Source organism: Nelumbo lutea, chromosome 6, assembly GCF_056320005.1.
Source record: "Nelumbo lutea isolate HS-2025 chromosome 6, American lotus-T2T, whole genome shotgun sequence".
Taxonomy (NCBI): domain Eukaryota; kingdom Viridiplantae; phylum Streptophyta; class Magnoliopsida; order Proteales; family Nelumbonaceae; genus Nelumbo; species Nelumbo lutea.
In genome coordinates, this window is record NC_142689.1 from 6,975,073 (window position 1) to 7,084,589 (window position 109,517).

The 109,517-nt window shown below is 39.3% G+C and overlaps 4 protein-coding genes across 11 annotated transcripts; 2 read left to right on the forward strand and 2 right to left on the reverse strand.

The window, feature by feature from the left end:
• Positions 1–16,057: 16,057 nt before the first annotated feature.
• Positions 16,058–18,532, forward strand: LOC148847093 (uncharacterized). Of its 2 annotated transcripts, XM_088952290.1 has the most exons (3): positions 16,058–16,603; positions 16,755–17,004; positions 17,397–18,532. In XM_088952290.1, exon 3 carries the CDS (start codon positions 17,419–17,421, stop codon positions 18,310–18,312), a length of 894 nt encoding a protein of 297 aa, XP_088808416.1. In that variant the 5' UTR covers positions 16,058–16,603; positions 16,755–17,004; positions 17,397–17,418; the 3' UTR covers positions 18,313–18,532. The 2 variants fall into 2 exon arrangements, with proteins under 2 accessions (XP_088808416.1, XP_088808415.1); XM_088952289.1 differs by lacking the exon at positions 16,058–16,603 and having other exon boundaries at positions 16,640–17,004.
• Positions 18,533–23,384: 4,852 nt separating this feature from the next.
• LOC148847094 (uncharacterized) lies at positions 23,385–27,921 on the reverse strand. 2 transcript variants are annotated; one of them, XM_088952292.1, is made up of 7 exons: positions 27,256–27,921; positions 25,730–25,768; positions 25,481–25,551; positions 25,110–25,174; positions 24,629–24,718; positions 24,450–24,542; positions 23,385–24,017 (listed from the first exon to the last, which is right to left on the reverse strand). In XM_088952292.1, the coding sequence occupies exons 1-7, from the start codon at positions 27,669–27,671 to the stop codon at positions 23,577–23,579; spliced, it is 1,215 nt and encodes a 404-aa protein (XP_088808418.1). In that variant the 5' UTR covers positions 27,672–27,921; the 3' UTR covers positions 23,385–23,576. The 2 variants fall into 2 exon arrangements, with proteins under 2 accessions (XP_088808418.1, XP_088808419.1); XM_088952293.1 differs by lacking the exons at positions 24,450–24,542; positions 24,629–24,718.
• A 6,771-nt stretch (positions 27,922–34,692) lies between these two features.
• Positions 34,693–82,997, reverse strand: LOC148847095 (cell division cycle protein 27 homolog B-like). Of its 6 annotated transcripts, none has more exons than XR_016100390.1 (17): positions 82,830–82,997; positions 82,046–82,118; positions 81,786–81,892; positions 80,098–80,144; positions 65,763–65,860; positions 63,029–63,339; positions 59,926–60,072; positions 51,973–52,201; positions 43,156–43,385; positions 42,983–43,048; positions 41,746–41,865; positions 40,560–40,636; positions 39,150–39,269; positions 38,770–38,989; positions 38,440–38,620; positions 35,621–35,735; positions 34,693–35,451 (listed from the first exon to the last, which is right to left on the reverse strand). XR_016100390.1 is itself a non-coding variant. In XM_088948541.1 (16 exons), exons 1-16 carry the CDS (start codon positions 82,932–82,934, stop codon positions 35,685–35,687), a joined length of 2,283 nt encoding a protein of 760 aa, XP_088804667.1. In that variant the 5' UTR covers positions 82,935–82,997; the 3' UTR covers positions 35,460–35,684. The 6 variants fall into 6 exon arrangements, 4 of the variants coding, with proteins under 4 accessions (XP_088804667.1, XP_088804669.1, XP_088804670.1 ...); XR_016100389.1 differs by having other exon boundaries at positions 35,340–35,451; positions 38,339–38,620; XM_088948541.1 differs by lacking the exon at positions 34,693–35,451 and having other exon boundaries at positions 35,460–35,735; positions 38,339–38,620.
• Positions 82,998–90,901: 7,904 nt separating this feature from the next.
• LOC148847096 (uncharacterized) lies at positions 90,902–91,465 on the forward strand. The gene has a single exon (XM_088949505.1). The coding sequence runs from the start codon at positions 90,902–90,904 to the stop codon at positions 91,463–91,465; it is 564 nt and encodes a 187-aa protein (XP_088805631.1).
• The last annotated feature ends 18,052 nt before the right edge of the window (positions 91,466–109,517 follow it).

Below are 109,517 nucleotides of genomic sequence, written 5' to 3' on the forward strand. Positions count from 1 at the left end.
AATCGCGGTATTTGGGTGGGGGCCATGCTAATCAAGTGCGTTGCTTTGTATGATGGTCACAACTCACCAAGTCAGAGGTCCCACTCTTGGTGCCCCCGGGTTTTTGTGGTTCAGGAGAGGGATTGACCCGCAAGCCAGCCACAGCCAGGAAGAGGTTGTTGGCGGGGATCAATTGCATTCACCTACCTTGAATTGATACGTGGCTATTCCATCTACGACTTCTGGGGCCCACCAATGTATTGAATATTGATGATTCCCAGCTCCCCTACCTTTTCTTACCTATATCTCAAATCCAACGGCAGGGGAATGCATCTTACACCATACATCTGGATTTTACGATGTATGGTATATGATGTAATAATACGGGGGATGTATACATTGCACTATAATTTTCCGGTTCCCTTTTTTAATTTTTCGATTTGTTTATTTACTCGTAATAAATACGGATTCTAAACTAATGCTTGGAAGAAACCAATAAAAGATGGGAACAGTGCTGATCGTCTACAATTCTACTAATAACACGGAGCCAATGACAAGATACCATGTCCACTCCCTTCACGTGAATCACACATGTTAGGCTGATGTGGCATACCATGATTGGTCCAATTACATTCAGTTTCTTGACACCAAAATTGACGTTTCGGACATTTGTTAATTGTTCTTTAATGAAGATTTTGTAAATTGTGCAGTAGTTTGCATAACACATTAATATCTTATGCCTATGTTTCTCTTTCTCAACAGACAACCAGGTTAATGGTTACCATTAGCAAAGAAAAATGGTATTCTGGAGTTTTCAATATTAACCTTCTCACAAATTTAACAACAAGATGAGCATCTCTCTCTCTGATATTTAATTGGTTTGGATAAACACCAAATAGTTATATTTTTCTTTGACTTTTTACACTTCACAGTTTGAGTTGTTGCTGGCCAGAGCAACATGCATGCAGAACAGATTAAATGGTCAGATGTATGTTAAACATAAAATATTCAATGTAGTTGAAAATTTTGCTGATAATCACCCTTTGAAGCAGTTATTCTAACCATCTGTCCATCATAAATGAGCCTAAGCATAATCCCTAGATTAGGTTTCATGTTCTCGTTGAAGTTGAAAATTGCATGAAAAGGGGGAAGAAGAATAGGCATTTTTTTGTCTTTAATATAATGGTCAACTACGATGCGTTCATTAATATTTAATATTGGCTGTATGTTAAATTCAGATCTCATCCAATTCAATTACTTTAAAGTCTATTTACTTTCTTTTTATTGGATCAGATATTCATATTTCATAGAATTTATTTTTAAATTTAACATAAATATACTTGTAATCATGTTCAACAAATCATATATGTTTTTAAGATGGTCTGGTACTGAGGGCTTGAGGTTTAGATAGATATATCTCTATATATTTCGGTTTCATGAAAATTTCTCTTCGCTAAAAGAAATAAAGAGAAGTCTATTTCTCCAGCTAGTTATATGCAGGAGTAGGAGGCACACAAGGGCTTCAACCCCATTAGGTGGTGTTAAGTATAGAAATATCTGCTTCATCAATTGTTTGTATTGATAAATTTATCTTTTTACTAAATAGATTTTTAACTGTAATGAATGCAAACATGAATTCCAATAGGGTATATGTTTTTTTTTTTTTTTTTTTTTTTATCAAAAACCCACTTGAATGCAAATTTTTTTTATTGATATACTTTTACATCTTATTAATCAATGTAAATATGCATTAATCTGTCATTTGTCAATGCATAAATATAATGTTGTCAAATACAGACAAAAATCAACCCATAGAATACAAATTTACCCTGAACCAGGATTTACACTCAATTTATATCGTTTTCAAACGCAGTCTTAATTATATATTTGCATTGATACAATTAAACATCTTGGTTAATCAAAAGAAAGTTGATAATAGCTTGGGTGGTATTAGCAAGGAGAAAATGCACAGCTAAAAAACGATAAGAACTTGAACTGGGCCGCAAACTGTCATCGTAAGATGAAGAACAAGTCAGGTACAGAAACATGATCAGTTCCATTATGGATGATGAGCCTGCTTGGTCCAAGTCCCTTCTAGATCCTATTTGTTACTGTACGTATGGAGTCCTGAATTAAATCATCCAAAAATGGCACTGTGCATGTATGTAACACTCAACCAATTATGGGTCTCCACTTCCTGTAAAAATAAAACATAAACCCCCTCTTAATGTCCTACATGTTTCTTATTATTTAATTTCTATCAAATCAAACATAACTTAAATCCTTTGCGGAGAGTGGTGATAAATTAAGAAATTAAGCTACCATATGTTAACCCTACTGTCTTTTTCATTCATTTGCTTCAAAATAGAAAAAAAATTGTAATGTCTTTCAGACGACATAGGGTTTTCACGAGTTACTTAGGTGGCGTTTGAATATATGTTCATCTTATGGATGGACCGTTTTACTCCACTCCACGGGGTGAATTTGTTGTTTGATTGGCCGTGGACGGGATTGGTTCACAATATATCATGAATCATCCCCATCCACAACCCAAAATCCTGGCCACACATATATCTTGTAGATGTGGCTGGTTCACAATATTTTCACACTCTACTTTGATACAATACATACATTCTCTTTCTTTTTAAAATTTAAAATTTAAAATAATATATGTATTTTTAATTTTTAATATTTTATCAATAAAATAATATTTTTTAATGTTAATTTTAGCACAAGCCCGATTGTGCTCCTTCTTCATGCTTTTTTATTTATTTAAATATTAAATTTTTAATGTTTATCAATCAAATAATATTTGTTAAATATTTAATATATATATTTTTAAATTTTAATTATTTTACTATCTTTTTTATTAAAATTAGTATTTATTGATTAAAATTAATTTATTGACACCTTTTTTAATATATTTATTATATAAAATGCAAAAATTAAACATTTATGTTCAAAAGTGTGGCGTGGCTTGGTCCATACCACGCCTATAGAATGCCATTATGGGTTTATCCACAGATCATAACAACTGTGAAATATGATGTAGTGTGGATTGATCATTGCCGGAGGGTATGGAGCGAAGCAGATATAAAACACCCACAAATTTTTCATGTACGTTATAAAACACTCCCTTAATGGGAGTGATTCTAATCATCACTCTAAAAAGACGAGAGAAAAAGAGAGAGAGAAAAAGAAGACAATATATCAACATCACTTAAAAGAAAGGCCATGGCTTGCCCCTTACTGGGCGGGCTTCTAAACCACAAAATAACAAAAGCAAAGAACTTTCTTTCTTTTTCTGTTTATTTTTTTAATTTTATAAATTTGTTATTTATTCCTATAAACTCCATGTATCAATAACAACGTAACACTTAAGTTGCTAGCAATTTCATCGTTTCACATGCATGTTATGTTAAAATTTAAGCAGTGTATTTGGCCGGCATGTGGCCCACATTGTGTACAGCATGTGTGATCCACACACTTGAAGGTCTTTATCATTCACTTAATTAGCAACAGTAGTTGAGCGTATGTGACTGGCTCTAGACGGATCCGAAAAATTCTAGAAAGGTGTATATAGATCCAATAAATTAATTAGACATCAAAGGCGAAACCCTAGTCTCTTCATTTATGATTAGGATTTACATGTACACTTTTTACCGTAGATTTCCGTTCGGGTCATGGCTGAGCTGGCCCCGTAAGATACATGGCCGCTCAACTATCGCCCTCCCACGTCATCCTAATTCGGCCGGATCGGTATAGCTCGACCGCATCGGCCTAGCCTGGCTACATCGGGCTAACTTGACCAAGCTTCGTTATTACTGTGGAACCCCATCTTATCCGTCCAGTGACGTCAACTACACGTCATATGGATGAGCACAACTATGGGTAAAGAGGAATAAAGAAGATGACTCCACTGGGGAATGGGACTCTATCCCAAATACCTCGGCGGTTAACCTTATCTCGACAACCTAGGAAGCCCAGTCCGACCAGGACATGGACCTTCGGCTATAAAAAGGTACTCCATGCTCGAGGTAAGGCATCCAACTTCTGAGACCTACACCTCTACTTTGCTCAGACCGACATCCTTATAGCTCGACCTGACCATCCTGTCACCTCCTATTAACTTGAGCATTGGAGTTCTTACCCGAGGATAACTCCTCGGGCCTCTGACTTTTGTTTCCTTGATCACAGGTCTTGAAGCGCGGCCTCGTCCTTGTAGCTCGGTCCTACCCTGCCAACAAGGACTATTTGATTGCCCTCCTCGGTTCATGCACCACCTCAGATTGAGCAGCATCAGATTGGCGTAGTCTATGGGAACGATACAGAAAGCTTTTCCTCAAAATCTCATTTCTCGTCATGCAATCAAGGAAGCAATTAAGATGCCTAAAAAACAGTTTGAACGAGCAACTGGCCATTCCCCATCTTAGGAGAATCAAGAAGTCCCACAACCTTTGGCCACAGTAGATCCAACGCAGCTCTGAGCCATGCAGGAAAAAGGTTGACAAAATCTTCGAATTCATGCAAACACTAGGGTATGCCGCGCCACCCAACCAAGCAGTCCCCCCTCACGCCCCGACATGCACGAAGGATGATCCTCAGACCGAGGACCCCAAAGCGTGCCGGTCAAACATAAGGGGAGAGGGGTCCGAGCATGTGACGCAAGACACGACCCGAAGGCCCGCCGCAACTACCCGTTCTCGAGGATGGGACTACCATAACCAGACATACCAGTCAGCGCGCACCCCCGCCAAAGAAAGGCTCGACAAAAGGACGTCGCCCTTCGTAGTTTCAGTCGCTGAGTCAAGCTTGGTCAAGGATCACCCCACACGACCCAAAAGGGAGGCCATATACACTGCAGTCCCAAACAATAGAGATGCCGAAATTAAAGAGCTCCGACAACGTCTGGAAGAGTTAGAGCACACTTCCACCCATAAGAGTGCAACCTGTGCATACCACTACGTATATCACCAAGGAGCCGCCCTCTATAAGCCAACCGTCGGAAAAGGTTGAACCCAGCCGCAAAGGAGGCCTCGACATACTCATCCATGTGCAGCTGCATCTCCTACGATGCCTTGTACTTGTTGATGGCTTCCTTGGTCGCCTCCTACCTCAACCTATCCCGCTCAGCCTTGAGCTCGGCAATCTCCCGCTTCAGCTCTCGGACAAGACCAGCCTACTTAGACAGTTGTGCCTTTAGCTCGGCCACCTCCCTCTCCAGTGCAGCCGACCGCTCCCCAAGAGCCTGGAGCTCGACCAACTGGGTCTTCTACCATAGATACTCAGAGTGTTCCTGCTCGTACGATGACCAAACGTCCCGGAGATGATCAACCAGCGCGACCGCCGTGAAAGCATTCTGTAGACAAATCTGATAAGTACATCGAAAAGGAGATCAAAACACAAGGAATAAAGAGACGAGGATTTACTTGGGCAGTAGAATGAAGCAGAGCACACTCCAAGGCTCCGCTACCAACCTCGACTAATTCCCGAGCTATGGACATGGTCATGATTCCCCATAGTAACTGCTTGGGAACCCTGGGTGTCTCCAAATTATCATCCATGCGAACCGACCACCTCGACACGTGCAGACCCAAGCTGGTTCCTGCCTCAGTCACCGGCGTACCAGCGGGATGACGGACCCCTTCGGGGTCAACCATCACAACATCATCCTCCTTGACCTTGAGCCGCTCTGTCTTCGGATTGTGGCCACTCATCTGCCTCGGGATGAGGCTCCAGTTGCACACCGACTAGTTCCTGCCTTTGTTAGAGCGCCTTCATCTGGCGAACAATTTCTTCCTTGCAGGCCATGCTCACACCTGCAAAGCAGGCAAGATAAAGTCAGTTCGACAAACAAAAATAAAAGGAAACAAACTGACCACCCTTTCCATCAGCCTGACGAGCATCAGCATCCCCATGGATTCGCACAAAGAAGAACGATTCCTTCTAATGCTTCACAGAAGAAGGGGCTCCGACCAATGACCAAATGTTCCGTCGGGTGGAGAAGTAATAGTACCCCTGCTGGTGGTGTTTCAGTTGGAGCATAAATCTCACCATCCCCAGGGTCAGTTCAATATCGCGAACGACACAATAGGACATAAGGCCGAGCAAAAACCAAGGAGTTCGGCATCAGCTGCACTAGCAACACCTTTTACCAGTTTAGTACCTCGGTGAACCCCTCGCTCAATGGGAACCTCAACCCAGCCTCCAAGCTACGTTCATAAACACACAACTCACTAGGCTGAGCATCAGCATTCATCTCCCCGGGTAGCGGACACCTTATCTGGTATTTTGTGGGAATGGCATATGTAGCTTGGACCCGAGCCATATCCCCGGGCGTCAAGACGCCGGGCGTGGTACCGAACCAGTGACCTACCTGAAGAGGAAGCTTCGTCTCCATCCCGGAGGGACTAGTCTCGGCTTCCTCAATTTCGGCAGCCACGAAGTCTCTCAGCTCAAGCTTGTAGGTCGAGGCGCGAGAAGAGCTGGAACCAGAACTATTGGAGGACCTTGATGAGGAAGAGGACCGACGAGATGAAGAGGACATACTGGGCAATTTGTGAACCTGAAAAATGAAAGCTACCAAGCTACCCACCGAGCTATCTACCGAGCTATCTGCTGAGCTGTCTACTGAGCTATCTATCGGACTATGTGACTGACAAATCTGCCGAGCAGTGGATGCCAAACTCTTGCAAGCGATACTGAGGATAGGGAAGGGGGGACCCCTTCTCCCTTTTATAACTATCAGGGGCACAGACTGAGGAGAGATCAACGGTGCAGATGAAGCACCACTGACAATGCCTCGGAAGGCCAATTGATGCGACCAATAACGTAGGACAAGAAGCCTTGGAAATCAAAGTGGCACCCTTTGCAGGCAGCAGTTGCGCCCATTAATTGCGCTAGTTCAGCAACTGTACCGGTCCAACCTTTGACGCGGAGACCTACCGTACCGGTCCAGCCTTCGACGCAAATCCTCAGCTAGGCCACTCAAATCCTCGGACTAGGCGGCTTACGGCCACAAGGCCACGCAATAGTCTAGCTGAGCATTCTCCCTCCTCGATAGTAGAACTGGGGGAGTGGTTCGGGAATCAAAATTTTGATTCTTATTTAAGTTCTACAGTCGACGACCGGAGGACTCCTCGACAACGACCAACATGGCACGGATGATACGCATACTCGGAAGTTTCTCAGTCGGGCAACAAACCAAGAAAACTTCATTCATCGACTTCAAAACTAGGGGAGTGGTGTTCGAGTCATGGCTGAGCTGGCCCTGCAAGACACGTGGCCGCCTAACTATCGCCCTGCCACATCATCCTAACTCGGTCAGATCAGCATAGCCCAACGACATCGGGCTAGCTCGACCAAACTACAATATTACTGTGGAACCCCATCTTATCCTTCCAGCCATGTCAACTACATGTCATATGGATGAGCACAACTACGGGTAAAGAGGAGTAAGGAAGACGACTCCGCTGGGGAATGGAACTCTATCCTGAATACCTCGGTGGTTAACTTCATCCCGACAACCCGGGAAGCCCAGTCCGACCAAGACGTGGACCTTTGGCTATAAAAAGGTACTCCATCCTCGAGGTAAGGCATCCAACTTCTGAGACCTACATCGCTGTTTAGCTCGAACCGGCATCCTTATAGCTTGGCCCAACCATCCTATCACCTCCTACTGATTTGAGCATTGGAATTCTTATCCGGGGATAACTCCTCGGGCCTTAGACTTCTGTTTCTTTGATCATAGGTCTTGAAGTACAGCCTCATCCTTATAGCTCGGCCCTGCCTTGCCAGTAAGGACTATCTGATTGCGCTGCTCGATTTGTGCACCACATCGAATTGATCATCATCAATTTCCAATAATACAGCATTTATTTTTTGTGAAAATGCGAATCAATGTAAAATTTCCACCGTTTATTTTCAGTATAATTATAGAGGAGATGTTCAGTCATGAAGCTCCCAACAATGCTACCTGCCCGGTTAACCACCAAACCATGATCAATGGAACATTCCGGTGTTTTGTCTGATCCGAGTCTTAGGCTTTATGGAGCACTGAACTTCCAAGGAATCTTACGTAGGGTGCATTAACGCAAGATCCTGTTGTTGTAACTTGTAAAGAATAGTATACAAACAAAAGGACGAAATCTTTTTCTCTTTCATCTTTTAGTTTATGGTAAAGAAAGAAATTTCTTCTCTTGATTGTCAACCTCGCGTGCTACCGAAAAACTGAGGAACCTGGCGCTAGACCTAGCCGCTTGTTTTGTGAAGAAACAAGCGCCAAGCTAATTACTGTAGTGAAGAGGATGAAAAGTGTGGTAGTAAATCACTACTTTATTGCTTTGGATCTATGGGTCTTATTAGTCTTTCTTTGGTAGGAAAAGTTTGTATTTGGGAATAAAATTAAATTCAAACTTCAGGTGCCTTTTTTTAGTGGACGAGGCACTTCATTCGAGCAGCGGTTGTGGGTTGAATTTCTCTTTCTTCCCAACTATGGTTTGGACTTTGGTGTTAGGTCTGTGCCATCTGTGCATTGCAGCCTAGAACTGTAGATGTCTTATTATTGCTTAGTTTCTATTATTGGGTCCCATAAGAAATTTGAAATTTAGTTTTATGTACCCTGCACCACCGCCATCACTACCACTATCACTAAAAGAAAAGAAGAGAAAGAAAAAAATATAGTTGTAATTAGTTTTGCTCCTTTCCTTCTTTGTTTATCCACACACGACACTGGGGCAGAAGTATGGGAGTGCAAATGAGTTGAGAGCTAATCCCCTGGTTTACATTTTTTTTTCTATTATCAGGTTTACTTTGTTTTGTTTGTTTGCAATGTAGATGAAGTAAAGCTTGAAGCAAAGTAAAAATTGAAGCACAAGTACACCAGAATTCACACTCTTTTTATTTGCATTCCCATTATATTACACCTGTACTAGTACTGCAAATGAAACGAACAGAGCTTCAGTGTACGATCGAGAAGGGGGAAGGGCAGTGATCCACCTGCTGCTAGAACTTTCAGCCTTGTTCAATAAGTGAACGAGAAGAACCCAATAACCAATGAATTGAGAGAATAAGATAACTTGCTTTAGTCTCCACTGGAGTGGGGTTCGAATACTTTTTGTTATTATAAGTCCTTATGGATCAACATCAAGCGAGTACTTTGATGGTTACATGTTTTAAATAACGCATGTGGAAGGCTCACTTCTGGTCTTTGCTTTTACTATCAACAAACTCTCTCCTTGATTGAACTCTCTCTAATTGGGTTTGGTACGAAACTTATTCTAAATGCTAAAGTAAAGGAGGAATTCATCCCCACTTCTTGAATCCATTTCTTGCTTTCCTTACTGCTTTAAAACTTCTAGAAAGATGGTGTCATTTTGCCGTGAGGGTCACGAGAGAGAGAAAGAGGGAGGAATTTTTCTTTTTTTTTTTACTAGGAATTGGATTACCCATTCAAAGATTTCAACTTAACAGATTAAGTTAATTAGTTTCATAAGATGGTATCAAATGAACAAATGATTTAGTGTTCAGTCCTTGTATAAATTAACTGTCTGTTGGTTTAATTCACCAAAATTACAAAACAAACCAAATGCATAGGGCGTGATGGTAAATACATGGACCCCAAGCCCATAACAAGCACCTGATCAAGCAAGCCAATACCTTAATAAAGAAATTTTGTCTACGAACTGCATTGGAGAAAATTTGTACTCAAGTCCAAAGAAAAAAATAAGGCTCTGAAAATAACGTGGGCAGCATATGGTTAAAAACCATGTCTGTCATCTGATGATGCCGATTTCCTTGGTGAATAATCCGGTAATTCTCTTTCTCAGAGCTCAGTTGCTGCTGGGATATTTGGCCACGCGATGGCTAAGTCAGTGACCCACACCCAGTGACTGATCCCTTTCCTTTTTAATTAGCCACGTAGCTATCTTATTGAATGAAATGAAGGAAAGCAACGAGTCTCCATCCATCTGGTTAGAATTAACTCAATGTTTGTCTGTAGCCACACAGGTTATTGGATCCAGAATCACATGTCTCCCTCCGACATTTGAGCAGAAACCCATGTCAAAACATGCATTTAGGGAGATGTCTTGGAATTGATTGATTGATTACACAACAAGAGATTTATATGCATTGTTTTGTTTACCCCTTTAACATCATCAACACATTTGTAATTGCGAATGGGTTTTTTCTTCACATAACAAATGGAGAATGACGGGTTGTCGGTAACAGTACAGAGTGAAACCCATATAATGTAATTGTATATATTGTATGTCCTTCATTTACATTAAACAAGACAGTCTTAAAGTAAGTAATTAGAATTTAGTTTTTTTTTTTTTCTTTTTCATTTTTCAATTGAAACTTAATCAAGTTGAATTGGGTTATTGGGGCTTGGGGGTATAATAAGTTCTTATGGGAGATCGATATTGCTTAATTTTGTGATCCAAGAGGCAAGAGGATTCCTATGTTATCTTTATAATTTATAATTTATTATTTTTTATTTATAAAAGATATTAAAAATTGTGATTTGATTGAAGCCAAATAGTAGGACAAGGTTATAGTATCCCGAAGTTTTATATTTAATGTGCAATTCATGACCTAGTCACCGGGTATAATTGATCAATGATCCAACTGTTGGGATTGAACAATTTTAACCAAATCAATAATTTTTTATTATTCTTCAGATTTTACTCAGAATCTTTTGAATGACAGTTTGAATGATTCAGTCGGCCAGGTCAATGATGGATTGAAAACTATGCATTAATGTAAAAAAAAAAAAAGAAATCGGCATTATCATATCTGATATACAGTGTACAGCTTTAGAGGTGGAAATATAATAGATGAATTTTCCAACCTCCAAAAACAGTTATGTTAGAATAATACTTATCCACAATCACCCAATCAGGTAGAATTTTGGTCCGGATAATCTCTTTAAGTGGGACCTATTGAATTGTCCTCTATGGAAGTGTGAATCTACGGCCTAAGGCTCTAAGTCCCAGAGCTTTTGGAAACAGTACTACCCATTAATTATAATCCATTATACACATGTAATAAAAAAAGAGAATAAGAGATAAAGTAGGCGCATGGACAAAGAAATACTTCTCTCTTCCATAATTCATCACTTTTGCTTTAATTCATGCCATGCATGGGAGCTCACAACTTGTTAATGGGGTCAAGTTAGGTGATCAAGATCCAGTACTATTCAAATTCAAGAGAGTACGTACCTAGTAGCATTTCATGATGAATTAATTCCCCCCTGGCCCATTGATAATTAAGCTTTTGGCTTCTCGTATGAACGATCCAAGTTCATGATTGGAGCGCATAATTCAAATTAAATTTTAAACTGTTTTAGATAACGCATATATAGGAAAAAGGTTTGTTGATTCAAGGAGGGCCCATATCATATGAATTAAAGGGTATGAACATATTATTTATTGATTCAACAAAAAATCACTTAACAATCTGCAGTGGTGCAATAAAGAATTTATGGGTGTCATTATACCAACCTTAATGCACTGGATTCAATTAGGACTTTGAAGCATGGTTTTCAAAATCAGGCAGGACTAGACGGTGGGACTGGAAAACCTAGAAGCCAGTCAAATAACCGGTTCCATTTTACTTTTCAAATATTTTTTTTACTAAAAATTGTTGATTTGATCAGCGACCTGCTGATCCAGGTGGTCGAACCGTTGAACTGGATAACAGTTTTTGACCTTTTTTTAATTTTTTAAAATCTAAACGGGCCATCCATTCAACCTGGGAACTGGTCCCCGTAACAGTTCCCTTTCTAGTTCAGTTTTAAAAACCTTGCTCTAAAATTAAGCATACTTTGGGCAAGGAGTTAGATTACCAGCTAAAAAAAAATACATTTCAACACCCGGGTGTTGAGCGTGTTTTGTTGGCAGATCTTCTCTTAGATGAGAGTACTAGGATGAATGACTTAGTCGAAAGTCCTCGTGTAGCATCCAATTTTTGCACTTAAAAAAAGGTACAATGAATTCATTAAATTCAAACCCAAATCACATGTAAAATTGGACAACTCAGTAGATTGGTTTAACCAGTTATTTAATGGTTTAACCCTTATAAACAGTAAAAAAAATTGAACCTTAAAGGGCAACAGAATTCCAATAGATACAAGGGGGAGATTGGATTTGATCCTCACAGAGTGCACCTTCTCACACCAACTTCACAGTGCATTACAGCCATGTATTGGGAATATCTTCTTATGAATGATACCATCAAGTATAAGAGATATTCTAAATGCATGACTGCAATACACTGTGAGGCACGCTCTATGAGGAGCAAGTCCGAATTAATTATACATGGGGTTTTCTATATAATTTCTGAAATTCCATTTTTTTTCTTTTTTTTATTAGAATAGTTAGGATGTAGGAAGGAAAAAGAAGAAGGCTAAAAGATGTTGGAATTGGTTAGCTAGCTGCACAATTAGTTAGAGATTAATTTAGGCTGCGTTTGGAAATGATGCAAATGGAGTGTAAATCCTGGTTCAGGATAAATTTGTACTTTGGTTCACTTTTGATTGTGTTTGGCAATATTGCATTTTTGCATTGACAAATGACAAACGGATGCATATTTACATTGATAATAAGATGTAAAATTACATCAATAAAAAATAAGTAAATTTGCACAATTAGTTAGGATGTAGGAATTTGTTAGAAAAGTTAGGATGTAGGAAGGAAAAAGAAGAAAGCTAAAAGATGTTGGAATTGGTTAGCTAGCTGCACAATTAGTTAGAGATTAACTTAGGCTGCGTTTGGAAATGATGCAAATGGAGTGTAAATCCTGGTTCAGGATAAATTTGTACTTTGGTTCACTTTTGACTGTGTTTGGCAAAATTACATTTTTGCATTGACAAATGACAAACCAATGCATATTTACATTGATAATAAGATGTAAAATTACATCAATAAAAAAGAAGTAAATTTGCATTCAAGTGGGATTTTGATAAAAAAGCATATGCTTTATTGGAGCTCGTGTTTGCATTCATTAGGACTAAAAGTCTGTTTGGTAAGAAGGTAAATTTGTCAATGCAAAACTATCCCAACTTTACAATTTATATGAACCGTTTTACACTCTACACATTTGCACCGTTTCCAAATGCAGCCTTAAGTGTAAGCCTTCTAGAGTTCAAGACATATATCTATATATATATTACATATTTTATGAATGAAATGCAATCCATTCTTTTCCTGGTCCACTTTGTTATGGTATCAAAGCTTGTAATATATATAAATTAGTGGGGACCCGTGTGATGCACGGGATTTATTAAGCAAAAGCGAAATAATAGAAATAGTCATTTATTAAAATACCCCTTATGATTTCATGGATTTACTAAAATCTACCCTATAATTAATATTTTATTAAAACACCATTTATAATTTATAATAAATTTAATCAATATTCCATTATATATAGATACATGTGTTAAACTCTAAAACATGCACACTTAAATTAGTCTCTAACTACTTATGTCAGCTAACTAACTAAATGTAACAAAAAGATGTAGTTCGATCGGGAAAAAACGGGGGAGGTGATAATAAACACATTAACTGAACCCTAGTTGAAGGAAAGGGGCAACACAAGAAAAGGAGGTGACACAAGTATTAATTGATACAAGTTGGTGTGCAGCAGTTTATATCATCACAATAAAAATTTGCAATTAATACAAGCTTGTTGATTGACCCTCTAAGAGAATGAAAGTGCCATTTACTCCGTGTTTGCCTTCTTGACTCTACGAGCTCAATTATTTGCAGAGGATTTAGATATTTGAATCCCAACTCTTTGAAATTATTGGTGGTCGGCCATGCACATACGTAGACTTGTTCATAGGCTGGGTGGCCCGATGGGCCTGGCCCCCGGACGGGCTTGAACACGTAAAAGAGCTTGCGGGCTTAATTCCGAGCTAAAAAGCCTGACTTGTAATAAATTCGAGTCGGGCTCAGGATTTGCTAAAATAGCTCGGCCCGACCCGACCTATAGATTAAAGTTAAAAAACCCTAGTCGAATCCCTCTTCTCTTTCACCTCTGTCACTTCTTTCCAGCCGAACCTCTCTTCTCTTCAGTCTTCACATCCTCCTCAGTCCTCACTCTTAGGCAACCACACAATCGGCGAGGCGGCGAACATTCACCTCTCTCTCTCTCTCTCTCTTTCCCAGACGCAAACTATTCACTGTTGAAATCACAGCTTACAAATCTCAAACACCGCAAACTCAGCTTATAGTCACCAGCGAGGCGGTGACAATGAATTCTCTCTCTCTCTCTCTCTCTCTCTCTCTCAGACGCGAACTGATCACTGTTGAAATTGCAGTTTACAGCCACTGTGAATTCGGCTTCGAGCTCGAGCTTGGGCTTCAAACTTTTTATCAAGGCCGGACTCGGACCCAAGTTGTAGGTCCATCGGTCGGGCCAGGCTTGGGCTCGGGCCTAACAAATTTCCATCATGAAAAGTAAAAGCCCGGCCCGGCCTGGCCCATGAACAGGCCTACACATACGTACTCCAAGCAACCTGTATGTAGTGTTGTTTTCATGTCACTTTCTCTTTCCATGTGTCCAAACAAAACTTAGTTAACCACCTAAACCTTTAACCTAACTACACTACGTAAAATTTGGATTTATATCTCTAGGTTTCTTTCATCCACCTCAAACTATCCCTTACCTTAGCATGCAAACTTCTTAGCTGTCAGCCTGCCTGAGTGCCATCTGGCATCAATGTGTGTCCACGTGATTTGTCCTGTCAATTGAATTCACCTATATTATGAATTTACGATTAGGTGGCGTTTGATAACGTGTGACAATACTGAAATGGGGTCGTGGTGATGAGATCGGTTTCTTACAAAAATGCTTCTGACCTTAGTAAGTCACATCCCACCGTATATTGAAAATATCTCTTTATAAATAATAAATATAAATGTGGAAGATATTCTCAATATGCAGACAGGATATACTGTGAATTTGGTGTGTTTGAGCAGATTTGAATTCATCTAAAAGCTTGAATTGCTTTTCAAGAGGTTGGATGTATATGCATGGTTTGTGTCAATGACCTAAATCAAATCTTGCTTTATTCCTCATTCTTGACATACGTTTTCTTTGAGTGGTTATCTTTGAGGTTGGAAGAGGTCACAACTCACAAGTAATTTGATATAGAAAATAATAAGCCTGAATTTTCTGTCTCTCTTCTTTTCTATTAAATCAAACATAGGATCTGCGAATACTAACATCTTAGACCCATTCAGCAAAATCAAGGTTGTTTACCACCAGAAAATTGGTTCTCCATTAAACGAACATGTAGCATTTACTGTGAGTAAACGGTACTAGTTCCATGGAAGTTGTTGTTTTATTTTTGGGAAAATTACAAATATTTTGGGGCTGTTGACGAACCTTCAAAAATCAACACTGCACCATTAACCAATGTTACGGTAATATTATCACTGTTCATTTTATGCAGCAACATGAGCACACATGTTTCGGATAAATTGTTCAGAGTAATTTCATGTTATAGTCACAATTCTGGTGTTTGGAATGCTCATATTGATTTTCTGGATTTTCACAAAACACAGTTTTAGAGGTTTCCGCTCGGAATGTCAGATGCCGGGTTCCAGACTCCTCCCAAACGGGCAGTTGAAATTAGACGTCCTTCTCGTGCAAAATCTGGGTAACGACGAGGTGGGCCGGTTCTTTAATTTAGTATTTTATCCTATTAAAAATGGGTCAAACCTAAACCTACTGAGGCTCATCCAAGTTCACTACTACTAAGGGCCTAGCCCGTTTCCCGTCTTTCCGTTTGCTAAGACGTTTTAGCTTGTACCTCGACTGGGGATTGGACACTGGGCTGTTGTATAGATCATGGGCCTTAGTACACTGGGCTGTTGTGTTGAATTCTGGAGAGCAATCTGCAATGGGTTAATTATCTAGATGTGAATGCACGCCCCTTACCGCTTGGATAGGCATCAAACTTTGCTTAGCTCAAGTACCCACCTTAATTATAGCTAGATGGAGTGGTGAAAGGTCTTAGTTTCTGGGTATTTGAATCTTGTATCTCAGAACTCTTGTTTATGATTTGAATCATTTCCAGACACTATCAGTTGATAAGGGGAGTGGTGGTTTTTTTGCAAATTTGAGTCTGAATCATCGAGGAGAGGATCAAATTCCAGATATGTTAATCTACTTCACTCCTTGGCTTTCGTTGGTTCTCGATCCTCACAAGTTTTGACTTTGATGAGATCTTATTTTATTTCCAAGTTGCTCCCACTCCCAGAGCACATGAACATAAAATTTCAGCAAGCTTTACGATCATAAAATAGAGAAAATGTTTTTGTCCACGCCAATCGTAGACAGTTCAATGGTTCATTCGGCAATTAATTAATAGAGATTGAAATCTGAAAGAAATTGAAGAGAGCTCGTTCCATTCCACGAACACAGTGTCCGAGGCGTGTTTATCACTTGTTCATCGGTGTCGTACATCTCCCACTCAGCTCAAACTCAGTGACGACGCACAATCGCACATTCCTGGAAATTGTCGCTCGCGTTTTGAGGAGCTCAGACTCAACCAAGAAAAAAGTCAAAAACAGTTAGGCATATAGAGACGATCCATGGAGAAGACTGATAGGTATTATAAAATAGTTGTGATTCCCAAAATTTCCCTAACCAAAGTGGACGGTTGAAGTACGGAAAGCATTTTATCGAGCAATTAATGCAGGGGTATCTTTGGAATGAAACAGTAAGATTAACCGTTGCTTTGGTGGTTTTGTTTTTCTCAGCACACATCCACTTCAAAACCGTTCCCATGGCTCTTCGTCGAGACGACGACAAAAAAGAAAGGCGATGACTGGTTTCACAAGGTTCGTAGTTTGTAATTCATCGAACAATTAATGCAGGCGGCGACTGATATTCTTTTCTCTTCGTGAGATATCTCTGTACCCGCATCGAACTCGTTATTCCTTTCTCAGTTTCTCCTGTCCTGATAAACTTGGCTCACTGGTCTCTCTCCCTTTGCAGCCATTAGAAAAGGTAGTCGATTTCTTATTCTGTCTATTTCATATTTCTTAATTGTTTAATCTTGTTGATCGGCTTATAGACTATATATATCTCGCTGATCTTGACTCAGAGTGGTTGTACTTACATTTCCTAATTTAGGCAGTTTGTAAATTCTGTTGTGATATACATGTTTAAGCCTCTCAAAGGAAACCTCAAATCAAGAACTGATCAACTTATTTGATATTTCTCTGGCATTTCCTATATTTAATTGTTGTGCTAGATTATGGTTCTGTGTCAATAACACTGAATTTTCTCTAACCAGATTGACTTGGCCTTTTCTTTGGCTTCCGTTTGCTTTTCTTTTTTTCTGTTTTTTTTTTATATGTCGATTTTAATTATGCTGTCTCTAATGGTTGGATAAGCAGTGGAAAGTGGAAACAAATTGTCATGTTTTACCAATACAGTGGCCGGAACCAAAGACCCAGAGGGCTCAAGGTCAATCAGGCTTTTCAGGTTGCCCTGGTTTTGGCAGTTTGCATTTGGTTGCTCTATCAGATAATATACTCGCAAGACAAGAGGGAAGAGTATGATGGAAGTGTAAAAGAGAACCTCAGCAGTGATCATAAAAGGATAATTTTGGGGCGTAAAGGGAATTCTGGGCCTAGTAGTGATGGAGTTCAGATAGATTCTGGTGATGGAAATCCCACTGGAGAAGATGAAAAGAAAGATGGTGGGGGTGGAGATGATGAGTTGGATGAGAACGATGAAGAGTCGTCTCCCCACAAAAGAAATGAAGGTTCACAAGAAAGCATCACTAATCATGACAAGAAAGGCGATCAAGAGAACCCAGAAGTACAATATAAGGATCCACAGGACATTGAAGATAATGTAAGTGATACTCAAGTAAGAGATGGAGATGAAGGAGTGGGTTCGGGCAAGGAAAATGATGATGATGGGGACTCTAAAGAGAGTGCAGAGGAAGTTGCACCACATGGGATCAATGGATTTCATGATGAAAATGGGGTTCCAGAAAATGGCCATGAGCTCCGAAATGCCAATGAAAGCCCAAGTCCAATAGCTGAGGGGTTTGGCAATGAAGAAAATAACATAGAGATGCCAACAGAAAATATGGTTGTGGAAAGAGAGGCATTTAGATCTCAAACAACCAGCAAAAATGATGAGATGGAAACTCTAAGTAATAGCACTGCAGAAGGCAGAGAAAGTCACCCCACTGCTGAAGGAGAAAATCATAATGTACTATCTAAACATGAATTTAGCACATTGGATGTGAGAGGACCTTCAAACAATACACAAGATGCTGGTGTAGTTTCAGAGGATTGATGTCACCGCTCCCTCTAAAGATACTTGAGCAACCTGAAAATAAAGTCATGCAGTTGGAAATAATGGCGCATTTTGTCTTCTATCCTTTAATCAAGTGTAAAGTATGGTATATTTGCTTTTAATATTTTCTCTACAAAGAATCCATCTAGAGATTACCATTTGCATTTGTAGCATGATCTATTTTACTTGAAACAATCTATTTTTCATGTTAATTTTGATTTTCATAGCATTGAGATGAGATTTTAGTGATGTCCAATTAGTATCGTCCCGTGCAGAAGCATTTCTTGAGTTTATCATGTAGAACTTGGAGCTCTCTGTTTACGTTCTGATTATAGAAGGTGATGCACTATTGAATATTAGCAAATTACTGTTGGCAGAATTGAAGATTCATCTCAATTCTGTTTCAGTTCATATTATATTTACTAAAACAGCTAATATGGCTGCCCATAAGGTAGCTTGTCTTGTCATACCTTATCTTTTTTGTTAGGGTGTGTACTTGGTGTGTGAAGTAGTGTTAGGATGGTCCGTACATTTTTGTGAGGACGAAATCAAATCCCGGATTCAATCTGAAGACCTACACAAGCTGTTATAGCGGGTGGTAGTGATACCTTCAAACAATTCAATCGTTTGATTTACATGCGCATAATTTTGTCTGAAGCATTTGCCATGACCCAATGGTCTTGGCAGTCACTGGGTAGCTCCAAAATCCAAATTTGTTTGAACTATCTGGTCAAGACGTACCAGAACAATCTCTCTCTCTCTCTTGAGTTAAATTAGTGGTCAGTACTCAGTGCTCAGTGGGTATGAACCTCAGATGAGCTTTGAATAACTACTACTATGGTTGATATTTGTTGGGAATGCCATGACGTCCACCACTAAATTGACAAATCCCATAAAAGTGATGGTGGGCTGAAAGCAGTGTTTTAACTTTTAACAGCAAAACAATAAGATACAAATGCTTAGTCCAGCATATTTCCTAAGGCGGTTGTCACATGATGGCCGTGTACTAAACGGCGACATCTTTTTCAGAACAACCAGGTCTAAAAACCAAGGGAAAACCATTTTCGCCAAAGCATGTGCTTGATAGTAATTTTGCCTCACATGATTTTCTTTTTCACTAAACAGTAATTTTTCATGCAACGAGAAGGAAGAAAAATTGTAGATCTTTTCTCATCTTCTAGCTCTTTACTATAATGAGCACTCGACTAAAACTTCCTCATGGACAACAAAGAACAAAAACATAATAGTTGGAAAAAGTCTTTAAGGGTCCATTTAATTTACAATCCGAATCAGAATCGGAATGGTCTATTCCCCTCATCTGTTTGGTTGGAATGTGATGAGGGCAAATTTGGCCCTTTAGTGAAATTGTGACACGTGGCATCTCGTGACAACTAGGAAAACACCCAGCCAACAAACTTACGAAGTTGGTGACCCACCCGGGCACCGGTCTGGCCGGCCTGGCGCGACCTGCGCAGCACGCGTGCGCGGCACGCGTGACTTGCGCGACGCGCGTGCGGCCTAGCGCACGGCTTGCGCGAGCTGCGTGTGGCGTGCGGCCTGCGTGAGCTGGCCGACCTGGACCAGCCTAGCGCATGATCCAGCCAAGCCACCCATAAGGCACCCACCGACAAACCTGGCCTAGACATTGACCCGCCGACTGACACAGGTGCCAGCTTGACGACCTGGTCTAAACACTGACCCGCCGACTGACATAGGCACCGACCTGGCGACCTGGCCTAGACACTGAACTGCCAACTGACGCAGGCGCCCCCCTGACAACCCGGCCCAGGCGCCGACCTGGCCGCCTGACACAAGCGCCAGCCTGACGACCTCGAGGAGTTCACCACCGTACCCCGATTCTGACAGGATGCGACGAGTCTTACCGTTTGGAGGCTTTTCACCCACCTAACCCGCGAGGACTCCGATATATAAAGACCTCACCCCCCAAAGGGGAGGGGGATGAAAAAAGGGAAGTAAACCTGCTCTCTAGCTCTCTCATATTATCTTCAAAGCTCTCTACAATAAGAGTGCTAATTTAAGTGTCGGAGAGCCCCCACCGGGAAAATACCCCCGGGACCTCTGATTCAGTTCTCGCAGGTCCTTCAGCTCCCCCCGCCTACGAAGAGGAGGAAAAGATGAAGTTCTCGAAGGTCCCTCAACTCCCGCCACCTACAAAGAGGAGGAAAAGATGGAGTTCTCACAGGTCCCTCAGCTCCCGCCACCTACAAAGAGGAGGAAAAAATGAAGTTCTCGCAGGTCCCTCAGCTCCCGCTGCCTACAAAGGAAAGAAGACCACCTCATGCTGAGGGCAATCGGATTGCACCGCACCAGGGAGCTCCAGCATTCTCTAAGTCACCGGCCACCTAGTAGGCAGTTCGCCACCAGGCAATTCACCACCAAGCAGTTCGCCACCAGGCAGTTCACCACCAAGCAATTCGCCGCCAAGCAGTTCGCCACCGAGCAGCTCGCCACCGAGCAGTTCGCCACCAGATAGTTCACCACCGGGCAGTTTGCCCCCAGGCAGTTCTCCACCGAGCAGTTCGCCAGTAGGCAGTTCACCACCAAGTAGCTCATCACTAAGGCACGCCACCATCGGGTCAAATAACGAGGTACTTAGCCAAAAAATTTTACATCACAAAACATTGGTACGTGGCCGAAAACAGTTACATCAATTGGCGTTGTCTATGGGAACACGCTACAAAAAGCTAAGTTCTCATCTTGCCAAAACTAAGTCCTCACTTTTTAGAAATTGAAGCTATCGATTTATAGTTTACATTTTTTATGAACTCAGAGACTATGCAGGGAGCTAACGGACTAAGTAGCTCTACCAACCTTATTTTCAATTCAGATAATGCCACATCAGTCCTTTCCGCAAGGTCCCCCCTACAAAGATGAGCTCTTCGTGGCTTTCGCGGGAGTTGGCGGCCAACTGACTACATAGGCACCCTTACTGGTCGAGCCTTCCAAGGCTCCCGTGTGAGCTGGCAACCTAAAGTTAATAGTGCTGCCCCCGAAGGTCTACATAGGCACCTTTACTGGTCGAGCCTTCCAAGGCTCCCGTGTGAGCTGGCAACCTAAAGTTAATAGTGCTGCCCCCGAAGGTCGAGCCCCTAGTAGCTTCTTGTAGGAGTAGGTGACCGACATTACGGAGTTGATGCAGGCCAAGCCTACGGGCCACATTACTACTTAAGACCCGGTCACCTCTCTGGCACGGGCAAATTTAGAAAAGAGTAGACCACTGGTCACTCCCAAAGCCTACGGGCCACATTACTACTTAAGACCCGGTCGCCTCTCCGGCACGGGCAAAGTTAGAAAAGAGTAGACCACTGGTCACTCCCAAAGCCTACGGGCCACATTACTACTAAAGACCCGGTCGCCTCTCCGACACGGGCAAAAGTCAAAGAAGAGTAGACTACGAGTCGCTCCCAAAGCCTACGGGCCACACTAGTAATTGGATCAGCACTTACTAGCTCATCGACTTACGGGCCAAAAGAAATCTGCTCCCTTCGCTGAGTTACTAACAGCTCGGGAGTGGGGGGCTATTGATGAGGGTAGATTTGGTCCTCTAGTGAAATTGTGACACGTGGCACCTTGTGACAACTAGGAAAACACCCAGCCAATAAACTTACGAAGTTGGTGACCCACCCGGGCACCAGTCTGGCCGGCCTAACGCTACCTGAGCACGGCCTGACGCGCGCCTGCACGACCTGCACGCCGCACACGCGACCTGCGCATGTCCTGCGCGAACTATGGACGGCCTACGCGAGCTGCGTGCGGCCTGCGTGGCCTGACCGACCTGGACCAGCCTAGCACATGATCCGGCCAAGCCACCCATAAGGCGCCCGCCGATCTGACGACCTGGCCTAGACATTGACCCGCCGACTGACACAGGCGCCAGCTTGACGACCTAGTCTAGACACTGACCTGCCGACTGACACAGGCGCCAGCTTGACGACCTAGTCTAGACACTGACCCGCCGACTGACACAGGCGCCGACCTGACGACCTGGCCTAGACACTGACCCGCTGACTGATGCAGGCACCCCTAACAACCCGGCCAAGGCGCCGACCTGGCCGCCTGACACAAGCGCCAGCCTGACGACCTCGAGGAGTTCACCACCGTACCTCGATTCTGATAGGATGCGACGAGTCTTAACGTTTGAAGGCTTTTCACCCACCTAACCCGCAAGGACTCCGGTATATAAAGACCTCACCCCCCAAAGGGGAGGGGAATGAAAAAAGGGAAGTAACCCTGCTCTCTAGCTCTCTCATATTATCTTCAAAGCTCTCTATAATAAAATTGCTAAGTTAAGCGTCGGAGAGCCCCCACCGGGCAAATACCCCCGGGACCTCTGATTCAGTTCTCGCAGGTCCTTCAGCTCCCGCCGCCTATGAAGAGGAAGAAAAGATGAAGTTCTCGGAGGTCCCTCAACTTCCGCCACCTACAAAGAGGAGGAAAAGATGGAATTCTCACAGGTCCCTCATCTCCCGCCACCTACAAAGAGGAGGAAAAAATGAAGTTCTCGCAGGTCCCTCAGCTCCCGCTGCCTACAAAGGAAAGAAGACCACCTCATGCTGAGGGTAGTCGGATTGCGCCGCACCAAGGAGTTCCAGCATTCTCTAAGTCACCGGCCGCCTAGTAGGCAGTTCGCTACCAGGCAGTTCGCCACCAGGCAATTCACCATCAAGCAGTTCGCCACCGAGCAGCTTGTCACCGGGCAGTTTACCACCGGGCAGTTTGCCACCGGGCAATTTGCCACCAGGCAGTTCGCCCCCAGATAATTTTCCACCGAGCAGTTCGCCAGTAGGCAGTTCACCACCAAGTAGCTCATCACTAAGGCACGCCACCACCGGGTCAAATAACGAGGTACTTAGCCAAAAAATTTCACATTACAAAACATTGGTACGTGGCCGAATACAGTTACATCAGAATGGATTCTCATTCTCAGGAGAGGGGGAGGGAATGGCCATTATCTCAAATAGGAGAGTGCCATTCCACCAGGAATGGTAATGGAATTCTAATTCTGCCCAACCAAACAATTGAACCATTCTGATTCTGATTGCAAACCCCTATTCCCGCAAACCAAATGGAACCTTACTCTACTTCAATTTCTATTCCAAATATATTATTTAGTATACAAGACTCAATCCCTACATCCCCATCCAATATGTTGGCCGCTAAAGGTCAGACGAATTTGACTCGACTTTCAGTACAATGATCACTCCAAGCAATGAGAAAACAATGATGCCATCTTATGATGCTTTCTATTCACCAGAATCATCCTTTATCAGATTTGGTTGTGCCTGTAGCCTCTTTTCCATCCAGTTGATGATGTCTCCTGCAATCTCTTCACGCTCTGGCTCAAAGAGAAGGTCATGTAGGAAACCATCATAGAGCTTTATGTCCTTGAACTCTGATGCTGCATTGTTATACAGGTCCTGTGAGGCAAGAGGATCAGTTACCCTATCAGCAGTTCCATGGAGAACCAGGAATGGAACAGTGATGGACTTCATATTTCGCAACAGGTAAGAGGAGATGCGTAGGATTTCATGCCCTGTTCGTACTCTAATGGGTCCGGTATAGACTAGTGGATCTGTGTACTTTGCTACCATAGCAGCAGGGTCCCTTGAAACTGGAATGCCTCTCTTGTTGGCACCTTTGAATTGTAACTTGGGAGCCACAAGAGAAAGTAAAGGAGCAGCGACCTACATAAGGACATAACAAACCGGTCATGAACAGAAAATAAACTTAATGCCAGCGATGTAATGGAAGATGGAAAAAAATTTGGCTCTGTTGTCAACAGCATCTGCTGTACTGCCTGACAAGTTAGACTATATGAACTTCATGTAACAATAACAATGATGTAAGCATGATTGTATAGACTAACATTTCACGTAGAGAAAGCCTTGTAGACAGCAGAGCTTGTCAAATATGGACAGCCAACAGCGAAGGTTTTCTCATGGAAGATGCCTCCAATTAATCACCATACAACTGTTTGTTCCTTCCCGGCACCCACCAAAAGAATGTTGTGTTGAAGTTGGAAAAAGCAGTCCAACTTTGACATATATATATATAACCTTTCAACACAACCATAACTATCATTCGTTATGTAATCAATGTGATGAAAAGAGAATTACTCCAACAATTGGATGTGCTGGCTTAACGCGTAATGCTGGTGAAGTCAGTACAATTCCCTCTAGCATGCTCTCAATGCGAGGATATGAAGCCGCCTATAACATGTGATGTGCAACAATTAGAAAGTTTATTTCCTGAATCCCACTAAAATTGGACCACTATGTCAGGCTTCTGAATTTACCTTCAAAACAACAGCTCCACCAGTTGAATGACCAAAAAGAAAGCATGGTATTCCAGGATTGTCCAATCTAATTTTCTCCAAAAAAGCACCCTATCAAATGAAATGTACGTGTTTCTTCAGAAGCGAAGAAAGAAAAGGCCATTAAGGCATTACCAAATAACAGTCCCAACCATCCAGAGTCCTGGGAAGGATAGATTGGATATGCCCCTAACCTCTGGCATTCTTTTTGGTACAAGGTGTCTGTTCTCAGACTTAAATACATTTTCTCACACTTGTTATCCTGAGATTTTACCATTGCACCAGGCAATAACACCTTCTCACCGAGAAAGAGTCTGACAAGCAAAAATCTAGCCCTTCTCAAGTAAATATCAATGCGGTTGCAAGTTGCATATAGATATGAGATTCGCCTCAACAAAACTTAGTGGTCTCTTTGACACTATTTATGCTAACACCATAAAGGAAGAAACATTTTAGCACTTACAGTATCTGCAACAACATGATCAAGTGAAGGTACATATCCATGCAACCCATCGCTTCCACCATGGCCTAAAGAAAATTACAAAAAGGAAAACAAGTGATCATTTCATAATACAACCTTGCAAACTCAAATGGCCAGTAAGAAGTAAATCAATGAAAAAGAATCATCAATGTCAAGCATGCATAATTATGATAATATACGAATGTGCTTTTTCCATTCTGGTTACTCATATATGAATAAGATACTATGCTATAGCATTAAATAGTATTTACAAGAGTTACAAGATGGAATGAGGCAACCAAATAAATTGGTTTTCTATCTTGTGACTCCATACAAATAATAATAGAAGTGCTGAAACAAAATTCAGCACTCACCTATCCAATCCATTGCATAGACCCCAAAGTTGCATGAAGTAAGTTGCTTTGCAAAATGAGCATATCTTCCACTGTGTATAACCACTAAAAGTAAATCAAAATGCTGTTTGCAACATGTAAAATAAAAATCTGTTGACCTATCCATCCTAGAAAAGTCAAATTTGTATGTTCAAAAGCATAGACAGTAGAAAATGGATAAGAGAAATCAACAGTGGCAATGGCAATTAGAAATATAGTTATAGTACTAACCTGTGCTCATTGAGACCATGTATAATGATCATAATACCCCTGAAAATACAGAGGAACGTACTTAACAACATGCCATGTAGAATAAAAAAATGAATGCAAAAGTTAATGGAATATTGTAGAACCAAGCAGTGATCGAAGCCCTTTATTCCTGATGTAAATCCTGCTCCACTACAATAGCATTTGGAAAGTAGAGGGTGTACTAAGATGGAGCACAAGTTAATGAAAAAATTATCTACTATTTGGGGAAAAGAACTGAAATAATCAAGACAGGAACAATTTGATATATACAGAAAAAAGAGAGATTGAAGACAATGAATCACTTTGAATCCATTTACAGAAACAGCACCAAATGGTTATATAGAACTGAAAAATTACAACGAAGAGCTAGGAGAACCACCTTCCCATCTCCCACTTATTTATTGTTAGTATTTGAGATGGTTAACGCTAGATAATATCTGCAAGGAGTTCAAAGAAAATAAACTTGTATAGATGCTACTGCACTCAGATACTTTCTAGGTACTTGTATTGTGATTTGGGAAAGAAATAGATCCATCCGCATTGATATGTATGTTGTTGGAGAATCCTTGTCATGGATGGCATGGCAACGCTTTTCAAGGAAAATATAAACATGACAAAAACACACAGACACACACACACGCACAAAAGATTAGCATGCAGAAGAGAGATGCGAATGAGCATCTAATATTATTAGAAAATTGTAAAGCAAGGCTGGTGCAGACTAAAATATCGACTTGTCCTGAATTTTTATATCAGAACTTAATAAGCATTTCAGGTCATGACTGCCTCTTAAAGTAGCAACGTCCGAATTTCCCTAAATTTTTATCTCAAAACTTAATGAGCATTTAAGGTCATAACTGCGTCTTAAAGCAGCAAAATTGCAGGGTCTACTTTATTTATTTTTTGATAAATGGTATGAGAATTGTATTACTGAAAAGGGGCGAGGTACCCCAAAAGGCATATACAGGCTGCTAAAACAGCTGAGAACAAAAAACTATTCCAGCCCTATACAAAAATCCACAACAAACTTTTAAAAATCGATACTTCTCCACTTTGAAGCAATAAAGAATTGAGAAACAATTCCATCCATAAACAAGATAGTGAGATACTAATTCAACAAGATAGAGAACAACAGAGCCAAAGGACGCCAATGCCATGGCGTGCCAAAAGAAGAGTAAATCAGTTCAGCAACCAGAAAATGACAAACTGGACAAATCAACCAAAACTATAACTAACATCCTCCATCCCCCTCTAAAAGAAGGCCTTAGATCGTTCTAACGATGCAAAGAAACAAGCCCAACAGAAAACAAAGTAAACGTAGAATGCTTAAAAATGCAACAGCCATCAGTCTAAATTAAAGAATTCATTCAGCCCATGATCGAAATCGGAGCAAATTACTTAACAGTATTTAACAGAAAAACGCAATTAACCAACCTGTTGAATGGAAAGCAAAAAACGGAAAATGAAGAGAAATGGAAAATCAGTTGAATGGAACTTCGAAACCTTACTTCATTTCCCCGGAGACAGGAAACCACGACCTTGAGAACAAAGCGTTCCAGCTCGTTCCAAAGAACATAGAAGTACTCCAACGGCAAACATTTTCATCTTCGGCCTCAGAAAACATTTCCAGTCCTTCAGCCAACGCTCTCCGCCTCAAAGCGTCCTCTACATCTCTCCTGAAAACCAATACCCGCCTCGACGACTTGGAGGGAGAAGAAGAAGAAGAAGAAGAAGAAGGCGAGGACGACGAAGAAAAGCGATTCCGAGGCAAAAGCAGAAGAAACCAGAGAAAGAAAGACTGAATGAAGATGAAGAAACGCCTGAGGGAGCGCCACGAAAGCACAATTCTTCGAAGATCCCTGAAGACAGGTATTAAGCGCCCGCTGGCCCCAGAGGTCAGCTCCTCCATCTGAACCCCTTCCATGGCAATCGATACGAGAGAGACAGGAAGAGCGAGAGAGCGAGCGAGAGAGGAAGGTCCTCACTCACTCCTCAGCCCGCTAGCTTTCGTGTGGTGTTTTGCTTATACTTTTATGCTTTACATAGCAGACGGATATATAATAGAAAGAAGGCAAGGGACAACGGAGAAGGAAGACTGGAAGAGTGGGAAAAGTCGGAAATGATGGAATGCAAATGCGAACGTAACGTTTTAGTTAGCGACTACGAAATGGGTTAGAAATTAACCATGGTTAGTTTGGACTTTAATAGAAAGAGGGGCCCAGGCCCAGAGAGACCGAGAAGTGCAGCCATTTACTTAAACAGCTCGGCTTAGGTGGTGGACCTGGTGGTGGTACAAGTCCATCCATACTATAATAATACTAAAATGTAAAAAAAAAAAAAAAAAAAAACCCTTTTGGATTTTTTCTTATTTATGTTTTTGATGGAAATAAAACTCTTGGATTGGAATCGTTTAAAATTTAAATCGTGTGTGTACTTATTTTCTTGAAGACGTGTTTGGTTGATATCAATTGACCTGACTAAAACATCGGATTATTTATTTATATTTATTAATTTATTTATAATCGTCGCTGTGTAGAGGGAATTGAAGATTTGCATAATCATTCTTATTCATAGTAAGTCAATATAGTTATTGTTAATATTTATAAATTGATAAATTCTAGTAACTACAATGGAACTAAAGAGCCTTGTAATTGAAGTGTGGAGTGGTTGTGCATTGTTGTCTTTCTAACACAAATTGAAAATAGTAAATTATAGAAATTTATTAAACATAGATATTAACTAGTTGGGACCCGTGCATCGTGAAATAATAGAAAATTATAGGCAAAATCTCCATGTAAATTTCCCCTCTCCCCCCACCCCCACCTAATAATTAGCCCTCCAAACTCCAAAGTTCCATCCAGGTTTATTTTCCCTTCCCCCTCCATTTAATTTGGTTCTAGCCCCTCTAGAAAAAAAAAAAAAAAAAAAAAAATTTGCTCCTCCCCTACTAAAGATCATAAACTGGTCACATTTTTTGTTTAATTATTACTTGGTCCTATAGTTGATTTTGATTTATGGATCTTTGATCCAAACTGTATAATCATTGAACTATTTGAAGTGAACATCCTTCCTTCCGTTTCATCCCATTGAACCCATTAAAACTTTATTTAATCATTAAAAACTGATTAAACTCTAAAATAAGGGATTGAAGGATTAAAACGAAGCGTACCTAAAGCAACGATCAAAGCTAGTGCAGACAACTGATGGATGAGCACTCAACTCTCAAGTGGTAAGCCTGTGTGCGAGTGCCAACCCTCTGTAATCTGTTATTCCCATCCAAAGCCTCTTCCCAGTTGTTAAAATGCTCCGTTCTGATCTACGCAAAGCACAAAATCATGACACATAATAGCTGCTTCATTTGAATTTCGAGTCCCGAGTCCCGAGTCCCTTGGGGGAGCTCAAGTGGGTTACCCAGCATCTCTAGCTCATTTGATCGTTTTACCTACTTCCCTTCTCTGTTGATAGAAATAGGCTGCGGTACGTCTCGTAGGAACGGATTTTACAGGGCAACTGAACCTAGGAGCCCTGTATTTTCATGGAACCTAAACTTTTAAGTCCATCTCCATTCTTAAAAGTCAAAATTGAGGACGAAAGAGAGCATAAAGAAACAAGGACAAAAGTCAACCCTCTTTTAATTTGAAATAAAACTGTAAATTCCGGAAAGAACCTGATGCTACATTCCATGCTAAGTCTCACTAGTCGTTGGTAGACGATGAACAGAACATGGAAAAGGAGAGAGATGCTCGAGTTCGGTGTCCGGGAGGAGGAAGACCATTTCACTTGCCTATTTTATTTTAAGAAGGGGTAATTTTGTTAAAAACGATTTATTTTTTGTTTTCGTAATATGTTTCAAAATGTATCCCATTTTGCAAATTCAATCAACTTTATTATTTTTTTTCTGTAAAAAGTACATTCGAATATAAAAGTAAGGGAAAACTCCCCATTAATACTCTCTACCCTACTTTGTGCTCGGTGCCACTTTGCTCCTTAAATTTTAGAATGCAAAAATTCAGCACCTCAACTTTCAAAACATGATAATCCAGTATCTATCATTAAGTGACATTTGAAAAGTATGCAATTGCTCTTTAATTGTCATTTAAGAAATTTGAAGTTACGTTTAGGTGGGCATTCCGATGACCCCAACCTTCTTGAAAGGAAGAGGCAAGAATTTGGGACTATGAACATTTTTTTGTCAATGTTTAGATAGTTGATAAAAAAATTAGATGACACTCGAAGGACATTTGTGTCTTTTTTAAAGTGTCACTTAACGATTGATTAACAGCTAATTAACAGTATGTATTTTATTGTCACGTTTCGAAAATTCAGATACTAAATTGTTGCATTTTAAAGTTTAAGAACCAAAATGACAGTAGACTTAAAATACAGGGTACTAATCTGGAATTTTCCCTAAAAATAATTTTCATCTTATCAAGCTTTGAATTAAGGGCAAATTTGAGAGGAAACGGGAGGGATAGGAGACAAATCATACACACCCATCTAGGTAACCTATTAGAGTAAACACATAAGGCTTATGTATATGAAACACCATTGTCTTCACTGATATTAGGTTACCTAGATGGGTGTTCATGATTTTGCCCTCAACCAATTTGGACCGAATATATATGCATAAAAAAGAAAAACATTTTGGACCGATGAATTGTGATTCAAGTAAGCTGGTTCAGCTGCTTTGAAGCTAAGCTAATCAAAGTCTCAAAGAGACTAAAGTGGTAAAGGAGATATTCTCAATTAATGTGTTCCTATGAGTAAGGTGTGGGAGGAACTTGTGAGAATAAGATTCCAATCCAATTCAATGTGCGCAGCCTCTTCCCATGAGTAAGTAGATTTGAGCTCTCTAAACTTTTCAGCAAATATAGCTTCAGTGAGGAGCCCACTCGAAAAGCCAAAAGCTGACTCGCTGAGCTTCAGCCCTCCCAAACGGGCTGGCATGCTAAAAAGTAAAAATAATGAAAGTCTAATGTACGGTTCATTATTCCCGCCTTATCCCAATTATATGGGATAGAAGACTCCTATCTCATTACTCCATTCTATTTAAATTAAGCATCAAAATAAAAATAAAGTATTTAGATTCAAAAATGCCAAAAACATCTTTAGGGATTGGAAAAATCTATGATAATGAAAAGACATGGTATCATAATACCTGTTTTATGGTACCAGTTGATGGGCTGTAAGTTGTTCCGATATCCTGTCTTCTCGGTATTATAATCAAACCGGTAGGATTAAAATGTTTTAGTTATTATTTCCTTATTTTTTCATCAAAACAAAAAATGTTAATAATAACATTATTATTATTGACACCTGCAAGCAAAAATAAACAGTTTTTGGTATTAAGCAAAGATACTCATAACGCGTTCTGTTTGTTGAAGTTTCTACTGCACGCGTGTGAAAATGCTAATGGGGTAGGGTATGGTTTTAAAAAACGATTGGAAAACCGAATTAATATGGCCAATTATTTAGTTTGAATAGATGGTTCGTTTTAATAAAAAAATTTAAAAATAAAAATGACCAATAATCATAGAATGAGTGGACGGTTCAACTGCCTAGGTCAATGGATTCTTAACTGATTTAATGATTTTTGGCCAGAAACCGATTTTGAAATAAAACAGAATCGATTACCTTAATGGTTCCCAGGCTGAATGGTCCTATCATCCAGATCAACGGTGGTTCAAAAACCATGGGGTGGAGGAATTAGCTTTGTCTTTTTCTGTTTTTTTTTTGATTGAGGGGATACCCTCTCTCTCTCTCTCTCCACACACACACAACACAATGCCTTAGCGTGGTCTCTAACATTGACTAATCTCTAATCGTTGTCTCTAAAATTGACTACTCTCACTCTGATGGTTGTTTCTTCTGTAAATAAATTGGCTTACTAGTAATTAATTGCCTTTGCAGAACCACAATTTTCGATGGGTGACCACCGTTTCAACTCTTAAAGTCTTAATACCAACCAATCCAACAGTTGCTCTTTCTTTCACCGAACGATCACTATCGTCATCCTCGTCACCGATCGATGTTGAAAATGAACGTCCAAAAGAAATCCCCCAACTCTACAAGACTACAACCTTTCGCTCTTGGCCTTTTCCTATGGAGCGTGACTTCGGGGACGCCATAACTTTCCACCTATCAAGTATTTCAACTATTATAAACCACCATTGATTGGATCACAACTAAGCAACATCACTACCAAAAATCAGCCTATTCACATTGTTTTTACCATTTCTGTATTATTCAGAGAGCTCCTCCTTCCTGAGGCTTTTTCTGTTCCCAATCGTGTGTAATTTAATTTTATGTATCAAAATCTAATCCAAATGGCTATGGTCTTCTATTGGAGCTTAGTTTGGTCAAATGACCTACCAGCTGGGACCTATTTAGCGAAAATTATGGAAACCCAAACCAGATCCTTTGCCCCCAAGACTATCGATCTGTTTCTATTTAAGTAATTTCCGACCCCAGCTGCACGATTGTTTGTCCCATCAATGAAGCATTCAGAAGTACTAATATAAACATCTTAATATTTAAACAATTGATCTAATGATTTCCGTACTTGAGGTGATTGGCTGAAAATTAATATTTTAAAAGATATTCTCCTCTGTTTTGTTTTTGGGAGTTCTAAAAATAAATTAAAATAATCTGATTTGAATTTTTTTTTTCAAAATAAAAGTACAGTGAAAGAACACGTTTATGTTTTTTCACTGACGTGGCAATTTTAAAAAGCAATGAAAACAACAAACATTCATGTTGTGCAAATTAATCTTCTATCTAATTAGGACACAATTATAATTTCTCTCTATCGTCATTCACGTTTGCTTCTTCATTTAATTAAATTCAAACTTATTCATGTATAACACTATAATTTCCACATTGCAAGTTACTGGGCTGCTACTTCCTGACTCGGGCCCTGTCCAAACACCATAATTGAAACATGTAATCCTGGTTTACTAGACCAGAGGCGACTTAAATTAGAAGTAATTGTTTCAGTTCAATATATAATAAATGATAATATAAAAGCAGTAGTAGATTGCATGTAAGTGTGAGACCTCTTGAGCAAATTAAAATTCAATTTGATTAGATTTGTGCAACAATGAGGTCAATATTTAACTTCATTGTAAAGGGTATGTAATCCTATCTCTTCGGCGTTAAAAGCATGTCTTATCTATACTGAATGCCCATTTGGGAGGATTTTCACTCCTTCTGGTTTGTAAGGTGGGCTAAAGTCTGGAAGCTATGAAATCGGAACAGATATAGAACTGTTCTGGGGACCGGTTGACAGGTCGAATGGTCCAATTTCCCAGCTTGAATGGATGGCCCATTTTGATTTAAAAAATAAATAAAATAAAACAGTAAAAACTGTTGTTCAAGTTGATGATTCAACCATTCGACTAATGGGTCATTGACCAAATCAGCAGTTTTTGACTAAAAAGGGATTTTAGGGTGAAATGGAAATAATTACCACATCAACTAGTCCAGTTCGATTTTCATTTTTCAAAACATTGGCCCCAATATACTTTACAAAGAAAGTAGTTTTAATAACTTCATCAAATTAATCAATAGCTTTTGGAGTTCATGATTGATGTCAATCAGGAGGGCTCCTACTCAGAAAAAAAAAGGATGAATAAATTTTAACCTAGATTAAAGTATTACCTCACATCTTCTAATAGAAAACCAAAATCAACTTAGTTTACTAACTCCATATAAAACCCAACAAAATTGAAAAGCTAATTACAAATCCAACCTTTTAATGTCTTTTTCTAGTGGGCAATTTGATTACTTGTGTTAAATAAAAAAAAAAATGCAAACTAAATTCATCACATGCGTAGTGGGTCCCAAAAAAAAATGATGGTTGTCCCCTGCTTGGTACACAATGGTCATTTAACCAGTTCTTCATAAAAAGAAAGCATTAATTAAAGATAAACAACTAGAACACGTAGTTTATCAGATTATCATGAAATTTCTTCTTCCTCTAATGACTTATCTCTAACGTAACCCAGATTGAAAAATGACAGAAGTGGCTTTCAAATATGGTCAAAGAGAGGATCCTTGCCATATTGGTTAAGTTGCTACAATGAATGGATGGATAGGGGGTGTGTGATTGAGTGGTTATGGTTGTGGCTGGCATGGGATATAATGATTGATCTGCAACAATTAAAAATGCTATCAAGTTCAGTTAATGGATCATTGCAAGGGGTGAACTGATATAATGTATCATGCAAGAAGCGTGCTATTGACTGCCCAGGCTATCAAACATGAACAACTAAGGTTTTTCTTTTTCCTACCATTACAATATCATAATTCACAATCACCTTTTTTCTTGGACATTTAAGTGACGGGACGGTTACCTTAAATTTTATCAATTAACCATTATAAAGGGAGGAACAAAGCTAAAGAGAGCCTCAGTCACCTACCATACATCATACATGATTTATCTTATTTTTAATAATCTATGCTTTCTAATAAATTCTTGGCTAAAAGCCTGCTTTATCGGTATTGTTTGTAATTCTATACAAGTTTTGTTTTTTGTTTTGGTGTTGTTTTATTATTCTTTCTTTTCTTCGTTTCTTCCAAAAGCTATGATTTTCAATATCTTCTCTGTTAATTCATATTTTTCTTGTTTGATGTTATCATCATCGTCAACTATGTAAATTCTATAAAATTTATGTTCCTTGTCAGTTATTTTTTCGTTGTACTTGTATTTCTATATACTGAGGTTGGAAGAGAATCATAAATTGCCACCTGTTAAATGATTAAAGGATCAGGACCCACAATTGAAGGGATCCCACCTAACAAGTTCCCCTTCCAAAAGTTTAGAGCTTCCAAACAATTCTAATAGAATTTTTGTTACCGTTCAAATGTATCGAATAAAACTATAAATACTTCTGAGAAACAAAAATGGAAAAAGTATCTAATAATAATATTTACAACCCCCGTCACGAGAATTCCTTACTTAAGCTTTTTGATAAAGAAAGATGCTACCATAAAGAGGAATGGTGTTCATCAAGAGTATTTGATATTTCAGAGATTGAAAATATACGAAGGCATCAACTGCCAGCATTTGACATTTGGTATCTGGTAATGTTTAAAACTAAGGTTTCTGTTGTTTTTGGTTGTGTTTAGTACAATAGTACAAATGTATGTACGATTGCTGTTTCTCCCTAAAACATTTTTGGAACAATTTGGATTTTGGATTGAAAGAAGCATTCCTTAAAAAAGGCATGTATGGGAGGCTGAAGTGAATCTCATGTGATCGATCTGATAGCAATCTCTCACCAGTCCAGTTTTCTGAACAGCACTAACAAGATTTATTGAAATCCGATTTGGCCTTCACAAGACCGTGCTCTTGCAGCCTTGCAATGGAAATATCTCCCCATGAAAAAAGCATATAAGTACCGATATATTCTCAATGCACGGCTGCAAAAGGCTGTGAGAATGATGTGAACACGGTTTTGCAAGCACTGAATCCGATCACAGATGGCAGATCACTGATACTTTAAGGGTCTTTTGGGGTTTTGACCAGCTTCAGCTGGTAAGCAGGCCTAAGACCAACTCCCTGACCAATTTAAAAAAAAAAAAATGTTAGAGAAAACAGAAAATACCCGATACACCAATGGTGGCCGGAAATGATGATGTGCAAACAAGAGCACTGTAAACCCTGGCATACACCAATGGTGGCAGGAAATATGGCACAATTCCTATAAGGTAGGTTTAAGCGAAATGTTATGCTCTACGCCCACTATTTTGAAAAGCATATGTTGCGACTTTTGGAGAATATGGACCACCAAAATTGCAGTTGTTATAAATTTCAAACCAATGATACAAGCCTGTCTGGCAACATGTCAGAAATCGTTTCTTCATACCCACCTATAAAACTGTAGGGATATTGTTACAAGATCCCCTTGCTCTGTGCACTTCTCTATAAAGTATGCTACAAGTTGTCCACCACCTCATCTGGTACATGCAACTTCTCAATTGCTAACTGTCAAAAACACAAATACTGTATGAGCTTCTATACAGAAAAAGGCACTCTGAGCTTCATGTATTTTAGCCATGCCAACAAGTTCAACAAAACCAAACTGCACATTGCTTTTTCATTTTCCACGATTCTGATGTCATATTTTTCCATATTTGAGTACCATTTTTTTTTGTATTATAATTTATAGCAAACACTTGCATTGATTGTCATCAAGACTTTCAACACCCTCAATTGATGCCCAAGAATGAACTAAGTTCAGAAGTTTTGAGTCATTTGACAGTTCCAACAATCATACAGTCTGAATGAGAGAAAAGGGTAAAATAAAATCCATATACAAAAATGAGGTATGAATGAATTACACGAAAAGACAACATTATCAGTCGAAGAATTCACTCAGGCCATACTAATGATGCTACATGGTTGGGTGTGCACTGCAATACTCCAGGATATACTTATTAAAGGCCATTACCCAATGTTTGTCCCAGCTATCTGGGGTCTTGAAAGAGGTTGACTGGCCAGGATATACTCTTTCCACCAGCTAAATATATTGTTTTAATCCTCCACCATAGGAAGGGGAGACATTGAAACAAGGGAAGAGAAGGCAAAAGATCATCTACCAACAAATGTAGTAACTAATAAAATGATGGAAGAAGACTGGGTACAAATGGGTACCAATTTGAAACAAGATGAACTGTGGTCAATGACACGGACAGATGAGCCATAAATACCCTTGGGCTGAATTGTTTGCACCCAAACCCCTTTTCAGTATATAGTTGGGTAAAACTTCGTCTCCAACATACTGATCAAGAGAGGTTTTCTTTCTTCAAATCTGTGAGAAAGTGGGAAGATGAACCCTTCATTCAGAGGAAAGAAAGAGATCCTTCAAGGCTGATTACTTGGAATGGATGATGAAACATTTTCAGAATTTCAATATATAGATGTATATTATAGAAAAAGGTTATCTACTCACATCGAGTAGGAATTTTCCCTGCAAGACCATTCCAATTGCTGCCAAACTCGAGATCCTGTGGCCAATCCAGATTGTCTATCACATAGGGGACCTACTGGATTGAACATATGTTCAATCCCACAGCCAATCAACAGTATACCTACCCCTTTATTGGAGTTTTTCCAAATTGATAGTAGCTCTCCACATTTTTAATTTTTTACTATAAATCTGGCCGTGAAAGAGGGTCTATTTTGAACATGTGCCAAAATCCTTTGAGCCAATTTTTTTCTCCATGAATAGAAAGTTGAAGGAACATTGAAATTCCTTGGAAGCTCCAAATTAGGTAGATTCCTAGGTCATTTAGGCAAGCTCACAAATTTGCACCCACATGTATGTGTATATATACACATAAAAGGCTTCCTAATGGGTAACCCAGGTCCTTAAGGTGTAGGAGGATAGGAAGGGTATTTAAGTTAGGGATAAGGATCTGAACTCCATGCTGTGCTGACTGGAGTGCAGAAAGCAAAAGATATAAAAGTGGACATGATAATTATTGAAGGTGACTCTTAGGTGGTGGTTAGCTGGCTAAAGAACAAGAAGAAGGTAGTTTTGGCCTATAGGGAGGTGCTTGAAAGCTTAATTGGTTGGCAAGGAATATGCTGATAAGAATTCAATGGCTTACCAAGAACTGCAAATGCATTGGATGGAACACTTACTAAGCAAGGTTGAGTAACATTGACTCTTCAAGGTTCTAATGTTTAAATTTGAAAAATGGCATACCAATAGCCTTGTATAGACACATGCTAGAGCTTTTGAGCTGAAGTTTATCCCATAAATTTACGAATATCATGTTGGTTCCAACTATTGTCACGTGTAAAATTTCTGGATCATTTAGAGCTCTCTAGACAACTTGACTAGTAAGCAAGCATTGTATTAGTATGTGAAATAACAGCAAAAAAGTAAATACAGAATCAAATAATGCAATTTCAATATTGACAGTGTTGTATTTATTTGAACGCCAAATCTTATCCTGCTTGTAAAGAAATGTCATAAAAGTAGAAAGTCTGTTTATTTCATGAAGCCCTTCAGAACTCCAAGAATTAATAAAGAATATTCACATATATAATCAATGACAATATCTCAGAAGGGGAGTTATTCACTTGGCTTAAGTATTTTAATTAAAACCAAAACAAAAGGTAAAGAATTTGATATCCAGTAATTTTATTTCTACGTTTCAAGAAAACAAAGTCCTAAATCCTAAGCATATGAATGGAAAAAAAAGCTCCATAAATCTATTTTCCAATATTAATCATAGTTCTCAAGGCTTCGAAGCGACTCTATGCAACAGTGGAACACCTAGTTGCCTAGGTAATGGAATTTTACAATGAAAAAACTAAATTTCAGGTTAGATCCTTAATTTTACATACCAATCAGCATGTTTAAAAATTTAAAAAATAGTGATGCTCTTTACTAATAACATTAATTTCCTCTAAAAAATATAAGAAAATCACCCTATCTGAAAGACAATAGTAATTTAAATCAATCAACTTCCATATTTCAGACACAGTATATAATTTTGAGAACAAACAGGTGCTTCCTATAATCCTATAACTAATATCCATTGCACTAACAAAAAGGACAACCATGATTGGCATACCTTAATGGTAGCAACATCAGTTGCAGATGGTTTTAAATCCAGCGCAAGTCCAAAATGAAGCATTGCTTTCTCATAAATATTCCATTGCTTATAGATCTTACCCATCAGTGCATATACACTGCTTTCCTGAGGTGCATACTCTTTAAGCGCTTCTAGAACTTTCAGAGCTTCATCAAATTTCTCAAGACTGACTAGTATGTTAGCCTTCTGATACATGGGCAATGGGTTCTTCTTATCTGCCATGATGGCCTTGTTCATCATATTCAAAGCTTCCTCACTTTTCTGCCAGATAATAGAAGCACAGAAGTTCAGTTGAACATCAGAACACAATATTTAAGTAAAAATGAATTTTTAATTAGCAAATTAGAATTTCCCTTTATGCCATCCAATTGTGCAATCAAAAGCATGCAACTTAAAAGGATTTTGTCAACCTTTAAAGCATGTAAAGCTGTTCCAAGATAACACATGATAACAGATGAGCATGGATTGATCTGGAAAGCCCTTCGAAAATGATGCTCAGCAAACTCAAACTTCTCTTGGCGAAGATATATCATACCAAGACCATACCAAGAGTTATAGTGCCTTGGATTTATTCTAAGAGCAATCTGATAGCTCTTTATTCCATTCTCAAAGTCCTCTAAAGCTACATGCCTGTTCACAAAGGAAATATTTATGGTAAGGGTACAGTTATCAATTACAAATATATAAACGAAAATAGTTTGGAAGAAAGAGTTAATCAGGAAAAGCAATCATGATCTATGAAATTCAAACTCTAAATTATGAGTTTGAAATAAAAAGGAGGGCCTCTTACTCATGGCCACATAGGGTGTGGGCATATGCAAATTTTGAATTCAATTGAACAGCACGCTGGAAATTTTTCAGAGCAGTTTCATGATCTTTCTGCAAGCTATAGCAGTTTCCCACGGCACACCTGTATGCCATTCCATTAAGAACAAAATAACAACAAGATAAGGATAACAATCAAATAAGTAAATAAATAAAAAGATCATTATCATCATCTAAGCCTTATCCCCAATTATATGGGGTCTGATACATGAATCCTGTCTCACCATTCCACTTCTGTTTAATGCCATTTCCATTGTTAAATTATGAGCTCTTTGATCATTTCAAATAAATAAAAACATAAGGAAAACAATCTGGACATAGAAAGTGCAAACCTAAAAGCTTAAAATTCTTAAAGAAAATTTTTAGTTGCTGGAAATTTTCTATCAAAGTCTTCCCATTGGAAGCTACAAGAGGCAGATGCCATAGTCATCAGATTTCTTCAGTGACTCCTTTATCACAAAGAACATCTAAAAGAGCTAGTTTTCCCCTGTTGTCGTGCAGTAGGAGACAATGTGCAACATAATACTCATTAACAATTAGCTGATTAATGTTCACAGAAAGAAACAACCAAAAATCCCAAGTACTTTATAAAAGAAATCCACCTAGACACCTGTTAGATGCAACTACATCTGACAAATGTGCTGAGAAAATATCCCTACTGTATGCCCCCAGCATCAATAGGCAGGCAGTGGTACTGTTAGTAATATAGAGAATGAGCAGTCCTCACCAGGGTGGGATAAGGCAGATGAGACAAGGACAACAGAAAGAAATACAGTCCAAGAATCACATGGTTCCAAGGTTCCAACAGTTCGCTCAAAGTGAATATATTTCTGGGACTACATGCATCAAAGGTCTGAATATGAGGGCCTGGGTGGAATAGTAAGGCAATGTGGGTGAAAATAACAACTGAAGATAGCAGTAGGGCTGTCATCTTGTGTGAAGGTAGATACAGTTCTGAACCAGGCCCTATAGGCTCTAACTAATAGACCCAGAACCAGCCAACTATTATCAAGCTTATTGGGTCTGAACCGATTAAGACCTGACTACAACTGACTGGGCTTTAGCTGCTAATTCTCTTGCTCTCTCCTCAAAATATATCCCCTGTAAAATGACAATTTTAGACATCTTATGTGAAATTATTATAGGTAAACCATGAGAGGCGTACATATATTAAACATCAAGAAGTGTGCGTACATAGGTTAACTTGGACTATTAGTAGCCCCAGATGTCTACTTCAAGAAATAAGTAAGCACAATACCTATGGTTGGAAAAGGATACTATTAGGATTGAAAATATAAAACATGTTGCATGTAAAATGTCTATGGGGAAAATCTGTGAATGTGAGCTCACAGCAACAGATGTTTGAAGGAGATACCAAGATTGTGGAGCTAGGCGATCGGTTGAGATCAGTTCCTGAGCAAGGTAGCTCAATTTCATCTCTTCCTTCAAATGCTGCCCAAAAAGAAAGACACCATTCAGTGAAACAAAAAGGAGTACTTAGATCAAATAAAGGTTTCCAATCATCATCACATTCCAGAAATTCATTATTAACAGTTGACAGTTTGAACCCATTTTTATCCAATTATTTGGTCAAATTATTTGCCTCTCAGCAACCACTATCATACATAAAAAGGGGAAAACTAATTATTTGGTCAAATTATTTGCCTCAGTGCAACCAGGAACTACACATCCTTGTAGAAATCTTATCTATAATAGATAACACAAGTGGCAAGAGAAGAATTAAAAGGAATATCAATAAACACCATTCTCAAAGGTTGGGAGGCAAGCCACATGACAAGAAGACAACCCATCCTGATGCAATGAAAAAGACCAGAAATTGGTAAACTGAAACTCAATTCTGAAGGTTGCTGCATAGGCAATCCAGGCTGATCTGGACTGGAGGAACTGTCAAAAATCATGTAGGGGAACTCCTACTCAGTTATTGTGGACAAGCTGGAGAAGGGAATTCTTTGAAGGCTGAAATGTGAGCACCTCACCAAAGTCTTAAACTGAGCAGTTCAATGGGCTTGACCAAATTATCAATAGAAGGTGACTGCCAGGTTGTGAATGGATAGATTGCATTAGAAGATCAAGGTTCATGGAACCCAAGACATATGATAAGAGAAGCCAAGTTACTACTTACTAGTGTCCACGATAAACCACTTGCTCAAATGGATTCCCAGATCAGTAAACAGCCTATAAACTATGCTAGCCAGGGAGGAAGTAATTAAAAATTTGTTGGACTGGGTTTTGGCTGGTCCTGGGAGGGACTGGTATCAAAATCACACCTAAATGCTTATAACCTAATTTGTCAACATTGATCCTGTTGTATATGAAATTGTCCTACATTCCACCTCTGGAATGTATGGGCCCTTTGTAGTATTAATACACTTTTTGTTACTGATCAAAACAAGGAAACAAATTTGTTGAATAAATATTTATGCATTATCAAGTACCAAAATTGAGCGCAGTAGATTAATATGGGTGTTCTATGAGCATTTAGGTATAATACAAGAGCAAATGTAACTACATTGAAAAAATTACAACAGTAAAAAACTCACAAAAAGAACTGTAGAGTATATATCCATTCCTTCAAAACTATATGGTGATGCTTGGCGTGCAAGAGTGAAGGCTTGATCAGCTTCTAAATAATCTACCATCTCAAAATATGCTTTGCCAACCTGCATATAGTGCACAATTGTTGTTGTGCCAAATAGTCAGAAGTATATAGTACACTTGGCATGCTTATAAGACTGGATAAATATTCAAGAGCAAGAGTGTGACATAATAATCCTTTTCATTGCACTATAGAGAAAGGAAACAAATCAAAAGATCCAAGAAATTATTCAACGGACTATTAATTCCAAATGTTTGGAAACACAACTTTGAACTATTAATTCTACATGAAGGAAACTATGCTGCTTTTCAAAGTAAAGAATACAATTTTTAGGCCCTATTATAGGAATATCTGATCATGTCCAGTGAACTGTTTACGATTTTCCATATTTCCATGTAAATATTTTATTTATTTAAACAAAACAAAACCTTGACTATGCAACTTTTCATCAACTTTCTTCACTAAGAAACTCTAAACAATGTGTTTGAATTCGAAGGAAGAAATGTAACTACACTCCACCCTCCCCCAATTAGTGGGTTCAAAATGACAACCCCTCAGTCAACCCCATGAAGCTTTTAAAATCTACAAAAATGGTGGAAAATATGGTCCATGATCTACAAATTTCTGGATATAGCAACTTTTTTGAAGCCAAAGTGCAAGATCTGCAAAGCTTCTAGAGCTGCAGAGAAAAATATATCCCCTATGCTGCTCCACCAACCCAAACACAGCCTAATGCATTACACTAGATAATATTAATGAGGAAATGAGATCATAAATCATAATCATTTCTTGTAATCTGAATCATATCAAGAATTACTCAGTCATAACTTTTTTTTTGAAAGGTAAGGTAAAAATTTATTAATAAGGGGAGAAAAAGATACAACAGTTTCCTAGCCAGAGAAGGACTAGCTAGGAATCAACTGAGATTACAGACTACATAGGGACTGGGAGCTAAACAACTGAGGCACACTCAGGTGCTTAAACAAAAAATTTACAGACACCCAAGAAACCATCTTACTAACTGCACACTGCACTAATTCATCTCAACTTTTCATTTTGTTACAGAAATAATCTATTGTTTCTTTTAGACCAAATTGACAATAGAACAGCTGCAGGAATTGACACAACACAGCATGAATAGGTAAAGAAATACAGATATACAAATAGTGAAGAAAAATTACCTGGGAAAGAACCCATCCTGTATTATACTGCTTGTGTGAAAGTTTCATATAAATGTCCAATGCATCCTGCTCCACATCAAAGCATTACATAATTGTTCAAATCTGTATCATCAAGAAAGGGCAGTGATTATGTACTTACGGTTTACTTAATTTCTATCAATCACCATTAATACCTGGCACCTGAACATACAGGAAAGCCTGTAGCCTTCTCCAAGAGTTCTCAAAAGATCAAGCAGCTCCAAGATACCACTTGAAACTCTTGAACCATGTGCAAGAAACCCACCCATCTGTTGACCTGTTCTCTCTCGTTCAAGAGATCCATCATCAGCGAACAAAGATGCACTAGAAGAAGTTGTTGCTGTATTATCTAATCGACTGTCATTAAAGGACTCAGATCGTCTACCTACAATAAGGTTAAAGTGGAAGCTCCATAATTGTTCCACATGATCCATCAGCTGCATATAAGCAGAAAAGAGACCAAGAATATAATTTTGAGAACAGATAATACTACTACAAGTTTAAATAATCACACTACTTTGAAATGACAAAAGAAACAATCAAAACTGTTATCTGTGTTCAAACAGGATAAAGTGTGGCAAGAACAGCCATATAGTAGTTGGAATCATCAAAAGCCCCAAAACCACATAAAGTCATACTAAGACAAATTTTGTATAAACTCAAAAGGCAAAATCTGGGGTAATTGGATTCCCAAAACGTGCCATGCATACAATACTTCAAGAATCGCGACCTTCACTTGAAAGTTTAGCTACACCCAAAATCAGCCTGCATGTGTCATTCTCATGAATTGATTTGGGCACATCTTTTTGGAAGGTAGATGCACAAGTCAGGGTAATGCATAAAGCATTTCCATTTTTTAAAATGCCCTGAAACTAAAATTTGATGACATAAATCTTGGGATTTCAGATTAAATATATGATATGGATCCTAATTGAAAGGAAAGGTCAAACATAGAACCAAGACTGACAAATGACATAAAACCTAAGTGTGCTAACTGTGCTCTTCGTATATGATTTTAGACCCACTCAACAAAACTTGGATTTGTCTCTTGCAATCTCTAAGGGCCTGTTGGGTTCACAGTTGGAATTGGAACCAGAATCGAAATCGAAATCGAAATACTCCGCAATTGGAATCTCTAAGGGCCTGTTTAGTTCAAGGGGGAGGGAATGTCCATTCCCTCAAATGGGGGAATGCCATCAGATTCCAATTCCGCCCAACCAAAAGGTTGGAATCGGAATGTCCAATTCCAGACCTTATTCCCATGAACCAAATGGACCCTAAATTTCTTACAAAATCAACTGTTATTTTGTCCATTCAAGTCTATTATTACTAATGCCAAATCCATGAGAAGAAACCCAACTTCCATGTAAATTCTTGACCAATCTTGAAGCATTGAAGATTCTCCTCTTCTTCTCCTTCCATAGACCCAAAATGGAAAATTATAGTGTGGCCACGATATCGAAGATGTCACAACAATTAGGCCTCTAGGAGATCAAGAGCCTCCAAGAACTATTCTGTCTCCATCCTAATGAGGTATGAAAAGATGCAAGTAATTAGATCATGTTACAATGATTTGGTATCTCAATTCCTATTTCTTTCTACTTGTCCACTGGTAAAGTCTTCTCAAGCAAGACCAAGGCCTCCACAATGGGTAGAATGGAGCTAGCTTAAATCTTACTACTTAAGATGCTGAAACCATGTTCCCTTTTCAGCATCCTATTATAAGAGGAGCTATGAGAACTGGACCTTGTCTCGAAGGAGTTCAAAACTTTGAGATTTAAAGCTTGTTTATAATATACAAGCGTGTCACCCAATAATTTTACACACACCCCCCCCATTATTTGGTTTAATGGTAAAATCTTGGGCTGACAAGAGTGAGAACATGGGTTTCAAGTGGCCACTTTGTGCTAAAAAAATGCCACAGCCTAGATCTGTATCCAGTCTACCATGTATGTATGTGTGCACTTAGGAATACAGGTCCACAAATGCACTAAAAGAAACTAGTATATCAAAATATTATAAACCCACAAAATGAATTATTTAATGCAAGAATGACTATTATAATATTAAAAACTAACAAAGTAAAAATATAAAATATAATAAAGCACCTTCTACAAAAACAAAATGGTGCTTGGGCAAGGCAACCTCCCAAAAAAAGTGCTGTCAAAGGGTCAGGTCTAGTGTGCATCAGGGTAGATCTGGACCCAACCTGATAAGGAAATGTGCAGAACCAGTTCGGATCTGTAATCAGGACTGTTGGGTTTGACCCAACAAGATCCAATTATAATTGGAAGATATACATTTAACCTGTAATTTGACAATAAACCTACTTATATGTTAAATTGGCACATTTTGACATCATAATCTGATAATATTACAAGCATATCATGAGAAAAAAGGTATTAAAATGGGGGTATCTTTGTAATATGTTTATACATCAGTTCAGGTCTTTATACATCAGGACATATAATACAGACTCAGATCCAATAATTGAGTCAATTCAGTTCAGGTCTGCCTGATCCACTAACAGCCCTATCAACAGGTTCTGAGTTGCCTAGGCATCACCTTGACAACTATGGTTGACTGAGATGGTTTAGTTACATGTATAGACAACCAATGACTGCACTTGAGATGTGAATTGATGCAAGTAGAAGGCTTTAAAAGAGCCTGGGAAGACCAAAGAAAATGTGGATTAAAGTGGCAAAAAATGATTAAGGACTTACAATTTGACAGAAAACATGGTTCTTAATAGATCACAGTGGAGGGATGGGATTCATGTGGCTGACCCCAAGTAGTTGGGATTATGACGGACTTGAGTTGAGTTGAATGTGTGTGTGCACATAATATATGCAACGTGTTTGTCCATTCACACTTTCTTCTGAAGGTTGTAGAGATAGCTGATAAGCTGTTAGTGTTTGTGGGGTTCCAACCCCACATTTTATACCTGCTGTTTATTTTAGTTTTTATTTAGAATAATTAGGTCGGCTGGGCCTTGTTTGTCTTTCTTTCATTTGTTTTAAGTAAGGGTATTATGGTAATTAGTCATTGTAATAGATTACAATATAAATACATCTTAGTGGGCGGCTAGAAACATAACTCACCCGGACCCTTTCTTTCCTACTTCTTCTCTTCCTCTCTCCCTTCCTCTTCTATTCGTGACCCTTCTTTCTCTTTCTTTCCTACCTTTTTAAATCAGAAAACAACTATTTGCTGGTTTAATTTATTCAAGTTGGTATTAGAGCCAAAACTAGAGCAGTTTAGGGCTCTCATGTGAGCCTAATCCAGTCGGCAGCAAGAGAAGTTATTGAATCTGAAGTATTGCATCTTCGCCTGATTCTTGGAGGATCACTGGAGATACGAATTGTGCCCAAGGGGTTACACGACCTTTGGAGAGTGCCCGGTGACCAGGAAGAGTCAGAGAAGTCAGGTAAGTCAAAGATTAGGGTTTAATCTGAAGGTTAAAGGTGGCGATCAAATTCTTTCTGAGAAAGAACTCATCTTTATTGAGATCGACCTTAAAGGGAACAGTTTTTAACCTTCTGGAAGCAGTGGTTAATAGAATTCTGTCTCCTTTTCCATTTCTTTAGGGTTTCTTGAAAGAGGTCGACCTTGAAAGAAGTTTTTTTTTTTTTGACAGTTCTGATTTAAGTCAATTATTGCTGTTAGTTTTCTGAGAGAGATCAACCTTAATTCAGCAGTTTTCTGATATATCTGCTAGTTTCTCTGAGTTTTTTTTGTGAAATCCCACGGTCAACTATTGCTCCCATTTTTCTGTGACTGTGGCTGGTTCTTGAGTAGCTACAGTAATCTGGTTTTTTGGCTCCTGGGTGTTCTTGTTGACTGAGGAGTGTTTCTTGGGAGTTACCAATAATCTGAAATTGATTTCTGGTAGTGACTGTTAACATCCTCTTTAAAATGGAGAAACTTGGAAGTGAATTCAAGACTCCAGGGAAAAGTTTTTTAGGGGCTGGAAGTATGACTGAAAGTTCTTTTCAAATTACAACTGTTAGGTTCGATGGAACAAATTACTTAGAGTGGGCACAATCAGCCATGATGGCAATTGGGGGTAGAGGTAAATTAGGCTATGTAACGGGGGATATAAAGAAACCAGCAAACGATGACAGATCACTTGCCAAATGGGTTCAAGAGAACTATTTGGTGATGACATGGCTGTGTAATTCAATGCAGCCCCATATTAGCCGAAATTATTTATAGGCCAAAGCGGCTAAGGAAATCTGGGATAATATGAAAGAGACCTACTCCCAACCTCTTAATGTTGCTAGGGCTTATGAATTGAAGTGTGAAGTGAAAAATCTCAAGCAGAGGGAGAAGCCAGTCTCCGTTTACTTTGCTACTTTGAAATCTTTGTGGCATGAAATTGACCATTTGGAAACCAATGAATGGGAGAGAGAGAGAGAGATGCGACTACCTATAGCAAGCTGGTTGAAACAAACAGAGTTTTTGAATTCCAGCAGGTCTGAATTCAGAATTTGACATAGTAAGACAGCAACTTCTTACCAGGGATAGTGTGACCTTGTCTCAGGCTTATTCACTAGTGCACAGTGAAGAGAGTAGAAGAAAAGTGATGTTACAAGTTCAACCCATGGAATCAGCCCTAGCAGCAACAAAACAGAAATTTGGGAAAGATCAGGAAAAGGAAATAAAGAAGGAAGATAAAAGGGAGATGTTTTGTGATCATTGTAAGAAGCCCAAGCATACTAGGGATACTTGTTGAAAGTTGCATCCCCATCTTGTTCCAACTAGATTCAGAAATAAGAAATGAAGTGCTAATATGGCAGCCAACACTGACAGTGCATCATCTTCCAATACAAGAACCACATCACTAGATGCCTTAGCTGCTGTCCGGGCTGCCTTGACACAATTGGAGAATGAAGCTGGTATTTCCGGGTCATCATCTCAGTCTTCAACTGTTACTCCTGCCATTCCTACTTCAGCTTTTGCTTCCTCAGGTACAAGAGTTACAGCATATCACACTTCAGCCCCAGGTAATACTAGACCCTTCTAGGTAATAGATTCAGGTGCTTCTGACCATATGACTAGTTTATCCACCTTGTTTACCACCTACTGTTTATCCTCAGGAAAAGACAAAGTGTCTATTGTTGATGGCTCTCTTGTTCCTATTTCTGGCAAGGGAGACATCAGGTTGTCGGATGCCATCTCCTTGTCCTCAATTTTGCATGTCCCTAAGCTTAGTGCTAACTTGCTTTCAGTTAGTAGTATTACTAAGAATCAAAACTGTTCAATGACTTTTTTTCCCAATCGTTGTGTCTTTCAAAATCTGGAAACGAGGAAGGTGATTGGGATTGGCCATGAGACGAATGGAGTCTACCTGCTTGAGCATCCACAGGGGAAGAAAAGTGAAGTTGGGAGATTGTTTGTTTCTCGGTCTTTGGGTCAGATTATGCTTTGGCATAACAAATTAGGTCATTTGTCCTTTAGGTCTTTGAAGAGTCTGTTTCCAAGTTTGTTTGAGTCAGTCCAAGTGTCTAGTTTGAAGTGTGAAAGCTGCGAACTTGCAAAACATTGTAGGTCAACTTATTCTTTGAGCAATAAAAGAAGCAATATGCCATTTGAAATTGTGCATATTGATGTTTGGGGGCCATATCATACTCCTGCCATGGGGGGGTGTACAAATACTTGTTTGTTGATGATTATACCTGTTTCTTGTGGATATACCTCATGCACTCTCGAGATGAGTTTCCATCACTGACCCAAGCTTTCCATCAGATGGTATTGACCCAATTTGAGATCAAGATCAAAATTCTCAGATCTGATAATGCCAAGGAGTATTTTGCAAAACCCCTGGCATCAAATCTTCTAGACCATGGAGTTATTCATCAGAGCACTTGTCCCCGTACACCTCAGCATAATGGGGTTGCTGAGAGAAAAAAACATACTTATTTTGGAAGTAGCTAGAAGCATTATGCCCAACTCTAATGTTCCCATACACTTTTGGGGGGATGTAATCCGTACTGCTGTTTACCTTATTAACTGAATTCCCTCACGGGTTTTGGACATGAAAACACCATTCAACCTTCTGTATCCAAACAAGGACTTGTTCACTATTCCCCTTAAAACCTTTGGGTGTATTTGCTTTGTTCAAATCCTGAGACCTCATCACTCCAAATTTGATCCCAAAGCTGAAAAATGTATTTTCCTTGGGTATGCACAAAATCAAAAGGGGTATTGTTGTTATGATCTTGTTTCGAGAAGGCGCTATGTGTCCATGGATGTCACCTTTTTTGAGGATATGCCCTACTATCATAGGGTCTCTCCTCAGAGGGAGAGTCGTGAGGAAAGGATTTCAGCCCCAGAAGTTCCATTACCTATCCTAGTTGTTGAGGGGGAGTGCCGTGAAGAGGGTTGTCAAAAGTGCAGGGAGTTGAGAGTGTATCACAGACAATGGAGGCAGGTTGGTTCTCGCTCATAGCAGTCCAAGAAGATCCCAACACCTCCTACAACTTCAGATCCAAGCATTACACCCATTGTTGAGCCCACTATTGCAGATACTTCACCTAACACTGTTGAGCCTCAGTCCCTTCCTTCAGATGACCTTGATCTCCCAATTGTATATTGTAAAGGGAAACGTCATTGTACTTCATCCAGTGCTCATTGTATCTCCCAGTTTCTCTCTTATGGTCGTCTCTCAGAATCCTACAGATCATTCATGGCATCTATTGCTACCATTCCTATACCCAGAACAGTGCAAGAGGCTCTTCTGATAACTGAATGGAAGGAAGCAATGCAAATAGAGATGGATGCACTTATTAAGAACAATACTTGAGAACTAGTTGACCAGTCTGAGAGGAAGAAACCTGTTGGATGCAAATGGGTGTTTACAGTAAAATATAATGTTGATGGCTCTATAGAGAGATACAAGGCTAGATTGGTTGCAAAAGGCTTCACACAAATTTATGGCATAGACTATATGGAGACCTTTGCACCAGTTGCAAAGATGAACACAATTAGAGTCCTACTATCTATGGTTGCGAACTTCTCTTGGCCACTTTTTCAGATGGATGTCAATAATGTTTTTCTAAACGGAGATTTGCAGGAGGAGGTGTACATGGAGTTACCTCCTGGTTTTTACAATACAGAAGTAGGAAAGAAAGTTTGTCAACTAAAGAAAGCTTTGTATGGGCTGAAACAGTCTCCGAGAGCTTGGTTTGACAGGTTTAGATTGGCATTAGAAAAGTTCGGCTACATGTAGGCTCAATCAGATCATACTCTCTTCTTTAAGAAGACAAACATTTTTTTTTACCATACTTGCTGTCTATGTGGATGATATTGTGGTGACTAGAAGTGATATTAATGAGATAGATGCTCTTAAGCAGAATCTTCACAAAGAATTTGAAGTAAAAGATTTGGGAGAACTGCATTATTTCCTACGAATTGAGGTGGCTCGACCTAAGCATGGCATCTTCATCTCTCAAAGAAAGTATGTCCTTAATTTATTGGAAGAAACTAGAAAATTAGGAGTAAAGCCTGTTAACACACCCACTGAGTTGAACCATAAAATAAGTTCAGAAGGTGGAAAACCTTTGAGGATAGGGCTATGTATCAAAAGTTGGTTGGGAAACTTCTTTATCTCTACCTAACACAACCAGACATTTCATATGTTGTCAGTGATGTCAGTCAATACATGCATTCTCCTAGGACCGCTCACCCTCTTGTGGTGGAAATGATACTTGCTTACTTGAAGAGATGCCCAGGGAGAGCCATACTTTTCAAGAATAATGGACACATGAAGATAGAAGTGTATACAAATGCTGATTGGGCTGGATATATTGATGATAGAAGGTCTACCTCGGGGTATTGTGCATTTGTAGGGGGGAACCTTGTTTCTTGGAGAAGCAAGAAACAAAATGTTGTTGCTCGCTCCAATGCTGAAGCTGAATACAGGTCCATGGCCAATGGTGTTGCAGAAGTGTTATGGCTGAAATCTTTGCTGGATGAACTTGGAATTGACTATGAGAAACCTTTGATGTTGTATTGTGATAATCAAGCAGTAATTAACATTGCCCATAACCCAATACAGCATGATAGGACTAAACATATCGAGGTGGACAGACATTTTATCCGAGAGCGTGTTGCATCTCAAGAAGTGTGTCTTCCCTATGTTACCTCTGACATGCAACTAGTTTATCTCTTTACTAAAGCAGTCACAAAATTCAAGTTGGAGACAGATTTACGCAAGTTGGGTATGGCAAATATCTACTCCCAACTTGAGGGGGAGTTGATAAGCTGTTAGTGTTTGTGGGGTTCCAACCCCACATTTTATACCTGCTGTTTATTTTATTTTTTATTTAGAATAATTAGGTCGGCTGGGCCTCGTTTGTCTTTCTTTCATTTGTTCTAAGTAAGGGTATTATGGTAATTAGTCATTGTAATAGATTACAATATAAATACATCTTAGTGGGCGGCTAGAAACATAATTCAGCCAAACCCTTTCTTTCCTACTTCTTCTCTTCCTCTCTCCCTTCCCCTTCTATTCGTGACCTTTCTTTCTCCTTTTCTACCTTTTTAAATCAGAAAACAACTATTTGCTGGTTTAATTTATTCAAGTAAGGTAATTGAAATATGCATGAATGACTGGAAGAATAAATTTGCACATTTATTTCTTTTCATGCATCCTTTAGGGCTGCTTGATAATACTTATTAGCACCCATCGATGAAATAATAATCAACAAAAACAAATTCAGAAAAGCAATGCTAGTACCACCATGGACAATGTTCACAACCCTATAAGGTCCTCAAATGAGAAAATGCTAAATATGTACATAAAGTTAGGGGTGTTAGCACTGTGCACTGATAATTGATGCAAGTAGGCCAGCAAAGTGGCGCAAAGGTGTTGGTTGGATGTAAACATTCACATAATTGATAAATTAATATAATCTGGAATAAAAAATAGAGCTTTCTCGTGGTGAGAAAATCATAGCCAAGTTTAACACCTTCATCAAAACTTTCACTGGCACTGGGCTGTCCCTTACAAAATGTGCCTGAACGAATAGCAGCTGAAATCAACTTAGATGATGAAGAAAGCCCTCCAAAATATCTGGTAGAAGAATGACCAGACCCATTAGTTCCAACTTGTAAGGAATTTGAGTTTGTGTTTGCTGCTTCTCCAGCAAGTCTTGTACTTTGTCTAGGCTCAGAATCAGAAAATAACCTCCCTGAAACCTGCAAGAAAACATCAAGATAAATGGTTTCAGTTTCAACAAACTTATGTGCTAGTATGCCATGTGCTCCCAGTAATATATAAAAATATTAACAAATTTAATATGATTAAAGATCACAGGAATGGCCAATAAGCCTAGGAAGTGGAAACAGGTAAATAAATTCTCTGGAAATCACAAGAGACGAACATGCACCTGAGATAAACCAAAATAAGCGGAAGATAGACAGAATTTCTGCATCAGGGTCGAACCAACAGAAAATAAGACAAGGATGCAAACAAGCTACTAAACTGACTGCTAGGTAAAAGAACAAAGAGTAGTAACTTCAGGACATACAAAACTTTATGCTTATGGAAAAGCAAGGATAGAGAAGCCAGGCACTCTATGACTCTATGAGGAAAATGAAAACCACCAAAGAACTGGTGGGAACTTAAAAGAATGAGGAAGAAAGTCACTGATCCGTAGTATGTTTTCCAAGCTTTAATCTCAACTTGAACTTCAGTCCTTTCAAGAGTGGAACATGTCGTGAAATGTTATGAAATACTGGAAACTAAGGAATGATATGGAACCAGAAGAGACATTGTTTCATTTTTTTTTTTTACAAAACAATAATAGACAAAAATGCATATAACTCACCAAACAACCGTACAAAACATGTACAATTAAGTAGCAAAGAAGCCAAGAAAGTTACTGAAATACTGCTTAAACCATCTTAGACATCAAAACCTTCAGAAAAACAGATATGAATAACTAGTTCCCTTTCATGCAAAAATATGGAAATGGATTGGCTGTAGACCACATACTTATCAAATTATGTGGATTTATTTCATTTTCATACAATTTTAAGTAAAAATAATTCCAAGTTATTGTGTCTGATCAGTAAAATTTAATATGCCCTAAATCTATAAATAAAAACAAAAAACAAAGAAAAATATGAAAAAGAAAAGTGCATTTGTATGGACTAAACACTTATTTCTTCTAGATGATATTTAGCTCGTTAACCATGTAAAATCTTAGTGTCAAACTCCACTAATGATCAATATACTGCCAAAAACTACCTCTCACCCCAACCAATTGTAGAAACACTTGTGCCACATCTGGGGTTGAAACCAGGCTCACTACAACACTTCGAAAATGGTAACCAGTTATAGCATACCTTTCTGGGATACCATCAGAAAATATAAATTCGACAGTTACCAGTAAACATCTCTACTGCCGCTATCACAGTTTCATCCTGCATTCTAGCAGTACCTATGCTAGGCGATAAATGTATACGTAGAAAAAATGTGCAAACTTCAAAACTGCTCCTATTACAGTGAAACAACTTCCTATACCCCCCAAAATACACTATGAAAAATGTTATGATACTTGCCCTTCATGGTTCATCCCTTGAAACAATATAGCCTTGAAAACACATGGAATTTTTTACCAAAAAGCTCTTATAAAATGTAATCTGTTTCACAGAAAAGTAGTTAATGTTATATATATCAGTGAACTCCTGTAAAAAGCCTTCCACCACATGGTGGAGCCTCCCTCTTCTCATGGACTATTGATCTTACACTAAAATCACTGCTATAACACGGTGGCGTCAACACATAATCTTCCATCAGTCGGAAGAGAACAAGGCAGAAAGCTGAGGTCTTTTGACCAGATAAGGTTCTGATACCAAATTGTGATTAATCTATGGGAGAGGGAAGAGCTTTAGAGGAGAAAGATGAGCCCATGCCTCACTCAACTAGTGTTGTCAAGTGAATAAAAAGGAAAACATGGCTAACTACAATGCTGCTCATACATGATCAAGTACAGGCAGATATATAATGATAAGGTTGACTCTTCACATATCTCAGTGGAAATGAACACATAACAAAACTACCAATTACAGAACTAAAAATAAAAACATGGGAAGAAAGTTAGGTGTACGCACAATAGACTAAACTAGTTGAGGGTGGAACAGAATAGGTGGATCTCAAGACTCATTGTCTTCATCTAAGCCTTATCCTAATTATATGTGGTTAGCTACATGAATCCTGTTTTGCTATTCTGTTCTGTTTCGTGTCATATCCATTGTTAAATTATGAGCGCTTAAACCATTTCTTACTGTGGTGATTCGTGGGGATTGGGAGAGAGAAAGAAAGAGAGAGAGAGAGAGGTGCGATTGAAAGGAAAAAAGTCACTACTGGCAGCCGCCAGTTTTGTCTGAAATTACAAGTATTCCCCTGGCGGCATATCCTAGAAATAAAATAATAAGAAAAAAGGAAAGAAGAAGAAAAAAACAAGTAACTGTAACTGTAGCTATTAAATAAGCCTTACAACACTCCCCCTCAAGTTGGGCTGAAGATGTCTATCATGCCTAGCTTGTCACATAACTCATTGTGCCGCGAGCACGGAAGCCCCTTTGTAAGGACATCAGCAAGTTGTTCCTTGGAGTTGACATAAAGGATGCAAATTTCCCTTTTTTCCAATTTCTCCCTTATGAAGTGTTTGTCCACCTCAATATGCTTGGTCCTCTCATGTAGGACGGGATTACTGGCGATGTTTATTGCATTCTTGTTGTCATAGTAAAGGGACATAGGGCTGTGAACAACAACTCCAAGCTCCCCTAGAAGGTTCTTTAGCCAAAGGACTTCAGCCACCCCATGTGCCATACTATATTCAGCTTCAGCACTTGACTTTGCTACCACACTTTGCTTCTTGCTCTTCCAGGTCACCAGACTAGTGGACTTTCTATCATCCACAACTCCTGCCAAATCAACATCTGTAAAGACTTCCACCTTTAGGTGATTGTGTTTACTGAATAGTAGGCATGTTCCTGGATATTTCTTCAAGTATCTAAGAACTCTCTCTACTGCTTCCATGTGTGGCTTCTTAGGAGAGTGCATAAACTGGCTCAAGACCCCAACGGAGTAGGCAATGTCTGGACGGGTCATGGACATATAAATCAGCTTTCCCACTAACTTTTGGAACTGTTTCACATCTTTCAGAGGTTCACCAACACAGTCACCTAGCTTGTGGTCCACATCCATAGGAGTATCTGCCGACCTTACACCTAATTTACTTGTATCCCGTAATAGATCAAGGGCGTATTTCCTTTGGGAGACAAAGATACCCTTTTCTGAACGAGCAACTTCAATCCCAAGGAAATACTTCAGGAGTCCTAGATCTTTCACTTCAAATTTTGATGCAAGAAATTGTTTCAAGTTTTGTATCTCTGAGCTCCAACCTCCTGTAATGATGATATCCTCCACATACACTATCAATACAGCAACTTGCTCCTGACATCTCTTCACAAAGAGTGTATGATCTGACCGACATTGTTTGAATCCCATCTCTTGAACTGCCATGTGAAACTTACTGAACCAGGCTCTGACTGACATTGTTTGAATCCCATCTCTCTATAGCTTGCACACCTTATTTTCACTCCCCTTGGCACAGAATCCAGGAGGTTGAACCATGTGTACTTCTTCTTCTAAGTCACCATTCAGGAAAGCATTCTTTATGTCCAGTTGATGCAGTTCCCAATCAAAATTAGCAGCTAAGGACAGGAGAACCCTAATCGAGTTCATCTTAGCCATTGGGGCAAAAGTCTCTCATCATAGTCAACCCCATGTACTTGTGTGTACCCTTTGGCTACTAGTCTTGCTTTGTACCTTTCAACTGTTCCATCTGCCTTATGCTTAACTATGTACACCCATCTGCACCCCACGAGGTCTTTCCCCTCTGGAGGATCCACCAATTCCCAAGTCTAATTTTTGTGGAGGGCATTAATCTCCTCCTTCATGGCATTTACCCATTCAGGGCATTTTAAGGCTTCTGTAACATTTTCGGGAACAATGATGCAATCAACTGCCGATAAGAAGGCTCGGTACGAGGGAGAAATGTGGTCATAGGAGACAAAGTAGGTAATGGGGTGTTTGGTAGTGCAGGACCTGACTCCCTTTCGTTGGGCAATAGGGATGTCAAGGTCATCCACAGTAGGATTAGGGTGAGGGGATGGACTTACCTCTTGGGAGTCTGATGATGTCGGTTGCTCAGTGTTTGGCTGCTCCACATTTCTATCACCCCGCTGATCTCTCTAACGTGTACGTTGAAAGACACGGAAGGGAGTAAGGTCCGGAATAGAAGGAAGAGATACCTGAACCTGCTTCTCCTCTTCCACACTACGACTCTCCCCCTGAGGAGGAGGGAAGAATGGCTCGGACTCAAAGAAGGGCACATCCATAGACATTTCTATCACCCCCTGAGGAGGAGGGAAGAATGGCTCGGACTCTCATGGGGATGGAAAATAAAGAAAACTGAGGGTATAACAACTGATGAGGGGCCATGTAGTTCAGTACTCTAGAGGGCATGCAGTTGATGACATACGTAGCTACAAGTATAGCATCCACCCAAAACCTCTTTGGGACATTCATGTGTAACATCATCCCGCGAGCTACCTCAAGAAGATGTCTGTTTTTCCTTTCTGCAACACCATTTTGTTGTGGTGTTCTGGCGCATGAACTCCTATGAATAGATCCGTGGGAGGCGAAGAACTCATTGAGCTCCCCATGGAAGTACTCCTTCGCATTATCAGATTGGAAGATTTGTATTTCAACATGGAACTGCATAAACACCATCCTCTGGAAGTCTTTCACTATCTTCGGAACCTCGTCTCTGCTACGCATAGGAATCACCCATGTATAGCGAGAGTAATCATCGATCAATGTAATAAAGTACTTATATCCGCCCTAAGAGATTACATTGGTAGGCCCCCATACATCAGAATACACAACATGAAAATGAACGTTTGATCTTTTATTGCTTGAGTGAAAAGTTGTTCTACATTGTTTGCTCAACTAACACGTTTGACATATGAACTCTGACACTGAACATGACTTAAATAAAATTGGAAACAAACATTTTATTATGTTGAAAGAAACATGACCTAAACGACTATGCCACAAGAAGATTTGACACTTATTTGACTGACTATGCGACTGAGGATGAAACCAAGAGACTAGCTTTGTTGTCGAGAATGTAGAGACCATCCACTAGGCTTCCTCTACCAATCGTCCTCCCAAAAGTTAGATCCTGAAAAACACATGAGTCAGCAAAAAAGGTCACACTACAATTCAAGGAGCTTGCAATGCTACTAATTGAAAGCAAGTTTATGGGAAGCTGAGGGACATGCAATACATAATTCAGGTTAAGGCCATGGGGAAGGGATATGGATCCTTGGCCTGCAACGGAAGAAAAAGAACCATATGCAAGTCTCACTCTATCCCTTCCTAACAAAAGGCTATAAGACTGGAATAAGTTAGGCTTACCGGTCATGTGGTTGGAAGCCCCTGAGTCAATGATCCAAGGGGAATCCGTGGGAGTGACATGGAATGCAGAAGCCATATTACCTGAAGTAGATGCAAATGAAGTAGAGGGAGTACCAGTGACTGAGTTGTCCATTTGCCGCAAGGCCCTACCATAAGATTCTAGGTGCTCTCTGAATGAATTCATTATATCCTCCTTGGGTTGCCACATGTGTTGTGCTCATTTTCTTCAAATGACCTTTACCCTGTTCTTGATTCTTTGCTGCCCACTTGGGTTTCCTGTGGATGTCCCAACAAGTGTCACGAGTATGTCGAGAACACCTACAGTGGGTACAAAATAGCTTATCTTTATCATCTGCCTTCTTAGGGTCACTTTTCTTTCCTGTTGAGCTATTATTCATTGCAGCCAAGGCAACTTGTTGCTCCCCCCTCAACTGTAACCATCACATTCCGCCTGCTTTCTTCAGATTGGACAAGGGAGTATACCTCGTGAACTATTGGCAACTCTTTGCTTCCTAGGATCTGCACCCTCAACGGTTCATATGCAAGGTTCAATCCCAACAAAAAAGCAAACACCCATTGCTGAGAGACCAGCTTCCTGTAGGCCTTAGCATCATCATCGTGCTTCCACTCTATGGCCTGATAATGGTCCAACTCCTTCCATATGGAGGTAAGGGCTGAATAGTATGAAGACAAGCTACGGTTTCCCTATTTACAGGTTGAGAATTCAGCTTGCAACTGGTAAGCCTTGGCGTAATGCCTTTACTCAGAATAGGTAGTTTTGGCTTGTTCCCAGATCTCACTGGCGGTGTCTGCCCACATGAAATTCTTTTTCACATCAGGTTCCATGGCTGCGAGGAGCCAAGACATCACCATACTATTTTCTTGGTCCCACCTATCATGTTCAGCCGTCTCACCCTTGGGTTCCTTCACCCTTCCATTGATGTAACCAGCTTTACCCCTTGCCGTTACATAGAGTTTTACACTCCTAGCCCACTCCAGGTAGTTCAGCCCGTTTAAAGGGGTAATTGGCATGGGAAAAACCATGTTTTCACCTCCCAACCCCGCTGTGCTACGGGTTGGTGTAGCCCCTAATGAGGTTAATTCATGACTTGCCATTGTATATTACTGAAAACAGTCCAAATATCATCCAACAACACAACCGCCACAATCAGAATGTGAACAACTCAGGTTTTACTCCTAGAAAGTGAGCAAAAGAACACTAAATATTGCTGAGAACACAGAGAATATTGCTGAGAACAAGGGGTTCGGTCAACACAACGTCCAAACAGAACAATAAACCAGTCCGGTAATCGGTTCAGCACAACCAATACAGACATTACAATCAGTCTGACTGTAGTTCACACACTAACCATCCAACATCCAAACAAATAGCTCTATAATCAAGGCATGAACCCTACGCACCATTGGCCAAAGAAGGCTGAAACACAGTGAAACAAAAAAACACACCTGTTCAGCACTTGTACGAAGGTGCTAATCTGAACTTGACTTCACAGCATCGAACAGAGGAGTTTGCACCAGCATCACCTTCTCCGACTAGGGTTTTCTTGCTGTTACAGCCAGGAAGAAGGAATCACAAAGCTGCCGCCAGAAACTACTAGGGTTTCCAAAAAAAAACTGCCGCCAGACACTGCTAGGGTTTCTACAGAACCAGCCGCCAGAAACTGCTAGGGTTTCTGCAGAACCAGCCACCAGAAACCTGCTAGGGTTTCTGCAGAAACAGCCACGTCCAAACACTTTTAAGAACAGGGCAGGAGGGATTGTAGGCCTTTTTCAACCTAGAGAACCTGCTCTGATACCATGTGGTGATTCATGGGGATTGGGAGAGGGAGAGAGAGAGAGAAAGAAAGAGAGAGGGAGAGAGAGGTATGATTGAGAGGAAAAAAGTCACTACTGGCAGCCGCCAGTTTTCTATTTATACTAACTTCATAAAAGAGTCTGAAATTACAAGTATGCCCCTGGCGGCATATCCTAGAAATAAAATAATAAGAAAAAATTGAAAGAAGAAGAAAAAAACAAGTAACTGTAACTGTAACTGTAGCTATTAAATAAGCCTTACAACACTTACTACTTCAACCCATGTTCTTTTTGGTCTGCCCCTAGCCCTTCTAGACCCTTCAACTTGGAACAGATCACTTCCAATTTAACAGAATATATGGGCCTTGATAACAATAGTAGAACATGATAGTTGTATTTGATGACAAAGCCAGCTAATAAGGGTTCTTGATTAACTAAAAGTACTCAGGTGCAAATTTGCCCATTGACACAAGAAGTGAGGCTTGGGATTGATCCTATGACCTTATATTAGCAAAATATCATTCTCAGCCTTCAAACAATTATAACAGTTGCAATACAAATTAAATAAGATTGCAAAGATAAGAAAGAGAAACAAAAAGAAGTCTACAACCTTCCGTAGTTTCCCTTCATCAAGAAGCTTTCTTCGAGAGCCTTGCAAAGTGGTATTTATTTTTGACTTTGGAGAGCTTTCACCGCCCAATATATTCAGGTTTGGCTGAACATTTCTGCACAAAGGTGGTGGAGCCACACCATATAACTGCAAGGAAGCAAGGGAGCAAGGGAGTTAGAGATCATCTTCCATCAGAAAAAAAAAAATTGGATACTTGATCATTCCATGAGATGTAGTGCCTTCTAATAAATAGGTGCATAACTTAAAAAAGAAGCATGATATATTTGGAACAATAGTGCCATTAAAAGAAGATCTGAGCAACAATTTATGCATAAAATAAAAAAGTGCATTTATACAGATATGGTAGCATTTAAAAGTACCAGAATGTGATAGGAACAAATATAATACATAAGATACAAATGTTAGTAGGAGGAGATGGATCATAGTTGTTGCTCCAAGCCTTTGATATAGCTTATTTATAACCCTTATTGTACATTTTTTTGACATGTTGGAGGTGAGTTGGCAGCCCAAAATAAAGTCCACATACTCCTCAGGTTGCTACATTTCCATGTGGCAATTGAGTTAATGGTTGTGTTTCTCTTTTGTTCTGTTCTTCCTAACCAAAAAAGAGCCATAGTGATTTGACCCTTTTCTGAAGCCATCAGACAAGTCCTCAAAAAACTCTGCATATCAAGAATGAATGAACAGTGGTTACCAGTTCTCATTGGCCCCTCAAATTTATACTTGTATAAATCTAGTAGTTTCCACTTGTAAAGGGTTCATTTGCAGGATGAACAATATGTTTCCATGGATCCCTATATTAGCCAATTGGGAAGATTGTATATCAGAAATCATCTTTAATCACATTTTGTTTTACCTTGTATTTGAGCCCTCAAAGTTCTTTGTATTATTTTCTTATCAATACGTTCTCAGAATCTCAGTATCTATTTTCCTAACTTTATGCTTTAGCAAAATTTCTGATATAAATAAAGAAATGAGTTCATTACTCTCTTTTTTTATGGTACATGGCTACAACATGAAGGGCATACCCTGTATTTGAAATGTAAAATAAGCCCATCTCACTAAAGAGGACCTTTTTCATACTCCAGATCAAAAGCTCCCTCCATGAACCACTGGACAGACTTAACGCATGCAAACCAGAAAGTTCTACCAATTTTTTGCCTGGAAGATGTATACCACAAATGGATTTTAAAACAAATCTAAGAATATCCACTTGAAGTAGTTCCAGTTCATAAGGAAAGAAGGTGAAACTTCATATCTGAATCCTAAAGGATAGGAAGAAATTGCTCTTTGGTTATGAAAATATTGCTTTTGTTGAGGGTCCTACGCAAAACATGTTGCATTATATATGTTCACTGAATCATCCATGTTTCCAGTATTAAAGTTCACTGTGTGACATACATATTTGATGAAATACTTTAAAGACTACAGTTTTTTTTTTGTCAAAAGGAGTCTTTTTTCTTGTCTAAGGGCAATTTACATTTAGTTGTTTTTGTGCCATTCCCTGGTAGAGTGTTCTTCATATTTTCATTGCTGTAGTTTGACCTCTATTAAGTTGGTAGTATATTTTTGTAACTAGGAATATGCCAAGAGGTGGATTTGAGGATTAGTCATGTCTTAGGTAAGAACCATACCATGAATATAATCTAATCAATTAAAGATTTATTTTGCTGTGAATAAGAGCCAAATGTGTCTCCTTGAGTGCAATCAAGTTGATAAGATCCCTGTTGATGTAGTGTAATATTTAGTTGCTGATGTGATGCCATGCTGGAATCTTCGAGTTGCCTTGTTTGAGAGGGAACCTCTGAAAGATCAGTTGGTCATACTGATACTAAGGTTAGACCATTTGTTTCCAAGCAAACTAACTAGTGCTAACTTAAGGAAGGAGTGTTGGAGTATTGATATTGTAATGTTCATATTTACCAAAAAGTTTGTAATTTTCATGAGGAATGGGGTTATTTTAGGAAAAAATTATATTCAAGGATTCTAATGTAAAATCAGCCTCTTTTATTTGAGAAAACATAAAGTAATATCAGCCCCATTGGAGTCTTTTTTATAATTTTAGGTAGTTCTAATATTAACATAAAAGTCTCTCTCAGAAGATAGAGACATAGGCATGTGGATGTGGTATTGTAGCCCCAATATTTTCTTTTCTCTTCTATCTCCTTGTTATCTCTTCTCTTTCTCACCTTATTCATGACACAATAAAAAGATTATCCCTAAAGTTGCATCATGATCAAATCAGATCAAAGGAAGTCAGGTTTCACATGCCAGGGCAGCATAATTCTGGTCAAAAGTCAAAAGTTCAAATTTTTGCCAAGGGTTTTATTTTGAAATTCATGAATTTCAGAGAAGTTTTAGGGGGATTTGGTTCTACTTTGCTTTTCTTGGTATGGTAATATTTTTCTTCCTTTTAATTTTATAATAGGTCCAAAGAAGGTCACACTGGCTATTTTTAAATATAATACTTCAATTGTATTAGTCTTGCACCTAATAATAGCTTGGGTAGTAGCAAAAGAAAAGGGTTAAGTTTATTAATTACTTTTATGTGGCAATGTTAATGGTGACAAGAACACAATAAAATTAGTATAACCAGAGCATCGAGTTTCCTTTTGTTTCCCCTTCCTTTCCATCTCTATCTCTTCTACTATTACTTTACTATTGTTGCCACACCTTTTTTCTAAGGTTTTCCTGGAGTTCAGCTGCTTCAGAAAAGCAGTAGTACATTACTGTACAAGAAGCCAATTAACTATATCTTTTACTTGCCAAAATAAATTTGACATAAGCAGTCATAGACAGTCACTCTAAATGGACAGCTTTAAGATAGTGAAGAACCAAAGTTGAATAGAGTAGATCCCCAATACGTTCTAAAACAGTGCATAGATAAAGTTTACAAAATTGATGGTTGTAAACCATAACAACAACGGGATGGTGCTATGAACAATGTTTCATGTATAAATTGTCATATATAACTACTGGTTGGCAGGAAATAGATGGTTCAATTTGAAAAGAAAAACCATCTTCTATAAATATGTTATGAAATAACAGAGTAGAAAATGAGAGTGAAATATGGCTATTCAACCTGTGCTGGCATTGGTGAAGGAGTACCATAAAGAGATATGTTAGAAGAACCACCACTTGAAGGTTGACTAGAAGGTCCACCAGAAAAAACTGCTACATGATTTCCAGGTGTATCTCTAAAGATGTTCCCTTGCATGCTTTTCAATTGCCTAGGGCTCATTTCTTCTGATCCCAAGGTCTTATTCAAAACTACAACATGATCCTCATTGGTAATTTGCAAGTTTGGGGTATTTGATCCATGGTTCAAAAGTTGCTGCCAAATGAAAAGAGCTGCTGCTTCACTAAACACTCCATTTGCTTCTTCTGCAGCACCTGAAATGTAAATAGCAATGCCTTGACTACAGCATGAAAAGAATACATGAAAAATAAGCATAAAAGGACACCGAAAATGGAAAACAGATTCCTTAAGCTCTAGAAAGACAATTATCAGATCATATAAAGAGAGGATAACTAACACAACTATTACGCTGAATTCTATATACAAATACCTTTTTATCAGCAACTCTTGGAATTTATTCAAAAGGAAAAGAACAGAAGTGCAGATGCCTGAATGCAAATAACATATTTAGTTTTTTCATCAAGAATTGAGCTAACCCTTTCCTTCTCCCTCCCCCACCCCTGGATCAGTGGGCTACTCCTGCCCAATAGAGCAAACCACTCTAATGGTATGCTCTACAAAGTAGAATTTGTCCATTAACACCTTCCTTAGCAAGTGAATCTGCCAGAGATTTAGCAGACCATACGACCTAGGAAAAGGCTGCACTGATGGAATTGGGCAAGCACACTAATGAATATGCCAAGGACCAGAACTTCCATCGACCATCCTAATAATGGCTGTATTTTAATCTTCTTCAACAGCCAAATTTCTTTATTCTAGTGAGTTGCCAGTTCCAATCCTTCAAGTAGAGCCAAGATCTCAGTAACCGAGCTTCCAGTACCAAATGGGCCTGACAAAACTGCTAGTGTATCATCCCTATGACCTTTGAAGGAGCCACCAATACCTGAAGCACCCGTTATTCCAAAACTAGAGCCAAAAAAATTTGGTACTATTTGCCACCGCATTCCATTCACAAAGCATATCATCTATGGTGAACATTGAGATATCCTCCATTGATTTAACCCAATGAATAACCCTTGCAGAAATACTTCCAATCCCAGATTCTAATGATTACCATTTACCGTAAAAAATAAAGAAATTTAGCATTTTCTTCCTCACAAACTGTCCATAAAATAGCTGCTCTTGTAGACGTCCAAAGGAGAAGAGTAATGACCAAAATAGAGTGGCTATGTCTTGTGGGAGAGTCCACCTGGTGCCAAAATGATAAATGAGATGTCCCCAAAACTAGCAACAAATCAACAGAAGATTAGTAAATTATAAGTGCCAAAATGATAAATGAGATGTCCACCTGGCTATGTCTTGTGCTTCTCCTCTGAAGGACATAACAAGTATCAATAAAAATTGCTCGCTGGATGAAATCATTGGATGTCTTTAGGCATTTCTCTCTTGATGATATTCTTAGTGGCAACTGGTTAAAAACTATTCTTCATTGAAGGCTTTGTTTCCATGATATGGATTCTATCTATGACTGGTCAAATTAAACTAAATTTTGATGGTTGCAGACTCAGCAACTCTGGAAATTCTGGTATAGGGGATGTGTTCAGGGATGATAATGGAGATATCACTAGCTTCTTCTTGGGGCCTATTGGCATGGGGAACTCCACAAGAGAAGAATTGTTGGTGGAACTCCAATGACTAAAGATAGAAAAGAACCATAACTATAGCAACCTAGTCTTGGAAGATGATTCGAAGGTGGTTGTGGGTTGGATTAGAAACAAGTGAGAAGGTCCATGGGAGCTTAGAAATCATATGAGGAAGGAATAGAGCTTATGTGAGGAAATGGTAGCTAATATCCAATCGGTTGAGAGATCAGAAAATGGTCTGGCAGATACTTTAACTAGGCAAGGAATGCACAGAAATCAGTTGTTTAGGGGGTTTATTGGCTAAGGGAAGGAAAATGCAGTGAGATAGGTAGGCAGTAGTCTGGGGCCTAGCCTAAGTATTTCTGTATATTGTATGTCGTATCACTATCATACATTCTTTGACATATTAATAAAATATCTTATTTGGTTGCTCATAAAAAATAAAAAATAAAAAAATACCATACAACTATCAATTTTCTGATGATACACCTCCTAAGAGAAAGCCATTATTTTTCAGGATGTGCATCCTCATCAAGTTGCTTTTAATCGAAAACTCTGTGAGGGTTTATGGGATTTAACAAGAGCCTTCAACAAAGAGGCACAAGAGAACTGTCCAAGGTGATCAAAGACCCATATTCTGCAGACTATCTTATTAGGGTCAAGAAAGACACCCTACATTAGTATCAATGAGTTAAACAACCTCTAAGGACACAACCCCTAAGACCTCTCGAAAACCAAAACCCAAAGAAACAAATGACAAGATTGGCCTTGACCTTGATCTGTGACTTACCAAAGGAAGAAAAGGTAAAGTTTTAACCCATCATTCCAATTCTGAACAGAATGGCTCCAATTAACTTGAGGTTTTCTCATCATTGAAATTTAACAAATGAAACAAGAAGAAAGCTATCAGAATGTCAGACAGACAGCTTATCCTTAAAAATGAACAGTACAGCATTTGGATACATGGTCTACTAACAATCTCAGTAACTGACAGAGAAAAAAACTATAGAATTTTGAGCATGCTTTGCACTGACCTAATACACAAAGTTCCTCATATGCAGCCCATAGTAAGGGGTCCATTGACAATGCCCGCTTAAAGTGATCAACTGCACTTTTCCTTCTATCTGTGTACCTAAACAGACAAATAACAATGGACACAAAGCTGAAGCATTTATAATGTAATCAAAATAACATACAAGTGCATATTAAGTAATAACAACTGATATCTTGTTTCACAAAGTACTAAAATTCAGGAATCATCTATCCAAATCACATTTTTTATCAGCAAAAAGGTGTTTTATTAAACTGATTATAAAAGGATTTAGTACAATTTGATTGCAAAAATGTCATCCCCTAATACACAAAAGTAGATTACAAAGAAGCCGAGTAAAATGGACGCCTTGTGATCCCTTATTTTACTAGGGCGTCAGCAAGCCCATTTGCACTCCTGACCATAGACGGCAGCCTGGCCGTACAGGGGGACTTTGAGAAGATTTAAGCGGCTGACTTCAAATATTTCAGTCACAGTTATGGGAAAGAAGATCGACAAATGGGCTGGCAGACCTCCTAGCTTTATTGGGTATCATCGAAGAGATTGACACAGCTGAAGAAATGGGTCCAATTTCTGAAGAGTTGAGGCTGAAAAGATCTCAAGCAAAAAACAGCATCGACAAATTGGTTGTGAAAGAGGAAATAAAGTGGAGACAAAGAGCTAAGACCACTTGGTTAAAGGAGGGTGATAAAAATACACATTTCTTTCACAAAATGGCAAATGCCCAAGCTAGAGTTTCTTCTATTAATAAGTTGGTATGGGAAGATAGGAGCGGGGATTCAGATTCAGAGATCAAATCAGTTGCAACCTCCTTTTATAAAAAGCTCTACAAGGAAAACTGGATGTATAGACCCTTCCCTTCTAATCTTCCTTTCAGGCAGCTTAATGAAAATAAGAAATTATGGCTTGAAAGATCTTTTACAGAATAGGAAACCAGTGCAGCAATTAATAAATTAGGAAATAAACTGCCTGGGCCGGATGGTCTCACAAACCTTTTCTATCTGAAATGCTGGAATTTTGTGAAAGAGGATTTGATGAAGGTGTTCTAGGAGTTTCATGCTAATGCCTCTTTGCAAAGAAGTTGGAATGTCACATTTATAACCCTCATTCCAAAAATTGAGGGGGTTGTGAACATTAAGGACTTTAGGCCAATTACCTTACTGCACAGTTTTTACAAAAATTTGGCTAAAGTCTTGGCAGAAAGAATGAAAGGGGTGTTAGGCAGTATAATCTCAAATAACCAGAGGGCTTTTGTGCTTGGGAGGCAGATGGTAGACTCAATTTAATTGCCAACGAGTTTATTGATTCTAGAAGAAGAGAGGGCACCCCGGGTGTAATTTGTAAACTTGATATTGAGAAAGCATATGACTTCATCAACTAGAATTGTCTGGATCATGTGTTGGATAACATGAATTTTGGACAGAAATGGAGAAACTGGATCAGAATATTTATTAAGAACCCAAAATTTTCAATCCTAATTAATGGGCAAGAATATTTATTAACATGAATTTTTGGTAGCTCTAGGGGTCTGAGGCAGGGAGATCCTCTGTCCCCTTTGTTGTTCATTTGTGTTATGAAAATCCTCACACTTTTTAGCAAGAAGGCTGCAGATTCTGTCTTATGGAATGGGTTTGCAATCTCCCCTGGAAAGGAGAAAGTCAATATCCTTTAATTTGCATATGATACCCTATGTTTTGTGGATGCTTCTTTGACTCAATTGGATTCAGTGCTTGGGATTCTGAGCTGGTTTGAAGTGGTGTCTAGTCTCAAAGTCAACTTGAGTAAAACTAAGATCATCCCAGTGGGCCATGTTTCAAATTTAGAAGATTGTGCAAAAGTGATGGCTTGCCAAATTGATTTCCTCCCGGTAAAGTACTTGGGTCTACCTGTTGGGGCCGAATACTCTTCCTCCTCAATCTGGTGCTCAATCATTGAGAGAATGGAGAAGAAGCTAGCCTCTTGGAAGGCAAAATACCTATCTTTTGGTGGTAGGGTTACATTGATTAAGAGCACCCTCTCCAACCTCCCCACTTATTTCCTATCTCTTTTTCCCATCCCAAACAAAATTGTAAATAGGTTGGAAAAGCTCCAAAGGAATTTCTTATGGAGGGGTTGGGATGATGAAAAGAAGATTCACATTGTAAAGTGGGAGCAAGTGTGCCTTCCTAAGGAAGTTGGTGGGTTGGGAATTAGGAAATTGAAAGAACTTAATTATGCTCTTCTCAGTAAATGGTTATAGAGATTTGCTTCTGAGAGGAATGCATGATGGAGAAGTCTTATTGAGGCAAAGTATGGAGTGGTATGGGGTGATTGGAGAACTAAGGAACCTTATCCAATTGGGGAAAAATCTCTTTGGGCAGGCATCTCAAAGTGCATCCCTCTCTTCCTGAATGGGATCAGACTTATGGTTGGCAAGGGGGACAAAATCAAGTTTTGGAAGGATCCCTAGTGTTTAGAGGGTTCCTTGGCTGAAGCCTTTCCCCGTTTGTTCCAAATTGCAATGAATCAAGACTCTTCAGTTGCTAATAACATAAGCATCTCTGGTGATTCCACCATTTGGACTCCTCTGTGTAGGAGAAGTTTGTTGGATTGGGAAGTGGAAGAGTATGCGGTGCTGTTGGGGCTCCTTCAAAATCAGAGGATTGATTTGAGTTTAGAAGATGAATGGTCTTGGAAGTGGAATGCAGATGGTAGCTTCTCAGTTAAATCCCTATTTCTTAAGTTATGCAGTTCAAGTCAGGAGTAATTCCCTGCCAAGCAGATTTGGAATCCAACTTGTCCCTCCAAGATCAATTTCCTGGTCTGGACAATGGCTCTTGATAAATGTTTAACTAAGATTAACTTGGAAAGATGTGGTATTCAGATTCTGGATCCCTCCTGTGTTCTGTATGGAAACCTTGCAGAATCTACAGAAAACTTGTGTATCCATTGTCCAGTTTCCTCTTCAATTTGGGGACATTTTTTCAAGGTTTTGGAGATTAGCTAGTCTATGCCAAAATCTGTGAAGGAGCTGCTGATGTGTTGGAGAATTGAGGGTCTCAGTAAGAAAGGAAAGCTTGTTTGGAATACCATTCCGCAAGTTGTGCTTTGGTCCATTTGCACTGAAAGAAACAACAAAATCTTCTGTGGTCAGCTCAAAAGCCCAAAATAAGTAGTGCAAAGTGTGGTGGGCAAGATTTGTTCCTAGGTGTCGGGGAATGAGGAATTTAAAAACCAGAATGTATCTCTTTTGTTTTGCACTAAATCATGGATGAACTTGTAATCTGTTTTGGGCCTAGGCAGAATTAGTGGTCTGGGCCTTGTTGTAATTTTCTCTTTATTCTGAATAAATTACCTTACCTTTTTCCAAAAAAAAAAAAAATCCTCCTAATGATGGGAGTCCAAGTAAGAGAACCACCAGTCGAACAGCAGTAGTCAGCCACGGAGGCTTCTTGGTTAGAAGCACACTGAAAAAGTAGAGGGAAAGACTCAGCTAGAGTCCCATCCAAACACCAAGGATCCTTCCAAAATTTTGTTCTATCCCCTTTACCAATCTTGATTGAAATCCCTTCCAAGAAAATAGATAAATTTTCATGATAGCTTTCCAAGGGGAACTACCCCAACTTGAGGGAGGATCCCTAGATCTCTAGTTTCCCCACTCCACCCCATATTTATCAGCTATGAGGGATCTCCACCAGGCCTTTCTTTCAACCAAGAACCTCCAAATCCACTTGCTCCTAAGGAGGGCAGAATTAAAACTCAACTTCCTAATGCCTAAACCACCTATGGACCTAGGAAGACATACTCGGTCCCAACTTACAAGGTGAACCTTTTTATCCTCATCCCAACCCCTCCAAAGAAAACATCTCTGAATATGCTCCAATCTTTTAGCCACTTTGTTAGGGATGGGGAAGAGAGAAAGGAAGTAAGTAGGTAAATTGGAAAGTGTGCTCTTTATCAGAATAATCCTACCCCCAAAAGAGAGATATCTTGCCTTCTAGGAAGCCAAATTCCTTTCCATTCTTTCAATAACTAGATCCCAAATCGAGAAGGCAAGACAATTTGCCCCCAAGGGCAGTCCCAGGTATTTCACCTGGAGGAATTCAATCTGACAAGCCAGAACCTCAGCACAATCAACTATGTTGGATACATGGCCCACTGGAATGATTTGGCTTTTGTTCCAGTTGACTTTCAGCCCAGAGATCACTTCAAACCAGGATAATATCCCAAGGACAATATCTAACTGGGAGGGAGAAGCATCCACAAAGCATAAGGTATCATCTGCAAATTGGAGAATATTGATCTTTTCCCCCTCAGGAGAGAATGCAAAGCCTTTCCAATCACCAGATTCAGCAGCCTTTTCACAAAACAAAGTGAGAATTTCCATAACACAAATAAAGAGCAAGGGGGATAAGGGATCACCTTGTCTTAGACCTCTAGAGCTGTCAAAAAACCCTGCTGACAGACCATTAATCAAAACTGAGAATTTGGGAGTGGATATACAAACTTTTATCCAGTTTCTCCATTTCTGCCCAAACTTCATATGCTGCAACACCAAACCAATACACCTCCAATTAACATGGTCATAGGCTTTCTCAATGTCCAGTTTGCAATTCAAACCAAGGGTACCCTCTCTTGTTGAGTGAATCAGCTCATTAGCAATAAGAACAGAATCAAGCATTTGCCTCCCCGGGACAAAAGCACTTTTATTGTATGAAATTACATTCCCTAACACCCCTTTCATTCTCTCGGCTAATACTTTAGCTAAGATCTTATAAAAATTGTGCAAGAAACTGATTAGCCTGAAATTTTTAACATTAACCACCCCTTCAATTTTTGGAATGAGGGTGATAAAGGTAATATTTGAACTTCCTTGAAGGGTAGCATTATCATAAAATGCCTGAAATACATTCAAAATATCTTGGTTCACAAAATCCCAGCATTTGACATAAAAGAGGTTAGTAAGACCATCCGGCCCTGGCAACTTATCAGCCGCCAACATAGTAATGGCAGCTTTAATTTCCTCCTCCGTAAAGGGTCTCTCAATGAAAGAAATCTGATCATCACTCAACTACTTAAAAGGAAGGTCTCCAGGAAAGGGTCTGAAGGGCCATATCTCTTTATAAAGGTTTGTATAAAAATTAGTTGCCACTACCTTCATATCTGCATCAGATTCTTCCAATCTACATTCTCATTCCAGCTTACTGATTGAAGAAACTCTTGCTTTGGAATTTGCCATTTTATGAAAAAAAAATGAGTGTTTTTATCCCCCTCTTTTAGCCAGACCACTTTAGCTCTTTGCCTCCACTTGATTTCTTCTTTCACTGCCAATTTATCATACTTGATTTTTGCATGAGATCTCTTCAATCTGCTTTCCTCAGATAAAGGACCTACCTCTTCTGCTGAATCAATCTCCTTAGTGAGACTCAACAAAGCTCTCTTTTCAGTTTCAGAATTCAGATTGTTCTCCACTTTCCAAATTTTTAACCACTTTTTAATGGCACCAAGTTTTTTGCCAAAATGAAAGAACTAGTACCCACCACCTGCAAATCGTTCCAAACAGTCTTCAACAAGGGGATAAGCTTATCATCTTCAAACCAGGCATTCTCTAGTTTGAAGGGTGCACTGATCTTCCCTCTAAAGCCACAGACCAATTGAATTGGACAATGGTCTGAAATTGGTCTAGGGAGGGCAATCTGCCTAAAATCAGGAAAAAGCTCATCCCAGTTTGAGGATACCAAGAACCTGTCCAATCTCACAAGGATGGGATTATCTTGATTATTAGTCCAAGTAAATCTATTACCCTGAAGAGGGAAGTCCATCAGCTCAAATCTGTTGATGGAATCAGCAAATTGGAGCATTGCTCTTGACATCCTACCCCAGTTTTTTTTTTTTTTTGCAGCAGAAGCAGCCAGATTAACATTAAAATCACCACCAATAACCCATGGATAAGACAGATTACCCCTCACTTCAACCAATTCTTCCCCAAAATCCTCCCGGAGATTTCCATCTGTAGGGCCATAAACATTTGTGACTTGGCAGATATTTCCATCAACAAGTTTCAGAATTAAAGAAAATAACAAATTCCTAATATGAGAAGAGATTAAACTGCAGAAGAAAGGATCCCAAAGACTTAACAACCCTCCAACACTACCCACTGCCAACTTTGCTTTCCATCTGACCTCTCCCTCCCCCCAGATACTTCTTACAATTGCAGCATCTAAACAGTCCAATTTAGTTTCTTGAAGCAGGATAATCTTCGAACCTGACCTCTTCAAAGAAGCACACACCGCAATTCTTCTCCTTCCCGACCTCAAACCTCTTATATTCCACGATAATATTTTTAAGACCATGAGAAAAAATAGATCAGAACAAACTTAAGCTTTCTTCCCCCCCTCACCGTCCCCTCATTGCCACCAGCCTTATCATTTCATCCCCAAGTCAGCCTCATCATCTCTCTACTCCTCTTTGAATTCTTACTTCCTTACTTTGCCGCCATTTTCCCTCTCCAAAAGAATTCATTGTTCAATCCCCTCCAAGTATTTAATTGTTTCATCCTTCATCCCCTCCATTGAAACTCCCAAAAATTTATCCAATCCCAAGAGTTTCGACGAAACCCAAGAAGAGAAAATAGATTAGTTTGATGACTTACCTCCCTAAAACAGTGAATCAGGTATCTTCCCTTTGTTATTACTCAACTGCATTGGACTGTCACCGACTTCTCTCAATTCGAATTCACTCCCCCCCCCTCCTGTGAGTTAAGAAGATGAGGATCCTCCCCCCTTTCTTCAAATTGATCATTGGAATCCACCATCGCAATTGGAGCAGCTTCAACTAATGTTTCTTCAACCTCGCCAACGCAAGGTGATGCACTTCCAAACGACTTTTCCTTCGTGAGAGTTGAAGCAGGCACATGCTGAGGGCTAGGAGGTTGAAGATGGACGATTCATACACCGGCACCACCATTCGATGCCACCAATGAAGGATCCTACATACAAACATTTTTGTCCCAATTGTTTCTGATTCTCTTTGGAGGCTAACTGAACCAACCGGGTTTACTTTGTTTTGGAAGACTTAGATCGTCCCTTCGGAGGAGGGCCCTGGGTTCACTATTTTCTCTGGGCCCACACCCACTACCTAACACCTGTGAGTTACCCCTATCCGGGTTTGGATGGTCCAGACTGGCTTCTGAGCCCTTATTAAATCTTCTTGGCTCCTACACTGCTCAAGACCTGGGGATTGTCAGTTTTCCCTATGACTTTTCAACGAACTTTCCGCCATGGGTGCCACGTGCATCTCCACTAAGCACTGCTTGATTATTTCTTTTAATTCTTCAATTCCCAAGCTATGCTCATTCGACCCTAACTTGGAAAATGGATCACTTCTTGAGATGCAACATGCAACTCTGTCGGATAAAGTGGCGGTCCACTTCAATGTGTTTAGTTTTGTCATGTTATATCGAATTGTGAGCAATATTAATTGCCGTCTGATTATCGCAATCAACATCAAAGGCTTCTCATATTCAACACCTAGCTCATCAAGTAAAGATCGCAGCCATAACACTTCTAGGAAACAATATTTTGTTTCTTACTCCTCTAGGAAACAAGATTTCCCCCTACAAAAGCACAATACCTGGAGGTAGATGTAGATCTCCTGTCATCAATGCAACCAGCCCAATCAGCATCTATGTATGCTTTTATTTTCATGTGACCATTATTCTTGAAGAGTATACCTCTCCCTAGGCATCTCTTCAAATAAGCAAGTATCTTTTCCACTACAAGAAGGTGGGTGGTTTTGGAAGAATGCATGTCATTGCTAACAATACTGACAACATAAGAAATGTCTAGGCATGTTAGGCAAAGATAAAAAAGTTTCCCAACCAACCGCTGATACATAACTCTATCTTCAAGAGGCTCTCCACTTTCTCCACTTATCTTATGGTTTAGCTCAATGGGTGTGTCGGCTGATTTAACTCCTAACTTCCTAATTTCTTCCAACAAATCAAGAATATGTTTTCTTTGGGAGACAAAGATGCCATGCTTAGATATAGCTACCTCAATACCCAAGAAATGACGTAGTTCTCCCAAATCTTTTACTTCAAACTCTTGGTGAAGAAGTCGCTTAAGAGAGTCAATCTCACCGATTTTACTTCCTGTTACTACAATATCATCAACATAGACAACAAGTCAAAGAGGAGTCTATTTTCTTAAAAAAGAGAATGTGATCTATTCGAACTTGAACATAACCAAATTTTTCTAAAGCCAGTCTAAATCTATCAAAACAGGCTCTTAGGGACTGCTTAAATTCATATAAAGCCTTCCTCAGTCGGAAAACCTTCTTTCCTACCTCTGCACTATAAAAACCAAGGGGCAATTCCATGTACACCTCCTCTTGTAGATCTCCATTGAGGAATGCATTCTAAGCATCCATCTGAACCAATAGCCATGAGAATTTGCAGCAATAGATAATAAGATTCTAATAGTATTCATCTTGGCTATTGAAGAAAACTTCTCCAAATAATCTATGCCATAAGTTTGTGTGAATCCCTTTGCAACCAATCTGGCCTTATATATTTCTATGGAGCCATCAATATTATATTTCACTATAAACACCCATCTGCACTCAACAGGTTTCTTCCCCTTAGGCTGGTCAATCAACTCCCATATATTGTTTTTAACAAGAGCATCCATTTCTACTTTCATTGCATCTTTCCACTCAAGTACCAATAAAGCTTTCTACATTGTTCTAGGAATAGGAATAGCAGCAATAGAAGCCAGGAAGGATCTATAGGATTGTGAAAGTCCATCATAAGGGAGAAACTGGGAGATACAATGAGAAATGGATGAAGTACAATGGTGCTTCCCTTTGCGAACTACAATTGGGAGACTAAGGTCATCTGAAGGAAGAGGTTGAGGCTCAACAGGGTTAGGTATATCATTTGTAACAGTGGGCTCAGTGGGCTTAGTAGTGAAGGTAGTACTTGGATCTGGAGTTGTAGAAGAAACCAGGATCGGCATGGACTGTTGAGAACCAAAATCAACCTGCCTCCACCATTTGTGAAACATCCTCAATTCCCTGCACTTTTGACAACCCTCTTCACCACTCTCCCCTTCAGTGACTAGAATAGGTAACGAAACTTTTGGGGCTGAATTACCCACCTCACTACTCTCCTCTTGAGGAAAAACCCTATGATAATAGGATACATCCTCAAAGTATGTCACATCCATAGATACAAACCATCTACCAGAAGCAGGCTCATAATAACAATACCCCTTTTGATTTTGTAAGGAAGATACATTTGGCAGCTTTGGGATCAAATTTGGGGCAATGAGGTCCAAGAATTTGAACAAAACAAGTACATCCAAAGGTTTTATGAGGAATAGTAAACAAATCATTGTTTGGATACAAGAGGTTAAATGGTGTTCTCATGTCTAGAACCCGTAAAGGAATTCTATTAATGAAGTATACAATTGTACGGATAGCACCCCCCAAAACCGTATAGGAGCATTAGAGTTCATCATGATGCTTCTGGCTACCTCCAAAATATGTCAATTTTTTCTCTCAACAACCCCATTTTGCTGAGGTGTACGAGAACAAGTGCTCTGATGGATGACCCCATAATCAAGGAGATATGAAGCCAAGGGTTTTGCAAAATACTCCTTAGCATTATCAAATCTAAGGATTTTGATCCTGAATTCAAATTGGGTCAATACCATTTGATGGAAAGCCTAAGTTAGAGTAGGGACCTCATCTCGAGAGTGCATAAGGTAAATCCACGAGAAGCGAGTACAATCATCAACAAACAACAAAAAGTATTTGTACCCCCCCCCCATAGTAGTAGTATGGTCTGCAAACATCTATATACACAATTTCAAAAGGAGCATTGCTTCTTTTATTGCCCAAAGAATAAGTTGATCTACAATGTTTTGCAAGTTCACAACTTTCACACCTCAAACTAGAAACTTGGACTAACTCAAATAAATTTCAAAGACCCAAAAGACAAATGACCCAACCTATTATGCCAAAGCATAATCTGATTCACTGACTAAGAAACAAATAATTTCCTGATTTCAATAGTCTTCCCCTGTGGATGCTCAAGCAAATAAGCTCCATTCGTCTCACGGCTAATCCCAATCACCTTCCTTGTCTCCAGATCCTAAAAAGCACACCAATCAAGGAAAAAGGTCATTGAACAATTTTAATTCTTAGTAATACTATTAACTGAAAGCAGGTTAGAACTAAGCTTAGGAACATGTAGAACTGAAGACAAGGAAATGGCATCAAACAATCTAATGTCTCCCTTGCCTGAGATAGGCACAAGAGATCCATCAGCAATTGATACTTTGTCTCTACCAGAGGATAGACAGTAGGTAGTAAACAATGTAGATAAACTAGTCATATGATCAAAAGCACTGAAATCTATTACCCAAAAAGGTCTAGTGTAACCTAGAACTAGTGCATGATATGTTGTATCTCTTGTACTTGAGTGAGCAAAGGCTGAAGTGGGAGTAGCAGATATAGTAGCTAGTGACTGAGATGAAAGTCAAAAAGTACCATCTTCACTCTCCAACTGTGTCAAGACAACTTGAACAGCAGCTAGGGCATCTAAGGATGTGGTCCTTGTGCTGGAAGACAATGCATTATCAGTAGTAACTGCCACATTAGCATTTCCCTTCTTATTCCTGAGTCTAACTGAAATAAGATGAGGATACAACTTCCAACAAATGTCCCTAGTATGTTTCAGCTTCTTACAATGATCACAAAATATCTCCCTTTTATATTCATTCTTCATTCCCCTTTCCTTATCTCCCCCAAATTTTGGTTTTGTTGCTGCTAAGGCTGATTCCATAGGCTGAAACTGTAACATCACATTTCTCCTACTTTCTTCACTGTGCACTAGTGAATAGGCCTGAGACAATGTCACACTCTCCCTAATAAGTAGTTGTTGTCTTACAATGTCAAATTCTGAATTTAGACCGGCTAGGAATTCAAACACTCTGTTTGTTTCAATCAGCTTGCTATAAGTTGTTGCATCTCTCTAACTTTCACATTCAATTGTTTCCAAGTGGCCAATTTCATGCCATAGAGATTTCAAAGTAGCAAGGTAAACGGAGACTGGTTTCTCCCCTTACTTGAGATTATTCACTTCACACTTCAGCTCATAAGCCCTAGCAACATTAAGGGGTTGGGGTTGTATGTATCTTTCATATTATCCCAAATTTCCTTGGTTGTTTTTGCCCATAAATAATTTCAGCTAATGTGAGGCTACATTGAATTGCATAGCCATGTCATCACCAAATAGTTCCCTTGAATCCATTTGGCATGCGATGTGTCTTCCTTGGCTGGCTTCCTTATATTCCCAATCACAGCCTATTTTGCCTCTACCTCTAATGGCCATCATAGCTGATTGGGGCCATTCCAAGTAATTGATTCCATCAAACCTAACAGTAGTAATCTGAAAAGAACTTTCAGTCATGCTTCCAGACCCTAAAAACCTTCCCCTTGAGTCTTTAATTCACTTCCGGCCTTCTCCATTATATATGAGATATTAACAGGTCACTATTTCAAGAAGTAAACCCCTGAACTGCCCTTTCGTTAAGCAGAAAACCTTAGCTGATTGAAATCAGCCACCCATAAATCACTCACAATGAAGAATTATCATCCAGAAATCATTCACAGTCAAGAATCACCATCAAGAAATCACTTCACAGCCAATAATCATCACCTAGAAACCAATCACAGTTCACTATAATCACCTAGAAATCATCCACAGTCAAAAAACAAGTCTGGGAGCAAAGAACTGATCATAGGGTTTGGAAAACTCTAGAGAATAGAACAGGAAAAATAGACATCTGTCATAAACCCTAGAGAAATGAACAGGGAGGACAAAAATATGTCAACCACTGCTTCCATAGTGGTTTAAACCGCTCTTATTCAAGGTCAGTCTCAATAAAATGAAGTTCTTTCTCAAAAAGAAACTGATCACCACCACCTTCAATCTCCAGTTTAAACCCTAAACTTGGACTTACCTATTTTCTCTGATCCTTCCTGGTCACCAGGCACTCTCCAAGGGTCATGCAACCCCTTGGGCAGCAACTCAAGACTCCAGCAACCTCCAAGAATCAGGTGATGATGCACAGCTTCCGAAAGTTCTCATGTAGCCGACTGGATTAGGCTCACATGGTACCACCTTGGATAAAAGAAACCAGAAACTGTTTGTTTCTCTAATATAAGTTTAGTAGAAAAAGAAGAGAAAAGAAGATCACGAACAGAAGAAGAAGAAGAAAAGAATAAAAATGGTGCGGTTGACTAAACTTGCCGCCCATCAAGTATTTATATGCTTGTAACTTAACATTAGTGGAGTTACACAAATACCCCTGCTGAAAGAGAAATAAATATAACGCAAATATGTCTAGCCTAATTACCATAACTACCATGAAATATAAATAAAGATATTAGTGGGACCACACACACACTAACAACTAACAACCATCTCTACACACCAATCTTACTTTTTCTTTTGCCCTAGAGGATTGTGCTACCCCCTTCCATGTCCTTGTAATGTCAGTGACTGAGTAATTCTAGAAGCAATCCAAAGTCTTTACGCCTTTACCCAAAGAGGAACCTCACTTTTATACCCAAAGAGTAAATCTGTGCTACCTCCTTCCAAATCACATATAGTTGTGAGAAAGAGAAACTGAGAATAGAACAACCAAAATAAGTAAAGTATGAAAAGATGATGATTCCATCGTTGTGAAAGGATATTTTTTTAATATCATCATGAATCAAAAAGAAAAAAGAAAGAGAAAAGGACAACAGTACAAGTTTGATGAAGTTCACACAAAAAGGACAGCCAAATTTATCATTAGGTTAAAACCTCATAGGATACCCAGCCACAATAGTAACATCCGTGCAACAAGATAAAGGTTCAACTGACTGGTTTTTGTGAGGGGTTCCATTCCCAGTTGTGTATAGTCAATCTGCTCTATCAATCCCCATGATATAAAGGCCCCAATTCACTAGCTTTAACTAAGCACAAGCCTGGCTGTCATGCTCATAGGAACTCAATCATGATTCTAGTATTATAAAAAGGGGCTCACCCACCCACGCCCAAGAAAGCTTGTTAGTGAGGCTGGACACCCAGTCCACATAGTAGCATCCGTGCAACAAGATAAAGGTTCAACTGACTGGTTTTTGTGAGGGGTTCCATTCCCAGTTGTGTATAGTCAATCTGCTCTATCAATCCCCATGATATAAAGGCCCCAATTCACTAGCTTTAACTAAGCACAAGCCTGGCTGTCATGCTCAAAGGAACTCAATCATGATTCTAGTATTATAAAAAGGGGCTCACCCACCCACGCCCAAGAAAGCTTGTTAGTGAGGCTGGACACCCAGTCCACATAGTAGCATCCGTGCAACAAGATAAAGGTTCAACTGACTGGTTTTTGTGAGGGGTTCCATTCCCAGTTGTGTATAGTCAATCTGCTCTATCAATCCCCATGATATAAAGGCCCCAATTCACTAGCTTTAACTAAGCACAAGCCTGGCTGTCATGCTCAAAGGAACTCAATCATGATTCTAGTATTATAAAAAGGGGCTCACCCACCCACGCCCAAGAAAGCTTGTTAGTGAGGCTGGACACCCAGTCCACATGTCCATGTTGTTGAACCTAAGAGCCCAGCTTGTTACATGCTCCTGTTTGAAGGCATATGCACCTCATATTAAAATGTGCTAGGGCAGAAGTCTTTTGGACAGTTTGGGAGGAGACAAACTGTATAACTTTCAAAGAAGAACCTGATCCTAAGGAGACAGTGACAGAAAATGTTATGATAAGGAAGTTCATTGGGCAAAAGCATTACCTATCTTTGACCAATGTCTTGAAACCTGGCCCAAAGGCTGAACCAGATTTCCCTCCAGGTGGAAGGGTTACCAGTTCAACAACCACCCAGTCCACAGGTCAACCCATGACATCGTTGACAAGAAAAAACAAAATAATAAAATAGTACAAGAACCTGGTCACCCAGATGAACATGCCTAGTAGCTCACTGATTCAACCATTTGGGTAGATGGGTAATTAACCAAGTCAACAATTTGTGTAGTATGGCAGGTTAAAGGTTGAGAGGAACAGGAATTCTGAGTTTCTGACCAGGACATTGGTCATTAGTCCAACATTGTCTTTAACTCCAGAGATGATATTGTCCAGAATTGGAATAACCTAGCTAATTCTGCCTCTACATGGAGCATAAAGAAACCTTACTTTATAAACAGATAGATACAGGGTTCGGGAAAAAACAGGAAATAGGTAACTTAAGTTTTAGAACAAAGACAAAGTGAACTACCTATATATAAGCCCAAGAAGGTAATGACCAGCTGCACCATTTGGAACCTGCACAGGAAAAGGCAATAAATGTGCCACCATTATTTTCTTTTGCTTTCTCAATTTTTAGAAGAAGTAACCTTAATACCCTATTAGGAGAAGAAAGAGAAGATATGAAGAACATAAAGTGGGAAAGAGGGAATTAACCAAAACTACACAGCCATATAACATCAGAATGCAACTAAAATCCAGAACTATGCTCAACGGAAAAGGTAAATCACTAACCAACCTCAATGGAAGAGAGAAAGACAGTCATGATGAAACTGATGCCCCTAATTCCCTCAATAATGAGTGAATCTCCACTGGCTTTCTTTTCTCTGAAGACTCGAGTCAATTCAACTGCAAGAGTCTCCAACTTCTAGGTTCCTTGTGGACAACTTCATAAAGCCCATAAGCCCTTAAAGGAAGGCCAATATCTAATCCTTCTTGGAGCTGCACACACCTATAGAGTCTCCAGTGGCCTCCTTTTCTCTAAAGGCCCAATCAATTAAATTCCAAGAGTCTCCAACTTCTAGTTTCCTTGTGCCCAATATAATAGACCCTTTAAGCCTTTAAAGGAAAGCCAATATCTCAGACTTCTTAGATCTTCACACATGTAATACCCAAGAAGATTTTATTATCCTTCCCACAAAGTGCTTAAATAAGCCACCAATCCAGTACAATCACAGTTTGCCTACTAAAGTACCAATTAAGGAATACCTATCAAATTTCGCTTATTAATGCCCTCCCTCCCCCCCAACCCCCACCAAATAAAAAAAGAAGGAAAAAATAGTGGGCACTAAATATGATGAACCATGAAGACAGGAGGGGAACCAAGTACCAATATCTCATAATTCCGTTTCCCCCTCTTAATTTAGCATCAAATGAGACACACTATACTTCATTTTCTCATTTATATTAAAACATACCCAATTATTCATACTCGAAAATCATATAGTAAGCATCTGCATGAAGCCACCTCAAATAGACCATATGGCAAAAGGAAATCAACTTTATTAAGAGAAAAATAAAGAGAGAGATGGGCCCACCATTTCAAGAATTCTGAAATGGGGTGATACAACAGAAGAGCCTACAAGCAGTGCAAAAGCTGTCAAATAGAAAGGGAAAAAAAGAAAGAAAAAAAGACAAATTTTGATAATAAGTTAGTCTCAAATCAATTTCTCCCTAAACCAGATTTTCTCTGTTTCGCATCACCCATTTCAAACCATCAAGCCTATTATTTGATGATATAGGAATCCATTTGAACAGACAATTCAGAATAGTTGCTAGAGTTTGTGATTTCCTCAACAAATATAAGTGGCCAAGACCCAAACTCAGATGAAGTGAGACCAAAAGGAAATCTTCATCCAATACTAAAGGCATGAACCAAAACTGTTTAACACAGAAAAACTGAATGTCATTCAGCTGTCCATTCACTCCATTGTCATGTGCATTTCAAATGAGTGTTGAACAATAAATTCTATTATGTATAAGATGAACCATATTGTAAACCAGCAAAGACACCCCTACGAGATCCCTTTTAATATTATCTGAAACTGATAATTTACAGTACGTGGGAAACATCAGCAGTAAGCTCCTTAGTGTGGGATAATGCTGCTTCAGATCATTCTAGTAATATTTGAAACTGATAACTTACAAGAAGTTGCATACCTCTGCATTAGGCTCAGTAGGGCATAATGCTGCTTCAGCTTCAGTAAGAAGATCCATCTGAACGCATGAAATTGCAAACAAGTAGCGGGATTGAGCCATTTGTGTCCCTTCATATTTTGAGGCCAAACAAGATGAGAGTTATAAATGGCCATAAACTTTTGAATATAGAACAGTGCTGAAAAGGGAAAAAGTTGAAAAATATGATATAACAGACTAGATAGAAACATGCAAAATAAATATGTGGTATTTGTAGTAAATACCTTTCAAAATGTGGTACGCACAGTAAGCTTGATTGTTGTGCAAGTAACAAATAGCCAATAGTTGTGAATTCAACTGCATTCAATTTGCAGTCAAGTTAAAACAAAGTAAGAGATCTAGAGAAAGTAAAAATGAAGAGAATCAGGAAAGGAAGTAATTAGAAAGCATGGAAAAATAACATACTCAAATTACAGAGAGATGTGTAAATTTGCAATCGTTATCAAGCATAGAAAGTGAGTCGAGTCATTATCTTTTGAATCCAAGGCAGTGTTTTAAAAGCGCAAGGGGCTTTTTGTGCCCAGGAAGCAAGGAAGAAAATGTTTAAATTTTTCAAAATTTTCCAAAAGAATGCAAAAAAAATAAAAATAAATAATATATATAGTATTAATTAACAAATGCAAACTCAAATTTCGAACTACTTTTTAAAAAAGAAAGTAAAAAAAATAAAATTCTCTCTATACACGTAAAACAGGTCTTACTAAAACCACATTATCTGTCAAGTTTCCGATAGAACTGTTATCCCGAATATTATTATCTCTTTTTGCGATCAGGAAATCGAAAGAGTAAGAATAACATAGTATAATTTGCAGATAAACAAGCGATTGTTTGATGAAAACAAGTTATCAGCAAAACTAAGCTCACAAAAAAAAAATGATTGACAACCAAAAACCTTCGAAAGCTATTGAAAACCATAACAATATCATCCAAACAAAAGTTGGCAAGTAAAGTATCTAGCGATCTTGACGAAGAATAGCATAACTAGGGGGAAAATATTAATGTACTGACCTCCGATGGAAAATCTGCACAGAGGCGCTCACAGAGGAAAATAGCGTTCCGAAGCATGAAATGTCGAAGACTGCTCTGTACACAGTCGATAAGTAGGGTCTCCATGGCTTCAGAGAAGACGGAGGGAGGGAGGGAGGGAGGGAGGGAGAGCTTCAAAGTTCAAAACAGTCGACATGTGGGCTCTCGATTCGGGCATTTAATTCGAAAAGGGTATTAGGGTCATTTACTGACAGCCTATAGTGAATTCAGATATGCGCCTCACGGAGGGCGCACCACAAACGTGTATTGAGAACATCTCCAACTACAATTTCGGGGATACTCCTAATGCACGCTGAGATGTTCATATGAAGCGTTTGTGGGGCGCAGATGTATCCTCTACGGTTTCATTTTACTTAACTTATCCTGTGGTTCTTATTTTACTAAAAACATTCATATAATTTGCAACCTATTAATCGACTTTCACTCACAAGTGTTTGTTCTGCGGCTTCTTAAAAATATTAACATGACTGAATGGAGAATCCTAAAGAGCATTGGCCCATGATTATTTATTCCAAAATTATCTTTATCACTTCCAAAATCTTAAAGGTCGATTAATTGCAAACGCATGGAATGTTTTATTAAGGTTCGTTTGATAACTTATTTATCCGAATAAATGCAATTACCTGAATAAATTTTTCTTGTAAAATACTTATCCGGGTAAGTGCATTTACCCATATTATTTTATTTCTCAGGTTATTTATCCACGTAGGAGATGAGAACCAAAATCCCATTGACCAAGTCCCACCCCCACCCCCACTCTCAAAATCAAAACAAAGAATGCCCCCTAAAATGCAAATAAGATAGGTTCTAGTAAATTCATGAAATTGTATGGGGTGTTTTAGTAAATGATCCATTCGAAAACAAGGTAGCAGGTGCCATGTGATTGAAACTGGGGCGATTCTTTTATTTCTTTCAATTTTAGATAGGGTTGTAAATGGATCTTATCGAAATTGGATATGGGGGTATTTTTAAATTAATAGTATAAGAATCTGGGTGATCTGAATTTGAAGAGGTGAGATAATAAAATGACGAAAATGAGCATTTACTATGCATTCCTAGGCTCAAAAAACTTGAAGGCCTTGTTCATATCTCTATAAGTCATTTATTTGGATAAATGCATTTATCCGAAAGAGTGTTTTCCCATGTAAAGTTGGATAAATGCACTTTCCAATATCCTTTCATTCTCTATGTAAAGTTGTAAAATGATTGTTTTATCAAAAAATATATTGAAGGGACAATAAAAATCTATCACATATTATAAGATTTTGTGTGCATAGATAAGTGAATATATATATATATATATCCAAGTTTTATGAGGGTATTACTCACCCAGTAAATGAGTCACTTGCAAATCGTTCCTTTTCATGACACTCACTAATACTAAAATATAAATGTGGGTTCCCATCTTTTGCATAGGACCTACCAACTTATCCAACCCAATTTCCAAGAGTGGAGGTCTCAGAAAAAACATGGGTGGTTTCAACCGGTGGAAAAAAAAAAAACACTCAAAGATTGTCACTACTGAAAAAGCAATAGTATCCTCTTATCATTGAAGAAGATTTTTTTTCTATTTTTATATTGTTCAAAAAAGAGGTAGTTAGTTGCAAACACTTGTCGTTGGTGAAGAACATGCAGCATAATTGTTGTCAATGACGGAAAAGATGGTCTAAAAATAAATGTAAAGGGTATTTTTTAAATTATGAAATGTTTTAATGCACATGGCATCTACATCATCATGAACAAATCTTTTTGCTATGGACTTGAGTGTTGGAATTTGAGAATATAGGATAACTCGTTGTGGCAAGTGAAAGTTCAGTCACTACTCCCAAAACACATGGCAATTCCTTAAAATTTTCCAAAAAAAAAAGAAAAGCCAAACTCATACGGGTGCAACTTTGACAGACTGAATCAATTTAATCTCAATTCTAACAATGGACTTAAGGCCCGACCAAAATCAAGTCCAAATCAAGTGTAATCTGCTCAACCCGGGCCTGAACTAAATTAATATTTGAGAGTTCAGGCCCAAGCTGCAATTAAGCTCATAACGGGATTTCCTGACCACTACTCTCTACTCATATTTTACTCACCTTCAATTACAACCACATATCACTATCTGCATTATTACTAACAATTAACAATTAGGGGTGTTAATTGACTGGTTTTGGTTTGTATTCAATCCGATCCAAAAACTTATTAAATTGGATTTGGACAGTCTATTATAATTATTGGATTGGGCTGATTCAAAATAAACTAGTCCATATTCTTATTGATTTGAATTAGACCTAAACCAAAACTGAAAGCATTTTTACAAAAAACTTTTACGAAAGTACTTTTGCAAAAGCACTTTTATAAAAATATTTTTACGAAATCACTTTTATGGAAGTACTTTTAGAAAATCACTTTTATGAAAGCATTTTTACAAATATACTTTTATGAAAGCACTTATATAAAAACACTTCTATGAAAGTATTTTTATGAAAGCACTTTTATGAAAATACTTTTACAAAAGCACTTCCACAAAAACACTTTTATAAAAGTCTATGGAAACACCTTTCTAAAATACTTTCAATAAAGTGCTTTTATAAAAGCACTTTTATGAAAATATTTTTATCAAAGTACTTTTACAAAAGTGTTTTTTTAATGCTAAAAGTGCTTTTATATAATTTTTTATATTTCATTCAGTTTGGATTGGATCCAATCCAATCCATTTACATTTTAATGTATTGGATTGGATTCGGTCCAATCCATTCATAAATGGACTCACATTAGATTGGATTGAGTTGGACCAAATCCGTCCAATTGACACCTCTATTAACAATAATCAGGTCTGACCTGGGTTAGGATAGATTAATCAGATTAAGAATCGAATTAGGTATTAGACATTTAGGGTTCATTGACAGCCCTACAAGTGGAGAGCGCCAGTAATCTATCATCTGCATTAGGCTATGTTCCTACAACTTTCTCCGTTTCTCAATTATTTATTTATTTTTATCAAACTAAGCACCGCCTTGGTTAAGGCTGTGGATACCCTATTATCTATCAACTATCAACTATCAATGTCATGGGTAAATTATTTTGACATGATTTATGTGGTTTCATTTTTTTTGCACATAAAGGGGGCGTTCTATTTTTGGACTTTGAGAGGAACAAAGTTGGTCAATGGGATTTATTTTCTTAGGTATCACTTACCCGATTAAGTTTGGTAAATAATTTTTTCACTTAGAGGGAAAGTTGCTAACACTTGAATGGCACAAAAATGTCCCTTTTAATAATGAAATTTTATAGATAAAATGATCATTGCCTTATTTACATGAAAAATAAAAGAACATGGGTAAATGCACTTACCTGGGTAAGTGTTTCTAAGGAAAATTTTACCCAAATAACTGCATTTACCTGGATAAGTAACTTACCGAAAAACGAACAAACCAAAATGAAAAAATGTTTTCTTTTTCTATAAAGTAATTTTCTTTTATTTTAAGCCAAATAGACAACTTCCATATCATCACATATAAAATTCAGTTACAAACCTTATTCTAATTCTTTTTGTAACGAAGTCAAGAGGAACATACTTCATATACATATGATTGAGATTACTATACCATGTCCTGCTGCGACATGCTCCAATAAGCTCAAAAGATTGCATAAGCTGTTTATGCAAACAGCTTATGCAATTTTGACTCTCCTTCCAACTCAAAACGAGAGATTCGTAACTGATCATTTGCTAGTGATACAAAAATGGTATTTTTTTCATCAGTTTGATTTCATGCAAAAATGGTCTTTGAATTAGAAAATGATATAGTAATTTTTTTAATGTGTTGTTTTTTTTTTTTCTTTATGGTTAGGTAGAGAAGGTGAGTTTGTGTATTTGGGTTTTGGGGCAAGGTGGTTATGTATTCGCTTGTATTTTTCCTCCTTTTAATTATGGCCAATTAATAAATTTAAGATAATCACCCTTTCCCTTAGGCTGCGTTTGGTAGAGGTGTAAAATTTAACTCGGGTAAACTTTACACCTAATTTGATTTTGCAGGATTTGGTAGAGGTGCTAATATACCTCATCAATCAGTGTAAAAGTCTGTCAGTATATTCACTGAAAATGGAGTGGAAAGTTTACATCGATAAAATCAATGTAAAACTTTACATTCCTCTTCCTTTATCCAACATTTATCTCGCGCCTCCCGCTGCATGTCTTTGTTTGATCGAAGAAGAGAGTGAACCAGGGCAACAACGGCATCCCCCACCTCTGGCCGAATCCCTTTTCCGCTCCCTCTCCAGCCTCTTTCTCTCTCTCTCTCTTTCTCTCTCTATCTCCCTCTCTCTTTTCTTCCCCTTCTTCTTCTATTCCTTCTTCTCCTACCTATGACCTGCCTTGTTCATTGTGTTCTCCAAAGAACACAGAACTCCCAGCGGTGATAACGCAAATCCTGCAATCTTCTCCAGCTCCGGCATATCAGAGTTTTGTCAAGACCCGGTTCTAGCGTATCAGAGTTCCGTCAAGACCCAGTTCTAGTGTATCAGAGTTCCGGTAGTGGCGAATGGCGTATCAGCGCAAATCTTGCCAGTGTAAATCCTAAACCAGTGTAAATCCTTCAAGATCTAGGCTGGAGATGAAACTCCAGCCTATCAGTGCAAATCCTTCAAGCTATGATTACTCCTTCAAGATCTGGGCTCAGTAAGAGCAGTTTATCAGTGCAAAATCCTACTGGCGCAGCGGTAAGATTCACTGCATACTGTAGGAGAAAATTTGCGACGGTAAATAGAGAACCCATACTCGGATTGGAAGAGAGAGCGCAAAGGAATGGGAGAGGTGGGAGACGAGAACAAGAAGATTTGGGAGGAAGGAAATGAGTTGAATAAGATTTTGATTCTTCATTACTACAGCTGCATTTAAAGCAATGGAAGATTGGTGGCAGTTGTCGTCGGTCTTGAAGTTGAAGGTAAGAAAAGGGAAGATGATGTTGTGGGGGTGCGGAGATGTAGGAACATAGCTCATCGGTATCTATGGTCGTTGCTCGCTCATGCCTATCAGCGAAAGCATTGCTTGTTCACCTTTTTCTATCGAGACCTAATTTCTGTCAAGACCCAGTTTGAAAATTTACACTATAGAAAACCAAACATGATCAGTGTAAATTTTCAAAATCAACCGGTCCCAATTTCCATCCATCACTAAACCGGTTTCACATTTTTCATGGTGTAAATTTTGAATTTATACCTCTACCAAATGCAGGAGAAATAAAACAATTTACACCTCTATCAACCGGCCTTTTTGAATAAGAAAACCCTCTTGATTCATATTGTACACTTATGATTATTAATTATTCAACTTTTTTTTAAGTTAAATGAAATACAAGTACAGGATGGAGGTTCCCCATCCCCACCAGGTACTCAGCTTCCCCAACCCTATCAGGTCAGGGATGGGGGTTGATAGTGATACCTTATTAGGGATGGGGACAAGAATAGGGAGTGAATTCCTCACCTGTCTTGACTTTGATTATATATATATATATATATTAAAAAATCCCTTATTTTAAGCAATCTATTTTCTAAAAACTTTTAATTTAAAAATTTAGAGGATTTTGGTCCTGACAAGGAACCCATCTCCATTGGGGATTGGGGATTTGTTTCCAAATTGGTGTGAGGGATTTGTTTCGAAGCTAGGGTCGGGATGGGGAATATGGTCCCTGCCCCATTGTGATTCCTAGATACAAGAAAAGTTAGAGAGTACAATTTATTTAGTTCTTTTGTCCAATGCCATTTTTCAAACGATACCATTCCTTCTTATTGCATTTTATGTACAATCAAGGTAGCCGGTGTGTAGGGATTTCAACAGATTAGATTTTGTATGAATTTGGCTCAATCATGAACCTACCTAAAATCATTCTAATCCAATCGTGATCCAACCCAATCTGGTAGAGAATAAGTTTCGCCTGCACTAGGGCTGTTAATGGAGTCCAAAACTCTGAAATCTAATTCGACATATACCCAATCTTTTAATCTAGGTTTTGGATGTTAGAACTGGTATTTGTAATCAGATTGAATGCAGATTTAAAATCTGAGTCCAATCAAATATTATGTGTGCATATAATGCATGCATATATAACATTATATACAATTTAAGAGTAATAAAACTAATATTTTATATTTACATGAATTTATTATATGTGTGCAAGTTAAAAGTAAGTTTTTTTTTAAAATTTTTTTATTTATTCAATTTAAGAATAATAAGCCTAAACTAGTATTAAATCCAAACCCCATTCGAAAATAACATATTGGGCTTTGGATTAGATTTGGACCTAACATTTCGATAATCAGATTGAATTTGGATTAGCCAGATCCAAATCCGAATTCTAACTCGATTAGAACCCTAATTAACCTGCACGAAGCCATCAAATGCCATTGCCATTTGAAAGCAGATAGGGTTCGGTTGCTAGCTCACCAACTCCACATACGGAAAGAAATCTAAAGGGCACCATGAAAGCAAGTCACGCCTCCTTGTTGTCCTCTTTCTCCACCAGAAAAAAAAATGTAAATAATCACAAAACACCAAGATATCTGTGAATTAACAAAATGTATATTAAGTTTTTTTCCCCCATTTTCTCGTGATCCCTCTTTCTCCACTGGGACCAATCTTTTCATACCGTGTTATCCCTACAAAGAAGTAATAAAGAAAGCTACACATATATGGATATATATGGTTGGAGGAGGCCAAAACGTGAATGCAGAACTTGGGTTACTTCCATCCAAGGAAAAAGAAAATAGGTTCTATATTATTCTTGCATTTACAGGGTCCTAATTAAATTATTATTATTTTTTCATTTAGTTACATTTAGTCATAAAAGTCCATTATTAAAAGAGTATTTTTGTCACATCCAAGTGTTGACAGCTTTCCTACATGTGAAAAAGTTATTTACCCCACCTTTGAGATACCTAGGAAAATAAATTTTCCTTGATCTCTATACAAATCTGAAAAAAGAAGATGGATTTCTTGGTCACTGGGATTGTCCCCCCTCTCAAAATCCCAAAAAGGAACGCCCCATGAATGCTGTCCATGGTTGCATAATTTGGCTCTAACATATTGATGTTTTATGGAAATCTATATAGGGCAATATTTGAATTGGCATTGGATCTTATCCATTAGATTCAGATTAAACTCTAATTATTCAAATATTGAAAGTCATTAATAAATTAAACTAAAAATGAACTTGATATTATAATTCCTTGAAAATAATTTTCACGAGACATAAATGTATGGATATGTTTTTTGTTCTCCCCCAGGAAGTCCATCAGACTTGAAACATGGACAAGTAGAGGCTTAAAAACTAAAGCTGTTAGATGAGATCCTTGAATAGGCTTTTATTCTCTAACACAAACCTACTGTACTAATAGATATAAGCATAAATGTAAATGTTTAAATATTATCAGATATCAGATTGGATTGGATTGGGTATTCAATTACAAAGGATATCCCAATGATCTAGTATCATTTTTTTAAGCCATCTAGTAACATTTTAAGTCCCATGTGAACGTGCCCAGTTGATTTCTTTATATCCCTTTTATATATTCTCTTTCCTTTTTATTTATTTTTCCTGTTTTTTTTTTTTTCTTTTTGTGATGTTAAAGATAAGTTGTTACTAGTCCTGTAACTCCTGTTTTCTCAATTTTACATAATTTTTTGTGATATTTAAAAAGGATGAAAAAGAAGCAAATTAAAGCCACCTTCTTCTATTCATCTTCATGAAAAGTCGAGAGTATTCAGTTCTTTTTGCATTAATTACAGGCACGAGAGTTTCCATTGTCCATACGCATTAACTCTTTGGAACTCGAGAGAACTCAACAGCTATAAATTAGTGCGAAGGGTTTACCTTATTTTCGCATGAGATAACCTTCAAACTGTTCACTTGGCTTCTGGTTTTCAATCACTAAGAACTAAGAACTACTTCCAAGCGACCTTCAAGCTTCAGTTCGATCTGCTTCAGCGCTCAAACTCATTCCGAAGTGGGAATTGCTTCAGTTGTCATAATTAAGAATTGCTCGTCATGGCACCCCACGGAGAAACGTTCGTTGATTCCTACTCAAGGAGCAACAACTTCTGCAAGCCACCCAGCACCAGCAGGCTCTCAAACGAAAGCCTTCAAAGGACAGTTTCTGACCTCTCCTTCGAACTGAGCAAAGCGGCCATTGATGTAAAGCTCCCACCCATTTCTGAAATCGAAGACGCCAAGTGTGCGTGCTGCGGAATGTCGGAAGAGTGCACGCCTCAGTACATTCAGCGGGTACGTGATAAGTTCTGCGGGAAATGGATATGTGGGCTGTGCTCCGAGGCAGTGAAGGAAGAAGTCCAGAAGAATGGAGGAAAAGGAGAAGAGGCCTTGGATGCCCATATGAAGGCTTGTGTGAGGTTTAATAGAATTGGAAGGAGCTACCCAGTTCTATACCAAGCTGACGCCATGAGAGAGATCTTCAGAAAGAGCACGATGTTGGAAGGAAGAGGAGTTAGGGCCAACTCTATCAGTTCTAGAGACAAAGCTAGTAAGAAGAGGAGTGGAATCCTTAGAAGCTCCAGTTGCATTCCTGCAATTACAAAGGAGATGGGTGAATGAGCAGACAATAACAGTCAACTGAGTTATGGGAAGGCAAAACTGTCCATGTTGCTCTGGGAAGCGGTCCAGATGACCATGGACGACCCTAATCCTTTAAATATTTCTAGGTTTTCTTTATCGTTTCTCTTTGACTACTCCAAGCTCCACTACTTTGAGATACTCTATTTTCTCTTTTTTTTTTTTTTTTTTTTTTTTTTATCAGCCTTTCAGTTTCCCTTCGGGATTTTTCCTGGGTTGGTCCAACTTCTCTGATCGATCCTAGATTTGCAATCCTCCTCACCAAGAAGGGAAACAAATGAAAGAACATACCAGCTGCAGCCAGCTCTAGTTATCAATACGACAACAATTTTGTATATTTGGTAATTAATTACTATAACAAGGCTTCCCACGGGGTTGTTTTCCCTTGATATATATGATCAATTCGATATACTAACTTAACTATGTATTTATGGCAATAGTTTATGATCTTTTCACCTCCCAATGCATGCGCATATATGTATCTTGAGTTAATGACTCCAAGGAAATCCATCGATCTATGCCTTAGTGAAAGTACTGTAAGGAAATTAATCTCATGGTTCATGTGTTTTTTTTTTTGGATTTTATTTCCCTTATCCATGCATGTAAATAAAAAGGCTTCAATATAATGGAACTACGCAACAATTTTCTCATATCTTTAACAGGCCTTGCATCGGCTTGGCTCTAGTTTCTGTGCTTGGAGAAGGCCTTTTCCTGTGTTTTAATGGATAATTGGACCTACTTGTAACAGAGGACAGATTCTGAATTATTTAAATGATGTTTCTTTTAAATTTAAGCAAATGGGCTTGGCCATGCTATTGTTGAATGTTGATTAGTGCTTTATAGAAATTCTTTGGTGTGTGGAAGATCTTCTGTTCAGTTTTTGGCCTATAGAGTACCTAAAGAAAGTTTTTTTTTTTCTTTTATCACATTTAAACATGGAAAATCCAGACAATCGATCAAATGGGTGCTCCTGGAGTCTGGATGATTAGGCATACGTTGCCCTTTTTTCCACCTTGGCCTCATTCAGGATCCGCCACGATTTTAGTTTTTTCTATGAACTATATCTCCTGTCCCAATTCTTCGTTTCTTTGGGGGTGATAGATTCCAATTCCACACACACAAGCTCACCGGAAAAGAGTTTTGCACATGAATCATCTACATTTATAATTCATGGACAGTTTTTGAATAGTTATTTATAAGTGGACAGTTTCTAAACACAAGTGGGTAGTTTCTAAAATGAGAGTAAATGACATATATGCCCGCTTTATGCCCATTGTATGTTTAGACAAAAAGGATAAAAAAGGTTCAATGAAAATTCCAAGACATCCATTTTTTTATAAATAATATAGATATAAATATAGATTTTTGGGCACTAACACTAATTATAGGCCTGGCCCATTACCCAAATCGTGCGAAGTATACAAAGCCTCTTAGGTTGGAGAATGTAGCATATCCTTAAGGTGTTATGTGGGCAGGAAGGTCCAGTAGGATTCGAAATCTCCAACCAAATTGTTTGAGCAAATCATTGCAAGTATGCGTGCAGTTGGCTGGAGTTAAGAAATTACTATATATGCTTTTAACACAGTTATTTGATTGCAACCCGCCATGTATTGAATTTACCTTGATCGTTTCATGTGCCTTCTCAAAACTATCCAGGCTATGTTGTTTGCAGTATAAATCTGAACTGGACACAAATTTTGCACCTGGTTCAGTCTTACATCTGTTTGTTTATAATTAATTATGGTTTGTGCTCTTATCTAATACAAAATTTATACTTTTTGTCTCATTTACACTTGCTAGCAATACAAATTTTCTATCTAAAAAACTGATGAAAAATTCTTCCTCCAATTCTTTTTCATATAAAAAAAGTAGGACGACAGCATCTTACTACTTTACTCCCAAACAAATGAAACTCCTCCTACCTCCATTCCTTTTGCTACAAGGTAAACCATTTGGCTACCATATTGTCGTAAAGCCTTTGATATATTGATGCGGCCCTAACTTGAATTAGATGAACTAATGTCTTGGTGCAGCCACAGCAATAAATCAAAGGCCTGGGTTTTGGGTCTTAGCCCTGTGATATGACTCTTATGTAGCAAAAGTGAAAAGGAACAATATAATTTTACTTGGTTCAGTTTGAAGGGAGTATGAATATAAATATGTACAATATAAATCCATACAAAATAATACAAAATACAAAGTTTTGTGCTCTACATATTTGTATCTATACTCTTTCCAAATGGAGCCTTCCTAATTTAAGTCTTACAAAAGAATTATACCGTTAAATCTAAGGCAAAAGTAAATCAGAATTTATAACTCAGTTTGTTTGAAATAATTCAATGCATTTACACCGGTGCAAATGAAATGAAATATGTACTGTAAACAAAACCGAGCCAAGCCTACGGTGCCATAAGTAACTACAGTGACATTATATGATTTGTTTGGCAACTTCTTCATTACATGCAAACTGGACAAATCTTCTGCTGCGCTAATCCCACAATACTTTCTTCTTCTTTTTTTAATTACTCTTCCTCAATAGTATTCACGAGAGGCGGCTGCTTTTAAACTTTGGAAGTTGCTGCTTAGAAGGGTTCGAGCTTTGATCATTGTCCTGTACGAAAAAGACGAGAGGGCTATTAATTAAAATGAACGGTGGGTCTGGTTGTTGCCTTGTTAATTTGGGAGTACTGGTCACCTTTCATCAGCTTATAGTGGCTGAGCCAACTCTTCTCTTAAGTCTTCCCACGGATAACCTGGCTTCACACCGGGATCAGATGACACGTAAACGGTAAATCCTACAATATTGCAGTAGTGTTGTCAATTGTTATTACACAGGTTTCATGGTTCCATATATCAAGTTACCGGAAAATAAATCAAAGCCATCTAGTACTACTCCACCCTCAAGCTTTTCAATCTATATCTGTCCATGGTTTAACATTTTGGGGAGTGTATGTGTTCGTGGCACCATTTAAAATCTCTCTTTCTCTCCACCATTTCACCCTCAGATATCACCACCAAAATAGGAGGCGGGTTGGTTGATTGGGAAGGAAGGTAGAACCCGTGACCAGTGTTGTGATAGTGATACTCTGTACTTCACAAAACTATGTGCGCCAGACCGAACTCCTCAATACCTCTGCCAAAACCACTATTCTGGTTCACTACTTGAAAAGGCTTTGATTAGATGACATATATATATTTAAACTCCAAGGCTACTACAAAATTCTGCCACATTGGAGAACCATCACTTGGGCCAGTCCATAAGGGCTGTGTTTTGCATAAAAGAAGATAAGTCCTTAGAATGCCAAATGCAGCCTAAAACAATTAATGTTTGATAACATATTCGGCTCTATCAGAATGCATGCATGCACACACACCCATTAATTTATGACCCACTAGCTATAACTGCAGGTAGCATGGCTACTCTAATATAATGGGTTTTTACCAGACGACGTTGATGATTTCATGATATTGCAACCCGTGAGTCGTCACGTGCTACCACAAGCACACAATTGTGACATTCTATTCCTCGTGTGCAACACATAGTTCATTTTAATTAGTTCCTTGGATTTATAGGAAAACATTGGCACATGTCTTCCACATCTTTCAAGTTGTGCAGTCTGTTGATGTTCATTAATGGCAAAGTAAGGCAACACATCTATTTCCCTAAACCATACACCTACCTTATCTCTCTTTTGTTGATCGAATCTCTTCAATATATAAAACCTCCACTTCTGGCAATGAATCAGTCCAGTTCAAAATATCCATCCTGTCCCGATCTAACCCTTAAAACCAAAAGGGGCTGATTTACTGACCCCATGCATGAAATTAAGGGTTGGATTATTAATTATGTCGTTTATTAGGAACTATTCTACTTAAATTTCTACCCCTATAAATAGTTCTCCTCACTTGTCGATCGATGCATGCCTTGTTCCTTTTGTCGCAGAAAAACTAATGAAGATTTAGTTAATTTCATACAGGAAAAGCTTCTTGCTTCAATGAGTCAAAAGCCACCATTAACTAATGAAGAACACAAAGTCCTTTCTCCCATGCAGGTAATTAATAATGTTTTCTTGCTTCTTATATAAATTCGATTGCTTGCAGTTAATTCATCAGATCAGTTCTTTAATTTTCTCTACCTTTTTCTTATTATTTATTCCACTCCGCCTCCCTTCCCTCTATTGTATAGGATCCTCAACAGGGTGACCAGGCGCTCAGAAGGGTTTTCTCTGATGTTTCTGCTGAAATGTACAAATATCACAAGGAAAGCAATGAAGTCGAGAGTGTCAAATGCGAATGTTGTGGGCTCATCGAGGATTGCACTCCTGATTATATGGGACGTATTAGGAATTTATATTGCGGTAAATGGGTTTGTGGACTGTGTTCAGAAGCTGTGAAAGAACGACTAAAGCGAGCTCCGGGAACGGCAATGGAGGAAGCTGTAAGTTGTCACAGGGATTTCTGCCAGAAATTCAACAGTACGACAATACCCAACCCAAAGCTCTCTTTGGCATGGGCCATGAGGGATATAGCAAAGAGAAGCTCTCTACGGAGGGGTTCCAATATGTTCTCAAAACAAAAGATTGCCAGAACCAACAGCTGCGATCATAGGATTCGTCTGTAGTAGGAACGCGCGCACCACCTTGAATTAATTAGTGATTTATGACAACCCCTTCAAATTTCAAGCTTTGCAGCTGGAGCTTCTTCAAACAATTACGTACATGAAGCAAGATATAGTACTTTTCTTGATTAAGTTGTTAGTTTGCTTTTTGTTTTTTGTTTTTTTTTTTGCTTTTTTTCCTTTGCAAATTTCTAGTCTAAAACGGGATCTGCTATTATAGTGAATTGTGATATAGAAGAAACCCAGTGGGGATGAATGATCTGATAGCTAAACTCGATCATGTTAATGCTCTAGATGAAATTTGGGTCAGCCCGTTTTACTTGAATTACTTTATTTGGGACTGAACCCAGCTTGGACTGCAACTTTGTGGATCACATTTTCTGCCCTTGTGGTCTGTGTTTCTTTCCCTAATATGTAGCAGAAAAAGGGATCAATGGCAGAAGTGAGAGAAGAACCTCAATTTATGGAATGGTTTTTATATAAGAGGTTACATTTCAAGAGCCCAATCATGACCCATTTGGAAATTTTTTTAACCATGTTAAATTAAAATTCCAATCGTCTATCATTGATTCACATTTCAAAAATTTTTAACCATGTTATTTCACATTTTGAGTTATGTCTATAGAATGCACCATGGATTTTAATTTGTCTATATATATTTCAATCATTTGTTGAGTGTGATCACGTTAGAAATGCCTTTAGGCTGTGCTTGGTTGTAGTGCAATTCTATTTGCAATAGTACAAATGCATAAGAGTGCAAATTTAAAAAATGCATATTCTTGTTTAATTTTGTTCTGGGTTTAACTTTAATCTGCTTTATGTCTTAATTTACTTCATTTGTATTGCAATCAAACACAATAAGCTAAAATTTGCAACAAAAATAGGTCAGAATTTACACTTAAATCATTTGCATTGCCCTAATTTTGCATTAGTGTAAATTTATTTACATTGCAACCAAAAACAACATTAGTTTCAAAGTTATCCTTGCAAAGAAAATACACACAAAAATGAAAGAAAAGAAAAAGAAAAAGGAATTATACAAGAGAATACAAACATCTACATGGTTTGATCTATAGGCTATGTCCAAAGAAGAGAGAAACATTGTTCTTCACTATGAAAAGGATTAAGTTAAGATATTTCAAATTTACACATAAACCAGAAGCTATATATTAATCTTTGTACACTTGTAAGTATGAACAAGGTTTTTAAAATCAATCTGGACAGGGAACCGTTTGAGCCGAACAGATGGTCTGTAATGACAAAAAAAAAAAAAAGAAAGGTAAAAAATAGCCAAAAAGAGGTTGACAGTTCGATTGCCCTAGGATGGAACGGAACCAGTCAGGTGATCAGTTCCCAATTTTTCCAGTCCTACCATCCATTCCAATTTTGAAAACATTGAAAAAAACCAAGACATTACTCTCATATATCCTCAATCCTGTTCTCCTTTTCTTCCTTCAAAAAAATGAAAAAAAAAAATCTATAAACCATACATTTATGTTGGTTTGGCACCTCTCTTTATAACAAAAAAAAGTGGACCCTATTGAAGTCAATACCAACCTAAATAGAAAAGTTTCTTTCATTTCCTTTTTTGTGAAACAGGTGACCAATACTTCTTTTATGTATAATGAATGGTTTATACTTTCTAGTAAGTGATTATAGGTTATAAAGCAATATAAAATACAACAATTTCCACTTGACTTGTTTTTAGACCACCTTGAAGATTGTTGTTAGTGTTATTTCCACTTGTTTACTAACACCAGAAACAATCCATTAATGGCCTTGAGAAAAAAATCACCTTCACCCCTAACTCTGCATAACCGAAAACATCTAAATCCTTGACTCCACCCGATCTGAACAAAAAGCTAATACACATGTATGGCCGTCCCGATTAAGTTAATTGTACCAGCTAGCAAGTTATCTAGCTAGAAACCGTGATACTTTTGTCCTAAACAATAAGTGAGTTGCTTTTTATAGTGGGGTTGCGGTTTAGGTTGATTAATACAGATTTGTGAGAGTGAAAATTTTTCACTTGAAATGTTTTGAAAACATTTTGAGTTTATTAATACAAATTTCCATTTCTACCTAAGGCTCAGTTTGGAAGGAGTATAAATATAGATATGTAGAGTGTAGAATCTTGTATTTTGTATTATTTTATATGTATTTATATTCTATATATTTGTATTTGTACTTTCTCCAAACTGAGGTTAAGGCTTGGTTTGGATCCGGTGTAAATATTTTACGCTGAGCCATATAATAGGAGACGCTACATTTTGAAAACCATGATAAAAAAGTGTAAATCGATGTAAAACTTTATACTTAGATGAATTTTACATTGATCCACTCCATCCAAATGCCAACAAAACCAAACCGTTGTAAACTTATTACATAGATCTTGATTTATACCGATTTCAAATGCAGCCTTAAACTCAAATTTATTATTTCTCACATACAGACATTTTTCTAATTTAGCTAACACTCGTATACGATTTGACAATACATATTTCTCACAAATTTCTATCAATCAAACCAAAACTCAATATCAACACAATGCCACTGAACCGAACACCCCAAAAATTTCCACACTATTTTATTTTTGGCCGGCCGGTTGTAAATGTCGACTTTGTGGTGGGATGTTTTGTAAATCATGTTTAGGTTCTCCATTGTTATTTGGTTGAGGCTTTGGGTGGACTGGATGTCTCAGGTGTGGATCGAGCTTTCTCATGATGGTATTGTTATTGGGCTTGGTCAGGTGTAGATCGAGTTTTCTCGTGATGCCTGTACGTTGTTGGGCCGTAATTAATATTCAAGTTGATGGAGTTTTCCTTTTATTTTATTAATTTTTTTCTTTACTAAAAAAATATATATAAAAACATTTGTTATGATGGAACTAAGGATTGAACAGTAGAGGCTTTGGCCCATTCAGTCATTCAATAGGTTTAATGACCAACTTGTCCGACCCCAAAAGCTTGAGCAATTTCACTCTGGCATATGGTCATGGTTTCAAAATAGAGCAATTGATTAGAGTCTACATCAGCCAAAAAAAAAAAGAAATCTTGTTGAACTTTTTATTTGGTTTCCCAAAGGAAGTTGATTTTGCTTCAAATAAACAATTAAAAACTTAACCCATGAATTTTGTAGTTTAGAAATCATATAATTTATGGAGCATGATATTAAACAATCAGATGAAGATATATTCTTTAAATTAAGAATTCGAAAACATGGTTTGGTTTCGGTTTTGAAAACAAACATATATAACCAAATTATTTTCAAACCAACTAGCTAATTTTATTATTTTGCTTCATGAACTCACAGCAAGAAAACAAAGGTTGGTCATAACGTGGAAAATGAATTTTCTGAAGAGTAAATAATAATTGTAGAAAATGACGGTTCCTTCTATAGTCAACTTTTTGAACAGGGGTTGGTCATAAATAATTAGTTGTCCTATTATACCTCATTCTTCAAAGAAATAAAATTGCTTCATTTGTGCAAACCAAACACAGTAAAAAAGTCTGGTGATGCTGAAAATTCTGGTTAGATTGGGCATGGAGCAGCATGTTACTAGCATACTTGGACATAGGTGATAGGCCGGCTGGGCTAATGCCAGACTGTCTGCTCTACCGAATGACTTGGCTACAACCCTACAACCTGTTGCTGTTGGTCATCAGTTGGTGGTGGCCCTCTCGGTCTACTGAAGGACCCTTCCCTTGTCCACTGAGTGTTAAATGGTCCCAACTCCCAATTCCTTTGCGACCGACCAAACCGAGCCTTCCTTCAGATGTGGTACAGTTTCAGATTGCAACGAGGCAGATAGAGACTGGAGTCTAAAGGAGGATTGACCGCCCCGCCCCTCGTTATAATGCCTGTTGTGAAACATTTTCCTTCAATCCCGGGACCCTCAAGTTTGATGTACCATTCATTGATCAGCCAACCTGTTTCACCCAGCTGCGAGTGCTGGGCAATCCCCAACCGTTTAAACCATTGAAATCGGTCCACTCTGCAACCCTGATTTTAGTTGCAGTGAATATTGGCCCAATCAACTTTTCCTCATTTAACTTCGGGGGGTGTAAGGTGTGGGTCCTTATTTGGAGTCCGATCATCTGCACTTTATGGCCGTGTTAAGGGCTGTTTTCATGAATTATAATGTCATTCAGCCATCAATTATTATACCTAGGGGATGCCAATGAATTCATCTAAATGAAAATTAATTTGGACAGATTAGACGAATCAATAGGACATTAAATTGGATTGATCCAGACTTAATAATCGAAAGTATACTTTTAGATTGGATTGGACCTAGTTCATTCATAATGAATTTATATTGGATTGGATCCAGTTGAATCAATATCGAGTTCATTGATAGAAGATAAAAATACAGATGTGAATGGATTAAGTTTAGGTTGAAATCAATTTGAACAGATTAGATGATTCAAACATTGAATTGGACTGGTTCAAAATGGTCTAAAGTATTCACCGCATTGGATTGGACGTGATCCATCTGTAATAGACTCTTCTGGTTATATAATCTAAGCTGGACTGAATCAAGATCGGATAAACCAAGGAAGGAACGAACAGAAATAACTTGGGTTGTCTATCAATTAAAATACATAATTTGTATAATCGAAGTTATTTGTATGAAACAAAACAAGTAGCCTAATTAGACAATTAGGCTTCATCGCTTGATGGATAACCAGATTTCATTCGTTAGGGATGTAAAGAGGTGATATGTTCAATCCCGTAGTTCACCTTAGACCTCAAACCCGCCTTATGTTGTAGCTTTTCGTGATGCTGCGTTTGATTCCTAAAAAGAATAAGTGAACAAAGGGTTCTCTTTTTTTCTTTTTTTAATTTAAAGAGTGCAGGTATATAAAATGGTTTATTCTGGATGCTTGAAAAGGGTTGTCTGCAGTATAAAGGACATGTCAATCTTTCATAGTGGCAGCATGATTGGGGATCCAAAAAGGGATATTTTCCTACAAAATTCTTTAACTCAAATCATCGTTTGAGTTCAGCCCCAAAACCTTGTTATCATTCAGTCATGCAATTTGATTTTTGACGAACTTTGATATGTAGACTGTAGGTGTTTCTTACCAAAACAAAAATCTGAAGATGCTAGCTAGCTTACCGGCCACGTCTTATCAAATCCCACCTTTACTTGGGCTGGGTTTTACGGTTATGGGGTTTGGGCTTGCTCTCATTGCGTAGCCCTTTTCCCTGGTCATCATCTCAGTCCAATTTGGAGATCTCTTAAATCTAAAAAAAAATAAAAAATAAATAAATCTCAAAAAGCAATGTGGAATTCCACCCAATATTTTGTAGACTTGTTTAGTAGGCTTTGGCGAAATCAGTTTATAAGAAAACAAAATCCTAAATGAAGAATTTATCAATTTCATAAAAAAGAAAAACCACACAGGTAGAGTTGCTTAATTAGTAGAATACCTTATCTAATTTTTGTTTAAGGATAAAAGTAGGCCCCATCTTTTTGGACAGTTGCCTAAGGACATAACTACTCCAGAATTGAATTGAATAAGGGACGTAGTAGGGCTCCCCCAAACCCCCCACCCCTCACCCCTCCGACAACCAATGAAGGTGGTTTGCAAGAATTCACTGTGATGATCATCACAATTGATGTGGCAGTGGCACTAAACAGAACAGAATGGCAAAACCAGGATCGATACAGTCAACCACACATAATTGGGACAAGTCTTAAGTGATGATGACGACTATGATCGTCATAGCGCTGATAAAAGCTCAAAAAATGTGTACTGTACAAATTGGAGTCTTAAAATTGGCAAATCTAAATTGCATAGAGGACATAGGACCCACTGCAAGCCATACATTTAGAGGTCATGATGGAGAAGCAAGCTTGCTAAATCCGCTACTACCTGTAATAATTGTGCAAAAGCAGAGTTTTAATTTATGTGCCTATTTTGACCAAGCCTCTCAATGACCACCTAACCTAAGAAGAAGCATAACCTACATTATGCCTCTGATTCAATGCATTTTTTTTTTTTTTAGTTAGGTTTACAGATTTAAGGGATTTAAATTTAGGGTTTCTTCATATAAAAATCAAGAGGAATATGTAATGGAATGGAAGAATAATCACGCAGCAGCTGAGAACATGTTGCTGCTTGGTATGGTTAATATATAGGAATAGGCCGTAGGAAATGCTTTGGCGGAGCCCCGGCCCCTGGATGCGACAAGGACCACACTCTGTATATTCCTTGGAGAAAGAGATGGGTGGGTTCCGTAAAGGGGCGCACGAGCAGTAACGTAAAGACATCCGGCTTTTTTTCTTTTCTTTGTTGGTTAACAGGAATAGTCCCACACTGTCTTCTCATTCTTCTTTGCCGCACCTGTCAACCACCGTGTGACCCAAGACTCTTAATTACAGAGAAGGAAAGATCATCATTAAAAGCTCCAAGCAAGCAAAAGGCCCCAAGAACATCGCCTTTTCCTTTTACATGCTACAGACTTGTTTCATCCCGTCTCGTCTCTTTCCCAATAAGCCCCTCCCTTCTTCCTAACTTTGATTTTTTTTTTTTTAGTTCCATCATTCTTAGTCATTTCATGATTTAACGTGGCCAATACACCTGAACCTGTCATGGCCATTGACATGGCCTTAAGCTGATCAGCATTTTGATGAAATTAGGGTTTATGGTCCAAATACAAAGAGGTGAACCGTGACCAGTTTGAGTGATAAATATTAGATGGTGTGTCTATAACCATGGATACAACATAATAATATGATAAGAATTATGGTAGTGTATATCTCTGTGAAGTGATTATTTGAAGAATGTACCCATATGACATCAAGCTTCAGATCAACATTAATTAATGGCACTAATTCCAAAACTTCTTCCATTCATTACACTACTGCATGTTTTGTAAATATCATTTTTGTTTAAAGGTGAATTTACCCATCATTGCCAATGGCTATCAAATTGGAACATTTAATCAGTTAGGGGTGTTTTACAATATGAATGATTTAATATATTTTTTAAAAATAAAATCATCAAATGAACAATGCTCATATTAATTCCCACAAATCAAAACCCCCATCAATTATCATGTGACTCAAATCATTACAATGCTAGTTTGGTCCTTATATAGCTCTATATCCCTAGCAATTTTATTTATAATTTGTAGTATTAGAAAAAATGAAAAAATAAAATACCCATAACTAAATCTTGCTTTCTTTTTTAACTTGGCAAAAGCTATAGTGGAAGAAATGCAAGCAAAAAACTTATGGAGAAGTATGGATTTGTCCAGTGCGTATTTCTGATTTTCATTATAGAGCTATAAATTTTCAAAAGATCAACAATCCGCATTCTATGCACCAATGCTCACTCTTAAATTGACATCAATTCCGAGCTGACACCTATCCCAATAGTACTTTGAGCCTATAAATTTTAACCTTGGATTATCGGTCATTCTCCCACAAATTTACCCCAATGATCAAGTGATACATTATAATTGAATCTTTAACATTATTAAAATCATTAATGATAATTACACCTTAGTTGTTAATCAATGGAAAGTAAATAAACCATGCAATGTATTTAATGTTATTGTTTAAAATTTTGATTTAATATGTAGTAGAAAACATTAGAAATACACAGGCGTGTTCTTCAATATGTATGACTTTGTTTTATAAAACAAAAACAAGTCAGAAAACAAAATCAAACATATTGGCAAAAAACCCTCTAAGGCTTTGGTTTCACAACATATATTTGAAACCAATATTATATGAAATTAACTAAAATATCACATATTCGAAACCATTATTAATTAATGCAATTGCATATCATTTATGGACCGGGAAACTTTTTTGCCAAATGGAGCACAAACACAAAACAGATGCAAGATTACTTGTATCGGCTGCGAAGGCATTGAAATCATATACCTTTTGATTGGCTGTTAACTTTCTCCGTATTATATCTTTTTGGCATCGTAATCCAAACCTATTACATATTGAATTTCTCATTGTTCAAGTCCAACTAGAGTGTCTTGAGATCATGTTCATGCCATATTTAGAGGGCATCCTTTTTATGGATTTTGAGAGGGGAAAATTGGTCAATGGAATTTTGATTCCCATTAACCAAGAATCTTGATGAAGGAAGATTTGACCCGACCTCTCTATTACGTGACACGTGGCAGAAACAACAGCTCGGCAAAAGGGGCCAAGCTTAGGCGGGAACAAGGGGACACGAGCGGACTGAACTCCCTACCGGGGGCCCGAACTCACCCTTTGTAATAGCCCGGGATACACTTCGCCGAACTGACCCACCTTATAACAGCTCGAGATACACTTCGCCGAACTGACTCACTTTGTAACAGCTCGGGATACACTTCGCCGAACTGACCCACCTTGTAACAGCTCGGGATACACTTCGCCGAACTGACCCTGTAACAACTTGGGATACACTTCGCCGAACTGACCCACCTTGTAACAGTTCGGGATACACCTTGCCAAACTCAAGACCGCCTCGCTCAGCACTTCGCATCACCTTCTGGGCACCAAAACCAAACAAGTCGTACCATGCCTGACACTAAGGAAGTCTGTGCCCGAGGGCGCCGCGCCTGACTGACTTGGGATCTGACGTTTGGCGGCAGCACTCTAAACGGCCACCTGCCACTGCCACTGACACCGCCATCTCTAGTTAGAAAGACAGTTAGGCAGTGATGGTTCTGTCTCAGCAGAAAGGACGACGGTCGAATTGACAAGCACAAAGGTAATCATACCCGACCTGACAAGGGTCTCGGGACGAGTGCACGAAGTGATTATAAGAGCCCCCTGCCCCCCGACAAATGAGGTATGCAAACTCTGCGCTATCTGGTATTACCTTGCTTTTGAAGGATTCTAACTTGAGCTTCAGAGCCTCTACACCGGGTTCCCCCCGGAGCTTCCCCATCTCCTCCGTTTCAGGTTCCCTGCTACCCCGTTCAGAAGCAAGGCCGCGGACAGCTAAGACCGGCCGGATCGCGCTCCATCAATTGGCGCCATCTGTGGGAAAGCTTCAAAAAGCCTCCCTCCAAACTTCCATTACCCCTTTTCTTCAAAAAACCCAACACTCATGGCCTCCTCCAGCAACACCGAACGTGGCACGGAGACAAACGCCACCGGAGAACAACTTCAAGTCCCTGTGGTGTGCGTTGGACAGTTCACCATCCCCCTTTCGGTGGATGGGATCCCCAGCTTGAATGCGCCACAAGCAGTGGCACCCGTAAACCCTCCTACCACAAGCATCCCCTTTTCTCCCCCCATTGAGACAACCTTCACTGAACCGACTGCCGTCCCCCTGGCAGCCAGCCAAAACCGGTTGGACGACCTGATACAGTGCATGCGGGCAATGCAAGCCCAAATGCATCAGTTCCAGCAGCACTAGCTTCACCAGCACCAAGTACTGCACAACATCTCCTAGTATCACTATCAACAGCAGTTCCCCCAACTGCTACTTCCACCTCGCCACCCCGCTTCGAGGCCGGTCAAGGCCTCCCCGCAGGATAGACGCCCCCACCAGGCGAAGGCCTCCCGGCCCCAGAACCCCCCTAACAGCCAGACCTTGTCCCCAGGCCGAAGAGAGAAAAATGTCATCCCCGCCTCGCAACCCGTAGGCGGGTCGGGAACCTCGCTCGCGAGGTCGGCTCCCCGGCGCTCCAAACCCGAGCTCCCGCTCACTGAAAACCGATTCGGCGCCCTAGCAGCAAACTACCAGCATTCCGGGCCCATCGAGCTCGGTAACAAGGAGGCCAGCAGCACCAATACAAGGCCCGCTCAGCAGCGAAGGCGCCGGCGAAGTCGCCGAACCGCCACCCAAGCCTTGTCGAAATTCAGAGGCAAAGACACGAGCTCGGATGAGGTAGGGGCTGCCCCGATCCTCTCAGTTCCTTCCCCCCTTGCATCAGAACTCCTGGCGGTCCCCTTACCCAGAGACTTCAAGCTCCCACCTCTGGACAAGTACGACGGGTCCTTCGACCCCAACGACCACGTTGACGCCTTTCAGTCCCAAATGCACCTCGCCAGGGCCAGCGAATCGTGCATGTGCGTGGCCTTTACCACCACCCTCAGGGGGGTAGCCCGCACTTGGTACAGGAACCTGGCCCCTGGGTCAATAAAGTGCTGGGCCCAGTTCGTGCAGGTCTTCACTGCACACTTCGTCACCAGCCAACAGTGCCCCAGAACAGAGGAAAGCATCTTCGAAGTATTCCAAAGAGAAGGAGAATCCATCCGAGGCTACATCAAGCGATTCAACGAAGCATGCTTGCAGATACCGCGGTTGGACCCCGCAGTGCAGCTCGCGGCGGCCAAAAGAGGGGTGACGCACAAAGAATTCAAATGGCACATGGTGGCAAACCAGCCCGCAACCGTGGCCGAGTTCCTTAAGCTCGCGGATAAGTTCATGAGGACAGAGGAAGAAATCAACCAACAGACCGAAGGCGGGAACGAGAAAAGAAAGAGAAGGCGAGCTCTCCAAACCGGTGGACAGAAAAAACCCGACCCGGGAGCCAAAGCCGAACCAGTCGTTCCAAGCTCCCCTACTAGTTCGGACGGACTACACGCCGTTAAACACGAGGCGAATGGAGATCTTAATGACGATCAAAGACACCCCGTACGTGAAGTGGCCACCTCGCCTAAAGGGAAATCCGAACGAGAGAAATAAGAATTTGTATTGTAGTTTCCATAGAGACCATGGTCATAGTACTGAGCAGTGTAATAACCTCCGGGACGAGATAGAGGGGCTCATCCGTCGCGGATACTTGAGAAACTTTGTACAGTACAACAATAATAACAATAAGGCAGGTTGACAAGGGGAGCACGAAAAGGATGCCCCCGAGTCTAGTAATAGACTTGCCAAACCGTTGCAAAAGCAGCCTCCGAAAGAGAGGCTGGGGAACCATCCATGTAATAGTGGGAGGTTCGGTGGTAGCGGGGTGTACCTCGGCAGCAGCCCGGACTTCAGTTCGCGAAGCGGCCCTCGAAGAACGAAACACCCCAAAGAGACCAAAGACCGAAGAGCCAATCTTCTTCACGGAGGACGACGCACGAGGGGTCCACTACCCCCATGATGACGCGCTTGTCATTAAACTAAGGATCAACGACTTCGAGGTCAGGCGCGTACTCGTAGATTCGGGCAGCTCAGCGGACATCCTCTTCAAATCAGCATTTGACCAGCTGCAGTTACAGAGGAGCGAGCTGAAGCCTGCGAACACTCCCCTAGTGGGTTTCAGTGGAGAGGAAGTCAGGCCCCTCGGAAAAATAACCGTCCCTGTGGAAGTCGGCACATGGCCTTGTGCAGTCAGACTCAACCATGAGTTCCTAGTAGTCGCGACCCCCTCCCCATACAATGCCATAATAGGGCGGCCGATCACGCATATCCTACGGGCGGTGGTCTCCACCTATTATTTGGCCATGAAGTTCCCTACGGACTTCGGTGTAAGGGTAGCGCGGGGCGACCAGCTCGAGTCCTGCAAGTGTTATGTTGCCGCCCTGAAGGGAAAAACCAAGGCGGCCGACGACCTCGAACTGGAGCGGCCTGCGGAGCAAGGTGAGGAACGAGCTTCGCCCACGGAGGAAACGATGGCAATCCTGACTTCGGCTATGGACCCAGCTCGCACACTTCAGATTGGAGCTTCCATCGAGGATCCCCTACGAACCGAACTGGTGAGTTTTTTACTTCAAAATTTAGATATTTTTGCCTGGTCCGCGACCGACATGCCCGGCATTAGCCCCGGCCTGATAACTCACAAACTTAATACTGACCCTGTAGTCAGACCCGTTAGACAGAAGAAACGCAACTTAGCCCCAGAACGCTGGAGGGCGGTCGACGAGGAGGTCGAGAAGCTCCTCGTAGCAAACTTCATAAGGGAAGTCCATTACCCGAGTTGGGTGGCCAACCCGGTGTTGGTAAAAAAGGCAAGCGGCAAGTGGCGCATGTGCATCGACTACACCGACCTGAACCGAGCTTGCCCGAAAGATTGCTTCCCCCTCCCCAGAATTGACCGCCTAGTGGACGCGACCTCGGGAAACGAGTTGCTAAGCTTCCTGGACGCCTACTCGGGCTACAACCAAGTTAGGATGGACCCATCCGATGAGAAAAAAACCAGCTTCATAACCGAGTTCGGCCTGTATTGCTACAAGGTCATGCCCTTCGGACTAAAAAATGCTGGGGCAACTTTCCAAAGACTTGTAAATAGGCTATTTCGGCCTTTGATTGGTACGAAGATAGAGTGCTATGTAGATGACATGGTCATCAAGACTCAGTTTTCACAAGAATTAATACAAGACTTGGATTCTGTCTTCCAAATCCTGCATCAGTTTAGCATGAAATTGAACCCCAACAAATGCGTCTTCGGCGTCACCTCGAGCAAGTTCCTAGGGTACATTGTCAATCGGCACGGTATTGAGGCCAACCCGGACAAAATAAAAGCCATTCTAGATATGAGACCACCTCGAAAAGTAAAAGAGGTTCAGAGGCTAAACGGCCGCATAGCCGCTCTAAGCCGCTTCATGTCCAAATCAGCAGACTGCTGCCTACCCTTCTTCAAGGCAATCAAAGGCAAAGGGTTCGAGTGGACCCAGGACTGCCAGCTCGCGTTCGACGAGCTAAAAGGTTACCTCGCTAGTGTGCCAACCTTAGCCCGGCCCGAGGTGGGCGAGGTCTTAGAACTGTACCTCTCGGCAAGCGACGAGGTGGTCAGTTCGGTACTAATAAAAGAAACAGACCGGATCCAGCGACCCATCTATTATGTTAGTAAAATTTTGCAGGGAGCAGAGGCAAGGTACCCGTAGATAGAAAAACTAGCATACGCCCTAGTGACAGCAGCTCGGAAACTCCGCCCATACTTCCAGGCTCACACCATCATCGTCCTGACTAATAAACCTCTTAGACAAGTTTTACTCAAACCCGAGGTTTCCGATCGACTGACGAAATGGGCCATCGAACTCAGTGAGTACGACCTCCAGTACAAACCAAGAACTACTATTAAGGCCCAAGCTTTGGTAGATTTTATCGTCGAGTGCACTTTTAGCCACGAAGCCCCACAGGTCGAGCCTGAGGTACCCAGTTTGGGCGAACCCGGAGATCCCGAGCCCATAGAGTCCGAACCCCATGAAGTAGCAGCCAGTGTGGCATCTCTCCTGGTCAGGCGAAGCGCGAACTAGGATGAGGAGACCTGGATCCTTCACGTGGATGGTTCCTCGAACCGGCAAGGCAGCGGAGCTGGAATAGTCTTGTGCGGCCCGGGCGACACAAAATTAGAATACGCACTACGCTTTGTGTTCGCGGCATCCAACAACGAGGCAGAGTACGAAGCACTGATCGTCGGGCTGGACCTAGCGCGAAAGGTAAATGCAAAACACTTGGTCATCTGCAGCGATTCTCAGCTCGTGGTCAACCAAGTCACAGGCGAGTACGA

Excerpts from the sequence above, each read along its gene's own strand:
- LOC148847095 (XM_088948541.1), bottom strand. The coding sequence starts at position 82,934 with ATGGAGACCCTACTTATCGACTGTGTACAGAGCAGTCTTCGACATTTC. Across the intron at positions 82,119-82,829 it reads GTGCAGATTTTCCATCGGAG|TTGAATTCACAACTATTGGC; the intron begins GTCAGTACATTA and ends AATTGAATGCAG. Across the intron at positions 43,049-43,155 it reads CCTGTATGTTCAGGTGCCAG|GATGCATTGGACATTTATAT; the intron begins GTATTAATGGTG and ends GATGTGGAGCAG.
- LOC148847093 (XM_088952290.1), top strand. The coding sequence starts at position 17,419 with ATGTTTTACCAATACAGTGGCCGGAACCAAAGACCCAGAGGGCTCAAG.
- LOC148847094 (XM_088952292.1), bottom strand. The coding sequence starts at position 27,671 with ATGGAAGGGGTTCAGATGGAGGAGCTGACCTCTGGGGCCAGCGGGCGC. Across the intron at positions 24,719-25,109 it reads ATCATGTTGTTGCAGATACT|GGTGCTTTTTTGGAGAAAAT; the intron begins GTAAGTGCTAAA and ends TTCATTTGATAG. Across the intron at positions 24,018-24,449 it reads CAGCACATCCAATTGTTGGA|GTCGCTGCTCCTTTACTTTC; the intron begins GTAATTCTCTTT and ends GTCCTTATGTAG.
- LOC148847096 (XM_088949505.1), top strand. The coding sequence starts at position 90,902 with ATGGCACCCCACGGAGAAACGTTCGTTGATTCCTACTCAAGGAGCAAC.